The sequence below is a fragment of the Brienomyrus brachyistius genome, chromosome 12 (genome assembly GCF_023856365.1).
Source record: "Brienomyrus brachyistius isolate T26 chromosome 12, BBRACH_0.4, whole genome shotgun sequence".
NCBI lineage: Eukaryota > Metazoa > Chordata > Actinopteri > Osteoglossiformes > Mormyridae > Brienomyrus > Brienomyrus brachyistius.
Genome location: NC_064544.1, coordinates 6,703,652 through 6,847,830, shown reverse-complemented (window position 1 = coordinate 6,847,830; position 144,179 = coordinate 6,703,652). Strand labels below are relative to the sequence as shown.

The window sequence follows — 144,179 nt, the reverse complement described above, 5'->3', positions numbered from 1 at the left end:
ACCCCTTGGGGACTGTCTGGACTTTCATGCCATTGACGCTATGATTTAGTTCCCATGAACCTTCATTACTGATGTGTTTCTGTGTCCCTGTGTTCCCTGTGTTTGTGTTTAAGGATGATGTGTTTCTGTGTACCTGTGTTCCCCGGGTTTGTGGTTAAGTATTCACCTCCTTCATTACAGATGTGTTTCTGTGTACCTGTGTTACCCGGGTTTGTGGTTAAGTAGTCACCTCCTTCATTACAGATGTGTTTCTGTGTACCTGTGTTCCCTGTGTTTGTGGTTAAGGATGATGTGTTTCTGTGTACCTGTGTTCCCTGTGTTTGTGGTTAAAACTTCACCTCCTTCATTACAGATGTGTTTCTGTGTCCCTGTGTTCCCTGTGCTTTTGGTTAAGGATTCACCTCCTTCATTACAGATGTGTTTCTGTGTCCCTGTGTTCCCTGTGTTTGTGGTTAAGGATTCACCCTCTTCATTACTGATGTGTTTCTGTGTTTCGGGTTAAGGTTTCACCTGTGATACACCAAAGCATCACATCAGAGCAATACACCCAAACCATCACGTGGTATCGGTGTGATTAACCCAAACCATCACGTGGTATCGGTGCGATTACCCTTAAACCTATTCGTTGCAAACACCCTGTGTACTTGACCCTTTAATGGATTCAATAAACTGTAATTAGCCAAACTATGTGTACTCTTACCTCCAGTTACACCTCATTAGTCAGATTACAGCTCTCTGTGTGCGTCAGTCTCGGTATAAGGTGACGTGTCACTTCCTGTAAAGGGAGGATGCTGTGTCACTTCCTGTAAAGGGAGGATTCCGTGTCACTTCCTATAAAGGGAGGATTCTGTGTCACTTCCTGTAAAGGGAGGATTCCGTGTCACTTCCTTTAAACGGAGCTGTGACTTTTAACATTCAATGGTAATTACTGCCTGCTATGTTTCAGGTGACCAGCCGAGTCAGTCATAATTTCCCTTTGATTAAGCTGTGATAAATGGTACATTTCCACTTCATTTTCCGCTAAGTGGCATAATGATATGCTTTTACTCTTTAATGAAGCCAGCATTTCCCTAATCCGTTTTAACAAAGCAGTAAATTTGGAGCGAAAATACAATGACAAGTCCCTGTTACTTTAATTGCCCATCTTTCTAAAGATAAAATTTGGAATATTGTGTCTATTTTTGGATGTCAACTGTCAGTCCACTTATTAAATATAACAGCAGGATTTGATGGGATTGTTTACTGAACTTATTCATCACGCATCCATGGCCGCTGCACCGTGCAGACAGCTAACTATAAAATAAGCAGTAAAGATACATAATAAATCAGCTCAAACTAAGATTTAGACTCCAGCTGCCATCTGAAATCATTCATTTCCAGTGAGCGCCTCGATATTCGGTTGTATATCAAATCAGCCCTGCGCTGGGTGAGGTGAGATCCTGAAGCCAGGGCTCTTTATCTCCGGGGTACAGAGCAAGCCCTTGGGTGACCTCTGCCCACTGAAATTCGGTGGGGTCAGGTCCTTAATGACCTCAGAAACCCTGGAGATCCTGCTCTTCCCAAGGACGGGGAGTCCGACCCAAGTAAAATACCAAGGCGGGAATGTTGGTTTGGAGGGAGGTGCTGACCAGCACACACATGCTAAGTATGGGATAGGCGGGTGTTTTCTTTTTGGGGGGGACTGAGGTTGTTACGAGGGCTCAATGAGACATTAAGCATGTAAGATCCCCATCCTCACTGTGGTTCATATTTCAGTTTGAGATCCATACCAGCAGGAAGCTGGGAAAGCCTGCAGGGGGCGCTCTAAGGCCCCTATAAGACCACACACAGGAGGGATATATGGGGAACAGCCCGCCCCAGGCCCCCTGCCCCATGCTCCAGGCAGCAAGAACCTCTGGCTGACTGCTCTGCGTGCTGTAACAAAATAACCCCCTATCAGAAAAATATACATGCTGATACCCATCCCACACACAAACAACCCCCCCATGCACACACACTCAGATGACTCTCCCTTTACGCAGACACACACACAAACCCAGACTAACATGTACAAAGCCCCCCACCTCCGAAACTTGCAAACAAATACAGAAGAGCCTCTGTTTCCTCCTCAGTCCAGCCATGAGTGCGGGCTGGTCACACGCCATATGTCAGGCATGTTTACATTTGCGTGACGGTGCACACACACATCTGGAGCGCACACACGGCTCTCTGCTGTGCCGCTGGACACATTCCGCCGTTGTTATGGCGATCTCTCCCCCCAACCCCCCGGTGATTTTCAGTTTGCATGACGGACAAAGGCGGTTCTGCCGGAAGTTTGTGGGGGGTGCAGAAGATCAGGGTGAGAAGATGAGTAGGGTGTTGGGAGCAAGGCAAAGGGGGGGCACTGTTGGTCCGGTCACGCTCATCAGAGTATCTTAGCAATTAATTGTTTTTTAATTGACAGTTATAGTCACAAATAATTACATTCGCAATCTTTTCATCAAGCATCTGTTTTATGTTCACACTTCAATATTGATTCCGGAGATGCGAACGATAATAAATGCTGCTGAATTGTTTACCCTCATAATCAGCATAATTATATGATTTATTACAATTCGTCCTTTGATTAATGTTTCCCAGCCGTTGAGTGTCTCTGACTCGATTGCTGGACTGTCAGCAATGGCCAGATCCGCTTGAAGACACCAGTGTGCGAGGGTTCCGTTCTGGGAGCTGTGGGTAGTAAACGTGGCCTGCATCTTACAGGGTCGTGTCACATGCATGCATTCTACACGTCTGTAAGGCTGGAGATCTGCGGGACCCTCAGTGAATCTGTCCTTCCTGATCTGGGGCATGTGTGAGCTCGGGGAGGGGAGAGGAGGCCTACATCATCATGTACCTGAATGTCATTTCATCCAGATAGATGTTTGCGGAAGGCATCTGATTGGGAGTCACAATTGATTACAATTCAACTGCAGTCGGGTAAATGGAGTACCTTAATGGCTGAGTGCAGGTTATGATGCTGTGTCTGTGAGCCGGAAGGTTGTTGGTTTAAATCCCATGACTGGCAGAATGATGTCACCGTTTGGCCCCTGAGTAAGGCCCTTAACCCCCGGTTTCAGCGGACACTGACTGACCCTGCTCTATCAATTCTGTCCTCCTTTTCTGCTCTGTCAGTTGTACTTCATTTTGGACAAAAGCCCCTCTAGATAAATAAAAATGTTACAGATGGTTAGTGGGATTGGCCTGCATGAGTGCTGTGATCAGGGGTGAGGAAGCGGACGATGGCTTTGGGGGGGGGGGACTTTCTGTCACCGTGTACTGCGTGGGACCGCCTGTCAGGCAGTGCTGACGTGAGCACCGGTCTTCTCAGTCCAGAGCTTCTGGCAGCTTGCGTGTGTCTCCGGACGGCCTCCTGTCGTGTACGAAGGCCGTTTTATTTACGTGCTGTGCCGCAGAAGCAGATGTTGTCAGTTCCTGGCCATGCCGCACAGCCTGACATCGACGGCCTGCTCCGGTGACAGAGAGATGTTCCCTGTCCAGGGAACAGATGACAAGTGATGTCCTTCCACACAAGGCTGCACCCTGAGCAGTGTCCCCAAGCTCATCTCAGAGTCAGCCGGTGGTGTGAGAGGGGCTCGCGGCCCCCTGAGACGCGGACTGGCGGCTGAAGTTTCTCGGCTTTTCCAGAGGCTGTTTCACTCCTGCAGTTGTCACATTCATAAGTTTACTTTTGATGCGGAGCTTCTCGTCAGGAAACCTGCTGTTTTACTATCATTTCAGTTTCGATACTTTAAGAGAATCCTGCATATTACTAACCTGATCATTTCCCCAAATAAAAATACCAGAGCAAAAGTACTTTTTTCTTTCAAAATTCTGCATTTTACAAACCATATATTAACTTTCCGATTAGTTGCACCCTAAGAAGATGGGTGTACCTCTTATGAAATGGCCATTTCATTGTGTGAAATGGCATTCCTTGCTGAAGACCTGCCATTTCATTCTCCGTGGGTTCCTCATGAAGCAGAACAAGCGCATTCTTCTTCTCTGTATTCCTCACCCTTTGGTCAGCTGCCACACCACCTGAACAGTCCATCAAGCCTGACACCTCTCCAGCGGCACCCCCTTTGCAGGCAGCTCTCATTATGGGGCAGAACCTCCCCAAGTGCTGCTTAAGTGCTCAGCAGATGTGGAGAGTCTCTCGTGCCCAAACGTTGTGCAGGCACCCTTCTGAGGTGTTCCAGAAGCTTCCTGAAGGGAAACTGGAGGGATAAATCAGCCAGGGGGTGCTGGCCGGCTGCTGTTTGCAAATGCTGAAGGCCACGATCCCTGCTAACTGTCAGTCACCCTTAGATCTTACAGCAGACTTTTTGGTGGACGTGCAAAAGTAAATCTAAAGTGTGTTGTGTTTACTTGGGACGCTCCGGTAAAGTCTACTTCTGTTTTGGTTTGGTTGTTAATAATGATATGTCCTGAGCCAGGGCTCACCGAGGCTGACTGTGCTTGGATTTGAGCTCATCCTGCTATTGTTCCCATTCCTTTTCTAGACTATATATGTCCACTTTAGTGAGACTCCAGAACTGCAGATTTCCACTTCATATTTACGAAAGGTCATGGCTCTGTGGAAATGTGGGCGAAATTTAGATGGTTCTGGTCGATGTAGCGGAAATTGCCTCTTTTCGCGAGGAGAAAGAAAGGATAAACTTGTGTTTATTTCATGTTTTCCAGTTTCCAAATGTCAGCAAACCGTGCGGTATATTATGAATACGTGCATCTTGATTTCATTCCGTAATGTGGCCGAGCTTAGCTGCAGGCTTAATGTGTGGCTTTCCCACACAAATTCATGTTTCTTATTTTTCCAGCCGGCCATCCCTCTCCTGCGCACAGCTGAGGGTGTTCCTGTGCTCGGAGCCGCGTCTGCCTTTCCTAAAACCTTACAAAGGTGTCTCTGTCTCTGGGGTGAATAAAGCCAAAACTACCATTCCAGAAAATCGTGATGATGACTTTTGCCAAGCGGAAATCCTCTGTGCTTGGGAATGGGAGACCTCCGCGCACAGCGACGACTCCGCTGCCACCTTTACCATTTCATTAAGTGCATTAAAAAGCTTTTTTTACACAAAGAAACATTAAAGCTCAGCTTGGCTGGTTCATCCTTCGGTCTCCTGCTAATGCCGATTGTTCACGCTCGGGTCAAACAGGCACAGGGGGAATTTACCGACGCAGCTACGTAGGGCTGGATTTGAAGGAGCACAGACTCAAGCCTACCAGCAGCACGCCTGGAAGATGAGGATAATGTGATTATGCTGAAGAAACGTGCCATGTAGCACATCTAATTAATGCCTAGCAGAGTCACGCTAGTTTGACCCGGGCCCGGTTTACGTATTAATGCTGCTTTACATGGAGGTTGGTCTGGAGAGATACGTGGCCCCTTAAGGTCTGCCGCGCAGTTTAGGCCGATTCCATGCAAGTGGTCCGACCTTCCAGAGGGACCCCCTTCAGGATATCCAGCATGCTGGCCCAACCCCAGCAGTAACGGTGAAGCGAAGGCTGGCCAATTATCCGCAATCAGACAGTAACTGCGGGAGGAAGCTACCCTAAGTGCCTGGCATTCAGCACAGGACACACCCTGTTATTAACTCGCTAAGCGGACACCGATACCATCCGCGACCTCAAATGAGAAGCACATGGTGAACTCTGCAATGCTAATGCGCTGTGCTATGCTAATGCACTATGCTATGCTAATACGCTGCGCTATGCTATGCTAATGCACTATGCTATGCTAATACGCTGCGCTACGCCATGCCAATGCATGCTCCCCTAATAGCACATTAGGTAATTGGGTTCATTGGCCACCCATGACATCACTGAAGGCGAGCGGCTTGGGGAGGCCGTCATGGTCCCACACATGCTCTGCCGCGTCGCCTGGCTCCTCTGGGACTGATTGCTCCAATCAGACCCCGTTTTTCCTGCAGATACCCAATGATGACATCCCCCTCCCCTTCTTATATTTAGCTTATATGTTTATTTCCTAAAAGTTCTCAAAGGAAGGCTGAAGTACCACAGTCAGAGGGGAGCTCCCCAAAGTCTGATGATGACCATGATGATGACTATGACAATGAAGTCAATGAGGATGACCATGACAATGATGATGAAGATGATGGTGTTGATGATGATGACGACATAGCTATTAATTGCACATTTCATTTGATTCGTTCTCTAAACACACTAAGTAAACTTTTACAGCATTTTCAGTGCTAAGCCAGAAAAAAAACGACAGCATCCCCTGCAGAGTCATTTAAAAGGTCCCCGCTGACCAGTGGGGGGAACCTGAAGGTTGATGAAGGTGTCCTGTTCACAGGAAGAGCAGATAAACAGGTTATGCGACCCACACATGGAGAAAATTAGACCAATAATCGTCAGTAATTTTATCTTCAGTCATTAAACGTCAATGAGCTGGCTCAATTACACACAGCAAGGAGAATGACAATATTTCCGTACCGGCTTCTAGAGCATTCTGAGGATGAGGAGGTGGGAGGAAAAACTAACATTTAAGTCGGTTTGAAAAATCGAACATGGAAAGGTGACAATTCATAATGATGTGTACTTCATGAGGAACTGTTGTGTTTTGTTGCTTAGCTGAAGTGATTCTCCGAAACAATTTATCTCCAACCCCTAATAGCACAAAACATTCAGGATAAGCAGCCTTCTCGACTGTACTGCTCAGAAATCCCTAGAGAAAAAACGGTGCCCTTCACAGCAACATACAGTAGTAACACACTAACACATGGAAGAGCCCCTAAATCCATGAGAAAGCCAGTTTAGTTGTCTTTTTCAAATTTGTATATGACACTGAGTCTTGGATAATGGGAAACTAAGTGAACAATGTCAAGTGATGTAGCACTCCTTGTCTGCCAACGCTAACCCATAATATTAAGTCTTAATTCTAAACCTAAGCCTAACACCTAATATTAAGTCTTAATTCTAAACCTAAGCCTTACCCCTAATATTAAGTCTTAATTCTAAACCTAAGCCTTACCCCTAATATTAAGTCTTAAGTTTAACCCTAAGCCTAATCCCTAATATTAAGTCTTAAATTTAAACCTAAGCCTAACACTTAATATTAAGTCTTAATTCTAAACCTAAGCCTAACCCCTAATATTAAGTCTTAAATTTAAACCTAAGCCTAATCCCTAAAGTTAAGCCTAACCCTAACTCTCTCATGAGGGCCATGTCTCAATGGAACTCTGCTTTAATTCGCTGCTGTTTACCAGACAGCTCTTTCCCAAAGAGCCGGGTAAAGTGTGCTCTCTCCCTCTCCAGCCATGGTAGACCTCATGAACGTGCATGAACTTCCATTTCTAATGGTGTTTCCCAAAGTACCTTGACGTTAACGCCACATCTGAAAGCTGTTTCTTGCTGCTGAGGTTCTGTGGTCCACCTGGCATATCTCAGTGCTCAGCAGAACAGCAGCCCCATGGAGCGTGATCCCCACGGCTGCTTTGTAAGCTGTGGCTCCTCATGACGTCTCGTGTATCTGATGATTGCTGGTGTTTTTTATGACCATGGACTTGCAGCACCTGATCTCAGCCAGGCTGTGTGCGGATCGCTGGGTCTTCAGACTGACTTCCTGGATGCTCCACGCCCTGCTGATGGATAGACTGATGGTGCTGCTTCACCACACTTTCTAAATTTGGAATGAGGCTCCGGTTGAGTTTGTGTGGGCCTCACAGCCTTTGAAATCGCTTTGTGATTTTTCTTATTGGATGTACTAGTATTGTCACAGTGGCTATGCCTGCTATTATATCAAACCATAATTTGTAAAAGAAAAGTGATTCGTGAGCTCAGTGGCATCCGAGCTGACTTTGCTGGAGGCCTCTCCGCTGGCTGTGCTTTCATTAAACAAAAACTACAGGTCAACAGAAGCATCCTCAGGAAATGTATGCATGGGCATGCGGAACGGTCAGCGTCGGCACAGCAAAGGCAGCATCGCCTGACCGCTTTCGACGTAACCGGGAGTGGAGCTAGTCTCCGGAACGCAAGGTCACAGGAGTGTGGCCGATGGGAAATTAGGAAGCTTGGAGGGAAGGCGTGTTTCACTGGGGCGTGGGGGCCAAATTATCACATTAGGTCACATGCAAACAGTGGTTTGTTCATATCGGCTATGGTTTACAGATAAAAAGATCTGAAATATGGGCGGAAAGCGGAACAATCTTAAGATGTATTCAGGGTGATGAATTTGCTAACTGTGGTACCTGAGGTGATGGAGGAAGGCTGCTGTGCTTGGTGGGTGTGTAGATTCTCCCATGCAATGCTGGTCTTTATTAACCCTGTAATATTCAGTAGACGTCAGGTTAGCAAGCCTGAAAAATAGGTCGGCGTGAGGTGGGTTCTGCCTCTGCGTGGTGTTTGCGGACTCGTGCTGGGATGGGTACTGGGGCAGCCAGCAGGGCGGCGATGTGGCTGCCAGTGCGCCGCATGCGCTCCTGGGTCTCAGCCACGAGTCTCTGACCACGTGCTCATTTACAGCTACATAATGTATCTTCGAGCAGCGCCTCTCTTTCCTGGGACACTTGGAAGATCACGTGATCCTTGAAGAACATAGCTAGGCCTTCGTCAGTGCTGAGTCCCAGAAACGGACCTGCCTACTTCGGCTTCCTGCAGCTGCTTCTGGAGACCAAGTCCCAGATCCTGATCATATCCACAGTTACAGTTACCTGTCAAAAGCATGTAACATATTCCAGGCTTGTTCAGGCTGCAATACCAATACCATCCATCCATCTATCCATCTTCTAGCTGCCTAACCTGGACCAGGGAGACGTGGGAGCCCATCGGCAGTGGTTCCCCTGGGATCGCATGAAGATCTTGCGGTCTGGTCACGTCCGCCACGTGTGGAGAGTGCAGGTGATGCACATGCGCTAATAGCTAAAGACTGTTATTGTCCTCTTAGCGGCGCGGTTGTAAAATGAGTTTTCTGGAACTCCATTAAAATGTGCGGCAGCCTCCGGTGGCCGGGAGATGTGAACAGGGTAGCGAGTCACTCAGCCAAACGAAGACGGCGCCTCCTTGGAGCGGAGCGGAGCTCGGCGCACAGATGACATTTGCGGAGAGCGGCCCTGCCCGCTCGGGTGCCAGAGCGCTCTGGCGAAGAACCGCCGTTTTCCAGGTTCATCAGCAACGTGGGGAGTATTGCAAATGACACCAGCAAATCAACTGTAAATAGACGATAATTTGATTGACATCTGGAAAGCTGTCACAGGCCGAGGAGCCCATAACGGGAACCTTTTCGGGTGCAGAGGCAGCTTTCAAGCAAATCACTTTCTGTCCGGTGGGGCCCAGCCAGATTATAATTGCTTGTCCTCCCTTCCGCTGCAAATTCTCCATTACCGCAAGCGGCAGAGTCTCATTTAAAGGGACGTCGCCGTCTAAATATGCACAGCGTACCTACGTTTAACCCTTAATTTGCCTTTGGAGCAGCAGAGTCTCATTTAAAGGGACGTCGGCGTCTAAATGTGCACAGCGTACCTACGTTTAACCCTTAATTTGCCTTTGGAGCAGCAGAGTCTCCTTTAAAGGGACGTCGGCGTCTAAATGTGCACTGCGTACCTACGTTTAACCCTTAATTTGCCTTTGGAGCAGCAGAGTCTCATTTAAAGGGACGTCGGCATCTAAATATGCACAGCATACCTACGTTTAACCCTTAATTTGCCGTTGGAGAAGTACAGAAGGTGACCATTCACTGGATGATTGTTAATTCCTTGCCCCATATATCTGATGTGACCTCCACTGGTTTGCACCAGTTTAAACCGGTTTGCACCAGTTCCGGTGTTCTGGGCCTCCTGTTCCCCACATGCCCTCACTAAGGATTTCTGGGTGCTTAAAGCATGTTAAAAACTCCTTTTGCTCCACAAGTGTCCTGTGACCCCACTCCGTTTACCCACCCATCTGCCGCCCCACCTCCGTGTGGCTCCTACAGCCCCCAAGCCCCCCCTTCCCCCGACAGACGGGGGTTCGGACAGAGCAGGTGCCCTGCAGTCGGATCATTTGCATGAGCATCACCGTCCTTTGGTCTTCCTGTTTAAAAGGAATGCACCCCCCAGAGCAGGGGTGGCCAATCTTATCCACAAAGGGCCGGTGTGTGTGCGGCTTTTTGGGGTAACCTGTAGGTCAGCTGTTCAACCCAAGGTGTGAGGACTCTTCAGCCAATCAGTCCTCTAATTAGCAACTTTATTAGGGAGTTGCAGCAAAAACCCGGAAACACAGCGACCCTTTCTGGATAAGATTGGCCACCCCAGACCTAGAGGGTGGGGGGCAGCGGTACAGGGGCAAGTTGCCCCAGGTCAAACCTGTTACACAGCACAGGGGTAAACAGCCAGACTCTGGGACAACATGGTCATGTATATGTATGTACAATAAATCAGAAGCAATGCACATGTATGTACAGCCACTAATCAGAAGCCATGTACACGTATGTGTGTGTACAACCATGTCATGGCCTCGGTCCTCATAACAATGAGGCCCATGACAGGCCTCCCTGGAGGCCAGCATGGCCTGCTAATTGTCCCAGACTGGACTGGGCAGGACCGGGCGGCGCTGAAAGGGTCGGCAGGGGCTAAATGGAGCAGGCAGGGAGGTGGCAGCGGCTGATAGTCCATTAGCCACTCGGTCGGTCGCAGAGCCGCGCACTCCTCTAATGGCTTCTCAGCGATAATTACCGGCTCTCTGTCCTCGTTCCATTCAGTGTGATGCGGGCCTACAGGCACTGCCGATCTGCACTCTAACAGCCTTAAACACGCTGCTGCCGCCCGCCACCCGCGCCTCGCGCCTCGCGCCTCACTTACGGCAGCCTTTCAGCGGCCCCTCTGCTTTACTCCTTTTCTCTGCACTGACACATTCAATTTAATCCAACTCTGTTGTGACAGAGATTTTTGTCCTTGTTTAAAGCTCAGTTAGTAATGAGCAAGTTCCCTGGCTCCATTATCGCGCCCGGAGGCTGCGTTAGCACACATGCGCATGCAGGTTTAATGGCAGCACCAAAGAAGCTTTCAGGCATCTCGCTAATTAAAGCCGGCCCAGGCCAGACAGTGCCAGGCCCGTTTAGCCACAGCTGCAGACCCACCCTGCTGGGCACCCCCCCCACAATGCCCCCCTGTGAATATCACCAGGCCGCTTTAATAATTTCCTTAAATAATCCACCCCTTTTCAATATTTTACACTCAGAAGTTTAATGTCATTTTCATTCTTAGAAACAATGTAAAGGTCAAATTGAACACCACAGCCACCGGCTTCATGTGTGGGATCGATACACAGAAAACACATCAAGTGATCTGTCTGATAGTTTGTGATATGGGATATTGTTTTTCACTTTACTTTTTAAATCATTCCCGTGAGCAGTACAAGCTGTAATAATTTTTGTAAAATCCAGATTCTAAACAAATGATGACCTCAGCCAGATGCTGGATTCACTACGACTGGAGGGAAAATGCTAAATTTAACCTAGTAGCTGCTGGACATCATCAACTCATCACCATCATAATCACATCACCACCATCATCATCATCGCATCACATTATCATTACCATCATAATCACATCATCGTCACCATCATAATCACATCACCACCATCATCATCATCGCATCACATCATAATCACATCACATCGTCATCACCATCATAATCGCATCACATTATCATCACCATCATCATTACCGTCATAATCACATCACCACCATCATCATCACATCATAATCGCATCACATCATCATCACCATCATAATCACATCACCACCATCATCATCGCATCACATCATAATCGCATCACATCATCATCACCATCATAATCACATCACCACCATCATCATCATCGCATCACATCATAATCACATCACATCGTCATCACCATCATAATAGCATCACATTATCATCACCATCATAATCACATCACATCATCGTCACCATCATAATCACATCATCATCGTCACCATCATCATCATATCACATTATCATCACATCACCATCATAATCACATCATCACCATCAGCATCATAATCACCACCATCATAATTGCATCACATTATCATAATCACATCATTATCACATCATCATAATTAACATCATCACATCATCACCACCATAATCAAATCATCACCATCATAATATCACCGTCATCATAATCACATCATCACCATCATAATAATCACCACCATCATAATCACATCACATCGTCATCATCACATCATCACCACCATCACTACTGTGGTGTTATTGCCCCCCAGTTTACCCACTATGGGTCTTACCTAGATTTGGAGCGGAGTTCCTTCCTGCCCCACCATTGCCATATGTTACAGCCTGCTTGGTCTGGTTCCCCTGTGCCAGGCTGTAGATGTTGGACACACCTGAGAGAGATCCTGTGCTGCTTCGCCCCCCATAAAGCATGCTGTCCGGGTGGCGGGGACCGGCATGATGGCTGCAGAGGTCAGCTCCGGGTGAGTGATGTAACACAGAAGCTGTGGAAACACACCTCTGAATGGGGCAGGATACCAGTCCATCACAGGACAAGGGGTAGAATTTAGTGATTGATTTAGTGATTGATTGTCATTGTTGACACAACACAGTGCACAACAACGAAATGTGTTCTCTGCATTTAGTATGTGACATAGCAGGGGGCAGCTAATTCGCTCAGGGAGCAGTGCTTGGGGGCGGTACCTTGCTCAGGGTACCTCAGTGGTGGCTTGTTGGTTGGGGGTTCGAACCTACAGCCTTTCAATTATAAGTGCGCTCCCCTAACCATTAAGCCATCACTGCCCACCTGCTTTCCGGTACACCCTGGATGGGATGCCAGTCTATCACAGGACACCGGAGTGCCATAAGGCCTTAATTCTGGGTACCTAAGCATCATAAGCATCACCTGAAGCATCAGCCTTAATTCTGAGTACCTGAGTGCTATAAAGCTTTAATTCTGAGTACCTGAGTCCCATAAGGCCTTAATTCTGAGTACCCGAGTGCCGTAAAGCTTTAATTCTGAGTACCCGAGTACCATAATGCTTTAATTCTGAGTACCCGAGTGCCATAAGGCCTTTATTCTGAGTACCCGAGTACCATAATGCTTTAATTCTGAGTACCCGAGTGCCATAATTCTTTAATTCTGAGCACCCAAGTGCCATAAGTACCCGAGTACCATAAAGATTTAATTCTGAGTACCCGAGTACCATAATGCTTTAATTCTGAGAGCCCGAGTGCCATAACACTTTAATTCTGAGTACCCGAGTACCATAAGGCCTTTATTCTGAGTACCCGAGTACCATAAGGCCTTTATTCTGGGTACCTAAGCATCATAAAGCCTTAAAGGGGCAGCTCACCCAAAAACTGAAAAGATATGTTATAGAGGGGTTTTAGTGCTATATGTCCATCTAGGTTATTCTGCTGGGAGTTGCCTAGTTTTGGAGAAGCCAATTGTATAAATGTAGGTCTTCTCTCAAATATAATGGGGGTGAATTGCATTCTTTCTGTGGTGACTAAAGCCACAGAAATATACATTTCAGAATTACAACAGCAGTCTCTTACCAGAAATCATGACCCGGTTACTTAAGATAACCCACAGACTTTAAAGTGAGCAACTTAATGTAGGAACTATTTTCTTCTACCGAACTCCACGTACCAATTGTATCACTGCACAGAATATTTGAGTACGAGCACCCCAGCGATATCTTCTGAGTACCTGAGTGTCATACACAGCCTTAATTCTGAGTACCTGAGTGTCATACACAGCCTTAATTCTGAGTACCTGAGTGTCATACACAGCCTTAATTCTGAGTACCTGAGTGTCATACACAGCCTTAATTCTGAGTGCCATAACGCTTTAATTCTGAGTATGCCAGTTTGGTGCAGCCTTAATTCTGAGTACCTGAGTGTCATACACAGCCTTAATTCTGGGTACCTGAGTGTCATTCAGCCTTCATTCCGAGTACCTGGACCTTAATTCTCAGTACCCATGTTTCCTCAAGGCCTCTTTCATAATACGCGCATCCCTGAGACTTGATGGGAAACACTTAGGTCTGGTCCGTAATGGGGACCCATCAGTGTCTGCTGGGCCTGTACAAACACTCTGCTTTCATGCGCTTCCACATACCTTACAGTCATATTGTCTTAATCACTTCTCCAGAGGATAATCTTCACAGCCTCAGTATTGAAAGGCCGCTACATCTCCAGGATAATTATTTTAGCATGTCGCAGTAAAGTTTATTCTGAACAGCTAAATGCCTCCAGGATAATCTGCTTTGTCCTTCTTGTCTGAGGCTTGGAAATGTTTACAAATGCTTGGCTATTTGTTGCGGCGAGATAAATGTTTTGCTCATTGTAAGGCTGGTGTCAGTGTTCTGGATGGGAATGGTGATACAGAACAGAGCTTAGACAGGCAGGATTGCTAAGCTAAGTGTCACTATGAGATTTCTTGCTCAGCCTGTTCATGGTGCCTTGTAGCTGGGGCCCATGTCGGCGGAGCTGGTGCCGGCCAGGGAGAGCTGCCCAAAGAAATACTAAAGTTATATTAAAGTTTTTGGGGGGCCCTGTGTGCTGGTGTTTCATAAATGACACTCTTAAGGATGATAAAAAAGTTAATTAGTTAAAACACCGCTGAAGCAGCAACAATATGAGAAACTGAGAGGGGAATTTGGGCGGTCAGAACTGGCCCTGTGGTCTGAGGGGCCGTGGAACACCCTGCTATGATGGGGGGGGGGGGTGGGGGGGGTGATGAGGTGGCTGGAAAACGCCTGACAGGCGTGCTGCCATGGCATGTGCCTTCTCACCCCCAGTCTGCCTTCGGACCCCCTTTCGCACCAAACGGCAAACACGTCGGATGTGCGTCTCCCACCGCTAAAGGTCGGCATCACGTGACTCCTTTACAACCTCACTCTCACTCCCTCTGTTAACACATCTGTTCTCTGAGTTAAATGTAATGAGGATGGTACGAGGCGTCGATTGTGTTTTAATATTGCGTTTATGTGTACATACATACTGTATGGACAAGGCATTTCCTGGTGACCTGAGTCTCCTGTCCTTGTGACTGATGTGTCCCAGCGAGGTGAGCAGGTCATGGTGAATCGGCTGTCGCTCCCCATCTCATGCTCCAGCACACCAACACCATTTTAAAATGTGACAATGATGTGGATGTCCGTAGTTATTATTTACAGCTTCTTTGCAGCTTAACCGAGTTTGTCTTTGTCAAAATTTTCAAGCAGTAAAACATCACTCGGCACTTTTCTGTTGCAAAATCTCCTCTTGTATGTCACGTTCAGTGTGTTCTAATTTTTTCTTGGGTTCCAAGTTACTTGCAGGCAGGGGCGTTGCTAGAGATTTTGGGTCCCATGACAGCATATCATATTGGGCCCCAGACCAATCCAGCTATTTTCCCAAATTTTCTAGGCCACTCGGGAGCCCTTGAAACTTACCCCATACCTTATAGCATCCCTACTTGCAGAGAAAGATGATAACTCTGTAGTTTAGGGAAGGATCTAGGTCTGATTGGGTAGCAGACTAAGCATCACAGATCACACACGGCTGCTATATAAGGACACAGTCTGAGGCTCCTCACAGTTTAAGGAGACCATCCAGGCTTTGTTACAGCTTGAAGACACTTTCTGAGGTTCCTCACACAGATGCTCCCCCCCAGTCCTGCTTTCCAGGTGGGTTGTTCCAGTGAGGGGCAGCACTGTGCTTTGCTAAGGTTTTACAGTCTTTTCCGAGTTCAGCTTAAGATCAGTGGGGTTTGGTGGAGTCGGACGTGTGTGCCCGTGTGAGCAGAAGATGCAGTGGGTGCCCCCCACCCCCAGGCTGCACTGTGGTAGACTGCTCTGCCTGTTCACACCACCATCATGACCACAGTGGGTCATGGCGGGCTGCCAGCTGCCCCTCCCCCAAACTGTGGTCAGGGTTTCTGTCGCATCTGTTTTACTTTACGCTCCTTGTGTTGTTCACTGCCCGTGATCCTTGGTGTTTGGGTCCCCCCATGTTTGGGCATTAGGCGTTTGTACCCTCTGCATTTGGGCCCCCAGCATTTGGGCCTTGGCGTTTGGGCCCCCAGCCTTTTAGGCCCTTGGTGTTTGGGTCCCCCCATGTTTGGGCATTAGGCGTTTGTACCCTCTGCATTTGGGTCTTGGTGTTTGGGCCCCCAGGCTTTTAGGCCCTTGGTGTTTGGGCCCCCAGCATTTGGGCCTTGGCGTATGGGCCCCCAGCCTTTTAGGCCCTTGGTGTTTGGGTCCTCCCATGTTTGGGCATTAGGCGTTTGTACCCTCTGCATTTGGGTCTTGGTGTTTGGGCTCCCAGGCTTTTAGGCCCTTGGCATTTGGGCCCCCAGCATTTGGGCCTTGGCGTATGGGCCCCCAGCCTTTTAGGCCCTTGGTGTTTGGGTCCCCCCATGTTTGGGCATTAGGCGTTTGTACCCTCTGCATTTGGATCTTGGTGTTTGGGCCCCCAGGCTTTTAGGCCCTTGGTGTTTGGGCCCCCAGCATTTGGGCCTTGGCGTATGGGCCCCCAGCCTTTTAGGCCCTTGGTGTTTGGGTCCCCCCATGTTTGGGCATTAGGCGTTTGTACCCTCTGCATTTGGGTCTTGGTGTTTGGGCCCCCAGCCTTTTAGGCCCTTGGCGTTTGGGCCTCCAGCATTTGGGCCTTGGCGTTTGGGCCCCCAGCCTTTTAGGCCCTTGGTGTTTGGGTCCCCCATGTTTGGGCATTAGGCGTTTGTACCCTCTGCATTTGGGTCTTGGTGTTTGGGCCCCCAGGCTTTTAGACCCTTGGTGTTTGGGCCCCCAGCATTTGGGCCTAGGCGTATGGGCCCCCAGCCTTTTAGGCCCTTGGCGTTTGGGCCTCCAGCATTTGGGCCTTGGCGTTTGGGCCCTCAGCCTTTTAGGCCCTTGGTGTTTGGGTCCCCCCATGTTTGGGCATTAGGCGTTTGTACCCTCTGCATTTGGGTCTTGGTGTTTGGGCCCCCAGGCTTTTAGGCCCTTGGTGTTTGGGCCCCCAGGCTTTTAGGCCCTTGGTGTTTGGGCCCCCAGCATTTGGGCCTTGGTGTTTGGGCCCCCAGGCTTTTAGGCCCTTGGTGTTTGGGCCCCCAGGCTTTTAGGCCCTTGGTGTTTGGGCCCCCAGCATTTGGGCCTTGGCGTATGGGCCCCCAGCCTGTTAGGCCCTCGGTGATTGGACCCTTGGGGACACGCCTCCAGCCTTTTTTGTAGTCGGGGCTCCTTCCCATGTTGTGATGGATCCATGTTTTTAAGAATCTCTCAGTTCTATGTGATACTCCTCCATGTTGGTTCCGTCCTGTGCTTCTCCGTGGCCTTCAGCCCTGGCTTCTAAGTCCCAGGCTTTGGCCTGAGCTTCCAAGCGCTGACACTGGAACCCGGGACCCTTTGATGTTGGAGGAGGAGGGGCCATGCGGGGGGCCGATGGGCCTTGGAGGGCAGAGGGGTGGGGCCAATTTAGCTGCCTCAGCACCCGGACGCTTGCAGCCACTGCGGCCTGAGCGGGGAGGAGACACACAGGCGGAGAGCGAGGAGGGGACAGGATTCCTCTCCCTGGGATCACCCTGGATCTATAAAGGAGCGGATGAGAGGCGTCGGCTGCCGCTTTGATGTGATGCTTTAAGGTTTGAGCAAAGGCACCTTTCCGGAGGAGTCCCACTGGCTCTGCACCATTAAACATGCAGGGCCTTTGGTCTGTGTGCATTCTGTATCCGGGACTATGGTGTCACGCTTAAGAGCGTCGCTTCTGGCCAGTCAGAGAGGGTGTTGCATGCAGCGTGCGGGGGACGATCTGTTTGGACAGTACTACAGCTACGTTCATTTCTGTGGGCAAAATCCTAATCCCATCAATGACACCCTCAACCCCTACGCAGCCCTAAGTTTAAACTTAACCATAAGTAACCAAACAAAATACGAGACTCTCTCCCGGCCCTACTTATGCGATCCTCACACCTACCGCGATCCGCCCGTCCCCCGGCCCTGCTCACGCGATCCTCACACCTACCGCGATCCGCCCGTCCCCTGGCCCTGCTCACGCGTTCCTCACCTTTACCGTGATCCGCTCCTCTCCCGGCCCTGCTCACACGTTCCTCACTTCTACCACGATCAGCCCCTCTCCCGGCCCTGCTCATGTGATCCTTACTCCTACTGCGATCCACCCCTCTCCCGGCCCTGCTCACATGGGCGGGGCGGGGCAGCCAGGTAGGCAGGGCTGGGCGGGGTGTTGTAGCCAGGCCGGGCGGGGCTGGGCATTCAGGCGGTAGTGTTGTGTAGCAAGACCTCGCTAAACTACATCTCCTGGAGGCTGCGGTCCTGTATGGGAACAATTACAGGCTCAGCGAGGTTGCAGACATACAGGAGGCAGAAGGCCAAAAATGTACGCTTTTTTACAGTTAAATTACTTTCGTATGAGCAGAACCAGGGCATGGTTAGCTTTTTTTTTATTCGGAACAAATCCTGGGCCATATTTAAATTCAGATCACACATCTCGCATTTAAGAAAACAAGCCACAAAAACACCACCACTAATGAGGCTAATGCTGCTCCCTTTGTGTGTTCTGGAGAGGTGCGGGGGGGCGGGGGGCAAAGTGGCCCCTCTAGCCAGAATGTGCTGCGCACGCGGGAAGCCTTGAGGAGCATGGAGTGTGATTGATGCTTCGCTGGGCCCCCGGACATCTGCCCGTCTCCACCCCTGCTCCCCTAGTTGACTGTGCCAGCTGATGGAGGCCTGTAAGGTGCTGAGTAAGATGTCATCTCTCATCACCAGCTGCAGCTGACTTTCAGGGGGGGTGTTTTGGGTGAGTCTCCCCTGGATTCAGAGTATAAAGTACCCTCACCCCCCGGCTGCCTCACCCTGTCCTTCTACACTCTTCAGCGTTACTGACTTAAATAATCACACTGTAAATCCAGTGCCATAAGAGGTGCAGTCCATCCTTCTGTGTTGTACCTGTATTTCTGTTTTTTTTTTTTAACTGACACACTGCATGTGTGGATGATGTGTTTCGGAGCCCCGCTTCTCATCCTGCACAGGTCACAGTGCTTACCCCCACACCCTAACCCTCTCCCCCGCCTCCTCTCCTGTACATGATCACACACTGCCCCAGAGCACTGTGCTTACCCCCGCCCCCATCTCCTCCATGTGCTGTGATCACACACTGCCCCTGGACACCGCCCTTACCCCCGCCCCCGTCTCCTCCATGTGCTGTGATCACACACTGCCCCTGGACACCGCGCTTACCCCCGCCCCCGTCTCCTCCATGTGCTGTGATCACACACTGCCCCTGGACACCGCGCTTACCCCCGCCCCCATCTCCTCCATGTGCTGTGATCACACACTGCCCCTGGACACCGCCCTTACCCACGCCCCCATCTCCTCCATGTGCTGTGATCACACACTGCCCCTGGACACCGCCCTTACCCACGCCCCCATCTCCTCCATGTGCTGTGATCACACACTGCCCCTGGACACCGCCCTTACCCCCGCCCCCATCTCCTCCATGTGCTGTGATCACACACTGCCCCTGGACACCGCCCTTACCCACGCCCCCATCTCCTCCATGTGCTGTGATCACACACTGCCCCTGGACACCGCCCTTACCCCTGCCCCCATCTCCTCCATGTGCTGTGATCACACACTGCCTCTGGACACTGCGCTTACCCCCGCCCCCATCTCCTCCATGTGCTGTGATCACACACTGCCCCTGGACACCGCCCTTACCCCCGCCACCATCTCCTCCATGTGCTGTGATCACACACTGCCCGAGAGCACTGTGCTTACCCCCGCGCCCATCTCCTCCATGTGCTGTGATCACACACTGCCCCTGGACACCGCGCTTACCCCCGCCCCCGTCTCCTCCATGTGCTGTGATCACACACTGCCCCTGGACACCGCGCTTACCCCCGCCCCCGTCTCCTCCATGTGCTGTGATCACACACTGCCCCTGGACACCGCCCTTACCCCCGCCCCCATCTCCTCCATGTGCTGTGATCACACACTGCCCCTGGACACCGCCCTTACCCCCGCCCCTGTCTCCTCCATGTGCTGTGATCACACACTGCCCCTGGACACTGCGCTTACCCCCGCCCCCATCTCCTCCATGTGCTGTGATCACACACTGCCCCTGGACACCGCCCTTACCCCCGCCACCATCTCCTCCATGTGCTGTGATCACACACTGCCCGAGAGCACTGTGCTTACCCCCGCGCCCATCTCCTCCATGTGCTGTGATCACACACTGCCCCTGGACACTGTGCTTACCCCCGCCCCCATCTCCTCCATGTGCTGTGATCACACACTGCCCCTGGACACCGCGCTTACCCCCGCCCCCATCTCCTCCATGTGTTGTGATCACACACTGCCCCTGGACACCGCCCTTACCCCCGCCCCCATCTCCTCCATGTGCTGTGATCACACACTGCCCCTGGACACCGCCCTTACCCCCACCCCTGTCTCCTCCATGTGTTGTGATCACACACTGCCCCTGGACACCGCCCTTACCCACGCCCCCATCTCCTCCATGTGCTGTGATCACACACTGCCCCTGGACACTGCGCTTACCCCCCCCCATCTCCTCCATGTGCTGTGATCACACACTGCCCCTGGACACTGTGCTTACCCCCGCCCCCATCTCCTCCATGTACTGTGATCACACACTGCCCCTGGACACCGCCCTTACCCCCGCCCCCGTCTCCTCCATGTGCTGTGATCACACACTGCCCGAGAGCACTGTGCTTACCCCAGAACTTCTTTGATGCCTTTACAGTAGCAGGTGCTTCAAACAATATCCCTTACAGCACTTGCCCCCAGTAGTCCTCCCTGGTTGTCCTGATCAGGGGACATGCCCAGACCGGCTGTTCCCCCCTTCTGGCTTCAAGCCTTTTCTGAAGCTGTGGGCCCCACCCAGCCTGCTGACCCCCCTGTAAATATTCTATGACCTTGGAAATGCACCTTGATGTAATGGGGAGGCATTTTCCCAGAAGGCACTGTGGCAGTGTCCAGATGTACCAGTGCCGTCTCTGTGGACAGTAACACCAAAATGCCTTTAAAGAAATGGATTATATTTGAAAAGCAGCTTTCTTCAGACCTGGCGACAGTGTTAATGCCCCGCGTTGTGCATATCTGCAGGAATCTGGTGTCCCTATTGGTTATGCTCTATCACACAAGCCAGTTTGCTGAGGGTATTTTTCACTCACCACTTCAAGGAGCTCACTGACCCAAACCGATTCCACTTGCTAATCAGGCAGATAACATTAATTACCTCCCTATCCTGGCGGCCGTCAGCGGGCGGAGCCGCTGCTCCCTACAGGCTGCCTCCCCAGGTGTACCAGGAGGAGGCGCTCTCGTACAGTCCCCCAGCATTGATGATTTGCTCCTTTCGTTTCTCTATTGAAAAGTAAATAAAAATATATAACTGAGTCAGCAGACGAAGAGAGAGACAGAGAGGGGCTGTTCATCTTCTGCAAGGGTCCTGAGGTAGATGCTTGGTCAGGATCACGGGTGTTGGGTTATTGCCCACCTGCCCCAGCGGCTTACAGCCTCTCCGCTTTGCCCCAGTGGGGGGGTCACTCCTGATAATTATAAGCTTTCCTAGAGGTGTTCAGAAGTTGCTTCATTCCTGTCTTCTGCCCTTCACTGCGCCAAACACTGGGTTCAATTTAAAAAGTCCCGCCTGTGTGTCTGGTATGTTGCTATGGTGATGATGACATCTTACGCCCCCTATGGTACATCTGTAATAGTCATTTACATCCACCATTCATGTCTTTGGAGATTAGTGCAAGCTGGAAGGTGTTATGTGAAAGTCTGAGGTCTGTACTGAGGGCAGTACTGACACTGTTTGCACCGTCTGGTTTGTTAGTTATTATGAGCAAATTGCTGTGCGCCACTGTGCAGTCAGCACAGGCACTAATCAGCTATGCTCACAAAACTACGTCGGCCTGCGCAGTCGGCCTGCGCAGTCGGCCTAATGCAGTCTCCTGTGCAGTTAACGCCGCTACTTAGCTGCTCTTCTCCTGCAGAGTCACTTACAGACATGAAATAACAGGTGCGGCATAAATGTAAACACAGGAAGGCACGCCCGAGGGAGGGGGGGCTTTCTCCTTGAACTGCCAGCCTGGAATAATAACCCCCCCTCCATCAAAAACACAGCAAACCCTAGGGGCCATAATGACCCTTTCAGCCAGCATGGTGAATTGAAAGTAAATAAATAAACAGGTTTGCCCCCATTGTCAGGGAGTGGGGCTGGGGGTGGGGAGGGAGAGGGGGGAGCAGCCTGTGCAGCCTGTGCCATCATTCTCTGCCAGGGTGCCCAGTTTATAGAGGCTCCAGGGTGGTCCGGACGTGGCACGGGTGCCAGCTCGCACCCCTCTCTGCGTTTACAGGCCTGTTTGTTTATTTATTTACGACAATGACATGGGCGCCAACATGAAACGGCGCCCTGTAAAACCGGCCCGTAAACTTTTAAAAGCCGACCAGCAATTGGATGGCTCTGAGTAACAGCAGACTGGCCAGAACGTGAGCCCACAGCACCCGGGGCCACTTAATAGGCCTCTGCGTAAGTGTTCCTTAATAATTCAGGCCCCCCACCCCGCCACCAGGCTGATCCGCCCTGAGCGGTGGCGTACTGTCCTGGGGACCCCCCTCCGACCCCGATCCCGTCTGGTGGTGGCTTTACTGGACTAACTCCTGGGGGGTTACGTAGGGGTCTCAATCAGAATAAGGGAGAGGGACTCTGAATACAGATGGCTGTGCACTCTGCTGGACACACAATCAGAAACACACACACAGAAACAAGCACACAAACACATACAAACACGCATAGGAACACACACAGAAACACACACACACAACAGGAACACAAACAGAAACACGCACAACAGAAACACACACACACACAGACTCAGATACAGACAGGCAGACGCACACAGACTCGGATACAGACAGGCAGACGCACACAGACTCGGATACAGACAGGCAGACGCACACAGACTCGGATACAGACAGGCAGACGCACACAGACTCGGATACAGACAGGCAGACGCACACAGACTCGGATACAGACAGGCAGACGCACACAGACTCGGATACAGACAGGCAGACGCACACAGACTCGGATACAGACAGGCAGACGCACACAGACTCGGATACAGACAGGCAGACGCACACAGACTCGGATACAGACAGGCAGACATACGCAGGCACACACAGATACAGACAGGCAGACACACACAGACTCAGATACAGACAGGCAGACACACACAGACTCAGATACAGACAGGCAGACACACACAGACGCAGACAGGCAGACACACACAGACTCGGATACAGACAGGCAGACACACACAGACTCGGATACAGACAGGCAGACACACACAGACTCGGATATAGACAGGCAGACACACACAGATGCAGACAGGCAGACACACACAGATGCAGACAGGCAGACACACACAGACTCGGATACAGACAGGCAGACACACACAGACTCGGATACAGACAGGCAGACACACACAGATGCAGACAGGCAGACACACACAGACCCGGATACAGACAGGCAGACGCACACAGACCCGGATACAGACAGGCAGACGCACACAGACCCGGATACAGACAGGCAGACGCACACAGACCCGGATGCAGACAGGCAGACGCACACAGACCCGGATGCAGACAGGCAGACGCACACAGACCCGGATGCAGACAGGCAGACGCACACAGACCCGGATGCAGACAGGCAGACGCACACAGACTCGGATGCAGACAGGCAGACGCACACAGACTCGGATGCAGACAGGCAGACGCACACAGACTCGGATGCAGACAGGCAGACGCACACAGACTCGGATGCAGACAGGCAGACGCACACAGATACAGACAGGCAGACACACACAGATACAGACAGGCAGACACACACAGACTCGGATACAGACAGGCAGACACACACAGACTCGGATACAGACAGGCAGACACACACAGACTCGGATACAGACAGGCAGACACACACATACTCGGATACAGACAGGCAGACACACACAGATACAGACAGGCACACACACACAGACTCAGATACAGACAGGCAGACACACTCAGATACAGACAGGCAGACACACTCAGATACAGACAGGCAGACACACACATACTCAGATACAGACAGGCAGACACACACAGACTCGGATACAGACAGACAGATACACACAGACTCGGATACAGACAGGCAGACACACACAGTTACTGACAGGCAGACACACACAGACTCGGATACAGACAGGCAGACACACACAGTTACTGACAGGCAGACACACACAGATACAGACAGGCAGACACACACAGATACAGACAGGCAGACACACACAGATACAGACAGGCAGACACACACAGATACAGTCAGGCAGACACACACAGACTCGGATACAGACAGGCAGACACACACAGATACAGTCAGGCAGACACACACAGATACAGTCAGGCAGACACACACAGACTCGGATACAGACAGGCAGACACACACAGATACAGTCAGGCAGACACACACAGTTACAGACAGGCAGACACACACAGATACAGTCAGGCAGACACACACAGTTACAGACAGGCAGACACACACAGACTCGGATACAGACAGGCAGACACACACAGATACAGTCAGGCAGACACACATAGATACAGTCAGGCAGACACACATAGATACAGTCAGGCAGACACACACAGATACAGTCAGGCAGACACACACAGTTAAAGACAGGCAGACACACACACAGATGCCGCATGTGAGTTCAGCACATTCATGCATAAATTAGGAAATGAAGTGCCAATTATACAGCAATTCTTAAGCTTCCTAAATGAGACCAGTGCAGGGGTCATGTGATCAACACACCGTGGGGGGGGGGGGTGTCGGGGCTGGGGATGTGAACCAGTGACTGTGAGAGATTTCTGGTCCCTGCGCTCATAAGTGCAGAGTCGGGGTGGGGGCTGCTCTGGGCTTCAGGTTGTGGGGAGTCCTGCTAGCGGAGGCATGTTAAAATGGCCCACAAGGCAACTCGGGGTACACAGCTCAGTCATGTTAACGCACCCCCCTTCAACCCGCGAGGGCCTGTGGGAGGCACTGTGGGGCTGCCCTCTTATTGTGTGGCTTTCCGGGAGCCTGGTGATGTCATGCAACCCCCCCAATATTGATGGGTTTGAGTGAGTGGGGGGGATACCTGAGCATTAAGGTAATCGATGTCCCTTTGTGTCACATCAGGTGGCACCTGTGACTCTGTCACACAGTCACCTGTCACACAGTCACATGGTCACACAGTCACCTGTCACACAGTCACATGGTCACACAGTCACATGATCTGTCTTCATCATGAGTCGTGGCTTGTTACTGTGTTGCTTTATAAAGCAGCGCTGGTTCTGTTGAGCTGACCGAGCTGAGATCCGGAACCCCATGGAGCCGCTCGCGGACATAGAACCAGGCCTCTCCTGAGATGCCTCCTCTGCTTAGCCAATTGCAAATCCAGGCCCTCCTGCCCTCCCCCTGCACCTCCTCCCATGCTCCCCCTGCACCTCCTCCCATGGTCCCCCCTTGCCCTCCCCTGCACCTCCTCCCACACTCCCCCTGCACCTCCTCCCATGGTCCCCCCTTGCCCTCCCCTGCACCTCCTCCCACACTCCCCCTGCACCTCCTCCCATGGTCCCCCCTGCACCTCGTCCCATGCTCCCTCCCGCACTCCCCCTGTGCCTCCTACTGTGGTCCCTCTTGTGTTTCCTACTCCCCCTGTGCACCCTCCTATTTCCATCACTCTCGCTGAGAGCAAATTTATCAGATTATCTCTACAGTATGTTTTTTGTTCCTTACGTCCCATTCAGGCGGGGAAGGAGACTAACAATAATATGACAACAGTAAACACCGTCATTATTGTTCCTTTTGAGCCTTGATGGTAATTTTCCGTTTTGTTTACTCTAACGGGCCTCCTTCACTCTCGGAAAAAGCCAAGCGCATTCAGAGTGAGATTAAAAGCTGCCAAAATGGACTCATAATTGACACCTTTTATTTTAAGAGCTGGTCAGCGTCAAAAAATTCTTTATTGTGGGACACAGATGTGTATTTTGGAGCATTAAATACTGGCGAAGCAAACTGTCATGTACTTAGCAGTGCAGCGCTTGGCCTGCTCTTTGTGCTGCTCTTGCTGGGGGGGGGGGTATTTTAGGGGCAGTGTCCCGCTGCAGGACTCTCTAGGCTGTAGCACCTTCCCTATCTCCGCATCCCAGTCTGTGCAAATAGGCCGGTTGCCCTTCTGGACTTGGGGAGATGTTTTCTTTCTTTGACAATAGTAACTCAGGAGGGCAGAGCAGGCCTCCTGGCCCAGGACCAGCTATGCGGAGCATAGCAGGCCTCTTGGCCGAAGACCAGCTATGCAAAGGATGTCCTGCATGAGTAAGAGTGTAGCTGGGTGTGTCTTCTGCCCGCAGGGTGTCTCCAGGGCAGGTGTACAACCCTGTACCCCCACAGTAGATAACTTTAGCTTTGGTGATTCTCTGGAGTCACCTGTCCCTGGAGGTCATTCTAGCTTCCCAGTTTGGTGATTGGGCCTCTTTTAAATGCCCATAGCATGTGTTTCCTGCAAAGGACTGGCATCCTGTGTAGAGTGTTACCCTGTGCATTCTTGGATAGGCTCCAGGCTTGTTGTGACCCCACACTGGATAAACGGTTCCATAAGATGGATGGATGGATGGACGGATGGATGGACAGATGGATGATTTATGGCAAGGGTCCTCCACATGTTATGTATTGCTTTCCTAGTATGGAAAATGCACTCATGACATCTTATGACATACAGTGCTGATAATATGACTATGGTGCTGAGAATAGCCAGGGATCTCACTCTAAGAGCAGCTACACAGGAGTCACTGTCATGTAAGATCATGTAAGGACTCGTTCTCCTGTATGACAGAGTAACAAACTAACAAAGCAAAGTGAATAAAAGTCCATAAACACTGTTTAATCACTGGGACACAAACAGTGTATTTGCATACCATGTGGCACACTGCTGAGGTTAATCACTGGGACCCAAACAGTGTACATACCCACCATGTGGCACACTGCTGAGGTTAATCACTGGGACCCGAACAGTGTACAGACCCACCATGTGGCACACTGCTGAGGTTAATCACTGGGACCCAAACAGTGTATGTACCCACCATGTGACACACTGCCGTGGTTAATCACTGGGACCCGAACAGTGTACATACCCACCATGTGACACACTGCTGAGGTTAATCACTGGGACCCGAACAGTGTACATACCCACCATGTGACACACTGCTGAGGTTAATCACTGGGACCCGAACAGTGTACATACCCACCATGTGACACACTGCCGAGGTTAATCACTGGGACCCGAACAGTGTACATACCCACCATGTGACTCACTGCCGAGGTTAATCACTGGGACCCGAACAGTGTACATACCCACCATGTGACACACTGCCGTGGTTAATCACTGGGACCCGAACAGTGTACAGACCCACCATGTGGCACACTGCTGAGGTTAATCACTGGGACCCGAACAGTGTACATACCCACCATGTGACTCACTGCTGAGGTTAATCACTGGGACCCGAACAGTGTACATACCCACCATGTGACTCACTGCTGAGGTTAATCACTGGGACCCAAACAGTGTACATACCCACCATGTGACACTGCTGTTTTTTGGTGTAGCTCGCAGTCCAATATAATATTTGCTTAGGATTTTGTCAGGCTGATGATATGTGTGTGTATGAGTTGTGCTCACAGTGGATCCATGTTTTGAATCAGGATTGTGTAAAAGAGACAGTGTCATACTAGCAAACAGAGTGCTAAGAAAACGAATGTGCTTTACGTCACCTAGCCTGGCTCCCAGTGCCATCTGAAGCAGACTCCAGCTCCACCGCATCCCTGAACAGGAGAAAAAGTTTGAAGAAATTGTGCAGGCTAGCGGTGTCACGCAGCTTAGTGCTGCATGCGTCTCACACTGAGGATGGAACTGCACGGCTGCAGTCAAACCAAAGCGGTGATCGCATGTAATCTTCTGGGACCGCCAGCGGACGGTTTGCAGTGAGATTAAAACTCGTGTTAGGGCAGCTAAGAGGCACTCCTGGTTCAGCTAATTCCAAGGCTCTAATTAATGATATATGGAATAAATAGATTCCCAGAATATTGGCTGAAAATGGAATTAAAGTAACAATGTTTTTGCTTGCTGTCAAAAATATAAAAGTGTATGTTAAATTTATGAAGCAATCATATGAAATATTTAGACATTGTCGCCATGCATAAAACATTAGCTAAAGAAATGGAATTAAATGATTAAAAGAATGAGTAATTAGTTACTAAACTGAATTAGTTATTAGTTAGTATGCATGGTAACCTCCAGGTTGCAGATCTGTGACCGGCGTGGCGAACCATGCAGCAGCTCCTGAAAGCTACGTGCCCATTCTCCTGAAAGGCTTCCGGGCCGCTGGCCTCGGCCCATACGTCCACCATGAGGAGAGCACACGTGGGTGAGGATCGGTGACCAGAAGAGTGGGGGGGAGTGTTCATTCAGGGCCGGAGTTCTGAGTCGGGGGGAGGGGTGTCCCTGCAAGACCGGAGTTCTGAGTAGGGGCTGTCCCTGCAGGGATGGAGTTCTGAGAGGAGGGGTGTCTGTGGAGTTCTGACTGGAGGTGGGGGGGGGAGGGGTTCGTGCAGGGTTGGAGCTTTGAGTGGCGGGGGGTGTCCATGTAGGATCGGAGCGCAGCTGAAGACACTCGCTGTCTGGCTGTGAATTCCTGCGGGGGGGCACATCCCTGCCCCCCGTCCCCATCCCCCATCCCGGCGCTGAGAGGGGCAGAGTGGCAGGTGTTTTCAGACACTGGAGGAGTTCCCAGATCTCACAGGGCGTTTCTGAAATAGCCAGGCATGATGGTGTGATGGCCCTGCCCTGACATCCAGGCATGGTGGTGTGATGGCCCTGCCCTGACATCCAGGCATGGTGGTGTGATGGCCCTGCCCTGACATCCAGGCATGGTGGTATGATGGCCCTGCCCTGACATCCAGGCATGGTGGTGTGATGGCCCTGCCCTGACATCCAGGCATGGTGGTGTGATGGCCCTGCCCTGACATCCAGGCATGGTGGTGTGATGGCCCTGCCCTGACATCCAGGCATGGTGGTGTGATGGCCCTGCCCTGACATCCAGGCATGGTGGTGTGATGGCCCTGCCCTGACATCCAGGCATGGTGGTGTGATGGCCCTGCCCTGACATCCAGGCATGGTGGTGTGATGGCCCTGCCCTGACATCCAGGCATGGTGGTGTGATGGCCCTTCCCTGACATCCAGGCATGGTGGTGTGATGGCCCTGCCCTGACATCCAGGCATGGTGGTGTGATGGCCCTGCCCTGACATCCAGGCATGGTGGTGTGATGGCCCTGCCCTGACATCCAGGCATGGTGGTGTGATGGCCCTGCCCTGACATCCAGGCATGGTGGTGTGATGGCCCTGCCCTGACATCCAGGCATGGTGGTGTGATGGCCCTGCCCTGACATCCAGGCATGGTGGTGTGATGGCCCTGCCCTGACATCCAGGCATGGTGGTGTGATGGCCCTGCCCTGACATCCAGGCATGGTGGTGTGATGGCCCTGCCCTGACATCCAGGCATGGTGGTGTGATGGCCCTGCCCTGACATCCAGGCATGGTGGTGTGATGGCCCTGCCCTGACATCCAGGCATGGTGGTGTGATGGCCCTGCCCTGACATCCAGGCATGGTGGTGTGATGGCCCTTCCCTGACATTCAGGCATGGTGGTGTGATGGCCCTGCCCTGACATCCAGGCATGGTGGTGTGATGGCCCTGCCCTGACATCCAGGCATGGTGGTGTGATGGCCCTGCCCTGACATCCAGGCATGGTGGTGTGATGGCCCTGCCCTGACATCCAGGCATGGTGGTGTGATGGCCCTGCCCTGACATCCAGGCATGGTGGTGTGATGGCCCTTCCCTGACATCCAGGCATGGTGGTGTGATGGCCCTGCCCTGACATCCAGGCATGGTGGTGTGATGGCCCTGCCCTGACATCCAGGCATGGTGGTGTGATGGCCCTGCCCTGACATCCAGGCATGGTGGTGTGATGGCCCTGCCCTGACATCCAGGCATGGTGGTGTGATGGCCCTGCCCTGACATCCAGGCATGGTGGTGTGATGGCCCTGCCCTGACATCCAGGCATGGTGGTGTGATGGCCCTGCTCTGACATCCAGGCATGGTGGTGTGATGGCCCTGCCCTGATATCCAGGCATGGTGGTGTGATGGCCTTGCCCTGACAGCCAGGCATGATGGTGTGATGGCCCTGCCCTGACATCCAGGCATGGTGGTGTGATGGCCCTGCCCTGACATCCAGGCATGGTGGTGTGATGGCCCTGCCCTGACATCCAGGCATGGTGGTGTGATGGCCCTGCCCTGACATCCAGGCATGGTGGTGTGATGGCCCTGCCCTGACATCCAGGCATGGTGGTGTGATGGCCCTGCCCTGACATCCAGGCATGGTGGTGTGATGGCCCTGCCCTGACATCCAGGCATGGTGGTGTGATGGCCCTGCCCTGACATCCAGGCATGGTGGTGTGATGGCCCTGCCCTGACATCCAGGCATGGTGGTGTGATGGCCCTGCCCTGACATCCAGGCATGGTGGTGTGATGGCCCTGCCCTGACATCCAGGCATGGTGGTGTGATGGCCCTGCCCTGACATCCAGGCATGGTCCACAGGGTCTGCTGGGGGGGCGGGGCCTCAGTGCTGTAACAGCCCACAGGGTCTGCTGGGGGGGGCAGGACTTCAGTGCTGTAACTACTCATAGGGTCTGCTGGGGGGGGGGGGGGGGTCAATGCTGTAACAGGCCACAGGGTCTGCTGGGGGGGGGGGGCAGGGCCTCAGTGCTGTAGTAGCCCATGGAGTCTGCTGTGGGTGGGGGGGTTAGTGCTCTAACAGCCCACAGGGTCTGCTGGGGGGGGCAGGATTTCAGTGCTGTAATAGCCCACAGGGTCTGCTGGGCGGGGGGGGGGGTCAATGCTGTAACAGGCCACAGGGTCTGCTGGGGGGGGGGGCAGGGCCTCAGTGCTGTAACAGCCGATGGAGTCTGCTGGGGGGGGTGTCCCTGCTGTAATAGCCCACAGGGTCTGCTGGGGGGGGGGTGGGGGGGCAGGACTTCAGTGCTGTAACTTCTCATAGGGTTTGCTGGGGGGGGGGTCAGTGTTGTAGCAGCCCACAGGGTCTGCTGGGGGGGGGGTGCTCAATGCTGTTAACAGCCCATAGGGTCAGCTGGGCGGGGGGCTCAGTGCTGTAACAGCCCATAGGGTCAGCTGGGCGGGGGGCTCAGTGCTGTAACAGCCCATAGGGTCAGCTGGGCGGGGGGCTCAGTGCTGTAACAGCCCATAGGGTCAGCTGGGCGGGGGGCTCAGTGCTGTAACAGCCCATGGAGTCTGCTGGAAGGAGAGGACCGGCATCCCTCATCTAACAGCCCGGCCCCCTCACCTCCCTTCGCAGAAAACCTGCCAGCTTTTGCTGTCCTCGTTATGCGTTTTTGTCACTTTGTCACTCGAAAAGGAGAGTGGGACCACCTGATGGAGACAATGGTGGGGGGGGCATCCTCAAGCCTTCTGATAAGAGCCATTAGGGGGAAGCTCAGAGGCACAGCCGCCACCTCGAGCTGAAACAGCAGAGCCTCAAGGAAGAGAGGGTGTGGGGGGGGGGGGGGGGGGGGGGGGGCTGGCCGGAGTCACGGGTGAGCATATGGACTCTGCTTGGCGGGATTTACACAGTATTCTAATTAGCAGCAAATTGATTTAACATGTATTGATTTTGCATATTTATAATCTTATGTCTGCATGATGTTTTCCTTCCTGAGTCTTTAAAAAGTATCACAAGGTTTTTCCTTTAAATGTCCCACTGATAATTAGTCAGCAGGTTGTGGCGTCCGTCTACGCCGTCTATGGGGAGCGGAGAGCCCGAGAAATGCCGCCACCTCAGCTCTGCCCCCGTACAGTGTGCCATCTCCCTGGGGGGGACCCCACAACAGCCGGAGGCCGACCGCACCTCAGAGGTCTGTGACTCGGGCGAGGCGGCAGGCGTGTACGTGATTACCCTGCCCTCTCACCTCCCTGCATCCGGCCACGCCGTCTGGCTGCAGTCAGAACAAAGGGCCGCCCGCAGCCAATTAAAGTGCAGCGGCGATTAGGGTGGGCGTGGCCTGCAGGTGGAGGGTCGTGCAGCTGCCAGTACGTTCGTCACACCAGTGTGCAGAGCCACGCTGGGTCAGACAGCCTCTGTTTATTGTTTGCTATGCGAGACACTGGGATCGGTGCTGGGGGTGGGGTGGGGTGAGGGGGGGGGGGCATGGGGCTTCCGGCAGAGCTGTCTGTGCTCTTAATAAGGCTGGGACAGCCTCGCTGCCCGTCGCGGCTCATCTCGCTCAGTGAGGTGGGGGGGAGGGGGGCGATGTCATTCCTAGCAGAGGAGCGGAGAGCTACAGCCTGGGACCCAGGCACTCACGGGGGGGCATTACCTTATGGGGGGCCCACACAGGTCCACCTGCACCTCTAGCACGTGGGACGGGGCAGGGGGGCTGCTCTCCGTGTGCACTGGGTGTGTTCTGGCTCCTGAGTTTGTGCGTCTCTAGTGTTACTCCTTGAGAGAAAAGACAGAGATGGCAGAGAGAGAAAGTGCTTACCCCTCCCTCCTATCTGCCCCCCCCAACACACCAGCTTACCTTCAATGCTGCGCTCATCCTGCCCTCTCACACCAAACACCCCCGAGGACACAGAGTGCCGAGCTCCTGCATTAATACGGCGGCTACTCCACCACTCCCAGGCAGCCCTCCCTCCCTCGCTCGCTCGCTCTGCTCCTCGCTCCCTCTCTCCATTAAAAGAGGAAAAAAACATCCCACCAAAGCCCACCTTCACTTTCCAGTGTGAGGAGGCGGCGGCTGTGAATGTGAGGAGCAGCAGCTCGCCACTGAGGAGCCGGGAAGCCAGCGAGCGAGCGAGTGCAGCGGGCAAGCGGCCGGGCGAGAGCCACTGCACCGGGGCTCCATGCAGCTGGGCGGCACGCCGGCACCTGGCACCAACGCTGGACTCATGGGGACATGGCAGCACGGCGTTGACACCAACCTGCTCTTCAGAATGTCCCAACAGGTATGTGACCCCCCGCCCCGCCTGCACCGCCAGCTCCTCCTCGTAGCTGCGCACCTGGTGGCTTTTTCTCCACTTATATGAGTTTGGGGTGACACACGTGCGCCGGAATGTTTACAGTGGGCTCGTCACGCGCCTTCCCAAGTTGTCGCGGGACCCAGCGTTAATAAAAACGTCCGGGGCGCCGTAGCGGTGAAGCGCTCGTGAGCCCGGCCGCTCCGACTTGATCTCTGACACGCTGCAGCTGTCACGGATCCGAACCGCGGCTCGCCAGCGAACACTCCAGCACCCCCGGCGGAGAGGTGTTTGCTGCCCCCCCGGCGCCTGTAATTGACTTCATGTGTAAAAACAGGAAGTGATGAATGGATACGGATAAAATAGAAACAGTGAACGAATCTGGAGTGGCATGAAGGGGACTTCTACAATAATTTATATTTTGTACAGATTTATAAAACTATTGTACATGTCTATACATTTTGTTAACATACATAGCATACACCTAGTTCAGTTGTGTATAATGTATACGTATATTTATTTAACCAAAGAGCTAATCCCTGGGAAGGAGCGTTATTTCGGGGCGTCCGGCGATTGACTGGGACTCTGCTGGCGCGCTGCTTTACGTGGCTGGCGGATGAAGTCGATGCCGGAGCACTTTCTACACGATAGTCATAGCTGATAATGAAATCCCGGAGCTTACCCGTCCCGTACAGGCACAGGCCGTTGGTGTTTCTCTTATTGCTGCTTTTGATCTTGAAAATAATCTTTCTCCTTTATCAACTTTAAAATACGCACTCTATAAAAGCGTTGGAAACAGGAATTAGATGGTTCTTCATGTAAAAGTGCGCATACAGGGTGTTACAAGGAGTAATACAAGTGTGTGATAAGGAGAAAACTCTGTGTGACTTTCTGTGTTTCCTCGAAATACTAAAGCTTTGCTGTAACCTTTTACTTCAATCGAAATTATTTGTGTTGTTATTTCTGTGGGAATTTAGGCATTTAGTAATTGTAATTGTGAGGCTAGTAACACATTCTTCGATTTCAATTTTGTAACCATATTGAAAACACAACGTGCGTGCGAGGGATTGCGTGTGTGTGTTTCCCGTTCTGAATTACCACTTGTCTTTATTACACATTCATTTTCCCACTCTGCCTCTTTTGATTTTGGACACTTTAATCGTTGTGGAGATAAATCTGCAAACGGCCGGCGCGTCCTGGGTGCGGGAGCCGGACCGGCGCGGCGCCCTGTTACGCTCCGACCAGCGGAGCCCCATCCGGCCCTGGGAAACACACACACGCAGCCCGGAGTTTGAAGACATCCCCAGACGGGGCCATCTGTTAAAGGCTAAGCGATGATGACTTGTTTGTGAAGCAGCCCTACTCTGGGTATTGAAATAGATGAGCGGTGTGTTTTGTGTGTTGATTTATTGTGACACGGTCATTTTACACACTGAAAACATCGGGCTTATTGATTTTTTTCGATTCAACTTGATGTTATGATTTTATTGCAATACATCATTGTGGACTGGAGAACGGACGAAATTCGTGAAGCTAAATATCAGTATAATGTGGTTTTTCTCCAAATTGAGGCACATATTTTGTTTTTGGTAGTTTCTGTTTTTCTCCCTGATTTTTACATCGTATTATTAGACATAAAAAGCAATAAACAAAACGCACCGTAGAATTAAGATTCTTAATTTTAGTTAATGTCGCAAAACAGTTACGTTAAAATAAAGTTAATTTGCTCCCGATTACTGTAATGATAAATAGCCACTGAACCGCATGGTGTAAGATTACATTCTGTTACAAAACAACCCGCAACTATATTTAGACGTGAAACTGACATGTTAAGGCCTTGGACTCCGCCGTATTTAATGTATGTAGTTTCACTAACTGTCAGGTCGTAAGCTTCCAGCGGTGCCGTTTTTCATAGCTCACTTAAGCATCAGTATGTCAAAAATTACGAGTGTTAATTATGCATTTTATATGTCAATCTTTTGCATTGAAAAGGTCGGCCTGTTACGGAAACAGATGTTCTGAGTTTATTTTTACATTGTTTTATGATGACGTTTTACATTTTATCTAGTTATTAATTTAATTGTTGATTTAATTGCGAGTTACGAAAAAGTATTAAATTGCTCTCCAATGACGTATTGTTGTTTCGTAAATAGTCGATGAATCGAGATATATATTTAGTGATTTCTTACCTAAAGTGTAAAACTGTTATGTCTAGCATGTAAAAATTATTTTTAAAAATTACAATTAATCACCTGTCTACACTTAAAAAGTAAGATTACAGAGGAATTGGGTAAATTGCAAATCTATGCTTATGACCGCATATAACTTGATTGTTTAAATATAATCAAAAAATTGAAAAATGTACAATTTACAATTAAGCAAAAAGTGCGTTAATATATATCAGAGATACGTTAGTGTCTTTAATAACTTGTAAAACCAAAAGAAAATAAGAAAAGAAGGTGCACCTGCTATTTTGTAAATGTTTTAACAGACAAAAGGGAAAGAAAATATGATTCATAAATGTACAACCTCGATGCATTCTCGGTTACATTACGTTTTTATTTATTTTATGCTAATCCACATATTTTAAATATAATTGAGAGTACAGTTTCCTAGAGGCTGAAAGCCGGTATAACCGCATAAATTGCCTAGATTTATTTTATTATCGCCGTACCTTTTCCATTGATGGCTTTATTAAATAAATTGTGTTTTTATTTCAGAGTAGTAAAATTCGGTATTAAACTGTGGGAGTCATGTGACGGGTCCTCTGTTGAAGAGGCAGGGATATAAATGATCGATACCCCCAAATGAAACTGCCAGCGGATGAGATAATACCGTCTTGATCTGGCACAAGTAAAAATCATTAATCTAAGATTTGCTAGGTGTACCGTTTCAGTAAACAACATCGAGCTGTTCTTTATTTCATCCTGGCTTGAGAGTCGGGGCCGTAAACCGTTTGGGGTCGAGTGTGACAGTAAAAGTCTCCAAACAGGGGATCGCCGTGGAGTGAAAGCTTCCCACCAGCCTCCGGTGCGGCTTTTAATTTTTCTTTTCTTTTGAAAGGGTCCTGTCGCTCTCCTTCCTTTGAAGTGTGACATGTCTACAATGACCCGAGACCTGGACGAGGTATTTATTATTATTATTATTATTATTATTATTATTATTATTTACTTTTGGTTTTTAATTGCTATTTAGTGAGATATAACGTAGTCGATAATGCCCATCTTCAAAATTTAAGTAATTCACGATGTTCCGCAGTGGGGAAACGACGGAATTTTCCGATTTCCGCCGAGCTTGGGTAGGACTGATAAAGACAGCAAACTCTCCACAGTGTGCTCCTATTTACCACGGGATTGAAGTCATAATGTTCAAATCTGAAGAGCTAAGGCTGACAATTGGACCACCAGCACGAGAACAACAACAACAACAACAATAATAATAATGATGATAATAATAATAAAGAAAGAAAGATTATGGTGATAATAATAATGAGGTAAACGAAAGTTAAATAATATAACAATATGGGGTTATATAAAAATGGCCCTTCTCAGCCTAAATAATATTTGGAAAACATCCATGGCAGATTTGATTATTGGTTATTTCGATTTTTTGTTAAAGCCGGATACTTTTTAATGAATCGTTTTTATTTTTCGAACATTTCATGCATCTCACACACTAATGAAATCGGTCGCGATCGGAGTAATAAATGATTGTTACCTGAGCCGCTGTTTCCCTGCCGTGTGCAGAAGCGGTAAATGTCGCTTTACACGCTGAATGTGTAATTACGCGGTGTGGCTGCTTTCCTCATACGCACTCTTTATGCTATTTTATTTGTTTTATTTAACTTTTTATCTGTAGAATCTGTAAAAACATAAATTGATGACGAACAGCTTTTACATAAAAGGTCTGTTTTTTTGGAGCTAAATTAAATGCGGAATTACCAGTTCGGTGATCATTATTCTTCTTGAGCCATTATTATTGTTATAATAATAACAACAACAATAATAGTAATAATAATAATAACCATAATAATAATAATAATAATAATTATTATTATTATTGGATTAGTCCAACGCGCACGCAGACTGTCGGTATGCTGCCGATATCAGCCTCTTATAGTCAGACAAGTGCCTGAAAATCATTCTGGTAACAGGCCTTTGTAGTAGCGAAAATGCTTGATTGTTGTTTAGTGTTTGCGCAAATGTCCGTCTTTCCGATTAGAATTTACATTAATTAAAATGTATAAGATTGGATCAGCAGAATTTCTGACGCATTTGCCAGAATCCCGATAGTCTGTGCATCTCGCGCGTTTTTTTCATTGTATAAGTCCTGGACAGATCAGCCTGCATTTCTGTAAAATATATTTTTTTGTTGATGTGTCGGGATATAAGTTCTGCACTTTTTTATATTCTGCACTTGCTGCCACACCGGAAGAGGCTTTTTACGCGCGAATATGTGCGCTATATACGCCAGGGGCCAGCAAGAAGTATTTTAGTGCAGCAGTTTTACATGGAATACTGCAGATTCGCTCCGATTCGGATCTTGTGTTGAGATTTTCCCATTTCTTTACGAGAAATGGCCTCTGTGAAGCAGAGGGAGACACGGCCCAGTGTCGATGGCGCCCTTGGTATGGAGAGCTACTCTATGACAGCCAGTCCCTCAGCACTGGGTGAGGGGTATGTCAGCAGCGAGACCATGGGACCTCCCCTGTGTCACCACTCAGACGCCAGGCCAGTGAAGGTCACCCATCACCAGTAGGGAGATGAGGGGCAGCATGTGCGTGCATCCGCCCCAACACACCTTGCATGCAGGTGTGCCCTCAAAGAGCCACCTCTGGCTTTCTGTATATATTTGTACGTATCACTTGTTTTCAGTGGTGAGCCCCTAGGCAGCCTCTAGGGGGCATGAGTCCCTGGTCCCCTGACCTAGTCAGTCCCGGATGCTAATCATCGCCACCCTAAATGACCAGAGTAGTGCCCCCCCACTCGCAGTGCATTGCTTACGTAGTTGCTTCTTCCCCCCACTGTGGTGAATCTCTTTACTGACGCCGCCCCCCCTGTTAGCGTATAGAGGGGGTACTGTTGGCGGTTTCCGGGCCATCCTGCTATTTCCTGGTGGCAGTGCATGACCCGGACTCATCGCCAGCTCGGCTTAGCAGTGCCTTCAGCACCCTGAGGCAGGGACACCTTGCAGAGCCACCACACGGTGCAGAGGTGTGCAGCCTGGACAAGGCGCCATTCATCCGGCACCACACGGGCCGCGCTGGAACAAAGCTGGGTCTGTGGGCCGGGCCGGACGGTCCACCCTGCTTTCAAAACAGCCCCGGCCCCGTTTAAAGGCACCTTTAAGTAGGACACCAGGGTGCCAGAAAGATGCGGACCCCGTTACCATGGCGCCATTTAAGCGCCATTTATTAGTGCAGTTTGTAGCCGTTTCCTAAGTTGAATTTAATTTGCATGATTTATTTCCCAAATTGTATTTTTCAGCTTGAGAGACTGTTTGAATAGCAAATGAACTGGTGATCTGGGAGTTTTCATCCGACGTGTTCGGAGGCACTGGCTCACGCCGACTTAGAAGAGGAATTTAGTCCAGACTTTTGTATTATTTAAAAGTACATTTGAAAACAAATTTTGCCATCATGTGCATTTTTAAAATGGCTGTTTCAGATTCACGGCTTGTTTGCAGGGACTCTCAGAGACGCTCTCTTGCTTCATTGCCTTTATATTTCCCTGTGTGTGCTGTGTTCATTCTGGCCTTGGGCGGAGCAGGAGCATCTCCCTTTTAGGGTGGGGTGGTGTGGGGCTCCCACAGAGTCAGGGACCCTCTGCAGCCTCTCGGCCCATTCTCTGCCTCCGTCAGAACGGTGTGCGAATCCCCTCAGCCACCTGCCCCTCCAACTACAATTCAGATATAGTCATACAGCAGGTCTTTAATTTACTTGGTAATAATTTTATTAAATTATATATTCTGACCTTTACCCCCCCTGGGTTCCCGTCCAGCTTCTGTCCTGAACTGGGGTCTGACACTCTGTGAAGCTCAAAGGTTGTACAGTGAGTCAAATAAGAAGGAGCACGAAGGAAGGGAACCGTTACTACAATTATCACAAAAGACATTCTGGCTGCTTTAATGACTTTAAATAATACATTTCTTTATTACGACATACATTCATCCGACATATTTCGCTCTTTGATTCTTAGAGAACTGACAGTTTTATGAATCAAATATGAAATTTGACATATAAAAACTTGAACGCTGAATTTTTCCATTTTAATTGTATAAAAACGCAGAATCAAAACCAGATTCCTTTTTATTAGCCAAGTATGTTTCCATACACGGAATTTGCCTTTGTGGTGCCGGTACATTATTGACTAGATGATGTTTTTTTCTGAATCTAATCAACCAGGAGTGTCTACACGTGCGTCACCTTCCCAGGGTTAGACCCGCACTCCGTGGCACATGCTCACCGTACTTGCACAGCCACGCACCCACACAGTGGCGCGCACGCCAGCGCTCGTGGTCGGGGCTCTGGCTCTGCGCGGGAGTGCGGCGTTCCAAGTGTCAGGCGGCTTTGGGCCCCGGACTCCAGGCTTTAAGCAGCCCTCGCGCACTAAACGCCGCGCCGCGTGAATACGGAGATGGGCTCAGCATTCATAGGTGACGTCGCTTTCGCGGGCTGTTGCCATTTGTTTATTAATGATATTGTGAAATTTGTTTATTTGTTTATCTTAATTATGCTACTGCAGAAACATGTTCGCAGAATAGATTTTCTGATAGGAGAAAGTGTAACGAGCCGTTTTTTGTGTGTTTGCGGTTGAAATATCATAAATGCAGGACTAATTAGCCAGGTGAGGGAATGGCGCGCTAACGCCAGCTGAGTGCTCTGCACTGTGCGCTGTGAACATGCGCCTATAGGACCGTCGCCATTTCCAGTGCTGGTCACAAATGTCGTGAGGGTTGGCTCTCTGCAGCTGTCACTATAAGGTGAGCTGTGTGAGGTTTGTGTGCTTGTTTCAGGCCCCTTTGCCTTTCAACACAACTGGGACAGTGTAACTCTAACTCTGCACTCCAGTTACTCTCCACTGTCCCTCAGTGAATGTCCCCTGTCCCTCAGTGACTATCCCCTGATCCTCAGTGACTGTCCCCTGTCCCTCAGTGACTATCCTCTACCCCTCTATGACCATCTCCTTTCTCTCAGTAACTATCCCCAACCCCTCCATGACTATTCCCTTTCTCTCAGTGACTGTCCCCTGTCCCTCAGTGACTATCCCCTGTACCTCAATGACTATCCTCTGTCCCTCTATGACTATCCCCTGTCCCTCAGTGACTGTCCCTGTCCCCCATTGACTATCCCCTTTTTCTCAGTGACTATCCCCTGTCCCTCAATGACTATCCTCTGTCCCTCTATGACTATCCCCTGTCCCTCAGTGACTGTCCCTGTCCCCCATTGACTATCCCCTTTTTCTCAGTGACTATCCCCTGTCCCTCAATGACAATCCTCTGTCCATCTATGACTATCCCCTGTCCCTCAGTGACTGTCCCCTGTCCATCAGTGATTGTCCCTTGTCTCTAAGTGACTATGTGTATGCTATGAATGGCCATTATTGTAATAGCAAAGTACTACAAAGATGCCTTTAGAGTACAGACTGTGGTAATCTTGGCAGTACAGTACTGATCGTACGTGTCCGCCTTTCCCGCTCCTTCTCTGTCATGTCAGTATTGGGAATTTTCATCTATACTGTTAGTCTCATTATCATCGTGGAGGTCACACAGAAAAGCCGACACCACGTCCTCTTTAAGACAGGAAGTGACACGTGTTCAGAAGAGCAGATTGAACAGCACAGAGTGGCCCTGGTCCGGCCCAAACAGATGAAGGTTTGGGGGGGCGGTCACTCTAGCCATGTCACCTCACATTCATTCCCGGGCCCTCATCAGAGCCAAACGGGCCCCGTTGGTTGCTCACATGACCCGCGAGGTGGGACTTTGGGGAATAGGAAATCGCTTTCTCAGGAAGCCGCAGCCAATTAAAGACTTGGACCGCGTTGAATGTCAAGTGTTAATTTAGGTTTTTCTTGCCGGTCTCAGGGGTGACGCCGGCTCCTGTGATGAGCAAATACACGTTGACTGCAGGCTGATTGCCTCGAGACCCTGAGGTATTACATGTCACTGACGAGGGGGCAAATGTACCCCTCCATCCTCCTCCCCCAACCTTCCCGGTGCAGGAAGGGGTGGGGATTAACTGTGCCACCACGATAAGAATAGAGTCCATCTGGGAAAACGACAGCATAATCGGGGGGGGGGGGGGCGCCGTGGAGCTGGGGCTGGCAGGAGAGAGTCTCTGTGTGGGGCCTGGGCTCTCTGTCACATTATCGCTGGGTTTTATTTTTAATTAAGTGGGGGCTCTTAATTACCATGCTGTATTTACTGTGCCATGAGGAACAATTATGATCAGCAGAAAGTGGCAAGTCCTTTACTGCGATGGAATGTATTTCCTGAGAGTGTTAGGCCACTCTGAAAGGCCATGCTGTAAGCATTACGATGTGTCAGAACACTGTTATTTTACAGGTCACTCACCGATCAGTCCCACAAACAGTCAGCGAGTGTGAACACAGCCCCTAGAGAGTCACACGGCGCGGGTCGTGCAGACAGTCAGCAAGCGTGAACACAGCCCCTGGAGAGTCACACGGCGCGGGTCGTGCAGACAGTGAGCGAGTGTGAACACAGTACTTGGAGATTCACATGGCGCAGGTCGTGCAGACAGTGAGCGAGTGTGAACACAGCCCCTGGAGAGTCACACGGCGCGGGTCGTACAGACAGTCAGCGAGTGTGAACACAGTACTTGGAGATTCACACGGCGCGGGTCGTGCAGACAGTCAGTGAGTGTGAACACAGTCCTTGGAGAGTCACATGGCACAGGTCGTACAGACAGTCAGCGAGTGTGAACACAGTCCTTGGAGATTCACATGGCACGGGTCGTGCAGACAGTCAGTGAGTGTGAACACAGTCCCTGGAGAGTCACACGGCGCGGGTCGTGCAGACAGTCAGCGAGTGTGAACACAGTCCCTGGAGAGTCACACGGCGCGGGTCGTACAGACAGTCAGCGAGTGTGAACACAGTCCTTGGAGATTCACACGGCACGGGTCGTGCAGACAGTCAGCGAGTGTGAACACAGTCCCTGGAGAGTCACACGGCGCGGGTCGTACAGACAGTCAGCGAGTGTGAACACAGTCCTTGGAGATTCACACGGCGCGGGTCGTACAGACAGTCAGCGAGTGTGAACACAGTCCTTGGAGATTCACACGGCGCGGGTCGTGCAGACAATCAGCGAGTGTGAACACAGTCCTTGGAGAGTCACATGGCACAGGTCGTACAGACAGTCAGCGAGTGTGAACACAGTCCTTGGAGATTCACACGGCGCGGGTCGTGCAGACAGTCAGCGAGTGTGAACACAGTCCTTGGAGATTCACACGGCGCGGGTCGTGCAGACAATCAGCGAGTGTGAACACAGTCCTTGGAGAGTCACATGGCACAGGTCGTACAGACAGTCAGCGAGTGTGAACACAGTCCTTGGAGATTCACACGGCGCGGGTCGTGCAGACAGTCAGCGAGTGTGAACACAGCCCTTGGAGATTCACACGGCGCGGGTCGTGCAGACAGTCAGCGAGTGTGAACACAGTCCCTGGAGAGTCACACGACGCGGGTTGTGCAGACAGTCAGTGAGTGTGAACACAGCCCCTGGAGAGTCACACGGCGCAGGTCGTGCAGACAGTCAGCGAGTGTGAACACAGTCCTTGGAGAGTCACACGGCGCGGGTCGTGCAGACAGTCAGCGAGTGTGAACACAACCCCTGGAGAGTCACACGGTGCCGCACAGAGAGTCAGCGAGCATGAACACTGGGCCAGGAGAGTCACAAAACATGGGTTCTGCAGACAGTTATTGAGCGTGCACACAGCCCGTGGAGAGTCACACAGGTCTTGCAGACAGCCAGTGAGCATGAACACCATCCCTGCAGCTTCACACGGCACCACACAGATAGTCAGTGTGCATGAACACAGCCCAGATGGCACAGGTCCCTCAGACAGTCAGCGAACGTAAACCCCTGGAGAGTCACATGCTGCATGACAGGCAGGATGACATGTTCACACATAGCGCTCATGTGCTTGCTGACCGTAACCCATAGGGTTGCATCAGTGTGCCCCCCATAAGGAAAGGCGTCAGTCTGACACCCAGAGTAAGTCAGTTTTTACAGCGAATCTCAGTCAGGGTGAGGGGACTGTATGCCGCCTGAAGATGCTGGGACAGGGGTGTCACTGCCTCGCCTACAAGTCCCCCCCCCCCCCCACTGAGCTTCTGTGGTCCTGGCTGTCACATGGCATGACAGGCATGGCCGCGCCGTCCTTCACCTGCCACCGGGGGTGCTGTCCTCGCCCGGGTCAGGGCCCTTGTGACAGACATGTTTGGGCCCCTCTGTTCTGCTGTCACTTTCTGTTATTACTCACACGCTAAGAGAGCACGGGAGGGGGGGCACGCGTGACGGATGACGCTTACCGCCGGAGCAGCCTGTATAAATGAACATGTTATACCCCCCCGCCCCCCCCAATCACACCCCGCGTAGCGTCCATAAAACCGCCCACAGCGCCGCCATCACTGCTCTGCCCATGGCATTGATTCACTAAAATGCTGAATTAGCAGCGCTGGGCCGGCAGTTCGGCTGCCTTGGGCTGTTTCTCTCCGGAACAATCTGCTGCCCCTCCCCTCCTTCTCTCCCTGCTCTGTGTCCATGCAGCTGGGCCACACACGCCGTTGCAGAAAATCCCCCCCAGCGGGACCCTGAACGCGGTCACATGCCGGCATCCTGCCATGTTTACAGTGCGTCTGTGTAGCTGTAGTAACTTTGCTCTCCCTCCACCTCCCCCTCCTTGTCCTCCTTATTGGGAAATGAAAAAGGCTGGGGGGCAAGTTCCTTGGGCCAGAGTGTCCTCCATGGTCCTAGACTGGCTGTTGTGTCCAGAGCATTGCATGTGGTTCTGGACTTGCTGTTGGGTCTGGAGCATCACCTGTGGTTCCGGAGGGGCCATTGGGTCCTGAGCATCACCTGTGGTTCCGGAGGGGCCGTTGGGTCCAGTGCGTCCCTCGTGGTCCTGGACAGGCCGTTGGGTCCAGAGCATCCCCTGTGGTTCCAGGTGGGCCGTTGGTTCTGGATCAATCCCCATAGTTCCCAATTGGCCATTGGGTCCGGGGCGTCCCCTGTGGTCCCAGGTGGGCTGTTGGGTCCGGAGCGTTCCCCATAGTTCCTAATGGGCCATTGGGTCCGGGGCATCCCCCGTTGTCCCAGGTGGGCCATTGGGTCCAGTTATGTTCCCATCTGCCTGTGGATGAATCCCTGTATGGTTCTCATTCACTGTCGGTTTAGTCACATGGAGGCCCCCCATTGCTCTGAGGGGGGGCCTGGATGCAACATCTCAGTCTGATAGAGTGCCCCCCCGGCTTAGAGGAGGGGCCACAAATGCATGTTGAGGGCTTCCAGTGCGTCGAGGGTGTTGCTTGCATAGAGGCATCTTCTGTATCTGTCTGTGTGTGTCTGCCTGTCTGTCTGTATCTGTCTGTGCGTATGTGTCTGTGTGTGTTTACCTGTCTGTCTGTATCTGTCTGTCTGTATGTGTCTGTGTGTGTTTGCCTGTCTGTCTGTTTCTGTCTGTCTGTATGTGTCTGTGTGTGTTTGCCTGTCTGTCTGTATCTGTCTGTATGTATGTGTCTGTGTGTGTCTGTCTGTCTGTCTGTTTCTGTCTGTGCGTGTGTGTGGTTTAGGGTTATATAATAATAGCCAGTTTTTTTGATGTTGTGGGGACCATTTTTCAGGTCTCCACAAAAATCTGTGAATGCAATCAAAAAGTAAAAATTCCAAAAATTGCTTTATTGTCGTCATGTTGTGTTTTCCCCACAGAAATTAATAGACAGTCCCCACAAAGATATAATTGCAAATCTGTGTGTGTGTGTGTCTGTGTCTGTGTGTGTGTGTCTGTCTGTGTGTGTGTGTGTGTGTGTGTGTGTGTGTTATACTTGGTGACCAGTGATTTATCAACATGAGACTGGATCTCTTTGAAAGAATGTCCTGGAATATCATCAACTACTTATAAAAAAAAACTTTAAATAAGATTGGCCTGGAAATTGATCAACAATATTTCAGCAAAAAATGTGGAATTAAGTACATTTCTACATTTGGTTTGTAGGAAACTGATCAATGGTAAAGATCAACAGCTGTGCAGTCAGAGGGAATTAAATGCGATTACAAATTCTGGTGATAACCACAACACGATCAGCACAGGTTCCAGAAAATTCTTTTTCTTTGACGGAATCTTCTCTGATGGTTCCGTTGCGCTGTCTGCATATGAGATGTGTTTCGGTATGAGAAGCAGAGACACATTAGCGTGGTATTTACTGTCCGCCTGCTGGTTTTGCCGTCTGATTGGGTATAAATGATCATATTAAGGCCCCTGTAGCTCCGCCCACTAGCATATTATTGCATTCTGGGCCTGTTAATGATCCAGCGTGATCTGCTGCGTTCTGGTGGTTGTCGGGTCACCAGACCCCAACAGTGCAGCCCTTTGTTTGTGTGGGTTGGGGGGGGGAATCAAGGATATATTACTTTGTAGGGATATTTGGCCCCTACAATGTGACAAAAACTTGTTATTTTGACATTGTGGGGGCCATTTTTCTGGTCCCCATAGAAGGTCCCCATTTTTAGAAGAATGCTGTGGATGTAATAAATCAACTAAAAATGCCAAAACTCTTGTAATTTGTTTGGTTACTTACAGGGTTAGGGGTTAATGTTATCATTGTTGGAATTATGCTTCTGCTCATAGAAATGAATGGAGAGTCCCCATAAAGATATGAATACGTGTATGTGTGTGTGTGTGTGAATACTTGTGCATCTGTGAATCTCACTCTCTGTTTCTGTCTCTCTGTCTCACTCTGTCTCACTCTGCCTGCCTCTCCTTTTATCTGTGTTTACCCTAACCCTCGTCCAGTAGTCTCCTCAGTGTATTGGCATGATCAGCCACAGGAGCAGGTCTGCCATCGTGACCCTCCCCCCGCGAGTCCTTATCTCGATGGTAAGGGGAGGGGACCCTGACAGGCTGAGTGTCTGTCGCCGGACTTTTACGGCAGCATGACACAGTCTATAGTGACTCACATTCCTTTCAGGTTGAAGCAGGGAAGTTGCATTGTGCTCCGTCACCAAGTCGCATGAATGTTTTATGTGCAGGAGTGCGTTGGATTGCCCTGGCGGGGGCTGCTCAGTGGGGGCCGGTGGGGAGGTCTCTCACACGCTCGATCGAGAGAGAGAGAGCGATCATGTGCGGGGGGAGGGGGGCTGTTAGACTGAGGGTGACAGTCACTTAGTCACTCTGAGAGATCTCAGTCTCACGCACACGGCTATACGGTGGTCAGCCAGACGCGATACAGCAGGGGGGAGGCGGACAGAGGCAGCAGAGAGAGAGGGACTGGCGGGGGCCACGCATAGTCTGGGCTTCATGCGCCGGGACCCTGGCTGGCTCGCCTCATGGTACTGTATGACGCCGTGGCTCTGGATGTGTGTGTGTGGGGGGGGGTTCAGCACGCCATGTGTTCACAGAGATTTCACTTTCATTTCCTGTTTCTGTTACGTTTTTCCAGCATTTCTGTGCCGTTAAGCCAGAGCATGAACGCGAATGTCGTACACGGAGTGTCTGAGAGATTATGAACGTGTGTGCACAGGACTTTCTGGAACATTCATTACTGAGGCTCCCTGGCTTTTGTTTGGGCCCTGAGCTTGGCAGTGGGGGAACGGGGGGACGGGCGGGGGGGCTCTGTCGGCTCAGAGACACGGTTTTTCTCTGCCGGCTAGCAGATTCAGAGGATCCCGGTGCTTCATTAGAGTGGTTCTGAGGAGAGCACACCTCAGAGCATCTAAGTGCAGCGGGGCATGGAGAGCAAGCCTGAGTGCCAGGGAGTGACAGCACAGCTAGTGAGCAAGAATGTGAGTAAGAGAGGTGAGAGAAACTGGAGTGTACGAGAGTGTAAAAATGAGTGAAAGAGTGAGCAAGTATGAAGAAGTGGCGAGTGAGTGTGAGAATGAATGAGAATTAGGAGTGTAAATGAGAATGAGTGAGACTAAGGTGAAAGAGTGAGAGAAGGAACAAGTGAGAGTGTGAGAATGTGTGAGAGTGTGAGTGAGTGAGAGAATTAGGAGTGTAAGAGAGTATGAGAATGAGGGAGACTAAGGGAGTGAACAAGTGATAGGAAGTGAGAGAAGGGGCAAGTGAGAGTGTAAGAATCAGTGAGAATGTGAGTGAGTGAGAGGGAGGGAGTGAGAGAGAGTGCAAATAGCAGGTAATTTAGCAGGCAGACAGAGAGACGTGCGTCCAGGCAGACAGAGAGACGTGTATTTCCGAGCATGCTGTAGATCTCCGCTCTTCCTGTGAAGGTCGTCATGCAGCACCTCGGGTGTCGGCAGACAGGACGCAGGTTGCTCTCCTGGTGTAGTTTGACCCCCCTCCCTCACTGAGCCACATGCCTTGCTGCCTTTGAAATACACCATTCCTCTCGTCATTGAATCACACTGCCAGCAGGTCGCTCGCTCTCGCTTATGTTTGTGCGTGCTGGTAAGTGGCAGATTATCGCTGCACACGACCCCCTCGATGCCGACAGTGGGACATGGGGGGCTAATTCCGGTAAGTCCTACATTTGAAAGAGATGACATCGCATTGCTAATTAGACTGACTTGGCTGATGGGCCCAGGCCCTCTAATCTGAGGACGTAATAGTGAGGAGATATTAATGTGCATTGAATAAAATGTGGTCTGTATTAGTGTCAGTGAAGCATGGGCCTGAACTGCGGGACGCGCTGTGCAGTGGGGGGTGTTGGAGCTCAGTGGAGCTGGGTGGTGACGGGACTGGCCCGTCTTCTGACCCATCTCCTTGCATAGTATCAGATGCACTGGGCCCCTGGCTGTGAATTTCCATAAAACACAAGCGGGGTGCTCCCTGTAATTAACGGACCAATCGCATCTGTTCGGTGATTTAGGGACAGCATGCTCACCACCCTGCCTTTATCCCACCCCCCCCCGTTACCATCCCATCCCCTCTCTGCGAGACCTCTCCAGCTCGTCTGCTTATCGATCTGTCCTCCCCACCGTAATGCCGTCCATCTGCCCCACTTGCTAACGGCACATGCCACTAATGGCTACATCGCTCGCCATAAGCAGCCCCGTAATGTGGCCCTGCTTGCAACTACGGTGTGAAATGAGCCCGCTGACTTCCTGTCCTGCTGACGGGGGGCAGCCACTGATTACGCTAATGAAGCGGGCGGCACCCAGAACGATTTCTTCGTGAATGGTCCCTTACCCAGAGGAGCCGTTGCAGCAGAGCCCTCTGGGAAACTCTGCGTGTTTGGGCTCCGGGGGGCGTGTTGGGGGTCTTATTGCCACCCTCCAAGGTGCTATTCTGTCTTTTATATCAGGAGGGACATTTACTGTCATTAATAAACAAATACCAGGTGTCTTAGTAGCCGCATGATGTCAGGCTTCGCTTGTTGTCATGCCCTCTTTACAGCATTCATACATGGCTTCAGAACTTTGACCCTAGTGTGTGAGGTAACACCGCTTTGGAAATCCTGATTGACTGAAAGGTTTGTGTAGCAATAACATCACATGTCAATAACTCACTGTGTGATCATTTAAATCACATAATTCATACATCTGCATGGTGAGGGTACACCCTGGACAGGATGCCAGTCCATCACAGGGCACGGGCCGGGGTACACCCTGGACGGGATGCCGGTCCATCACAGGGCACGGAGCTGGGGTACACCCTGGACGGGATGCCGGTCCATCACAGGGCACGGAGCTGGGGTACACCCTGGTCGGGATGTCGGTCCATCACAGGGTACGGGACTGGGGTACACCCTGGACGGGATGCCAGTCCATCACAGGGCACGGGACTGGGGTACACCCTGGACGGGATGCCAGTCCATCACAGGGCACGGGACTGGGGTACACCCTGGACGGGATGCCGGTCCATCACAGGGCACGGAGCTGGGGTACACCCTGGACGGGATGCCGGTCCATCACAGGGCATGGGGCTGGGGTACACCCTGGTCGGGATGTCGGTCCATCACAGGGTACGGGGCTGGGGTACACCCTGGACGGGAAGCCAGTCCATCACAGGGCACGGGGCTGGGGTACACCCTGGATGGGATGTCGGTCCATCACAGGATACGGGGCTGGGGTACACCCTGGACGGGATGCCGGTCCATCACAGGGTACGGGGCTGGGGTACACCCTGGACGGGAAGCCAGTCCATCACAGGGCACGGGGCTGGGGTACACCCTGGACGGGATGCCGGTCCATCACAGGGTACGGGGCTGGGGTACACCCTGGACGGGATGCCGGTCCATCACAGGGCACGGAGCTGGGGTACACCCTGGACGGGATGCCGGTCCATCACAGGGTACGGGGCTGGGGTACACCCTGGACGGGATGCCGGTCCATCACAGGGTACGGGGCTGGGGTACACCCTGGATGGGATGTCGGTCCATCACAGGATACGGGGCTGGGGTACACCCTGGACGGGATGCCGGTCCATCACAGGGCACGGGGCTGGGGTACACCCTGGACGGGATGCCGGTCCATCACAGGGCACGGGGCTGGGGTACACCCTGGACGGGATGCCGGTCCATCAAAGGGCACAGACACATTTAACACCCCAGGCAGTTTAGTAATGCCGATTATCCAAATAGCATTTTGACTGGCTGTTTTATCTGAAGTAATATGAATAATTACGTTTTAGGGAAGCAGTTTTACATGAAGTAGTATATTAGCAGTTTAATGGTACAATCTTCTTAACTGATTTTTTTTTTTTTTATTTTTAAAAGCAGTGTGTGTTTTTTAACCAATCAGTGTTTTTCAGCCTTACAAATGCAGATGCATGGTGTGATGTCAGAGTATTTACTGCATACATATATAAGCTTGTGGAGGTTACTGCGTCTTATATACAGGGAGCAGACCCCGTTCTTAACCTTCTTTGTGCCGTTTGGCTCGTTCGTTCAGCTTGTTTGGCTTGTTCGGATTGTTCAGTTTGTTTGAATCGTTCGGCTTGTTTGGATCGTTAAGCTTAGCTTGTTTGAGTTGTTGAGCTTGTTTGGATCATTGAGCTGTTTCAACTTGTTTGGATTGTTCAGCTCATTTAGCTGGTTTGGATCATTCAGCTCATTCTGCTGGTTTGGATCATTAAGCTCTTTCAGCTTGTTTGGATCGTTCAGCTTGTAGCTTTTACATTTATTTCTGCTTGTATTCATACCCAGCAGAGCCAGACAGTGGCCCTACAGGTGTCAACCACAACCTGGACACAGGAAAGGAGGGAGGTGTAGAGAGGTATTAGCATGGGGGGGGGGCAGCTAGTAGCCTGGGCATCTGTCAGCATATGAGATGGCCTCAAGGCCCCCCGAGACCTCGTCATCCGGACGGCGTCCTTCAGAGGACGACCCGTCACCCACCGTCAAGCAGCAGGAGAGGTCGTGGAGGGAGCAGAACATCTGGCTGTGAGTGGTGGGGGGCGGGGCCTGGGATTAGGTGTGATGACATCGTTTAAATCATGAGGAGCAAATGAGCCTGGGAATAGGGGCCAATATCCCGTGTCTGCCAGGTGCCCGCGTTTGCGTGTGTGCCTGCCCTGGTGCGTGTGTGTCAGGTGGCAAAATACAGGAAGCTCCTGACAGCAAGGAGACACTATGATATGCTGAGCATGCTGTGTGCAGACTGGCTTTGGGGAGAAGATGACAACTAGAGGACATGGATAGTGACAGATGGATATGGCAAATACAAAGGTATAAACAGAGAGACAGATACAGATAGTGAGACAGATACAGACAGAGAAAGAGACAGATACAGAGGGAGAGGCAGATACAGAGGGAGGGACAGACAGAGAGACAGATACAGAGGGAGAGGCAGACAGAGTCAGATACAGAGGGAGGGACAGACAGAGAGACAGATACAGAAGGAGAGACAGACAGAGAGACAGATACAGAGGAAGAGACAGATAGAGAGATACAGAAGGAGAGACAGACAGATACAGAGGGAGAGACAGATAGAGAGACAAACAGAGAGACAGATACAGAGAGAGAAACAGATACAGAGGGAGAGACAGATACAGAGGGAGAGACAGACAGAGAGACAGATACAGAGGGAGAGACAGAGAGAGACAGATACAGAAGGAGGGACAGACAGAGAGACAGATACAGAGGAAGAGACAGATAGAGAGACAAACAGAGAGACAGATACAGAGGGAGAGACAGATAGAGAGACAAACAGAGAGACAGATACAGAGAGAGAGACATGCAGAAGGAGAGACAGACAGAGACAGATACAGAGGGAGAGGCAGACAGAGACAGATACAGAAGGAGGGACAGACAGAGAGACAGATACAGAGGGAGAGACAGATAGAGAGACAAACAGAGAGACAGATACAGAGGGAGAGACAGATAGAGAGACAAACAGAGAGACAGATACAGAGGGAGGGACAGATAGAGAGACAGATACAAACGGATAGCAAGACATAGACAGATACAAACTGATAGAAAGATAGAGAGACGGATACAAAATCAGTTACAGATGGATAGAGAGATGTACAGACAGATGGAGAGACAGATACAGAGGGAGAGACAGACAGAGAGACAGATACAGAAGGAGGGACAGACAGAGAGACAGATACAGAAGGAAAGAAAGGCAGAGAGATAGATGCAGACGAATAGAAAGACAGAGAGACAAAGTTGCAAACAGATAGACATACAGACAGATAGAATGACAGATACAGATTGATAGACAGATAGATGGATACAGACAGATAGAGACATTAAGACTGATACAGAGGAAGATACAGAAGGATAGAGAGACACAAACAGATGGACAGAGACATACAGGTGGACTGAATGACAGATACAGATGGATAGAAGACATATACAGAGACAGAGAGAGAGACAGAATGACAGATGTAGAGGGACTGATAGAAATGGAGGGAAAGAGAGAGATGGATTGTCATTTCCTTACAGGACAGAACCTTGGGCCACTCTCCTTTATTCGCACTCGTTTTTTCATTAAAACTCCCCTTTCATTTCTCTGAGTATCGTTTGCTACTGAATTAACTTGCTTGAATGCTCTTGAGCCTGTAAAGCCCTATACAAGCTGCCTGCATCTCACATCTGCTTCTTCTGTGCATGGAGCTGTGGCCTTCGGACAGACACCTCCCAGTAAGTATCGACAGCTCCTCTGAGAGGGAGTGATCAGTTTTTGTCCTTTAGGAGATGTACCCCATCGTTAGAGGCACAGTTTATATGAAAGCAAACCGCTCGCTTAACCAGCCATGAAATACTAGAGCAGGCAATGAAACGTGAATGTCTGCAAGAAACTGGAAACAGATGAGTGGTGGAGGCTCTGCTTTTCCTGCCATGGCCGTGGCCACAGGGGAGTCCGGTCCCTGAGGAACCCCAGGATGGCCGTCTGGCTGACAGGGTGCATGATGGGACATGTATGTGAGACCTAAATGTGTGGACTGGGAAACCGCAATGCTTATCTTTTTTTAGCAGATATAAGACGCAATCATCAGTACGGATAAGAAATGAACTATTCATAAATGTAATGTCCAGAATTCCACATGTGTTTAATCATTTACACTCAAGTTTGTTGAGTCTCTGATCAAAGATTTCTGATGCTGTAAAGCCTTGTTGGTCTGTGACTCTGAATGCGGCTTTTCCAAAAGAAGCATGATTGATATATCTGTGCCTGTTAATCTGTCACCCACCCCCCACCCCCGTAGGGGACAGTACAGTCTGGTCACTTAGTTGAAAACATATCGACAGGACACTATGTTCTCTACGTATCTGAGGATTAAGTTGCAAAGGTTAGCAGTGGGGAAATCAATGGCTTCCTCTTTTAATTCACATGAAAGCTGGATCCTTTAAAAGCAAAGCGGGGAAGGAAATGCTGCCATTCAGGCAGACCTGTCTGCTGTGAGGCCAGGAATGCTGTGTGGCGGCTCTCCAGGTCTAACTCCTGTGTTACAGAGTCCATAATCTCCCTGAAGTTTGATGTTCAGGGGGACATTGCTGTTGCTTGAGGACAATGCGGTTCTCAGTGGAGATCTTTGGACTCTTCCTGCTGTTGAGGATGGTGCGGTTCTAGGTGGAGATTTTTGGGTTATTCGTGCTACTTGAGGATGGTGTGGTTTTAGGTGGAGTTCATAGGGCGGCTCCTGCTGCTTGAGAATGGTGCAGATCCAGGTGGAGACCTTTGAGCTCTTCTTGCTGTGTGAGGATGGTGCAGTTCTCATACTGCCAGCTCCTTTTTAGCTGTATCTCTGTCACAAGCCAGCAAAACCATGAATTTGTCAATTTCCCCTCTGCCAGCTACCCTGCCAGTGTGTCTCATTCTGGAGACACGTCCTCATCCAAACCTTTCCTGCTAAATGCAGTTGGAAGCGACCTTATGTTTCCGTATATGTAGCTATTCTGTCTTCTTGTGAGGAGCCATTACCATCTGAAGGTGTGTCTGATGAACACCTGGTCTCTATCAGGTTGCATCTATGGGATCAGGCTGTGGTGCAGCCTCCATGCCCGTGAAGATGTGGTGGAGGAACATCTGTGAAGTTCTTGCTCGGTCTTGCTGTCTCTGGAAAAGAATGGGAAGCTTTTCTTTGGCTGATCTAAAGAAGTGTTGGTGGTACCTGCTGGTTTCAGGTCATCTTGTTCTTTGGTCAGCTGGATGTGTCCATGAACTCTCCCTACACAGACCCTCTGAAGCTCAGGCCTTCACGTCCGTCTGACACCGGGAGCTCTGCTGCCGCTTTGCTCTGCTGAGGCTGTCGGTCTTGCTCACGCTAGACACCCCAGGGGCCAGAGGGCCTCCTTTTATGAAGGGTTCAATATCTAATTCCTTAAAGTGGCTCTTTTATCTGACACGTCCTCCTTACTCCGCTAGACCGGAGCCAGTTAAAGTCACCATGCGAGGCTTTGCGTGTGTTTACAGAGGGATGCTCTCCTGGCGTAGGGGTGGCTGGGATGCGGGCGGCTGGTGGGGGAGGCGCCTGCACACAGTCCCGGAGAGCGAGGCGTCGCGTCTGCTGAAGTTAACAGGCCCCGGCGGCTGCTGAGTTAATGAGCGTGTTTCAGCGGCACTGACTCCCCCACCTGCCCCCGCCTGTGTGGGCCTTGCCGGCCCCTTACAGGGTGGGAATCCGTGTGTATAAAGACGGCCCGCGGCCTGCCCCCCCTCCAGTCTCATGTGGCCCGAGCTGTCTCGCTCTGTTTCTGCTCTCCCATAATTAGCTTCTGATCCAGTCCTGGAGCCGAGATCATCCAAGGTGCCGCGGTCCCAGTATGCGGCTTCCTGTTACCCAGCGATCTCCATCAGGATGGGGCTGGACGGAGCCCGGTGCGCAGTGCAGCTAGGTGCTCACATGTACCAGCTCCACAAGCCTCGGCACAAATGTCGGGGGGGGGCTGTTAGGGAATATGGGGCGGAGAACCCCCCCCCCCACACCCTGGTGTGGAGCAGGTAGGATGCTGCCCGCAAGCCTGAGAGAACAGACGGCCTGGAAACATGTCAGGCATCGCCGAGCCCCCGCCGCTTCGCACCAAGGGCACCGCTGCCTTTCGCGGGTATTGATTCCTCGCTTGTAGCAAGGCAGCAGCTGTCATGTGCGGCAGACTGACCTCGGAACAGCTCAGACAGCTATTCCCCAGCACCCCCCAGCCGAAGCCCAGAGGACAAAACAACAGCAACAACAGAAGCTCCAGCGAGCAAATGGCGGCGTCCTTCTCGCCCCGGCAGAAAGGAGAGCTGCTCACAATGAGGACCGTGTGTCTGGGGGGGGGGGGGGGGGGGAGGTGCACCTCGCAAAGAGAAACAGCTTGATTTATTCCTGCTACCACGGGAGGCCTGGAATGCGGGGAAGGCCGGGAGGAGAGCGGCTGCTCCGGTGTGAGGTGGTGCAGTCGGTGGTGGTTTGGTGCATCGTGGTGGCGGTTTGATACATGCAAAAAGCCGCCGATAATACCGGTCTGTCACGTTTCACACTATATCCACAGTGAGGCAGCAAGCATGGCAACCAGGGCCAGCCTCCCCCCTGGAGAAGACATGAGTGTCTGGTGGGGGGGGAGAGCCCACGGGGGCTGATTATTTAATCAGACAGGAATATAGCTGCCGCTTCGTTATAAAAAACGCTCCTGGCACCCCCCGAGCAGCTGGGTCCCCCCAGGGCCAGGCTTACGCTGTGTGAAAAGAGTGCTGAGTCGTGGCGGCGAGCTACACGGCGCGTGCCAGGGGGGGCCGCACTTTGTAGTTAAAGAGCAGCCTTATGAAACGGGGGGGTGTAGGACTCGCCAGGGCGGCTGTGCCGACCCCGTTTTCCACCCACTCTGCCCGATGATTCTGGTCGGGAATCGCTGGCAGCCCTCTTACCTTCCTCCGATTCAGGATATGAGGTACAGACAGGATCTGTCTGTGTTCTCAGGGTTGGGGTTAGCTGTACTGATACAGGCCGACTCGACATTAATAAATGATTCAGGTGGTAATGCATTTTAAGGCTAAAAGACTAGCCACTAATGTCCACTAGCAGAAAAAGGTCTGCATAGCCATGATTTCACCATGATTACCATGTTTTTACCACCTGAATCAGACCCAAGCTTTGTACCCTCTTCAGCAGACTCTTGTCGCTGTGCTTTGAGGATTTCTCTGCGTTTTTGTCTGTTACTGCGGCTTCTGGTATGATAGCTGGACATAGCACAGTGTTCGTCTGGGTTGTCGCACATTGTCTCTCTCATGCACTGTCCTTCAGTCCGTTTGCAGTTAATCGCTCTTTCAGTCACACAAAACCTGTAGTCCTGTGTGAGGTTCTCAGTACAGCTGCATCATTGGTCTGTGAGATGCCATCAGAGGATCCTTTGTGGGTTACAGAGCCTAATCGAATTGCCCACGCTGCGTGATGGGTCATGTTCCTGTCTTTGATCGAGACAGAAGCTGATGAAGGTTCCTCATCAGAGCAGCCGTGATGATACACTGGATCGGCTCATAGAGCCCGGACCCCTGCCGTCTCTCCTCTGTGGCTGGGTCGCCCGGGAGCCCGAGCCCCTTCCGGCTTTCCACCTTGGCCAGGTCCGCCAGGAGCCCGGGCCCCTGCCGGCTTTCCACCTTGGCCAGGTCCGCCAAGAGCCCGAACCCCTGCCGGCCCTCCTCCGTGGCCGGGTCCCCTGGGAGCCCGGGCCCCTGCCGGCTTTCCACCTTGGCCAGGTCCACCAGGAGCCTGGGCCCCTGCCGGCTTTCCACCTTGGCCAGGTCCGCCAGGAGCCCGAGCCCCTGCCGGCTCTCCTCCTGGGCCGGGTCCTCTGGGAACTCTGGACTGAGTCACCATCACACAGGCCACGTATTGTGGCCCACACATCGCTGCGTGTTTTTCTGTGGTCACCGAGGGGTGTCGAGCGAGTACACAGGATTCCTAACTCTAACCCAGGTTAACAACAAGCCCCCCTTTATAAAATATGGATCTGAGGCACAGCTTCCTTGTGGCTAAGATGCTCGAAAAATGTCAGTCGCTCCTTGCCGACCATCACGCCCTGCCTGTCATTTTATGCCTTTTCGTGTATGAGGCTTCCTTACATCAGCCAATGGGATTGAGAGCACTGTCCCATGATGGGGGGGGGAGTATGTCGACAGCTCGTCCATACGGTCTCCTGATCCCAGGGCTGGGGGGTCGTTAGTACTTTCTCTGTTGTCAAGCGTCACCCCACCGAGTCCTAGCAGCACTCCCCCCCCCCCCCCCCACAGTACAGGCACAGGCCCACATCTGCCCCAGGGAGCCTGCAGCCTGGTTCCCAGTGGTCTTGGAGAAGCTCTGCATCGATCATGTTGAGGCGTTTCAGGAGAGGAGCGGCTCTCTAAAAGTTCCTGCACTTTTCGCACGGGAACAGTGCCTTCAGGGCTGCCCCCCCCCCTCCCCCCCATGTAGGGGTTCACGGGGGCCTTCGTGGGAGTGGAGGGGGTGTTCACTGGGAAAAGCATAAGCATGTTTGTCTTGGCTAGGAGGAACCTTTTGATAAGATGTGTTGATTTGTGTACTGCGGGGAGAATGTGTGACCGGATTGACAGTGACCTCAGTGTGTGTGTGTCTGTGTGTGTGTGTGTGTGTGTGTGTGTGTGTGTGTGTTTTTTAGTGAGTGAGAGAGTATACACATACTCTCTCACTCACTAAAAAAGTCAGACAGTGTATGGAAAATAATATCACAAATACCTAATATGCATTTTCTTATACCAAAAGCTATATGAGAAGAGTATATCATATTTTTACTATGAATTTATTGCTTATTTTAAAAATATTATGTCACATGTGTTTAACTGAAACAAATAACTTGAGGGTCCGAGTGAAAAGCTGCAATGATAACACGCCTCAGGACGGGATTTAATTAAGTGACCTGAGGTGAGTGGTTCATCGAGGTCTGGCAGCTTCCATCAGCAGTGAATGTGTGCCCCTAAACAGCACGCGCTCCCCGGGCTGAGTGCCAGCCCCTCGCGCTGCTGCTGTTAGCAGCCTGTGAAATCAAACACTACAGTGACGGTGTGTTGAGAACGAATGGGAATCAATCGAGTAAAATCCAAAGAGGTCAGCTAAATGGAGGGCCAGGACCAGCCCCTCATCGGCAGCACTGCACACCGGGATTTGCCTGCCAGTGCCAGCCGATGCAGAAAAATATTAAAGGAGGGAGAGGCGCGGCGCTTGCAGGCTTCGTTAGGGGTTTCTCAGGGGTTTCACAGGGGTTTCTCAGGGGTTTCACAGGGGTTTCTCAGATCACAGCTTAGCATCGCGAGCAGCCGTCATATTTTGACCCTGTAATCGGGCAACTTCTTGGAAGGCCAGGGATCACGGGGAACATTCTACAAGAGGCTGTGGAGCGTGAGCATCTAGGTTCGTGGACTTGGGGATGGAAGGGGCTAGTGTGGCTCTCGGGGGGGAGGGGGGTTCTCTGTGGATCCTGTATCACACGTGGCGTCGGAATGCTCCAGTCATGCACGCGTGTTCATGTGACGAGACGTATTGCTGAGGGGTGCCCTCCTCTGGTGGGGTCATGCGGGGGCAGAGAGATCTCTGCCTGTGGGGGGGGCACTATAGGACAAACACCATGCTGCATATCCCAGCTACAGTTTGACATTTCAACTTTCAAAAAAGGCTTTAATTCATAGACCTATAAAATGGCAGAGATCAGGTCCAGAGAATCAATATTTATAAGATTAAAAGATACTTATATAATTGCACTGCATTTGTTAGAAATGGAATCGTTTTGATTTGCATGTTTGTGAATTTTGTATAATTAATAATGACTAAAGTCCTTCGAGCCCAATTACACCTGTGATGCCACTGAATCATGCATAAAAATAACGAAAAACAACAGTTGCCGATGTTTAGGGAATATCATAATGATCTCTGTCAGCATGCAAATGCATACAAGGAATTTGCGGATAAGAATTTGCGATTTTAAAATGCCTGAAAAGCTTGATCTTCTCTTGTTGTCTTGTGTGCGGCAGACGCAGGCCAGTCTGCCTGGTCATTTACTGTGGAAACATTTACAAATGGCCCGTTTAATCCCCCCCAGTCCGAGTCCTCACTGGGTCTGCATCAGTAACAGTTTAGCTGGGTGAAAGTGCCTTGTTACTGTTCCTGTTTAGCTGTTATCTAAAGCTGGGTGGCGTTATGTGAATAAGGAACAGTCATTCTCATCATCATTATTATTATTGTTGTTATTCCTTTTTTCAGTTTTTGTTGTTATTGCCACTAGATGGCTGGGTCTGGATGGGATAGCAGCCCCTTTGACAGCTCCGTGCCTGTCTGTCATTATGCCTGCCTTCAGCATGTGATGCTCTCACTCGCGGTAACAGCGAAGGGCTGCCCCGTGCCCAGCTGCATGGGAGTGGCCATCTTAGCCCGCGCCGACGCCTTGCTTTGTTTCAGCGTGAGCGCATCTTCGTGCATGCATGCGTGTGTGACGCCGTGCGAGGGAAGACATCTTGTGTTTTCCCTTAGCTCAGCACATCAGACTTTCTGGAGCTGCAGTCCTGTCAAAATAAAGATGGCTGAGGGGCTGCAAAGGGAACGGCCTGCGAAAAGGGATAAAGAGAAATACGGCTTGGGGGGGGGGGGGGGGGCAGAGGGGGCCCGGCTGACCAAAACCGTGCGGCAGGGCACTCCAGCTGGCAGCACTTAACGCCTCTTGCAGATACGTGTGTGCTCCAGTCGTTAGCAAGGCTCTGGCTTGTTATTGTTAGGATGTGGAGGAATTATGGGATGCTGGGGCGGGGGTAACTGGCGGGCGGGGGCCCGGGGCATGTTTTCTGAGATGGTGACAGCTTGTAGCGCTAATGGCTTAATTGGGCGAGAGCAGGGTAGCGTTCACACACAGCGCATCACTGGGCCATACTGGGAGCTCACGGGTGGTGTGTAGCTGGGCCATACTGGGAGTTTCAATGCACCTGTACGTCTGCAAATGGCAACTAAAGGATTTATCATTATGATATTTTTGGGTTATGTGAGACTGGCACAGTGCAGAAGTGTGGGAACCCATGGTGCCATGTGTATGTGACATTTGGGGGTTTCCCGTGCAGGTACCAGTATGTGACACGTGGGGGTTTCCCGTGCAGGTACCAGTATGTGACACGTGGGGGTTTCCTGTGCAGGTACCAGTATGTGACACATGGGAGTTTCTCATGCAAGTACCAGTATGTGACACATAGGGGTTTTCTGTGCAGGTATCTATATGTAACACACAGGGGTTTCCCATGCAGGTATGTGTATTTGACATGTGGAGGTTTCCCATGCAGGTATGTGCATGTGAGATGCAGGGGGGTTCCTGTGTAACCGTACTGGCAGTGATCCACAGTCCAGCACAGGTGGTGACACTGTGATCCATGAAAAGGCCAGCTGTGTAAGGCTGGGCCATGGTGTGCAGCAGCTGCTGGCTAAAACGTACAGGATCATAAAAGAGGGCAGGAACTTAGTTTCTTAGTTTCTTAGTGTTTATTTTGTCGCTTTTTTGGCGAGATGAAGTTATGCAGAGCACAGCAGATATCAGGGTCAGCCAATGAAATGGATGAGGGCGCATGGCGGCGTTAGGGCAGAGGTGTGGGGGTGGGCACGCAGTCTGCTCTTTCTTTGGAGAGCCCCCCAGCATGCTTTGACTCCCCTCCTCGCTCGCGCTCTCTATGAAATGTGTTACTGTAAAAACCCCCGTCAGGGGGGGCTGAAAATGTCAAACTAAGTGCCTCTTTCTGATGCAGCGGTTCAGTGACTCTCATAGGCTCGGACTCGTGGCTGATGGTTCAGGCCTTAAAGTGATAAAATGATGTCAGAGCAGAGGATGCCTTACGCTTAATGGGCATTATAAAGTTATGCTGTTTATGTCTTTGGGATTTCAGAACAAAAGGTGCGTTTGATGGTATGAGAACCCATTTATGAATCAGAATGCTACCAGACGACCAACGTAAGGCTCTGAAGCGGGCCATGGGCTTTGGTGCGTGTCCAAAGCGCCCGCCTCCTCCCACTGGGGCATGTAGCATCCGCGTAGGTCGGGGTGTCCAGCGAGGGCGCAAACGCCACTGCTGCTCCCCGTCCCTGTAGTCAGAGCTCTGTTGTTAGACAAAGACAGGTTCAGACCCCAGATTCTTGCGGGACCCTCAGTATGGCTGGAGTCTGCGATGAAGCAGCGGATGCAGAGCTGAGAGGATCCACACCTTCCTGGAAGCTCCTTCGGGCCACGTTGCTCCATGCGTCGCCTCCATCGTGCATTTCGCTGTTTCTGAAAGGATCTCAGTGGCATTCAGTGGAGATACTGTGCCGTTCTGGACACCATGATCTCACTTGTGGTCCCAGGGGGAATATCTGAAACTGAATTTAGTTTATTCTATGCTTGGATTATGGGATGATAATATTATGGGGTGTTCTAGGGTGCTGTGGCGACTGGGTGGCTTTTTAACGTCCTTTTTAAAACGCCATGTTGTTCTGATTCGCTTCCTCTGCACACTCTGTCACTCCCTTTAAGGCAGGTAAACTGTAACTGGACCTGTTATGGGTCACGTGTAATTCAGGGGTTATTGGGTGTATCTGTGTGACACAGTGTGTATTCACAGGCTAGTGGGGGGGTGGACTGGCTGTCTGTAGTGCTATCTCACAGTGAAGCAGCTTGCTTAATGTCCTCTAATTTGCTGTCTCTTTAATAGACAGATATGAGAAGCATAATTAGCAGCAGACACATTGAGGCAGTGATTAACAGCGGCAGCAGTGGCAGACAGCAATAGCCCCCCAACTGTGCTATCAGCATCCACGACGGCACCCACATACATGCAGGGACACTGCAGTCTAGCCATCACCTGTACGTATGTGGTTCACTATCCCCGTCACTGGCCAGTCATAGTCCTGTACATGTGTGGTTCAGTGTCCCGTCACCGGCCAGTCATAGTCCTGTACACCCGTGGTTGACTATCCCCGTCACCGGTCAGTCATAGTCCTGTACACGCGTGGTTCAGTGTCCCGTCACCGGACAGTCATAGTCCTGTACACACGTGGTTCAGTGTCCCGTCACCGGACAGTCATAGTCCTGTACACGCGTGGTTCAGTGTCCCGTCACCGGACAGTCATAGTCCTGTACACCCGTGGTTGACTATCCCCGTCACCGGTCAGTCATAGTCCTGTACATGCGTGGTTCAGTGTCCCGTTACCGGTCAGTCATAGTCCTGTACATGTGTGGTTCAGTGTCCCGTCACCGGACAGTCATAGTCCTGTACACGCGTGGTTCAGTGTCCCGTCACCGGACAGTCATAGTCCTGTACATGCGTGGTTCAGTGTCCCGTCACCGGTCAGTCATAGTCCTGTACACGCGTGGTTCAGTGTCCCGTCACCGGCCAGTCATAGTCCTGTACACGCATGGTTCAGTGTCCCGTCACTGGCCAGTCATAGTCCTGTACATGCGTGGTTCAGTGTCCCGTCACCGGCCAGTCATAGTCCTGTACACCCGTGGTTGATTATCCCCGTCACCGGTCAGTCATAGTCCTGTACACGCGTGGTTCAGTGTCCCGTCACTGGCCAGTCATAGTCCTGTACACGTGTGGTTCAGTGTCCCGTCAACGTTCAGTCATAGTCCTGTACACGCGTAGTTCAGTGTCCTGTCACCGGCCAGTCATAGTCCTGTACATGCGTGGTTCAGTGTCCCATCTCTGGCCAACCATCGTTCTATACATATGTGATTCAGCTGGCCATAGTGTCATGGGCTGGCTACCTGTTTTGCAGTGAGGAGTTATTGTGCTGTTTAAGAAACAGCAAAAGGGAAAAACAGTGCAGTCTCTCTCGTGCAGGGGGACAGGGTTATCCTCACATTCCACATTCGCTTTTCAGCGTGAAAACCCAGCAGCGACTTCCCGCCCCGGAGCCTTTGCTCAGCACGCCCCATTTGTGGTCAGGACCAAAGCCGATCTGTGACTGCCGGGAACCAGGTGTGTAGGCTGGCAGAAGTAAGAGTGACCTGGCAAAGTGGATGGTGGAGCTCTGTGTGATTCACGTTAATCTGGGAGTATTCGCTGTCGAGTTACACGCTAAGCTAAGTGGCCCCTGTAAGAATGCAGCGTAGTGGATGTCAGGCAGGGACCCTTCCTGCTGCTGTCATGGTCGGCCCGGTGCACTGGGCCTCGCCAAGCTCCAAACCCGAGGAGCAGATTCAGGAGGGTGGGGCTGGCTAGAAATTTGTCAGCTGAGGCATTGGGCGGTTTTCATCTCAGGTAATTGGATAACGTGTGGCTGAAAGCAATGTCCTTCTAGAGGGCTGTCTTGAACCCTGGGATTCATTTATTTTGGCTCTGTGGCTGGGACCAGATCCACCTCAGCGGGATCAGCCAGGAATGGGAATGCTCTTGCTGAGAGCTCTGGGGGGCTTGTAGTCAGCACCGGTGACATGTGCCTCCACTTTTGTCTTGCAGATCTGCACTACGGTCACTGCAGGTCATGTGATCACTGAATGGGCCGGTGATTGAAAGGGGCAGGATTTTTGATTAATGAGAACAGAATCACTTCACTTGTATTCTGTTTGATTAGTATTATTTGTTATTTTTTTCATCACAATCAGTGTTAATGCATGTTATGTGATTGGCACAAGACATCAGAGGAGTCTGTGTCAGGAGTTCAGTGGTGAAAATGCAACAACAGAGGGGTGCGGGGCGCAGTGCCCAGGATCCATCCTGGGGGTGTGAGGGGCGTGGGATCCAGGCTCCGGCCTGCGGGTGTGCGGGGCGTGGAGACCTGGGTTCATCCTGGGGGTGTGGGGGGCATGGATCCCAGAGCCCATCCTTGGGGTAGGAGGTGTGGCATAGAGCCACAAGCGCAGAATCACTCCCCAGAGGGTGTCCGTCGGGCGCTGGCCCCAGAGGGTGTCTGCCGGGCGCTGGCCTCTGGCCACCCAACCTGCTGGCTCATACTTCATGTTCCACCTGTTTCTGTTCAGCTCACCTCTTTACTGCCGCTGTGACCTGCTGCTCTGCGGAAGCTTTCAGCTTCTGCCAGGGTACAGAGTGTCTGTACAGAGGCTGCAATGGTGAGCTTTTAGTCACGCTGGGACACACAGAAATGCGCACACAAACACACACACACATTCGTATGCATAGACACACGCACACACACAGTTGCAGAGACACACACACATGCACACACACAGACACAGACACACACACACATTCATATGCATAGACACACGCACACACACAGTTGCAGAGACACACACACATGCACACATAGACACACAAACACACACAGACACATGCACACACACACAGACACACAAACACACACACACACAGACACACACACAGAGGCTTTATTTCTCACATGATCAGATGACTTAGGAAGCAGAAATATCTTAATGACTGAATAACCAGTTTTTTTATGATGAAGCCTTTTGCCAATAGTCAAAAAAGAAGAATCACATTTTTAAAAAGAGACAGTTTATCATAAACCGTAAAGCATAAGCTATTACAGCATCTCCAGATGTGTCCTAAGCCTTGATCCTGGGTAGCTTCTCCACATAGGACAGCTTGTTTCCATCGCACGGTGCATCCCCCATATGATGGCTTTTATCTGTTCATTGCGTGCTGAGAGCGGTGGGCTGGGAGAGCTCAGGATAAGGGCCTCTGCCCAGAGATCCATCCAGTGGGGAGTCTGCTCCAGCCACTCCTCATGCCAGCTAATAGTCATTAGCCTAAACGGCAGCTAATGGTGGTGGGTTGCCACTACATCACTCCACTTAGCCTTCCCAGCTCACTGTCCTTGCTGCTTCACCTGGCAGGTCCTAGAAGGCTAACGGGACTATGCCACGGCGAGGTTAACGGGGCTAAACTGTACTATGCTATAGCTAACGGGACTAAAGTATACTATGCTATGGCTAACGGGACTATGCCATGCCGAGGCTAACAGGGCTAAACTGTACTATGCTATAGCTAACGGGACTAAAGTATACTATGCTATGGCTAACAGGACTATGCCACGGCGAGGTTAACGGGGCTAAACTGTACTATGCTATAGCTAACGGGACTATGCCACGGCGAGGTTAACGGGGCTAAACTGTACTATGCTATAGCTAACGGGACTATGCCACGCCAAGGCTAACGGGGCTAAACTGTACTATGCTATGGCTAATGGGACTATGCCACGCCAAGGCTAACGGGGCTAAACTGTACTATGCTATAGCTAACGGGACTAAAGTATACTATGCTATGGCTAACGGGACTATGCCATGCCGAGGCTAACAGGGCTAAACTGTAATATGCTATGGCTAACGGGACTATGCCACGCCAAGGCTAACGGGGCTAAAGTATATTATGCTATGGCTAACAGGACTATGCCACGCCGAGGCTAACGGGGCTAAACTGTACTATGCTATGGCTAATGGGACTATGCCACGGCGAGGTTAACGGGGCTAAACTGTACTATGCTATAGCTAACGGGACAATGCCACGCCGAGGCTAACAGGGCTAAACTGTACTATGCTATGGCTAATGGGACTATGCCATGCCGAGGCTAACGGGGCTAAACTGTACTATGTTATGGCTACGGGACTGTGCCACGTTGAGGTTAACGGGGCTAAACCGTACTAAACAGGGCTATGTCACGCCGATGCTAACAGGACTACACTGTACTATGCTATGGCTGACGGGACTGTGCCATGCTGAGGTTAACAGGGCTACACTATACCATGGTATGGCTAACCAGAATATACTATGCTGAGGCTAACAGGGCTAAACTGTACTATGCTATGGCTAACGGGACTATGCGATGCTGAGGCTAAAGGGGCTACACTGTACTATGCTATAGCTAACGGAACTAACATTTCTCCAGTTTCCAGTGCCGTGGAGGGACTACATCCCCCTTATGATGGCTTTTATCTTTTCATTGCGGGCTGAGAGCGACAGGCTAACATTTGGCTTTGCTCTTTTAATATTCACCTTTTCAGACTTTCGGCCCATCGTGCTGGTGTTTTAGGAGAGATGTTCTCCTGGAAAGCCAAGCGTGCTGCAGATTTCCCCTCTCATCCTGCTGTAATGTATTCCTTTTCTTGGTGGTCGACCCCAGTCGCCATAGCCAAGCCTGAATTCCATTTTCATTCATTAATGATCAGCCTCACACTTATTTACTTGTCTCCTCGCTGGAGCCAGTTCAGTCCGGTTGTTATTCCTGGACTTGATCCTGGCCTCAGGGTGCAGTGCGGCTGGGTCCCCGTGGTCTGCCCGCTGCTGCTGTACCCCTAGCGGTTTGAAACCCCTGAGATTACATTGATTGGTGATAGTACACTAGGCTCGACAGTGCTTGTGATCCTCCATAATTGTTAGTAACCCCATCTGTGGGTGTACAGTGGGTTGGGATTCTAAGTCTAAAGCTTACAATTTTACATTGAAACTGCTTATTTAAAGAGCTGTGCTGTTACTTAGTACTCAGAGCACTGGACACTGAATACCTGGAGTCGTACGGTCAGCACTCACACTTGTTTCACTGCTACAATTTGACGCATTGAGGCAGAGGCAGCTGCTTGCTGATGGAGTGTGTGTGTGTACATGATAACACCGGGCTGCTGGACTGTCTGAAAAGACTAGAGCCCTATAATAAGTACACGAATGTTGTAATATTGTGTTCTATTTGCCGCCGGAACTCGGTTTCCGAATACTGAAGCCGGAAGTGACGACATGCACGCTCCTGTTTCTCAGAGATCCGAGAAATATTTCGGAGCAGCACAGAGGATCCCGAGTTCAGAATCCAAGATGGCTGCGCCCTTTATCGACAGAAGGGACAGTTGTAGCTTTATACTGTTTAAGCACTACTTCTTATTTGTGGCTCATTAAATCGCTCAACTTATCTGTGGACGTATTGTTAGAGTTTTATACGTAAAGCACCATGCGTAATATGTTATCAACTGATATTGCTAACAATGGCTAACAATTAAATCAAAATCTTGCTTTTTGATATGGGTCCCTGGTATTGCTAAATGGCTTTCCGACTTCTTGTACTGGAACGCGTTTGATTCGTATGTGACGTCATTCCGAGTTCCGACCTCCAAGGTAAATGGAACGCAGCATAATTGTTATGTAAGCTGCAGCTGTTCTGTTGCATTTCCTTCTGTCTGTGCTACAGGGGGTGCCATTTTCCACCTGAAGCATGGCACTCACTGCCCTTCCTTTGATCCTTGTTCTACAGGCCATCCGCTGCACGCTGGTGAACTGTACATGCGAGTGTTTCCAGCCCGGCAAGATTAACCTCCGCATGTGCGACCAGTGCAAGCACGGCTGGGTGGCCCATGGTGAGCATGTGACACACTCTGTGACACTATCCTCACTGCATGTACCCTACGTGTTTACCTCTATCCTCACTGCATGTACCCTACATGTTTACCTCTATCCTCACTGCATGTACCCTACGTGTTTACCTCTATCCTCACTGCATGTACCCTACGTGTTTACCTCTATCCTCACTGCATGTACCCTACGTGTTTACCTCTATCCTTACTGTATGCACCTTACCCCCTTACCTATATCCTCACTACATGTACCCTACATCCTTATCTCTGTCCTCACTGTATGCATCCTACACCCTTACCTCTGTCCTCATTGTATGTACCCTGTACCTTTACCTCTATCCTCACTGCATGTACCCTACATGTTTACCTCTATCCTCACTGCATGTACCCTACGTGTTTACCTCTATCCTCACTGTATGCACCTTACCCCCTTACCTATATCCTCACTACATGTACCCTACATCCTTATCTCTGTCCTCACTGTATGCATCCTACACCCTTACCTCTGTCCTCATTGTATGTACCCTGTACCTTTACCTCTATCCTCACTGCATGTACCCTACATGTTTACTTCTATCCTCACTGCATGTACCCTACATGTTTACCTCTATCCTTACTGTATGCACCTTACCCCCTTACCTATATCCTCACTACATGTACCCTACATCCTTATCTCTGTCCTCACTGTATGCACTGTCAGTGTGCGTGTCTGTGACGTGCCACTGCATACAGTTTTTCCAGTTTTGGTTTTACTTTTGTTTTTTTTACATACATAAATAAGAGAAAATCCTTACATGTCCTTTATTTATAGAGATCATTTACAGAGATTTCCAGAAATGCAGTGAATAAGCAAATGCACATCCTGTGACAGTGACCTGAGCGTGTGAAGCATGGACTTCTTTGCACTTTCAAACTCCTGCGTGCGTTTTGGGTAAAATGAGCAGCGTCTGACTTACGGGGGAACAGTCACTAAAGTAAATGGTCCAGTGGAAATCAGAGTGTGTTTCCAGATCAAACGCAAGTTTTTATTCAGCCCTCAGCTGTAGTGACACATCTCACAAGGTCAGTATTTCCACCAAATCTGTGAATCACCGATCATCATAACGTCAGAGGGCCTAATAAAATACCTCTTTAGCCTCATATTTAGAAATATCCTCCATCTGTCTGCTGTCTCTGCAATCTGCTTCTGAGGTTTTGATTCTGGGGATTAAATAAATGTAATTTTGTGTTTTTAGCGCAATATATTTTCAAACCTACCCCTAAGTCTCGAGTGGTAATCTTAAAGGACCTCTGGTAACTGCTGTGTGTGGATGGCTCCTCTCCCTGACTCAAACACCAATTACCATGAATCCTTTTCCTCTGTCCTGGGTAAATGTTTTATAATCTTTTCCTTAAAGAGACACAGTTTACTTTCTTGTGCAGATGTATTCCTTTATTAACATTCTGCAACTTTTCTTCCTGCTTATACTGTCTTTCACTTCCCCGGTCTCGTTTAGTCCTCCTCCTTGTTTCAGTCACACTGCGTGCTGGTGCTCAGTCCCGCCTGTGGGTGCTGCTCCTCACAGCGGCATTCTGGGGCCCCCAGCGTGACCCCTGGCACGGCCAGCAGGGCCTGCTCCTCACAGCACCATTCCGGGCCCCCGGTGTGACCCCTGGCACGGCCAGCAGGGCCTGCTCCTCACAGCACCATTCCGGGCCCCCGGTGTGACCCCTGGCACGGCCAGCAGGGCCTGCTCCTCACAGCACCATTCCGGGCCCCCGGTGTGACCCCTGGCACGGCCAGCAGGGCCTGCTCCTCACAGCACCATTCCGGGCCCCCGGTGTGACCCCTGGCACGGCCAGCAGGGCCTGCTCCTCACAGCACCATTCCGGGCCCCCGGTGTGACCCCTGGCACGGCCAGCAGGGCCTGCTCCTCACAGCACCATTCCGGGCCCCCGGTGTGACCCCTGGCACGGCCAGCAGGGCCTGCTCCTCACAGCACCATTCCGGGCCCCCGGTGTGTCCCCTGGCACGGCCAGCAGGGCCTGCTCCTCACAGCACCATTCCGGGCCCCCGGTGTGACCCCTGGCACGGCCAGCAGGGCCTCCTCTTCCTATCACATCCTGCCGCTAATCCAGAGCCGTGTCATATCCTGTCATTTTGGGCACCATACAGAGTGGAGCTTTCAGAGCCCCGGGGTGCTGGGTGTAGAATGGCCAAGCTAAAGCAGCCATGATTGAACCACCACAAAGGTGGATTACAGAAAAAGAACACAAATTCCCCAGAATGAAAGAAGAAGCTTCTTAAATTATTTTGACATATTTTTATTGCCTGAAATGTTTATCTGTTCCTCTCCTGGTTGGAGAAATATGAAAACTATAAGTATTTAAGCAGAAAATCAGTCAAGCCATTTTATTTATTTCATTGCCCAAGGACACTCTCACAAAGCCTGGTTAGCAGGGAAGTGAAAGGCAGCTACGCCTCTGTGTTTGATTCTGCTAGACAGTGTCTCCTGCTTGTGGCCGGGGGGCAAAGGAGCGTCGTCCTTATACCTCCCTCCTGCCCCGCCCCCGAGTGAACTGCTGGGACACGAAAAGACAGAGAGAGGGGGCGCTAAAATGAAACACCTGTTTGGCCGTATGGGGGGCAAATAGCGACTGATGCGGATCCCCGCTGACTAGCGGCCTGGTCCAGCACGCCCTCTTTGTGATTCCGACACGCTGACACACACTTCTTCATTTTTATTACACCCTGTGTGTCTGCAAGGATCTGCTGTCAGGTGTTAGTGGTGTGTGTGTTATCGGGGTGTGTGCTACGCTGTGCGTGTTAGTGGTGTGTGTGCTACGCTGTGCGTGTCAGTAGTATGTGTTAGTGGTGTGTGTGTTATCGGGGTGTGTGCTACGCTGTGCGTGTTAGTGGTGTGTGTGCTACGCTGTGCGTGTCAGTAGTATGTGTTAGTGGTGTGTGTGTTATCGGGGTGTGTGCTACGCTGTGCGTGTTAGTGGTGTGTGTGCTACGCTGTGCGTGTCAGTAGTATGTGTTAGTGGTGTGTGTGTTATCGGTGTGTTGCTCTTGGAATTAAATCAGACGTATGACGGCAGTTTCCACACAGAAATGTCCTGAGTTGGTTTAGCCCGTATGAAAGCGCGGGGCTTGCTCTCTGGCCTCTGTGTCTCACTCGGCCACAATCATCGCTGCTGTTATGAAGCAGATTTCTTCGTATTCCTTTCCAAGAAAATTCCAGCAATTTCGTCCTGTTTTTAATGAGGTTTGAATGGGGCGATGGTGGTGCAGGAGGTAGTGCTACCGTTTGAAAACCGGAGGGTTGCCGGTTTGAGCCCTGTTTCCTCCTGACCCCATCGAAGTGTCCTTGAGCAAGACTCCCGGTGAGCAGGTTGGCACCTTGCATGGCAGCCGCTGCCACCGGTGTATGAATGGGTGCATGAATGGGTGAATGTGAGGCACTGTATAAATGATATCCATTTACCATTTAATTTTTGTAACATTCTGCAAAATAACATAAATAAAGCCTGAGAACTTCAGAAAGTGACATGGCCACAACAGGGGAGCCACCTGCTTAGGGAGGGGGTGTTTAAAGTGTGCCTTTGTCTCCCCCCCAGCGCTGGATAAGCTGAGCACGCAGCACCTGTACCACCCGACACAGGTGGAGATCGTGCAGTCCAACGTGGTCTTCGACATCAGCAGCCTGATGCTGTACGGCACACAGGCGGTGCCGATCCGCCTGAAGATCCTGCTGGACCGGCTCTTCAGCGTGCTGAAGCAGGAGGAGGTGCTGCACATCCTACATGGCCTGGGCTGGACACTACGCGACTACGTGCGAGGCTACATTCTGCAGGTGAGCACAGTGGCAGAGAGGAGGTGCTGCCGTGTGATTTAGGGGGCGGGGGGGCAAGGGTCACCCCAGAAAGCTGTGTAACATTAACAAACCCCGGAACATGGACGGATGGATGAATGGATGGATGATAAATCTGCAGTAATGAGGGGCCCTGCCTAGTTGGCCTTCGGGAATCAGAGCGGAATCAGAGCCGCTGCCTAATCAGGACCCTGCTGATTTCTCCTTCCTGTCTCTGGCAGAAGCGGCATGGCGCGGCTATCCTGCACTTGCCATTAGCACTGTGTTGTGAGCACGGGCGGCTGTCCTGCACTTGCCATTAGCACTGTATTGTGAGCGCGGCTATCCTGCACTTGCCATTAGCACTGTGTTGTGAGCGCGGCTATCCTGCACTTGCCATTAGCACTGTGTTGTGAGCACGGCTGTCCTGCACTTGCCGTTAGCACTGTGTTGTGAGCGCGGGCGGCTGTCCAGCACTTGCCGTTAGCACTGTGTTGTGAGCGTGGGCGGCTGTCCAGCACTTGCCGTTAGCACTATGTTGTGAGCGCGGGCGGCTGTCCAGCACTTGCCTTTAGCACTGTGTTGTGAGCGCGGCTGTCCTGCACTTGCCGTTAGCACTGTGATGTGAGTGCGGGCGGCTGTCCTGCACTTGCCGTTAGCACTGTGTTGTGAGCGCGGCTGTCCTGCACTTGCCGTTAGCACTGTGTTATGAGCACGGGCGGCTGTCCTGCACTTGCCGTTAGCACTGTGTTGTGAGCACGCTGCTCCTGTTTTTTTTTTTGAGGCGATGTGTTGGCAGAGCCGGACACTGAAGCCCCCACCATGCTGGGGCCCCCTCCGTCCGAGCATGATGGCACGGCAGTCACACAGCTGGTTTATTTACACCAGTATACCTAGTAGTTCCCCGTAATCACATTCCACTGAATTTATCTTTCCTTCATTACATTAAGATCAACTGGCAGCAGCAGGATGTTGCGGCCACAGAGAGCCACCTCTCTTTGTGAAACACGCTCACTAGCCACCTCTCACACTGAAACACGCTAACTAGCCACCTCTCACACTGAAACACGCTCACTAGCCACCTCTCTTTGTGAAACACACTTACTAGCCACCTCTCCTTGTGAAACACACTAACTAGCCACCTCTCTCGCTGAAACACCCCAACTAGCCACCTCTCTCGCTGAAACATACTAACTAGCTCCTTCTCTCGTTGAAACACACCAACTAGCCCCCTCTCTCGGTGACACTCTGTAACTAGCCCTGCTAGTTAGTTTCATATTGAAACCCACTAACTAGCCCCCGCTTGTGCAAAAAACCTGCTAATGCTAAAATTCGCTAACTAGCTGACAGTCATGATGATGAAACCTGCTAACTAGCCCCTGCTTGTGCTAAAACCAGCTAATGTTCAAACTTGCTAACTAGTCAGCACTCAACTAGCACCCCCTAAGTAGCTGTTACTCACGTCGGTATGGGATCGTTCATCCGACTGAGCAGCTGTCTCACCTTCATACTTCACTACATGTCAGAGATGACATATTCAAGGGCTGTGTGGGAAAAATATGCCGAAGCGTGACAAAGGGATTCGATCGATGTACATTGGATAACGAGCTGGTGGTAATGCCGCTAATTAATCCCTGTGCTTTGCCGGAGTCCTGCTCCCTTCTCCACCTCGTTTACTTGTCAGTCACCTTCTTCCTATTTGTTGGCTCATGCTCCTCTCCGAACAGCAGCATTGGCGGCGCACTGACAGGTCGCGGATCGCCCCCGGTGATGGAGGAGGGGCCGCGTGCTCCTGAGCCGCCATGTCATGAATATTCCCAAAAAGGCTCTGGGAGACAGTCGGGTGTAACAGGATCATAGCGCCGACAAACAGCCTGCCATCATCTAGGGGGGAGACCCTGGAAGGAGGGAAAGAAAGGCTCCCAAGGCCTATGTTGTGAAGTCATCTTCATCTGAAGGTCTTGGTGTCCATCTGGCCGGCTTTGTCTTGTTGGTGTCCAACCTAATTGGCTTTGTCATGTTCGTAACCAGTCTGTCTGACTTTGTCTCGTTAGTGTAAAACCTGGCCGGGTTTGTCTTGTTGGTGTCCAACCTGGCCGGGTTTGTCTTGTTGGTGTCCAACCTGGCCAGTTTAGTCCAATTGGTGTCCAGCCCAGTCAGCTTTGAATGTGTAAAAACAGAATCTGCAAGCTTCACCTTGTTTGATTGATTGGTCCATTGATTTCCTACATTTTGTTTCATTAGCTGATTGACGGCCCTACTTCTTCCTCTGCCTCAACCCCCTCATCACCGTCCCACTAAGCGCTCCCCCCACCTGCCTGTCCTCCCGATGACAGGCCTCGTTTGTGCTTGAGTAACCCCAAATTTGAATCCTACCATTTGTGGCAGCCATGCCATGCTCAGCCGCGGGTTACAGCTGTTAACGACTGGCTTATAGCTAATCCTCCTGCGCTCCAGCTGTCTCCCAGGTAGCGTGTACCTGTCACAGCGGATAAGTCTACAGGGCTTCCCCCAGTGACGGCGCCCGTCACGCGTCTCCGGCACTCGCTGGGAGGCCCTAACGCAGCCATTACCGCCCCCTGAGCCGCGATTCGCGGCCGTAAATGGGATGGGCTGTTTCCCGGTGGGCCTGCGGGGGGCCTTCAGCGGTGCCTGCGAGTCCCCATTGTGTTTCCGAGTAACGAGTGACTGAAGCTGTCTCCTTCTGTGATCGCGCCCTTTATGTGAAGCTCAGGAAACTCTTCCAACCAGAAGTGTGGTACATTCACGCTGTTTTCCAGGACATGAGCGTGGCCATGACAGCGGGCCTCACATGGCAGATCGGCAGAGTTTCATGGCCAAACCACGCGCGGAAGCCGAGGAAACTCATTCTGGAAGCAGAACAAGTGCGTCCATCAATCTCAAATTTTAATAGGCTGCTGGAGTTTATATAAAAAATCAATAGAATATGTGAGCAGTAGCTGCGGAGCTGCTAGGATCACATATTTCTGCGATAACCATGGCCAGGACTCCTCCCTCATGCTGATCCTGCACACGCCGCTACTGCACACGCCCAGTGCGTCTGAAACCACACACAACCGTAAGCGCTGTTATCTCGTAACACTCCGCCTTAGCGTACGATTTGGAAGTATCTGTGTCTCATTGTTGAGCTTAGTCCTACAGAAACAGCCATAAGGCAGATTCATTAATGACTAGTTCTTAAATTGTTTGTACTTTCTGGGTTTGGAGGAGGAGCAGAGAATCCCATTGTGTGCATGATGCCCAAACTTATTAAAAGTAGTGGAATTACTAGAAGGGGTATGGAGCCTCCTTACAGACTGTGGGCTTAATGGGTGGGGCCCGGGAGTGAGCATCCTAGCAGACTGGGGGGCATGGGCTTAGTGGGCAGGGACATGGGAGTGAGCCTCCCAACAGACTACGGGGTGTGGGCTTTGTGGGCGGGGCTTTGGAGTGAGCCTCCCAACAGACTACGGGGTTAGTGGGCGGCGCTTTGGAGTGAGCCTCCTTACAGACTACGGGGTTAGTGGGCAGGGCTTTGGAGTGAGCCTCCTTACAGACTGTGGGGTTAGTGGGCGGGGCTTTGAAGTGAACCTCCTTACAGACTGTGGGGTTAGTGGGCGGGGCTTTGGAGTGAGCCTCCTTACAGACTGTGGGGTTAGTGGGCGGGGCTTTGGAGTGAGCCTCCTTACAGACTATGGGGTTAGTGGGCGGGGCTTTGGAGTGAGCCTCCTTACAGACTACGGGGTTAGTGGGTGGGGCTTTGGAGTGAGCCTCCTTACAGACTGTGGAGTGAGTGGGCGGGGCTTTGGAGTGAGCCTTCTTACAGACTATGAGGTTAGTGGGTGGGGCTTTGAAGTGGACCTCCTTACAGACTATGAGGTTAGTGGGTGGGGCTTTGGAGTGAACCTCCTTGCAGACTGTGGGGTTAGTGGGTGGGGCTTTGAAGTGGACCTCCTTACAGACTATGAGGTTAGTGGGTGGGGCTTTGAAGTGGACCTCCTTACAGACTATGAGGTTAGTGGGTGGGGCTTTGGAGTGAACCTCCTTGCAGACTGTGGGGTTAGTGGGCGGGGCTTTGGAGTGAACCTCCTTGCAGACTGTGGGGTTAGTGGGCGGGGCTTTGGAGTGAACCTCCTTGCAGACTGTGGGGTTAGTGGGCGGGGCTTTGGAGTGAACCTCCTTGCAGACTGTGGGGTTAGTGGGCGGGGCTTTGGAGTGAACCTCCTTGCAGACTGTGGGGTTAGTGGGCGGGGCTTTGGAGTGAACCTCCTTGCAGACTGTGGGGTTAGTGGGCGGGGCTTTGGAGTGAACCTCCTTGCAGACTGTGGGGTTAGTGGGCGGGGCTTTGGAGTGAGCCTCCTTACAGACTGTGGGGTATGGGCTTAGTGGGTGGGGCTTGGCAGCAGATCTCCATAGAGAAAATTATGTTGCTCCTCCATGCATAAACGGGGCTGGAGTGAACAGCTGGAGCACATCTGGGTCGGCCTCCTGAGCCTGGCAGACGTACAGTAAGCAGAGGCCTCACTCTGTAGCCAAAGACCAAGGCTTCCTCCATTCTTTTGGTAACTCATCAAAGAAAATCAGCCCAACTGGCCATCATTCTGCAGGCCTTGGGCATCACGAACATGCCCGAGGCTAACGTGCTAACGGCTCCTGTCTGCCCCGTGCACAGTATTCCAGACCAAACTCATTACGCTTGCCAACCTCAGGTGAATCGTCTCATCTTTCCACACCACCTACTTGTCTCCCACCACTCGCCTGGTCTGAGTAAAGGCTGTGTATGAAGCTCTGATTGCAAAGCCTGATCAATGGGACTTGCGTGCATCTTCATTTGAAGCGGATCAGAGTGATACTTCAACCACTCCCCTCTGCATGCGGCCCTGTTTCGATGATGATTATTTAAGCAGTGAGTGTTAAGCACCAGCCGCGGGCAGGCCAGCTGTCGCCTAAACTCTTTCTCATGTAAGATCCCAATTAAAGTGTGCGGAGATAGAGAGGACCCACGTTCCCCCACACAGTCCCCCCCCCCTTCCCCAGTGTGTTTCCAGTTTGGTCAGTAAGCTGGAGCGAGGATCCTAAAGCAATGGAGACCAGATGCGGCTCTTCCTTCGCCGTCCACCGGCCGTCCGGCCAGATGGGATTCTCATTGGCGGCCCGGCGTGCCAGGAGGGGGGGGCTCAGTGGCGAGAGCCGGCGTGTGCAGCCAGCCGCAGCCACATTCCCACTCGTGTTTTGTCCTTGTAGAACATCGTGCTTCCCTTCTGCTTTCCTGAGATGCGGTTTTCCTGATTCAGTGCTGACTCTGGAATGCCGGCTAGAGCAGCGGGCCCCTCTCCACATCCTCAGGGACGACCAGGAGTTACCAGGAGCCGCCTGCATGCACAATGGAGCTTTTCATCCCAGCGAGCTGCTGTCTGCCAGCAGGAGAGAGGCCCGGGTCGTCCGGAGGAGTCCTGGACCGCGGGTCCGAGACATGGGGATCTGAGGCGCAATGACACGGAGGGAATGCTGGCAGATTGAAGAAGTGTAGGAAGAAGGGTGGCGCTGTAGCAAACCAGGGACTCAACAGCGCCCCCTGTATGAAGGACAGTGTTTTACAGCATGTGGACCCTGAATAATCCAGAGGATGCTGGCTTCACTGCTGCTCCCCTGTGTCCAGTAGGCATCTCAGCGCCTCTGAATCCTGGGATTATAGTGATGAGGGAAAGCCCAGGATGACCTGGCAGCTGATTCATGCTGCATAGCACTTTATAATGTTCACAGATTCTCTCAGTTCTCACAAGAACTATGTGAACGTTTACACTCTGGGAGTCCCTGGTGGGTTTGAGTAGCGACGCCTGCTTGCTTTGCAGAAGCCCGTCCTCTTGGCTTTGGGGAACAACATTCCTACAGTGCTGTGCAAAATTCTTAGGCAGTCAAAGAAAATGATGTTTAAATGATCTTCATGTTGGTATAAGACCATAATATTATTTTGATAAAACTGTTCAACCCTTTGAAGACCCCTCCTAAAGTCACCCTAGTGTATCAATCAATATTGCATTGAGATATTTAGGTAATTAAGTAATAAATTAATTAATTAATTTAGTTGTTTATGAACTATAACAAATACATAGAATGACTCAAGTGCCTCTGAGGAGAGGTTTGAGAACATAAGCTCGTCTAGCCATCAAACAAGACTCAATCAGTGACTTTCTAGAGAACATATTGTAGAGAATAATTCTTGTTTAATGTCTTACTGTTAATTTGCATACATTATGTTCTAATGGTAGATTGATTTTTTTTTTTATTCTGAGCAAATATACACTTACTACTCAGGTAAGTAGCTTTAAACAATTCCTTTGACAGCCTAAAACTTTTGCAAGTGTTGTATATCTTGATAGTTAATAGACCCCCAGATGTTTCCCATGATGCCTGGGTGCTGTGTCTGCTCCGCTGCTGGTCTGCACATCAGAAAAGCACGAGAAGGCTTGTTTTATCGCTGAGCGTGTGATGTTCCCCGTATCCCTGGAACTCCCATTGCAGATCCCAGAATCCACCCCTCGTCCAGTCCGGGTGCATCTCTGCACCTCTACCTGCTTTATTTTGGGAATCATACTGCTTTCTTCTGAAAAACTTCCATTTTAGGTATCATTGAACGTTTTGGAGGTGAACATCACACAGACACACAAACACACAGAAGCGCACACACACACACACACACACATACATGCACGCACAAACCTCTATTATCATAAAACCTGTTTTGCGTTATTACAGGATAATGCCTCATCCATGAAACCCACAGAACGAAATGTTTTTTATGTGGAATTCGTCTTCATATGGTTATGATTTCAGGACGTCAGGGTGGATTTTTTTGTTTTAAGGCTTACGCTTTGCTCTGGGCTGTGGCTGCTGCTCCAGGCACATCAAAGGGCCACTGAATCAAGGTGAACCCCCCCCCCCAATGCTGTTCTCACCAGCTGCTCCAGGGTCTGCATCTCAGAAGCCCCCCCCCCCCCCCCCCCCCCCCCACTCGACAAAATGACATCCAACACGGGGGTGGATGCGAGTTAAGGAGGCCTGGTTGGAAGTGAGGAAGGCAGATATTAGCAGATGTTAGCAGGTTCTCCATTCAAGACGGAGGTGAAGTGTAACTCTTGATGCAGATGCAGGTGAAAGTGGCCGGGTGGCTTATTTTAGATGTAGGGCCCTTTTATTGCACCTGTGACACCAGCAGAGCCAGAAAAGTGGCAGGAATCTCCTCTCTGCCAAAGTGCAGTCTGGCTGCTCTGGAATACAGAGACGGCAGTGTGTCCTGCCCAGTGCCCACACAGGGCGCATATCTGTGCCACTGTCTAGGGGGCATCAGCGAGCAGATCACGGTGAGCATGCACACGTGGTAAATACATCAAGGGCTGGGGAAACGAGACCTCTTGCTGGAAAGGTGGAATGTTCAGGGGTGTCAGCCATAGAGCTCAGCTAGAGAGCGACGTCGGCAGCGTGTGTCGGTGTGTAAGGCCTGCATTACCATCCGGACGGAAAGCGGCTGTGGGCTCTGTGTTAGAGAGCGACGTCGGCAGCGTGCGTCGGTGTGTAAGGCCTGCATTACCATCCGGACGGAAAGCGGCTGTGGGCTCTGTGTTAGAGAGCGACGTCGGCAGCGTGCGTCGGTGTGTAAGGCCTGCATTACTATCCGGACGGAAAGCGGCTGTGGGCTCTGTGTTAGAGAGCGACTTCGGCAGCGTGTGTCGGTGTGTAAGGCCTGCATTACCATCCGGACGGAAAGCGGCTGTGGGCTCTGTGTTAGAGAGCGACGTCGGCAGCGTGTGTCGGTGTGTAAGGCCTGCATTACCATCCGGACGGACAGCGGCTGTGGGCTCTGTGTTAGAGAGCGACGTCGGCAGCGTGTGTCGGTGTGTAAGGCCTGCATTACCATCCGTACGGAAAGCGGCTGTGGGCTCTGTGTTAGAGAGCGACGTCGGCAGCGTGTGTCGGTGTGTAAGGCCTGCATTACCATCCGGACGGAAAGCGGCTGTGGGCTCTGTGTTAGAGAGCGACGTCGGCAGCGTGTGTCGGTGTGTAAGGCCTGCATTACCATCCGGACGGACAGCGGCTGTGGGCTCTGTGTTAGAGAGCGACGTCGGCAGCGTGTGTCGGTGTGTAAGGCCTGCATTACCATCCGTACGGAAAGCGGCTGTGGGCTCTGTGTTAGAGAGCGACGTCGGCAGCGTGTGTCGGTGTGTAAGGCCTGCATTACCATCCGGACGGAAAGCGGCTGTGGGCTCTGTGTTAGAGAGCGACGTCGGCAGCGTGTGTCGGTGTGTAAGGCCTGCATTACCATCCGGACGGACAGCGGCTGTGGGCTCTGTGTTAGAGAGCGACGTCGGCAGCGTGTGTCGGTGTGTAAGGCCTGCATTACCATCCGGACGGAAAGCGGCTGTGGGCTCTGTGTTAGAGAGCGACGTCGGCAGCGTGTGTCGGTGTGTAAGGCCTGTTCCCGGCATCTTTGTACCTCATTGTGCTTATTGCTCATTGGGGGGGGACTGGCCTGACCGGGCAGACACCCCCACCTCGCTCCTCCTCCTCTCCCCCCCCCCCCAAAAAGATAAATTGACTTCAAAGCCCAGAAAGCAGGCCTCCGGCTTTATTGGAGAGGCAGCTTTAATTCACTTCCTCTCCCTGGTGGCCCCCTCCCTCTCTGAAGAAGACCCTCTGTTAATGACTGTTGCTCTAAACCGTCTTGCTTCAGCACATTAATCAGAGGCATTTTGTATTTCGCTCTGTGTCTTTGTGTCTCTGTCTCTGCCTAAAGTTCGAACACGTACCCCCTGTCCCGTGGTCGAAACCAGTTTCTCATTAGTGAAGTGAAAGTGGGATTTGTCCTCTTTGGATTTCCATTTATCTCTCGGATCTAATGTCTCTAAGACTGTGGGACCCGTTTTAATTAGGCTTCTCTGAAGAGATGCAGGTTCTCTGTTCTCTGCCTTTCTTGAAATTGTTATATCCTGTGCTGCTCAGGGAATAAATTGCTTGTGATCTAGAAATTGTTGTCATTGGATCATTGTGATCTGTAAAGGAAATGGAGTTTCCTTCAAGGTCAATACACTTGCCAATATCTAGGAGCCGCCGATTTCCTATCAGTGTGTAATCTTCCTCTCGTCAATTTATCCACGGACTCCAGCACTGTCACAGCCAATCACTGCTGGGTCACTTATAAGTAAGGCCCAGGTCCTTCAGTGGGATGAACCCAGTCTGTCCTGCTATATGCCAGGACCAGGTCACTTAGCATGTTAGGGAGTCTGCTTGCTCTTTCATAGCAGGGCTTTTTTAGCAGGACCCAAATGCTCCCATGTAGGACTGGGGTTCTGAGTTCTCAGCATGGATCCTCTGGGCAGATCTGTGTGGATTCTGAATTGAGAGGCAGTCCAGCACAAACCTTCGGGGCTTGCGTTTTAGCCTGAGAGAGAGCTTGGCACAGACCCTCAGGGCTGGTGAGTGAGAGGGCAGATCCATATGGGTTCTGGCCTGGAAGAGAGTCCAGCATGGACTCTCGAGGATAGCAAGTATGACGGCAAACCTGTGCGGGTTCTGGTCTGAGAGACAGTCCAGCAGGGACCCTCAGGGCTACCGAGTCAAAAGGCAGATCCGTTCGGGTTCTGGCTTGAGAGACAGTCTGGCACGGACCCTCGGGGCTGGCGAGTCAGAGGGCAGATCTGTGTGGGATCTGACCTGAGAGACAGTCTGGCAGGGACCCTCGGGGCTGGCGAGTCAGAGGGCAGATCTGTGTGGGATCTGACCTGAGAGACAGTCTGGCAGGGACCCTCGGGGCTGGCGAGTCAGAGGGCAGATCTGTGTGGGTTCTGACCTGAGAGACAGTCTGGCAGGGACCCTCGGGGCTGGCGAGTGAGAGGGCAGATCTGTGTGGATTCTGGATTGAGAGACAGTCTGGCAGGGACCCTCAGGGCTGGCGAGTGAGAGAGCAGATCCGTGTGGGTTCTGACCTGAGAGACAGTCTGGCAGGGACCCTTGGGGCTGGCGAGTCAGAGGGCAGATCCGTGTGGGTTCTGACCTGAGAGACAGTCTGGCAAGGACCCTTGGGGCTGGCGAGTCAGAGGGCAGATCCGTGTGGGTTCTGACCTGAGAGACAGTCTGGCAGGGACCCTCGGGGCTGGCGAGTCAGAGGGCAGATCCGTGCGGGTTCTGACCTGAGAGACAGTCTGGCAGGGACCCTCGGGGCTGGCGAGTCAGAGGGCAGATCTGTGTGGGTTCTGACCTGAGAGACAGTCTGGCAGGGACCCTCGGGGCTGGTGAGTCAGAGGGCAGATCCGTGCGGGTTCTGACCTGAGAGACAGTCTGGCAGGGACCCTTGGGGCTGGCGAGTCAGAGGGCAGATCCGTGCGGGTTCTGACCTGAGAGACAGTCTGGCAGGGACCCTTGGGGCTGGCGAGTCAGAGGGCAGACCTGTGTGGGTTCTGACCTGAGAGACAGTCTGGCAGGGACCCTCGGGGCTGGCGAGTCAGAGGGCAGATCCGTGCGGGTTCTGGTCCTTCTCCCACCAGAGCAGGGAGACTCCTGTGGGAAGCTTTTGATTCACTGCTAGTAGCATGGGACAGCAGAAACCAGCGTTTTCACATTATCTAGCGTGAGTGTGGACTGCTTGCACTCCTCCAGAGCAGGCAGAGTTTATGAAATTCACCTGAAAGCCTAGTGTGCAGCTCAACCCAATTATAGGGCTCCCTCCACTTCTCAGGTGCAGCTTCTGAAAGCTCTGCCTGTCTCCCCGGGCTCTTTCTGCGTCTGCCTCTTGATGAGCCTTCTCCTCCGCCGTTGTGCATGGCTGCCTTTATTAAACGGGCCAGTCTGTCACGCAGGTGAAGCGGGCCCTGCCCTCTCCTCAGAATGAGGCAGCTTCTTGAGCCAATTGGTCTGGCTTCAGCTCAGCTGCAGTTACGGAAAGCAGGACACGGCTGGGTATCAGCAGAGCTATGTGCGAACACGGAGCAGTGCTCAGTAACGAGCACGCAGACGGGGAGGTGGGGGGGGGGGTACGAGATCTGAACTCCCACCAGTACTGAGAGCAGGGGGGCACACCTCAGACTGAAGGAAGAATAGCGGTGACGAGGACGGGCAGATATCTTGGTCAACTTTGGTCTCCTTACCAGTGCCATCAGTCATGGTAACTAGCTGATCACTTCTGATAACTTATAGCTGGCTATTCTTATCTGTATGATCACTGATTATGACTACCTGTTCTTTCCATTGGTTAATGGTAATAACTAGCTTTTCTTGTCCATGTCATCACTTATGTAAACTAGCTCTTATTTTCTGCGTGATTACTTACGATAAACAGCTGTTCTTACCCATGTGACTACTAAGGATGATGAGCCGTTCTTATCTATATGATCACTGATGATGACTAGCCGTTCTTATCCATTGATTACTTATGATAACTAGCTGTTGTTACATGTGTGATCACTGATGATAACTAGCTGTTGTTACATGTGTGATCACTGATGATAACTAGCTGTTGTTATATGTGTGATCACAAATGATAACTAGCTGTTCTTATCCATGTTATCACCGATGATAACTAGCTGCTGTTATCCATGTTATCACTGATGATAACTAGCTGCTGTTATCCATGTGATCACTGATAACTAGCTGCTGTTATCCATGTTATCACTGATGATAACTAGCTGCTGTTATCCATGTGATCACTGATGATAACTAACTGTTCTTATCCATGTGATCACTGATGATAACTAGCTGCTGTTATCCATGTGATCACTGATGATAACTAACTGTTCCTGTCCTTGTGATCACTTCATTGTATGAGATCTTCCGATGGGGTGCAGCTCTTGTCTGTCCTGCATGTTCCCATTGCCACATCTGCTGGCCATTGTGGCATCAGTAAGGTCTGTGAGACCCTCAGCTCTCAGTTCCAGGGTGTTGGGCTGTTTGTTTAGCTGCTCACTGCGCATTATGTTTCATAATTCATTTGGCCATTTATTACTTTTTCATTTCACATTTTAAGATGAAACATTGGCGTAAAAACACTCAGTGCTGCTTTTTGTCAATCAGGAACCAGGGCGGGTGGTCACACAGTGTCAGTTTGGCGGCACCAAGCCTGGCGGCATAATGGAAGGTGGGAGGGGCTATATCTGTCTCCTCCGAGGCAGGCACACGTTTGCAGTGCTTCCTCTGGGCGCGTGACACTAGAAGTGAGCTGGAATGCTCACTTCAGGAGTAAAACAAGAGCCTTTTTAATGAAAAGAGCTTATTACTGGAGCACGTCTTAGGCATTTAGTGTTTATGTAGATTCACTCTCAGCTTTGTTGCCTGAGCTTCACTGTCCTTCTTGCCGTTTCGTGTTATGAGTTCAAAGTCATGTTCCATCTGATGCTCATAATCCTGACAACCCCACCCAACCCTCCTGACAACCCCACCCAACCCTCCTGAGAACCCCACCCAACCCTCCTGACAACCCCACCCAACCCTCCTGACAACCCCACCAAACCCTCCTGACAACCCCACCCAACCCTCCTGACAACCCCACCAAACCCTCCTGACAACCCCACCCAACCCTCCTGACAACCCCACCAAACCCTCCTGACAACCCCACCCAACCCTCCTGACAACCCCACCAAACCCACCTGACAACCCCACCCAACCCTCCTGACAACCCCACCCAACCCTCCTGAGAACCCCACCAAACCCTCCTGACAACCCCACCCAACCCTCCTGACAACCCCACCAAACCCTCCTGACAACCCCACCCAACCCTCCTGACAACCCCACCAAACCCACCTGACAACCCCACCCAACCCTCCTGACAACCCCACCAAACCCACCTGACAACCCCACCAAACCCTCCTGACAACCCCACCAAACCCACCTGACAACCCCACCAAACCCTCCTGACAACCCCACCCAACCCTCTTACCCCGCCCGCTCCATTCACCCCACCTATCTATCTTGCCCTGCCCACTCTCTAAACCACGCCTCCCCACTGACCCCACCCACCAACATTACCCCGCCCACTCTATAGGTCACTCCCACCCTGTCCATCCCACTTGCCCCACCCATTCCTTTTGCCTCACTGATCATGCAGCCTGGAGTCAGACGTGATAGCAACACAGCTCTGGGCTTCTCACAGCTCCTCCCTGTTGGCGCAGACAGATAAATAAAGCAGTCCACAAGGTTCCACTCGAGAGGGACCCTGGTAATCATTTAAGGCAACACAAATCGATCCTGGCCACAGCTGACTGACCCAGTGTTCAGAAACGCTTTCATGCCCAGCATGCTTTAAATGCACAGCGTGTCCTGCACACCTGCATGCTGTCACCAGGTAAAGGCTCAGTATCGCCTCCTGCTGGCCCCGGCATGTATGTGTCTGTCTGCAAACCACAGAACTGAATGAGGAACATTCATGCTGGAACCGACCCTCAAAATCCAGCTCACTGCTCACGAGGAGTCTGGTCTGTCATTGTTGCTGCAGAACACAGCTAAACGCGGCTGAGTGCGGTGCCCAGGAGAGTCAGTGAAGACGGAGAGGGAGCTGGAGATGTGTGCGTGTCCGTGAGGCACCGTCTGAGGTCACTGTCAGACGCTGTCATGGCTGCCGGATCCAGCATGAATAACGATTACTGAGCAGCAGCCTAGCAGGGCAAGGGCACTGCCCAACAAGCTCCCCCCAGAGAGGGCGTTCCGGCGGCCTCACAGCCCAAATCCAAACCCGCTCACGATGTTCTCGGTGGGGGCACTACCCGACAAGCTCCCCCCAGAGAGGGCGTTCCGGCGGCCTCACAGCCCAAATCCAAACCCGTTCACGATGTTCTCGGTGGGGGCACTACCCGACAAGCTCCCCCCAGAGAGGGCGTTCCGGCAGCCTCACAGCCCAAATCCAAACCCGTTCACGATGATCTCGGTGGGGGCACTACCCGACAAGCTCCCCCCAGAGAGGGCGTTCCGGCAGCCTCACAGCCCAAATCCAAACCCGTTCACGATGATCTCGGTGGGGGCACTACCCGACAAGCTCCCCCCAGAGAGGGCGTTCCGGCAGCCTCACAGCCCAAATCCAAACCCGTTCACGATGATCTCGGTGGGGGCACTGCCCAACAAGCTCCCCCCAGAGAGGGCGTTCCGGCAGCCTCACAGCCCAAATCCAAACCCGTTCACGATGATCTCGGTGGGGGCACTGCCCAACAAGCTCCCCCCAGAGAGGGCGTTCCGGCGGCCTCACAGCCCAAATCACCAGCTAGGTCACTTTCCGCCTCGCAGATTAAACTCTGTTTGACCTGACTTCCCTATGATCCCGTCGATCTGCAGACGGGATGGATCCCGTGTGAGGCTGAACAGTGATGGATTCTGGGCCGCTGTGGGGGGGGTTGATGTGAAGATGCCCCCACACATCTGGGACTGCATTTCTGTGAAAGTGATGTGCCTCGAGCCCTTTTCTGCTCTGCACCGTCCCACCTGCGTGTGAGAAAGTACAGCTCAGCCATAAAAGTGATATAAAGTGAAGCGCGAGCCAACACTCCCCCCCCCTCCCCCTCCCCATGACTGAATATATGAAGATTAAAAGGAGGGCAGGTCTCAGCCCTGAGAGCTCACCATCACTCAGGGTCCCCTGTGCCAGCTGCGTGCCGGCCAAGAGTCTTCTCGAGGTGTGTCTGCGTGTGCGTGTGTGTGTGTGTGTGTGTGTGCGTGTGTGTGTGCGTGTGACCCTCAGATACTCACTTTCCACCGTAGCTCCATGCCTGCATCACGCTGGGAGCTGATTTACTATCGGGTCACGTGGCTGAGATCAGGCTCCAGGGAGAGAACATGTTCCCTGAGAAGCCTTCTGAGGTTTCTTCTTGTTCAGAACAAATATTTAAGCAGTTAGTGTTTGGCCTGCTGTCAGTGTTCAATGTGAAATCACTGTCAAAACAGTACCACGGCTTACCAGAGACAGAGTGCAGGGCTTTGTGAGTCCGCTAATGCACTCTCACCCTGGATGGAGAGCGTGGTTGAGGGTGTCCCACTTTGTCAATGCAAGCTGCCCTGTTTACCCCTAACAGCACCTCACTGTGTTAAACGCCAGTGCCGTGCGTATCCCAGGCCCTGCGGTCGTACCTGACCGCAGCCCTCATGCCCATGTGTGATCTCATCCCAGGCCCCGTGGTTGGATCCACCCGCAGGCCTCATATCTGTGTGTGATCCTCCTTGGGGACCCTGTGCTCATCACAGGCACTGGATGTCTCCATCAGACACGCCTGTCACACACTTGTTTTGCAGCAGCTCTAATGGCAGAACCTTAATAGCCAGCGTTTCATCAATAATGGAATGCCCTCCCACGACAGGCCCGGCTGGAGTGCTCAGATAGTGCCACTGGTCAAAGAACCTCATCCATTTCCTGCTGCCCGCCAGGCACAAATGAGCATTGGGTGAATCATGTGCCCCCTGGTGGTGGGTCTGGCCTTGCATCCCAAGCCTGCCCACTCACATGTGGGCCGTGACTCCCAGTATCACGTTGGGCACCCAGCATCTGGGGATACGGTCTCACACAAGGAGGCCCAGCCGCAGCGTGTGGGGGAGGGGCCCAGGGTGCTACGGGGTCCCCCAGGAAAAGCACCGTTTACTGGGAAATTCCCAAAGTGGTGATTAAATGTGTGAAGAGACAGAACAGGGGGGGTAATTTCAGTTAGAAAGGAACTTCTTTGATGACAGCTGGTTTGCAAGTGCAGCATGGTAAGCAACTTCTCTGGTGGCTTCTGGCTAAGGTCTCAAGGGCTTTTCCGTGGTCTGCCTGTCTCAGTGCTCTGGGATGTAGGTCGCTGTGCCCAGCACGGCCGGGTGGCGATGGCAGCGTGCTCACAACAGCTGAATTGCTAAGCAAAGGCGCCAGCCACCCGTGCCAGGCTCCGTAATTATCTCCAGTGCAGCCGTGTGCCCTGCATTTCCTGCACTGCCTAATTAACACCCCATCGAGCGCCTGAAGGATCGTTTGTCGCTAATTACTTTCCGGAGTGCATGTCTGCATCGTCTCAGGCTTTGCTCTGTCTCTCTTTGTGTGTATTTGCCCGTCCCTGAGCTGGACAGCCCTGTCTGACTCGAGCACTAGAAAGAGACCTTAATTAGCAAGCAGAAGCCTGATGGACGACGTCATGAAGTCCATCCAGGCTTCGCAGTGAGGCACAGTGCAAGCTGGACCAGCAGCATCACTGTTATGCTTGGGCAAGGTCCCCGCCCCCCCTGTCGATGCATGGCGGTCATGCCCCTGCCCCTGGGGGTGTGTATCTGTAACAGGACAGCATCTGCCATGGGTGGGCCGGGGGGGACCATCTGTATAATAGCAGGTCCCCATGTATGATTAAGAGGACCTTGCCTCCTTCTCCAAGCCCCAAGTGTGTGTGCTGTCTGTGTGGCGCAATCCCCCATGATCTTTCTGCACCGCTTTGTAACACTGTGGCTCCACTGGAATGTTCCTCACTATCTTCTGGAATCACACGAGGCTAGAGAGAGGCGTTCCCCAGCTGGAAGGTCACCGTGTCTCCGGACGTAAGCTTGATGGTGGGTGTTTAAGTAGAACCTGAACAGCTGAAGTAGTATCATTTAATACGTCACTTATTTGTGTCGTAGTGATTACAAGTGAAAAAGCCATGCTATGAGAAGGACATTTCAGTCCTCAGCACTGGCTGGTCACCTTGGCTGCCTGCAGTGTGTGGAATCATGAGATGAGATGATAAATAATAGAATAAGTCACAAATGTGTCATAGAGAAATCACAAGTAGAGAGATCAGACAAATTACAGACAAATCATACAGAAGTCAGATAGATCAGACCAATTGTAGATTAATCCTAGAGAAATCAGACAAAACAGAGACAAACCACAGACAAATCACAAATGAATCACACAACACACTCAGCACAGTTACATCACAAAACAACTCCACAAGCTGATGAGTCCAGCAAATCCCTACTGAGTAGACTGTTTGTCCTCAGGGACTAGTGTAAAAATCATGGGTAGTTAACACAGTGTTTAACTAGTTGGCAGCACCACTCTCTCTGGTTGACGGCCTGCCTGGCTGACTGATGCTCTAACTACAAAATAATGTCCGATAAGCATGGAAAGTCGCCCTGTGCTCTTACGCACCTCAACCCACAGCCTCGCTTACGATAAATGTGGCGAGCCACCCTGTGCTCTTACGCACCTCGACCCACAGCCTCGCGTCCGATAAATGTAGCGAGCCTCCCTGTGCTCTTACGCACCGCAACCCACAGCTTCCCGTCCGATAAATGTAGCAAGCCACCCTGTGCTCTTACGCACCGCAACCCACAGCCTCCCGTCCGATAAATGTAGCGAGCCACCCTGTGCTCTTACGCACCTCAACCCACAGCCTCGCGTCCAATAAATGTAGCGAGCCACCCTGTGCTCTTACGCAGCTCAACCCACAGCCTCGCGTCCGATAAATGTAGCGAGCCACCCTGTGCTCTTACGCACCGCAACCCACAGCTTCCCGTCCGATAAATGTGGTGAGCCACCCTGTGCTCTTACGCACCGCAACCCACAGCTTCTCGTCCGATAAATGTGGTGAGCCACCCTGTGCTCCTACGCACCGCAACCCACAGCCTCGCTTACGATAAATGTAGCGAGCCACCCTGTGCTCTTATGCACCGCAACCCACAGCCTCCCATCCGATAAATGTGGTGAGCCACCCTGTGCTCTTACGCACCGCAACCCACAGCCTCCCGTCCGATAAATGTAGCGAGCCACCCTGTGCTCTTACGCACCGCAACCCACAGCTTCCCGTCCGATAAATGTGGTGAGCCACCCTGTGCTCTTACGCACCGCAACCCACAACCTCGCTTACGATAAATGTAGCGAGCCACCCTGTGCTCTTACACACCTCAACCCATAGCCTCCCGTCCGATAAATGTGGTGAGCCACCCTGTGCTCTTACGCACCGCAACCCACAGCCTCGCTTACGGTAAATGTGGCGAGCCACCCTGTGCTCTTACGCACCGCAACCTACAGCCTCCCATCCGATAAATGTGGCGAGCCACCCTGTGCTCTTACGCACTGCAACCCACAGCCTCCCATCCAATAAATGTGGTGAGCCACCCTGTGCTCTTACGCACCGCAACCCACAGTCTCCCGTCCGATAAATGTAGCGAGCCACCCTGTGCTCTTACGCACCGCAACCCACAGCTTCCCGTCCGATAAATGTGGTGAGCCACCCTGTGCTCTTATGCACCGCAACCCACAGCCTCCCGTCCGATAAATGTAGCGAGCCACCCTGTGCTCTTACGCACCGCAACCTACAGCCTCCCATCCGATAAATGTAGCGAGCCACCCTGTGCTCTTACATACCGCAACCCACAGCCTCGCGTCCGATAAATGTGGCGAGCCACCCTGTGCTCTTATGCACCGCAACCCACAGCCTCGCTTACGATAAATGTGGCGAGCCACCCTGTGCTCTTACGCACCGCAACCCATAGCCTCCCATCCGATAAATGTGGCGAGCCACCCTGTGCTCTTACGCACCGCAACCCACAGCCTCCCATCCGATAAATGTGGCAAGCCACCCTGTGCTCTGACGCACCATGACTCAGAGCCTCATGTCTGCCGTCTTCCCTAGAGAGGTGTCAATGTTCCTTTGTCCATCAGATCCGCTGGTGCGTTGTTGACAGTACCAGGCCCAGACACTTGTCTACAGGCAGAATGAGCTGCCTTTACTCTGCGACTCTGGTCGTGATGTAAAGGTGCAGTGTCATTTGGGGCCAAGCGATGGGGAGCAGAGCCCATGGCCCTGTATGCCTGTAAATACACAGGCATCAGGAGGTGTGACTAATCGCCAAGGACTAGTGCCTGCTGCCTCTGGTTCTTTCAGCCTTTCTCATACCGTTCACTTCATGCAGGCGCACGGTGGCACTTCTGACGCATGCAGACAGGCCTTCAGTGTCTGCCTGGGGTGTGCGGACCAACTTGCCCGGGCCATCTAAAAGTTATGGACCCGTGAGTTACGGATCTGGATTCGTTGCCTTTATGATCTCCCATCCTGTGTAACTTCCTCTAAAAGTCACTGCTGTTAGGAGGAAAAAGTGTGAAATTTGATGTGACCTGGAAGTTCATTTCTCATATGCTTCAGTGTTATATAAATAACTTATAGAGCCTATAATACTGCAGTTTGAGAATCTGAATCCTTGTGAATTTTTTGACACATGTCCCTTTCTTTAAAGAGTGGGTTTTGCTCTCATAAATATTGGGATTCCTGCACTGCTGCCCTTCATCTTCCTCACAAGGCAATTAGCACCAGGGACCCAAATACACTTCTCTAACTTCGCCGCCCTGCTGGTCAAATGATGGCACAGCAGTGGTTATGTGTTAATGCTCCCTGGTGGGCCAGAGAGGAGTCCCCACTTCAGGCTGAGCTGCTGAGGGTCTCCAAGGCCGACAGTGGCACAGTTACAGGAAGCCTGTTAGAGCTGAAAGTGTGAACATGGATCCATACTTATTACATTCATCAGCTCTCTCAGCTTGTAATTTGTGTGGAGACACATCAAGCCTGAGGCTCACTGGACAGCCAGCAGGGTCCTGCCGCTGGATCATTTGTCTCAAATCAAATCAGCGCTCCCGAGAGGGAACGAGGAGAATCCTGACACCCAGGATGCGTGGCCGCCTTGTCTGTTGACTTTCTGGGATGGCTGTTTGCGTTGTAGCGGACTCTTGTCAGAATGCCGTGAGCACGCTGCCCCCATGGATGTTCTGAGATGGGGGCAGGCCACTGGGACTCAGATCGATTAAGGCAGCATCAGTGGCACCAGAGAGCATTTGGCCAAAATCCCTGCAGCCTGATTCTGTTTCAGGTTCTGCCATGCACTCATGGGCCAGGGTGTCCATCCGGAATGAGAAGATACCTCAGCATTACAATGAAATTCAACTCCATAGGAGACGAATCGCGAATGAAACTCTGAGATACCAAATAGAAATAAAACTGTAGATGATGTATTGGGATGGCATGGGATGGGATGTGAAGGGATGGGATGGGATGGGATGGGATGGATGTCTTTTTCATAATTTTTTTCTGTGCTTTTAATCGATTAAATTCAAAACCCAGAGGTTATGTACAGGGAGGCCCTGGCCTTCCAGGTTCTGTTTCCAGCGTAGTTCCTCCCCACAACAAACGGACAGGAGGACGGTGCCCGGAACTGCACTCCCGGCACTGGTGAAATCCGACACGCTGGCCGGACGGGCCGAGCGGCTCCGTTTAAATGCACAGTCCACACATTTCATTAACTCCAGACCTGAACACCCACCTCCTTGGATCCCCCTTCCTATCTGATTCTGGTTTCCCTTTCAAATGACTTTTATTTCACGTCATATTGTGGTTTTAAATGAAAGTGCTTCCTGGTGTTTTGATGGTCTAGAGGTTTCCTTGATACGCCGGCTCCTTCCCACAATGCAGCTGTGCATGCTGATGATGTTTATTTCTCCAGTAAGTAATCAGCATTTGGCATGTGTGGCCCAGGAAGCTGGCCCCGCACTGAGCCTCACGCACACACATGCGCTCAGGGGCGACTGGCTCGTACACATCACCCCAGCTCCTGTTTAGCATCGCAAACCAGGCAGTGGCTGAGCCTGGAAAATGTGACCATTTGCCTCTGAGGCATAGTATCTGCAGTGGGCACTGAGGCACACTCTCCTCTTCCACTGACTCCTCTGGCAACTGTGTGCATCAGCAGCTCTGTTGGTTATGAGGAACAGCGATGTCTCGGGGGGTGACACAGGGACAGCAGTCTCCTCTTCACCGCAAGTCATCCCCCGCCAGCCCCACGCCGGCCCCTTGCTCTGACTGGGTGCCTGGGGGGTGGGGCGCAGTTATATGCTAAGGGCTGGGAAGGTGGGGCAGGCTGATGGGCTCCTGTCTTCCTGGCAGCATGTCTGTAATGGCCATAATCAGGTTAAGCAAAGAGCCTGCCTGCCTCTCCTCCTCCTGGCCCGTGCTGGCCGACTCCTCGGCCGACGGCAAGGAAGGGTCAGCCCCGCACTGCGGGATGCCGTAACCCAGCGTAAATATAACACAGTCATTACCGGCAGTCATTAAAAATGTAGGAGCTGGACATAAACAGATCTCTATCAGCGCCGCATATGTTTATAGAGGGCACGTCTCATTGATCCATTCGGGTCACGGCCTTCCGTACTAACGTGATGTCAAGGATATTCCGGAGTCCTCATGACCCTTTCCAGGATAGGCAGTTGGATGGATGGATGGATGGATGGATGGATGGATGGATGGATGGATCCTGACCAGAGCATGTGGATATAAGTGTGATCTGTGACTTTCCAGAAGTCTCTGAAGACTATCACCTGCGTGTGTGCTTCTATGTGTGGCCCTTTTACAGATGTATTTAGGGTTACCATCCAGGTTAATGAACTGTGGTATGAAATGGGGTTTCAACCAAAGGATTTTCTTGTGTTGCTGTGCTAACGTGCCACATTCCACCCAAGTCAGCAGCATTTCATTGGCTAATGTGCCACATTCCACCCAAGTCAGCAGCATTTCATTGGCTAATGTGCCACATTGCACCCAAGTCAGCAGCGTTTCATTGGCTAATGTGCCACATTGCACCAAAGTCAGCAGCGTTCATTGGCTAATGTGCCACATTGCACGAAAATCAGCAGCATTTCATTGGCTAATGTGCCACATTGCACCCAAGTCAGCAGCGTTCATTGGCTAATGTGCCACATTGCACCCAAGTCAGCAGCGTTCATTGGCTAATGTGCCACATTGCACCCAAGTCAGCAGCGTTTCATTGGCTAATGTGCCACATTGCACCAAAGTCAGCAGCGTTCATTGGCTAATGTGCCACATTGCACGAAAATCAGCAGCATTTCATTGGCTAATGTGCCACATTGCACCCAAGTCAGCAGCGTTTCATTGGCTAATGTGCCACATTGCACCAAAGTCAGCAGCGTTCATTGGCTAATGTGCCACATTGCACGAAAATCAGCAGCATTTCATTGGCTAATGTGCCACATTGCACCCAAGTCAGCAGCGTTCATTGGCTAATGTGCCACATTGCACCCAAGTAAGCAGCGTTTCATTGGCTAATGTGCCACATTGCACCCAAGTCAGCAGCGTTCATTGGCTAATGTGCCACATTGCACCCAAGTCAGCAGCGTTCATTGGCTAATGTGCCACATTGCACCCAAGTCAGCAGCGTTCATTGGCTAATGTGCCACATTGCACCCAAGTCAGCAGCGTTCATTGGCTAATGTGCCACATTGCACCCAAGTCAGCAGCGTTCATTGGCTAATGTGCCACATTGCACCCAAGTCAGCAGCATTTCATTGGGTAATGTGCCACATTGCACCCAAGTCAGCAGCGTTCATTGGCTAATGTGCCACAACGCAGCAGAATCAAGAGTTTCACTGGTTCCTCCAGCCAGGAAGGGTGGAGTTACCAGCCATGCCCTCCTTCCTGAGGTACACCTCACTATTTATGCAATGCTCCTGCAAACTCTTCCCAGGCAGAGATCAGGCAGAGGTCAGTTGTCCAGACAGATGAGAAGAATAACTATTTGGGTGTCGTAGGGGTCTCTGCCTGTGATGTCTTGAGCTGGGGAAGCTGGGGCTCTGGATCCTCACAAGATGAGGATAAGACCACTGAACGCTCAGTGGACCCAGAACAAGCCCTGTGGGCCTGACTGTACCCTCTTCCAAGGAGGAAGCGGCTCCAGTCACTGGCTCACCAGCTCTGATAGGTCCCTCCAGCCTGATCGTCTTAAAGTTTCTGCAACCTGAGAAATGCTTCCACAGGTGGCTAGGGCTTGAGTGTGGACCAGTACAGGGCCTAAGCATTCTGGTGGGGGCAGGTCTGGGGGGACGGGTTCCAGGGCGGGGTGAAAGAGAACTGTGTCATTGGAAATGAAGAGGGCCAGGGAATGACTCAAGTCACGTGCAGGTCTTCCAGATGCATCAGCGCATGACATGAGCTTTCAGCCAACACCAGAGCTCCACACTCACCTTCCAGACACCACACACGAAGCCCTGAGGAAGAACAGAATAAATGTCTGGGCCTGGCTGAGGACGAATGGGGGGGTGCTTCTCACTTTGGAGAGAAGCTCATTGTTGAGCTTGCAGAAGTTTCTCCAGCACCAGAACACGATGCTGTATAATTTAATAGAAGCAGAAGAGCAGGATGGAGAAGCTTTGCTCCCAGTTAGGAGGGACTGGTGAGTTTTGGGCCCGCAGAACCCCAGTCTGATCCTGTGGTCCATGCAGAGTCTGCCTGCGTGCATCAGTGACCTCACTGGGGGAGCATTTTCTAATCATGTTTCAGTCATCGGATCTGTTTTTACAGCATAGCCATCAAATAAGCCTTTTCCTCACTGCTGGCAGCCTGTACCTGTGTCTCATTGTTCTGATTATAGAGGATAATGAAGCAGTTTGAGTGCTGGTGCCAGTACCTGTTTGGTTCAGATGCTCAGCCCTGAATGGCCACTTCCTCTCCAGCTGTTGCGATGCCCCCCCCCCCCCCCCCCAAACACCTCGGTGAGTCTGATTACGCTGAAGGGTGAAGTTTCTCAGTGAACCCAGAGGTGAGATTCAGCCAAGCAGCCCGGGTAGGATAATGCAGGTTGGTATCTATCACAGAAGTGTAACAGGACCCTCACAGGACCGCTGCGAAACCATAAGACACCAGTTTAGAGGGACGTGAGACGAGACCAGGTGACCGATGGCGCTAAAGCAGACTCTTTAACATGATTAACATTCCAGCTCCCGAATCATTAATTAGAGTTGGGAATTGGGCAGACGGCAGTGTTTGGGACATCTCACTGAGTTACTGTGGCTGTTCAGCTTTCACCGTCAGCCCCACACTCCGGTGCAGCTTCTGCAAAATGCGGCTCTACTGTATCCATCTTAAAGACAGCTGCAGAGCCACCAGGTCAGAATGGAGTCTCCTTAAAACCGCGAACGATTAGCCACTAACGATTCCAGCGCTGGCTGATTGCAGAGGACATTAAGGGGCGGGGGCATCGGCAGCCGGGTCTCACTGTCCTGCCCAGGCCATGGTGACGGCCTCATTAGCTGCCGGCTCCACCGGCGGTGATTTACGGAGTTAGACAGGCGGCGCAAGGCGGCTGGCGAGTCCCACGGTCCTGGCAGATTAAATATGGTGGCATGCGGTGCGGCTGAGATGCTGAGCAGGGCCCCTCCTGGCCGGGAGGCCGACCCACTGACTTATGCGGTAATTTCGCCGTAATTGTCATTAACCTCACAAACAGTAGTTTACCCATTTAGTTGAAGGGACTCTGGGATATGTAATGACAAGGTAATCTGTCATGACATGGGGGGAGATATTAATGAGGCTGGGGCGGAGGGCCAGGTCGGGAGGTGCAGAGAGAGAGGGAGAGAGGGAGAGAGGGAGGGAGAGAGGTATGAAGCTGACTGGGGCATGGGGCTCTTGCGAAGGCACGGCCTCTGTGATGTGGAGCCGTGGGTTGCATGCATCAAGAGAGAGTCAGATGACCCCCTCCGCATGATACTGGTCACAGAAGCCATCACACTGCCTACACAAAGACCAGCTTAATGCCAGTGTCTCCAGAGAACCAAACGTGGGACCTGAGAACATCAGGAAGAGCAGAATGACTCTTCCTGATCAGTGAGTCGCAAAAGCAGCTTTTAAAAGGGAAGGTTGCTGGGGCCTTGAGGTCTTGCTCAGATACTATGGCAAGAGCAAAGTCACTCGTCCAGGGTAATGTAAGGGAAGTTATGAAAGAGTGTTAAGGATTTATTAAGGAGTGTAATAGTGTTATGAAGGAACGTCAAGGAGTGCTAGGGAGTGTTATGAAGGAGTGTTGTGGAGTGTCATGGAGGAGTTTTATTGGAGAGGTTTTATGAAGTGTCTTGGAGTAGTATTATCGGAGGGGAGTTATAGAGACATGTCACGGAAGAGTGTTACAGAGTGTCATGGAGGAGTGTTATGGAGTGAGATGGATTAATTTTCTTGTAGTGCTGGTATGGAGTGAACACCACTTGCCAATGCACCCGTTGAAGAGCAGGGCCTGCCTGCATGGCTCCTACACTTCAGTGTGTCTGGGTGGCCCCTTTCTGGAACATGGCTGAGCGTGGCCGGTGACCCGTAGCACGACAGCCACCCCACCCCCACCCCCACCACCCTCTGCAGTAACCGGCCCCATTTGGTAAACATTATGTGCTGCGTTGCCTCATTTGCTGTTTGTTTGATTTGGGAAGGGGGCAGGAGGGAGGGCATTTACGAGCTGTTCCTGGCACAGCGGCGCTCTCCTAAGCAGACATTACTTACACACTACAGTGAGGAAAGTGTGAGCACCAGGTTGGGTCACCGTTTGTGGCTCACTCAGGATGGGATGGGCGGGGGACTGCTGCTTACTCGGGGGGGCATGGGGATCACTCACTCCGCTTAAAGCACCCAGCTCACCGGAGAAAACCCCCACAGGCTACACAGGCTCTGCACACAAACTGCCCACTGTACTGCCCCTAGCGGCCAGCCTACAGTAGCCTTTTACCAGGGATTCACTGAACATAGCAGCCCTTTACCAGGGATTCACTGAACACAGCAGCCCTTTACCAGAGTTTCTCTGAACACAGCAGCCTTTTACCAGGGATTCACTGAACACAGCAGCCCTTTACCAGGGATTCACTGAACACAGAAGCCCTTTACCAGGGATTCACTGAACACAGCAGCCTTTTACCAGGGATTCACTGAACACAGCAGCCCTTTACCTGGGATTCACTGAACACAGCAGCCTTTTACCAGGGGTTCACTGAACACAGCAGCCCTTTACCAGAGTTTCTCTGAACACAGCAGCCCATTCCCACGGTTTGTCTGGGACGCTGGAGCATCTGCAGGTCACCTGCTGTTTGTGTTCTCATTAGAGCAGCTAGGGGAGCTCGAACCAGCCCCGCCACACCCTCCAGCCTCATAAAGGTGCCTCCAAAACTTCCTGTAAATGTGTACCAGCTGAAAGTGACATTAAAAGCGCGAGCCTGAGATCAAAGGTACACTTGTGGCGGGCAGAGGAGAAGAGTGACATCAGAGGGTTTGAGATGGCCAGCAGGTAAACACCTGAGTCAGCGGCACCGTGAGAGGGTTAGGGTATTTGGGGTAACGTTAGGGTTAGGGTATTTGGGGATAGGGTTAGGGTATTTGGGGATAGGGTTAGGGTATTTGGGGTAACGTTAGGGTTAGGGTATTTGGGGATAGGGTTAGGGTATTTGGGGATAGGGTTAGGGTATTTGGGGTAACGTTAGGGTTAGGGTATTTGGGGATAGGGTTAGGGTATTTGGGGTAACGTTAGGGTTAGGGTATTTGGGGATAGGGTTAGGGTATTTGGGGTAACGTTAGGGTTAGGGTATTTGGGGATAGGGTTAGGGTATTTGGGGATAGGGTTAGGGTATTTGGGGTAACGTTAGGGTTAGGGTATTTGGGGTTAGGGTTAGGGTATTTGGGGTAACGTTAGGGTTAGGGTATTTGGGGTAACGTTAGGGTTAGGGTATTTGGGGATAGGGTTAGGGTATTTGGGGTAACGTTAAGTCTAGTGCATGGCTGCGTAATTTAACAGCTGGTTGGTAAACATTTAAAACTATACTAAAAGTATGGGAGTCTGACCACAGGGACCGACTGCTCAATACCATATCACTTGTTACCAAAATGGCTGGATTTTACATGTGTGGCAATAGCAATGATATGGATCCAAGGATTCCTCAACTGTAGCATTAGCATATAAAGGAACCTGGATCAAAACTGTATTAGTAATTTTTAAAATACATTTATTCAGTTAGATTATCCATTCTGTGTTGTTGAATGTTAAATTATCAGTTTCTATAAATCAGATCAAGGAAATACCAGCTCAGTAGTGACAGGAAAATCATAAAACAATACTGAAATCATTGCATTTGGATTTTTATGAGTCTTTTCTATGGATCAGCTGAGAAACAGTAGACTTTGAGGTGTTTCTGTGGGACATCTTCTCTATAATGACGTGTGTCGCAGAGACTGACTAATAGCAGCACTCCAAAGCCCTAGGTTGTCTTTACGGTTGATATGATTGAAAACATTCCTGTTCTCTGTCCATGAATGTAATTACTTCCTGCTTGGTGATACAGGATAAGAAGACAGAAAGGGAAGCTAGGAGGGTGTGCGGGGTGTCGCTCTGTAAAGATCTGTGAGGTCTTTGCTCCAGGAGGCCTGGACATTGCAGGCAGGCAGCTGTGTACCTTTAATCAGCTGTACCAATTATGCAGAATCAATGACTTCTTGTGGTGTCCTTTGTTCCCCTTGATATGGCCTTCAGGATGCTGCAGGCAAGGTGCTGGACCGCTGGACTATCATGTCCCGGGAGGAGGAGATCATCACCTTGCAGCAGTTCCTGCGTTTCGGGGAGACCAAATCCATTGTGGAGCTCATGGCCATCCAGGAGAAGGAGGGCCAGGCCATCACAGTGCCCTCATCCAAGACCGACTCTGACATCAGGACTTTCATCGAGAGCAACAACCGCTCTCGTAGCCCCAGCCTGCTGACGCACCTCGAGAACAGCAGTCCGTCCACTATACACCACTTTGAGAACATCCCCAACAGCCTGGCCTTCCTGCTTCCTTTCCAGTACATCAACCCAGTGTCTGCCCCCATGCTGGGCCTGCCCCCAAATGGGCTTATGCTGGAGCAGCCAGGTCACAGGCCACGGGAGCCCAGTCTGCCAAACCCAAGCGACCCCAACGAGAGCAGTGAGTCGGAGGTGTCTCTCTCGCCATTCCGCAATGGCCAAAGCCCAAGCCTGGGGGGCACCGGTGTCGAGCCTAAGCCTGAGCCTGCCAGTGTAACAACCATCTCCCCCACCCCCACCTCCCAGCAGCCTCAACAGCAGCAAGCATCAATGCAGCAGCAGCAGCGGGCTGGACTGAGTGAGCAACATGCGTTTGTCAAGAGTGAGCAAGCCAAGAGCATCGTTACCTCGTCCTTCTCCTCCAAGATGCACCGCATGCGGCGCATGGGTTCTACCTCCCGCAAGGGCCGAGTGTGCTGCAACGCGTGCGGCAAGACCTTCTATGACAAGGGCACCCTGAAGATCCACTACAATGCCGTGCACCTGAAGATCAAGCACCGCTGCACTATTGAGGGCTGCAACATGGTGTTCAGCTCGCTGCGCAGCCGCAACCGGCACAGCGCCAACCCCAACCCCCGGCTGCACATGCCCATGCTGAGGAACAACCGTGACAAGGACCTCATCCGCTCCAGCGTTGGCTCTGGCACATCTGTCATCTCCAGCACCAAAAGCGGTTTGACTCTGACCAGCCCGGGACGGCCACCTCTCGGCTTCACTACCCCACCCCTCGAGCCCATGCTGCAGTCTCCCCTGCAAAGTTCTCTGATCTTCCCATCCTTGAAATCAGTCCAGCCAGTACAACCGGTACCGCCATTCTACCGGGCGCTGTTGTCCCCTGGGGATCTTGTCAGCTCACCGGTCTCCCTGCCCACCAGCCCCATACTCCCTCTGGCCTCTAACAACACATCTCTCATCGAGCCGCAGGCCTCGGCCCCTGGCTCCCACAATCCCCTCGTGTCAGAGGCAGGGTTTGTCAGCCACAAGCTGCCTGGTACTGGCATTCAGGAACATTCTGTTGACCCCACACCCAAGAAGAAGCCCCGCAAATCCAGCATGCCAGTGAAAATTGAGAAGGAGGTCATCAGCGTGGCTGATGTGTTTGACGACAAAGAGGAGGAGGAGGAGGAGGAGGAAGGGGGCAGGGTCCTGAATGGAATGACCAGCACCCACGGATGCCACCATCCACATTCCCACCTTTACAACAACAGCAACCACAGTGGGGGCAGCAGCCAAGCATCTCCCAGCCGGGATGAGGTGAGCCCTGGGCTGGCACTGAGGAACATTCTCCAGCTGGATCAGGATGAAGCTCGGACTACCAGCGAGATTCGTTGTATGGACAGCTTCAGTTCTGAAGAGCAGGACCATGAAAGGGATTTTGAGAATGAGTCAGAGGCCTCTGAATCCAAAATGTTCTGTGGAGATGAGCTCATAGACACTGAGGATCAGCGGAACCTGCAGAAGATACAGGAGCTGGAGGACAGTCACCTACGGAAGGAGATGGCGGACCATTCCTCACCATCTCCTCACCAGCCTGTCATTAAGATCAAGGAGGAGCTGAGCGACCCTACATACGACGTGTTTTGCATGAGCCAGTACGGACTCCACAACGGGGGTGGTGGCTTGGCCAGCATGGCTGCACTGCATGAGACCTTCATGTCCTCCATGAGCTGCGGGGCCAGCCTGCCAAGACTCCACCCATGCTCCTCCGAGGGGAACCTTTGCTCCAGCCCCGACCCCAAGATCTGTTATGTCTGCAAGAAGAGCTTCAAGAGCTCATACAGCGTAAAGCTGCATTACAGGAATGTTCACCTGAAGGAGATGCATATGTGCACAACAGCCGGCTGCACTGCAACCTTCTCATCGCGGCGGAGCCGGGACAGGTGGGTGACGGTGGCGGGGGGGGTAGCATGAGACCTTAATATAAATGACTGAATGAGTGAATGAATAGTAATCACATTAGATAAAACATAAAGCATGAAGTCAGTTAACATCATTAATGTCTTAAAAAAAAATTCACAAACACGTAACTTATCTCCGACCTTTTGCAGTTGTGTATTGACCATGTTTTACAGCAATGAGCAAAAACATTACGACCACCCCCATGTCCATGTGAAGCAAGTAACATTCTTGCAAATACTGTGGATGTCAAGGTCTGAATGCAGAAGAAATGGGCAGGGGAAAAGACCTTAATGATCTTTATACGGGCCAGATTGTTTTTGCCAGATGACCAAGTCGGAGCATCTCCGAAATGGCAAGCCTTCTGTGATTCTCACGTTCGGCCATGGCGAGCACCTGCTGAAGGTAGTTCAAGGTAGAAAATGCCATGAACCTCTGACAGGGTGTTGGGCGGCCAGGGCTTGTCAGCCTGGGATGTAAACATAGGCTGTCCCATGTGGTATGGACCAGTGGACGGCACAAATAGCAGTGTTTTGATGAGTCTTAGCCTGCTAAAACCCCTGTGGTAGATCGCAGCTTTTCCCCCCTCGAACCACGCTCAGTAGATACTCACCACGACACACTGTGGGCTTCCCACACGTCTGCCCATTTGGGAGATGCTCTGATCCAGCTTTCTGACCATAATGATTTAGCCCTTGTGAGAGTCACTCAGGTGCCCCTGCCCATACCTTCCGCACTGAACATGTTAATTGCAAGTACCAAATATTATCTTACCATATAATATATCCCAGACCCTGATACGCATGGTTTTTATGAGACAGTCAGCATTATTTGCCTCATGTCCGGGCTGTCATATTGTTTTGGCTCATTGCTGTATAACTGTATATATGTTGAGTGTTGTATGTAAGGATTATGTGACCTAGTGGTCATGTATGTGATATAAAGTGTGCAGTTAGCTAAGGTTTGTGTACATTCATTCTGCGAGTCTCCAGGCTGCCCTAATGGTTTCATGTTGGATCAGTGTAATTAGCCTAAAAGACCCATGTTTATTATTCAGATGTAGTAGCACTGTGAAATAATCAAGCTTTTCTGCTCCCATGGTGTCAGTATTTCCTGTAGCGACGGGAGTTAAATGAAAAATTAGATTTACAGTTGGTCCCCCGTTCATGAGTTGGGGGGGGGGCTATGGGGGACACACCGTGAAATGCATGGAGGGTGGAGTGTGGATGGTGTCGCACCATCAGTATTACAGAATCCCAGGAATATGATTGTGCTCCCTGCTGATTTGCTGAAATACGTTAATAGTGGCTTGCATTCACATTAGGGCTCCTTGATTGTCAATTACTTACACATCCCCGTAAATGGGGTTAAAACAAATTCCACCACGTCGAGGGAGGCGGGTTATCCTTTCTAGGATGAGGGTCCCCCACATTCAGATAAGACTGTATCCTGTGAGTGTCACAGCGCCCATCAGTGGGACAAGTTCAAGCTTGTAAGCTAACCTCCTTTTCTCCCAGAAAGTCCATGAGATCCTTTAGGATCTCAGCCTGTTTAAATCCGTCATGCCGAGTCTCTTTTCGACCTGCAGCTTTTCATCATGGCGCCCCGGTCAGTGGACGGGACCGAGGCATGCTGAGGCATCCTTTATCACTTCCAGATTGGTGTGGTGGCATCTGGGAGAGATTACGGCTGAGCTCCCCTATGGGAGAGTGAGGAGAGGCCCGGTGACTTGAAGACCAACCCAATAAAGATGGATAAGATGCAGAGAGTGTTGAGCATAATGAATGGCGAAGTCAGGGGGCTGTGAACCGAGCATTAACGCTTCATCAAGATTAATGTCTGCTATTCTAATGTTAGTGCTGCGTATAACACGTGAAACTTCACAGAAGCAAACACTTTCGTCTTGTAACATCCGGGACGTGAATCTTTTCTAAAACGCTCCCATTTTTTAATGAAAAAATTACTAAATTTTTTGGTTAATTTTTTATTCATATTAATAGCTGTTGCCCTGCGATGAGCTGGCCCCCAATCCTGGGTTGTTCCCTGCCTCGTGCCCGTTGCTTCCGGGATAGGCTCCGGACCCCCCCGCGACCCAGTAGGATAAGCGGTTTGGAAAATGGATGGATGGAAGGATTAATAGCTGTGGTGGGAGTACGATTTCGCCTTTTTCTGCAATGACTGCAGCATAGAAAGTGGCGGTTCACTGTAGTATAAGAGGGAAACGCAGTTTGATGTGGCACGTAAAGCGCAGGTCCGTTTTACAGCGTCCCACTGGGAAATGGGGAAAACCGAGGCTTTTTAAGGCGGTTTTCATGGTAGCTGGTTACGTTACGGTAAAAGGACCCGGGTCACATGCGCATTCGTGGCTAAACTCTGTCATGCTTGCAGTGGTGACGCCCCAGTGGCTGGGGGGGGCATTATTAGTCTGTTAATCATTCTGGGCTTGTGACAGGGGCCTTTCTCTAGATACAATCTAATCATGTGCTCACTCCTAGACTTTGGGGGGGCAGGACCCCTCCGCCCCCAAATGCATGTGGGACAACCATAACCACCATGTCTCGTTGCACATGTAGAGGCGTGGGGGCCTAGTGAGCTCATCACGAACTCCGCTGTCCACGGAGAGCCGTGTGCTGGCTGCTGTGCTCTGAATGAGAAGGCGGCTGGCAGTGATGTGTTATGGTGCTTTTGAAGCTTCATGTTTCACATCACAGAGAAAAAGAGGCACCTGCACTTCAGTCGAAGTGGGGGGGGATGGGGGCCACTGTACCATCTCTGACATTCATAATCTACCAGAGGAGAGAGCAAAGAAACCACCAGCTGTTTAATTTTATCTTCCCTGACCACCCACCCCCCCCCCCCCCTCCCTTTCGTTAAAACCCCCAAACAATTTAGAAAACACATTTACGGGCAGGCAGGGGGAGGGCACAGCCCGGAGATGATTAACGTGCCCGAGACAGGTACATTAGCGGCACTGCATCTGTGCAACCCCCCCCCCCCCCATCCACCCCGCCCCCAGAGACCTCCCCCGTCTTCTGACAAGATGAGACTGTCAATTTGCTTCTCCTGCCACATTACTGCCCATTAGGGAGGGGGGAGGAGGGGGGTGATTCTCAGAGACGGTCACTCATCGTACCTGTTATTACAGGAGCCGCTCGCTGCCAAGCTTAAATTGGTTAATGCCCTTTAGGGTGGGGAGCGGCAGGGAAGCGGCTGGTTGAGGAGGCAGTGACCCCATCCTGCTGCTGGGCCCCATTTCTCTCAAAATGTGATAAAGCCACTCGCTGTTTTATCGTCTTGCACAAACACCATCGTCGTCACGGACAATATCAGGACGTAGAATCAGTGGGAGTCTCAGCCGGCCACCTCAGCTTGCCGTTTTTGGGGGCTGTGTGGCCTCGAGGGGCCCGCTGTGCTGGGACACAGCCCTCGGTCTTGATTCAGGCTGTGGGGGGTGCTGTGGGGGTGCTGTGGTGTCAGGCCAATAAGAGCAGCATTAGCTCTTGGTCTCGTGTCTATGGTATGTTTGTCGTAGGTCGCATCGTGCCCCAAGGGCCTGATCTGGACCCGGTCCAAGGTATAACTCATTTCACTACCCCCCCCCCCCCCATTTCAGTACACGCCGTACCCACAGTGCTCACACCGGGAGCTTCCATGAAGTCCCCAATTTTGACATTTCCATGCACATGTCTAACGGCGCCATTCCATGCGATGTGCAGCTGTGACTGGTGAGCGTGGTCTGCGACCTGATGATGATGACACGAGCTGTCGCTCTCTGCTCTCCCTCCAATGAATGTATTTTTACCTCTTGCAGGAGAATGTCGGATAGGGAACTAAATAATTAAAGGGACACTTTTTGACTGCACCCTCCGTGGCACTGCTGGTAAGCCCCTCACCTCACTCTGCATGGACTCTCTGACAGACTTATTTGCGCGCCACGTGAAGGACCAGACTAGTGATCAATTCCTCACTTCCGTTCACTGTCCACATGCACTGCCCTTAAGTCCTAGTAGCCCTTGGCTGTTTTGCTAATAGAGATCCTATTTTAACCCGTTGTAAAAACGCAGCATGTGACTCGGTTTTTTGAACAGCAGGCAGCTTCAGTCCTTTCACATTGCATGATTTTGCTTAAATTTTCTGGATGCTTCTTCCCTGCGAGTCTGTGATGTGTGTGATCCGGTTACTGATATCGCTTAGGTTACAGCACCTCCGCAGAAAAAACACGTTTTCTCACAGCTGTAAAAGACACATCCATACACCTCGGATGAGGCACCTTTCCTCAGCACGCAAATGTGATAATGATGTCAGATACAGTATCCAGTTCCCTCCGGTCATCGTATTACCTGGCCCAAATCAATTGATAAACTCCCATTCAATGTGGAAGACAATTTAATAGAGTCGGGGTCAATCGGATTTCAGCTGGGAAGGCTATTTGCTGCCAGGAGCAAACAGAGTCGGGGGGGAGGGGAGGGGGGCTGTCCGCTGGTGTGTCTAGGTGGGGGGTAGCGTCAAGGCCCGTTGGCTCCAGTGTAGAGTCACGCTCTCCCAAAGACCCCTGGCTTGGGATGGGGGTTGCACACTCTCAACCAGGATGGGGCCGATGACAGCTGAGCTTTGGCTGAAATCTGTGGGATCAGGCAGGTTCAGGATACGACAGTTACGAACTACACACAGGGCCATCAGATGCTAGTGGGGGGGGGGGGACTTATCCACCGAATACAAGGCTGTGGCCTGTTTTCCTGCGATGGGACAACTACGAGGCCTGTGGACACCCGAGGCCAGAGCATCAGGACGCCGGCAGGCCTCATTCATATATAGCAGGATGCAGCAGTTAACGTACCTTAATCACCTGGCATTAAGCTAATATTTTTAATGTGGGAAGCTCACACTTTGGAAAAACATGCACCGCACTTCCTGAAATGCACATACACTCTTTGAAACGGCAACATATTGCGAGATGCATCTAAAATAGCATACTGTATTAGCTATTCATTCATTAACTTTTTACTCATAATTGATTCTTCATTTTAAATGCTTTCCAGCAAGCCTGCTAACATGCTGTATGATCAGTTTATTCGACTGCGGCGTCTAGGTATCTCAGAATTCCGCTAAGTGAGGTGATTATGCTGTGTTTTGCATGCGTTTTCATGCTACAAGGCAGTTAGCAGCTCCCATTGTGACAGGCTGTGCGCTAAAAACCCCCCCAGTGTGCGCCGCCTCACACTGCATGACCCCGGTCAGTCAGATCTGCAGGCGTGACCCCAGAGCCCCCCAGAGGCATAACACAGCTGCCCTTCCCCAATTTGCAGGCACAGCGCCAACATCAACCTGCACCGAAAACTGCTGACCAAAGAGCTGGGTGAGCTGAGGGGCCCTGTCTGGCCCCTGCTGTCCTGGGGGCTGCCAGAAGAGCTCCTGACCAAGATCTGCGGCAGCGCCCCCTTGGGGTTGGAGGCCACACGCAGGGAGACATCAGCAGCTGGGACACTGGCAGGCACAGACCACTTTAGGGCCAGCAAATGCTTCCAGATCCTGTCCGGGGACTGCAAGGCGCTGGACCTGAGTTCCTCACAGGAGTCTATTGAGGGCAGCGACGAGCTGGAGGGGGCCAGCGAAAGGGAGGGTGGCTCAAACAGGGAGGACCGGCCAAGGGGCGGTGCCAGGGAGGGGTTCCCAGAGCTGCCGGGCCAGGGGGTCGACCCGAGTGCTGTCCTGTGCATGCTGTGTCACAAGACATACAGCTGCAAGGGCACTCACTTCAAGACGGTGCATCTGCGCCAGCTGCAGCGCTGCGAGGTTCCGGGCTGCAGCGTCGCATTCTCCTCGGCGCGGAGCCACAACCAGCGCAGCCAGAACCCCAGCCTGCACCGGCACGTGGCCGAATGACTGCCCCCCACCCCCAGGCTTCTTACTTTCATACTGTACTTGTGGAAGTCTCTAGAGATGCCTGGATGGGTGGCTCTGCTGCTGCTGCATCCCTGTGGCCCCAACACGTCCTGCCGCTTCCATGGAAACCCTCGTCCATCTCCAAAGAAACTGTTCGGACTCTTCTTTTGTGACTGATGCTCGCAGAAATGTTAGTAATAAGAAGAGAACCTTCTCAGTGTATTAGTGTAATAATAGCTTTTAAATGACCCATTAACAGAGCATGACAGCCTCATCTGTAAATAACATCCCAGAGGGTTCTTCATGTAAAAAATGTACTGAGGGTGTCAGTGCCCATGCTGGTTTCACTTCATGGCACCTCCAGCTCTCAGACTGAAGGAAAATGTAGCCTCTAGCTCATTTAATTTCTTTATTTTCACTTTGATGCACACTTCAGACTAAAAAAAAAAAAAAAGCTCAAATTCTTTTATAAATGTACCAATGCAGAGAAGGCCTGCATGTTTTTGGCTTCGGAACATATGATTTGTTGTGTTGCCACATTTGTATGTTGACCCAGTCTTGCACTTTTCAAGTCTACAAGGGGATGTGTAATATTTTGTGTGTCTTGAAGTCACCTGCCTCTAAGGCATTTTAAGAAAATGTTGAAATGCTTGTGGGTCCCAGATACAGAGAATGTGTGGCTCCTGAGGTCATGACCTGATGTTCTGCTTTCCATTTGAAATAACTATTGAGTCTTAGCGCAACTGCAGAAACGCAGAGTAACATTAATCTCTGCTTTTAGCTCTCGTAAGAGCAGCCCAAGTGCTGTTCAAGGTATTTTTCGGAGTGATCTCTAAGATATCATCCAGAGAGTGATCTCTAGGGTATCATCCAGAGAGTGATCTCTAAGATATCATCCAGAGAGTGATCTCTAGGGTATCATCCAGAGAGTGATCTCTAGGGTATCATCCAGAGAGTGATCTCCAAGCTTAGTTGTTTCTTCATTAATGTTCCCTCCAGAAGTTGACAAGATTTCTGTTTCTCTATATTATTTACATTTTAATGCTTCATTTAAGGTGATCCAGGTGTTTTCTGAAGACTGCATAAATTAAGCATGTATTTGAACTTAACTGTGACCAAAAACAAATGGTGTTTTCATATTTCAGGTTGGGGACACAAGCGTAAGGCACGAGTTTTCAGTCTTGGCTGCTCTCCAGAAAACTTTGGGTCCTCAGTGTTCTGATGCTGTACCATCACTAGTGGTGCATAAGTATGGGTGGAGACAAAGTTCACCAGATCATTCAGCGTTTGGACATACGTTGTATTTGTAAGAATGTTGGTGTCGAACTGCAGCAGCAACTTGATGCCAGTCATCATCACGGCCACCTGCTTGCTGCGTATGAAGGTGTAGGGGCTGCATGAGGCTGCTGCAGTAATGTCCCCACTGTTGTTCCGTTATGAGTGCAGCTTTGCAAAGTGAAAAGGAAGCCCAGCCCACATGCTTAATGCTCCTGTCTTATGAAATAAAACAATTCTTACAGAAACCAGGGGCAGTGATCATGGTAATCACAGGAGGCAGTCACATGATAATGTCAATCACAGGAGGCAGTTACGTGATCATGCCAGTCACATGATCACACCACTCTCTGGAGGCAGTCACATGATCATTCCAAACATTGGAAGCAGTCATATGATCGCACCAAACACAGGAGGAAGTTGCGTAATCATGCCATTCACAGGAGGCAATCATATGATCACAGGAGGCAGTCACATGATCATGTCAATCACAGGAGGCAGTCACATGATCACACCACTCGCTGGAGGCAGTCATATGATCGCACCAAACACAGGAGGCAGTTGCGCAATCATGCCATTCACAGGAGGCAGTCATATGATCAGAGGAGGCAGACACATGATCATGTCAATCACAGGAGGCAGTCACATGATCACACCACTCTCTGGAGGCAGTCATATGATCGCACCAAACACAGGAGGCAGTTGCGCAATCTTGCCATTCACAGGAGGCAGTCACATGATCATGTCAATCACAGGAGGCAGTCACATGATCATGCCAACCACAGGAAGCATTCACAAATCAGGCCAGTTCCAGGAGGCAGTCAGATGAACATGCTAATCACAGAGCTGACACTGAAAGGACTCCCTGTCAAATATTTATTTAAAGGATTGAGAACACCTACAGTGATTCTACTTTAAACTTTAATGGTTCCTGTTGTTCTCTGCGTGAATGGGCAGTTCCTGTTACTTAATAGAGACCGACACCGCGATTTGGGAACCGTCGTCCTGTTCCATCACCTCATTGTCATCACCATGAGGCGGGAGGGACAGTGTGAGGACATGTAGCACAAAGCAAACAGTGACGACAGGCTCTCTGGTGTGCTCGGTCTCTTATGACTATTATTCACCTATTTCCGGTATTATTGCAGACTCATAATTGCCATTTTGCAGTCTGCTAACTTACAGAGTGTTTCATCGACTTGGGTCAGAAAATAGAAGCCTTCAGAACACTGTGGGGGAAAGCTTGAGCCTCCTGTGCCATTGCCATTACCATTGCCTCTCACTCACCTCGGCTGTTTTCCTTAGAAGCTCATTATCATTTTATTATTATAACAGTGCTAATAATGACAGATTGGTACAGAAAGTCAATGTGAGACGCCAGACAGTAATTGAGGCAGGGAGTCTCGTGCTGGCCACCATGGGGGAATGGACCCGCAGAACGCGGTGCCCCCTCAGTACCCTCACAGAACACGCACAGCACTCTTACAGCATTCTTAATACTCTCTACCACTGAAATCCCTGCCCCATACCGCAACGTGATTCGTTGACTAGCAGTAGTCCCAGAACTCTACGTGTTTGGTGCAGGGAATATGGTTACTAAAATTATGTACATATCTGCATTATTCCTATGCAGGAATCATACAAATATTTATTTGTGAATGAAACTTTAGACGAGTTTCTGACTTTGAGTCATTCTTTGAACCCGAGCTCCTCCTACAAACGGCACTGTTAATCTAACCCATGGCTAGTCGAGGCCCAGTGCAGACCTACAGTCTAACCTACAAAGCATCTCCCCCAATGGATAAAAACAACCTTGAATGATTTTGTAAATAAAATGATAAGTGATTCTCCATGTTGTTGTTTTGGTGTAATTACCTTGCTAGTTTCCTGCAGGATGCCCTCGTTGCCGTCCTCTATCACTCTTCCTAAACACGGTAAACAGGGAGTCCACGTCTGCGTCATGTTAGCTCTGTGGGAAGCCATGTTTTTCCCATAGTCACACGGGGGGGGGGGGGGGGGGGAGGTTCTTTTCTCTTTGCTCACATTTTCCTTCTTGTATTATACCTGTCCATGGTTTTTGCATAAAATGCATAAAAGGGTTTTCGGATGTAAATGGAATTTTATTCAGACTTTGTCCAAATACCTCTTGTAATTTGTATGAAAAATCTTGTACAATTTTTATATTAAAGGTTTATCAGTCACTGGTATGCTGCTGTTTTGTTTCCCTACTTTCGTCTTCAAGCTGCAAACGTTCCATCTGTGTAGCTCAGCATCACCGTTTACCGTCATGCAGACAGATTACAGGACGACAGCGCTGGCCTCCCTCCAGCAGGATGGGTCATTAATCCACTCAAATTGACATTAGGTAACGATTTCATGCGTTTATTATCTTCCTAAAAAGCTTGGGTTAGGCAATGACTAGAAAAACTGTTGAGGGAGTCACATGGGGTCCTAGCACCAGACTGAAGGGAATAAAGAATAAAGTCCCTTCAACCAGGAACTGAAGTTGCCTTAACCCTCTCATGATGGCCTAACCCTCTCATGTTAATCCAACACTAACCCTCTCATGATGGCCTATCCCTCTCATGATAATCCAACACTAACCCTCTCATGATGACCTAACCCTAACCCTCTCATGATGGTCTAACCCTCTCATGATGACCTAACACCAACACTCTCATGATGGCCTAACCCTCTCATGATAATCCAACACTATCCCTCTCATGATGACACATCTCTATAAGCACCGGAGTATCAGAGATGTCAGGGTGTGGGAATGTGCACATAAATGTAGAAGATCCTGTCCCAGGCCCTAGCTTGGCTTCCTCCATGATGCTCCACAATTCTAGTAGGTTCCATCATCATCAACAACTCTCTGGTAAAATCACAGACATGGGGGTCACTAATTAGCTGGAAGACATGAGAATACTTCACCATACAGCAGGTCAGCAGTGATAGAAGGTAGAACTTTAAACTAAGCTCCAGATACTCAAATTGACCAGCCTAACAAACATGAGGTTCTCCGTTGCATGTGGATGATATGGAAGAGGAACTACTTTTGATGAGGGGCTGGTGAGGGCTTTTTGCAAACCTTAATATTTTGCGATGAGCCAGTGAGGGCTTTTGCGACAATATTTTGCGAAGGACCAGTGAGGGCTTTTGGGACAATATTTTATGAAAGGCCAGTGAAGGCTTTTGTGACATCACCATGACGGGCCGTTAAACTGCTGGCATTAGTTAAAACATAGTAAGCTTTGTAGATGTTTTATATTTTTTTCAGATGTATTTAATTTGTACTCCTTGAAACTGATCCTCATTGTGGGTCAGTACTCAGGGTTAGAATGTAAGGCCAAGAAGTTGAATTCTTTCCTCTTGGCCTGTTTTTTATTTACTTAACTTGTTCTCCCTGTTTTGCCTTTTCTGTCAGACCTGCACTGACATTTCTGAGACTTTCTGAAATGTTCCTGCTGACAGCTGTCCACCGAGACATACAGCTGATTGCACCACAAAACATCTGTGAGCGAGAAAAACAACAACCGATGTAAGACAAATAATCCCAGGGCCAGAAAAAATCTGAGACTGCAGATACACGTCACCTTGTGGATGTGTAGGATCTGCATGCAGTCACATAACCATACCTCGCTGCCTTTTGATCCAGATTGCCTTCTCTTCCAGGGGAGGATGAGGAGCCATGTGATGTGCACCTGTGATACATGCAGTGATACATGATTAATTGAGGAGAAAAAAAAAGCTTCCTGGTTCTGGTTCTTAGAATTGCTTAAGCTCATTGCACTGACATCAGTTTCTCCTGAGGTGTAAAAGTCAACCCCTCCACAAAAAAAAGAAGAAATTAGAAAGGAGGAAATTCAGGAGCAATAAATCTTAGTCAAGTGTTGGGTCACGTGGGCCAAAATGAGCAGGCAGCTCCTGACTCCTCACCGAAGCCCATTTCTGGTAACATGAGCCTTGCTGAGGTTGGTCTTGTCAACCGATTAGACTTTTTACTCCAGTGTATCGATCCTGTTCTACACCAGCGAGGCCTGTATTGCTGGCTAATGCTATTGACGAGCCATCAGTCTCCTGCAGAAGTGTGGAGGCTTGCAGGCCTTCTCCCAAGCACAGAAAAAAACCATCAGTGGACAGTGATGGAGGACAGCGAGGAGAAGGAAGATGCAAGCACAGCAGAGGCACTCAGAGCAAGTCCACAGTTTGGGAAGAGTAAATTAAAAAAAAGACAAAAGGACTGAAGGAGAGTGATTGTACTCAACCATATTGATCCACCCAAGCATCTCAGATCACACTACCTCCAAGGTGCAACCACAATGAACAGATACTTTATTACTGTGACGTATGTAGGAAACATCTAAAATACATGGAGGATAATCCATGGGTTTCATTCTTCTTGTGAACAGACACACGCAGTGTGGCTGGGAAATGGTTAAATGTACAAATGGAAAAGAGAGAGAAAGAATGGCGGAATGTGTACGTGACCTCACCCTAAACCCCTCGTCAGAGCCCGGCAGATGGGCAATGACCCCAGCAAGGTGCGGAGTCCCGCTTAATTAAAAAGCCGCGAGATCACTTAGCCGCAAACACCACAGGAAATAAGATGTTAAACGCCGCCTACAGTTATCACGCACATTTCCTGCGGCAAAAGCTGATAAACAGCAAAGAGGCAGGTTAATCAACTTCAGAACCTTTAAAGCTGCAGATAAGGAATAACTGCAGATCAGGACATGCCTTCATAGCCCACACTGTGTGCAGAGCGGCGGCCTCACACCATGCAGGGGAGCTGAACTTCATTTCATCCTCTTTCTGTCTGATTTGTTTTGTAATCCTTTCAGTGAAGTGACCCTTTTATCCTGCCCTCAAAATTTTATTACACACACACACACACAAGAGTGAGCCAGGAGGACTGTCCCATGTAAACGGGGTCGGTGGCGCTTCAGACCAGGCCCCTTAAGAAGTCCTCTTCATTTACATTACATTCATCAAAAGGGTCCAGAATGGAAACGACTACTAAAGAAAGAGTAACTGAGTCCAGAGGAGGGAAACAGTGTTAGATGTCACAATGTGAAAAGCGTGAGAAAGTAAAAAGTAAAGAAGCATACACTCCCCGTATAAAGAGGCCTACACTCCCCGTATAGAGGCATACACTCCCCGTATAAAGAGGCATACACTCCCCGTATAAAGAGGCCTACAGTCCCCGTATAGAGGCATACACTCCCCGTATAAAGAGGCCTACAGTCTCCGTATAAAGAGGCCTACAGTCCACGTATAAAGAGGCCTACAGTCCCCGTATAGAGGCCTACACTCCCCGTATAAAGAGGCCTACAGTCCCCGTATAAAGAGGCATACACTCCCCGTATAAAGAGGCCTACAGTCCCCGTATAAAGAGGCCTACAGTCCCCGTATAAAGAGGCCTACAGTCCCCGTATAAAGAGGCACACACTCCCCGTATAAAGAGGCCTACAGTCCCCGTATAAAGAGGCCTACAGTCCCCGTATAAAGAGGCATACACTCCCCGTATAAAGAGGCATACACTCCCCGTATAAAGTATACACTCCCACACTCCCCATATAAAGAAGCATACACTCGAGTCTCCATTAAGAAATATGCACTTCCCTATATAAAGTATAAACTCTTACAACTATAGAAGTATACACTCCTCCATTTAATGAAGTTTTCACTCCCCTTGTATAAGGCAGAGTAGCACATGGAAGCGTTCTGGGCCCAAAACAGAGGCCAGTGGCTCAACAGATTGGGCTTCTGTGCTTGCATTCAAATCCTGTCCTCGTCCAAAGAGTTTTTCATCTGTTGGACCCTTGAGCAAGGCGCCTAGCCCCTGGAATGCCCTTCGGCAAGGCGCTTGGCCCCTGGAATGCCTTTCGGCAAGGCGCGTGGCCCCTGGAATGCCCTTCGGCAAGGCGCTTGGCCCCTGGAATGCCCTTCGGCAAGGCGCTTGGCCCCTGGAATGCCCTTCGGCAAGGCGCTTGGCCCCTGGAATGCCCTTCGGCAAGGCGCTTGGCCCCTGGAATGCCCTTCGGCAAGGCGCTTGGCCCCTGGAATGCCCTTCGGCAAGGCGCGTGGCCCCTGAAATGCCCTTCGGCAAGGCACGTGGCCCCTGAAATGCCTTTCGGCAAGGCACGTGGCCCCTGGAATGCCTTTCGGCAAGGCGCTTGGCCCCTGGAATGCCTTTCGGCAAGGCGCTTGGCCCCTGGAATGCCTTTCGGCAAGGCGCTTGGCCCCTGGAATGCCTTTCGGCAAGGCGCTCGGCCCCTGGAATGCCCTTCGGCAAGGCGCTCGGCCCCTGGAATGCCCTTCGGCAAGGCGCTCGACCCCTGGAATGCCCTTCGGCAAGGCGCTTGGCCCCTGGAATGCCCCAGGGATGCCAGATAAATAGCTAACCCTGCGCTCTCACCTGTATACTTGTGTATCTTAAGAGTCAAGAAGTTGGGATATGTGGGGGGGGGGGGGGGGGAACATCTGTATTTTGTGCAAAAATGAAGCATAATTACATTCATTAAAGAAGCGTACATTGCCCATCTAAAGTATGCCAGTCTGTATTCAGTCTGTATTAACAATTTGTACCTGTAGAGCATTATAGATGCACGGAGTTCCCTAAATGCAGTTTGTGTTGCTCTCAAGCTGGGAATCGACCCGGATTTCTTCGTCCTGCATCAGCTGGAAACGTCTTGACTCCCTCTAAAAAGACAAATTGCAAAAGAGTTATGTTGGTCTGAACAATAACCATAAAATCACCTTTGAAGAAGTTAGCGGTCAATACGTAGCAGGGAAAGTTGGAGCCGAGGTTCTCTTTTGTCAAACAGACAATCCTGCTAACAAAATGACTCTTAAATTGCATCTGAAATCTTATTGATTTCGGAATTCATTCCATTTTTGGCACTGGTCTGTTGGCAGCTTGCTGTCAGTCTGGCTGTGTGTATAAAACTTAGAGAACCTAGCTAAAGCCAGACTGACCCTGTACAATTACGTTCTTCTAAACCTCCAGCACAAATGATGATGCAATTCCCCAGATCAGGCAAAAACAACATCAGTACACAAACGGCCCCTTTGCAGAGTTATAACCATAACAGTTGTTCCTCTCGTATGTTTCACTGTCAGTGAGATTCAGTAAAGACTCCCCAAAATCACACCCCCCAAAGGCTGCCCTGTCAACGTAGCGTATCCATGCTGACACCACTTGGGGTTTATTGATTATGGAATCCGGTCCAGGTGAAGATCTCGGACTCTGCCAGGTCCACACCTCGCTCGTGTAGGTGAGTCCTGTAAATCAGCATCAAGCAGGCTGGGAGCAGGTCAGACGAGCAGGCAGGTACGACATTAGACGTGTGCAGACCTCAGCAGGACATCCTAGTTCCCTCAGCATGGAGAAATAGCCTCTTCTCTACACCAGGTTACACAGAGTGATAGAGTCACAGCAATGATATATTCACAGAGTAACTGAAAGAGGCAGATCGTCAAAGTGGCGTGTGGGGCACCCGCCCCTGTATACTGCATGATAATCCCACTCCCCGAACCAGATCTGATTTCATGAACGCACTCCCAGAAAGTCACTGTCCTCCTGTATGTTTACTGAGAAACACTGTCACAGCAAATCAGTGTTTTATCGATTCTCCCTATCGCTTACAGAAGCTGAGAAGAACCCGATATGCCTTTAATAAGGTCGCGGAATACAAATGACATGGAGACACTACATTAAATGAGCCTGACTGGAAGGCGAAGTGATACCAAATGACAGGAATTCACAGCAGAGTATTTCCCGCCGTTCATAAACGGGAGAGGACGTCACTTCCAGGAAAACTCCCACAGGCGTCTCTGCATTCGCCGTGTTTCTCAGAAGCTTGCTTGGGACGTGAGGGTTAACACAACAGGGGTGCTTCGGGGCCTCTTTGTTCTGGAGGTCAGAGGGTTGTGTTAACATTAAAATCCATTGAGTAAAAACACGGCCACTGCACGTCTGGCTGCTGCAGCTACCGGCTGCAGTTTTGCTGCAGATGCCGCCTCGCGCGTTGAGGTCTCTCCTGACAGGTGTCACGTTTTATTTTGCATTATTACAGAGTCCGTCTTACATTACTTATCAAGGCACTACGTGACAATGATATGCATATATTTTAAATCACAGTACTTAATACTGTTCAAATAATGTGTGTTGTATTTCATTAACTATTAACATGAAACTGTGCCCAAAGAGGCATCAGGGTCAAAGGGATCACATCATCACAGACGAGGGGGGGGGGGGCACAGCTGCCAAACACGCAGAGGTAGTGCCTCGTGGATCGGGGTGCATGTTGACCTGGGGCACATAGCCCCTCCCCCTCCCCAAGCTCTGGTGTGCAGAGAATGGGGCGGAGCTTCCGTGTTAAAGCCCCGAGGAGACTTCGAGGTCGGATGAGGTGCAGTGGGAGGGGATGAGGCGCAGTGGGAGGGGATGAGGCGCAGTGGGAGGGGATGAGGCGCAGTGGGAGGGGATGAGGCGCAGTGGGAGGGGATGGGTGGGCGTTGCTATCCAGCACTCTGGGTTGTGCCTGGCGCTGTGTCGCCATCACCAGCTTCAGAGCACTTGCCGTTACACTCCAGGGAATCACGCACTTTGAAGCTATATGGCCTTAAGGAGTAAATTATGCTACCCCCCCACACGCATACATACCTACACCCGCGGCCAGGGGGCCCTTCCTGGGTGGTGGATCGCTCCTATCAGACTGGTCCAGAGCAAGGCCTCGGTTGCCAGGGCACTCACCTGCAATCCCTAGCACCACCCCCACCCCACGCACACACACCTACACCCGCGGCCAGGGGGCCCTTCCTGGGTGGTCATCTGCCAGTCCCAGACAAGCCCCCCGCCCTTGCTGAATGCTCAGGCTTCTGGAAACATAAGCACTGCTTCTAGAGTCCCGTGTGAGGTGTCCTGACAGTAAAACAAAAGTGCAGGAAAACATAACTTCGCATTCCTGCACGGTCTGCAGTATGGACTGAACTGAAAGCCAAGACCACCCGGGGTGGGACAGCGTCTCCTGCTGGAGGACTCATGCGGCACCCTTTGAGGAGCAAAGAGGTACGTTTAACATCGTATGCACTTCCAAATGCTATGTGATAGTCATACCTCTTCTTGACCAAATAATTCAACCTCTTATTTGACTCCTCACTGAGCCCCCTTGTGGTGGGAGGATTACCAATCGGACCCATCTGACTGTCAGTTTCTACTGTAAACAGTTTGTGTTAAACTGTTACTTGTAAATTACCTTGGAATTATTTTGCATGTTATATGTTATACTGGAGCACACCCACCAAGTCAAATTCCTTGTATGTTTAATACACTTAGCTAGGGCTGGGTACCGAACTTTGGTACTTTTGTGGTACCGAAATGCCCCAATCCTACTGAGGATCAAAAAAATGTATTTTCTTTTGGTGCCAAATTCCGATACCTAAACAGTAAATCTCAGCGTCTGTGAGCTAATAAGCATGCTTGTGTAAAGATCTGAAGTCGCTCGGGATTGGCTTTGCAAAGTAAATTTTCACGAGCACGTCGAACACGTCATACACACCGGAGGAAAGACACGCACTCAAACTTGTGAACTGGTAATGGTAATGGTGTAATGTTTTTGTTTGTTGCGTAGTGTAAAAAAAAATGCTTCGCAAAAACGCCCCTCATTTGTGCCTGAATATGCCCCCTCCCCCTCATAGTAGCTGATCACATCATCATATATCACATGAAACACCCACAGAGAGCGAGAATTGGTGTGTACAGTATGCGTACGTGTGTGAGCGAGACCATCAGAACTCGGTCCGATTCAATTCCTAAGAGTCACTACTGAAGAGGAGTTTACAGTGATAAACCTGCTGGTTGCTCGACCACAAGCACCGGCGCCAACATGCAAGTTACCCAGAGGTGCAGGAAAAAAACAGTAGATGTACCTCAGTAAGACTGAACAGCTTTTGCCTGCATCTCCAGCCGGTGCCGCCGGTGAAACGTGGGGGTGCTTATTAGCGGGACAGCGCTGCATTGCTTTTTATTCTGTGGAAAATGAACAACTGATCTGCTGGCCAGATTTACTTATGAATTATAAACATGTCACCGGTCGTATAAGTAAAATCAGGGCTCTCAAGTCTTACGCACTGACCGTGAGACACAGGCATTTCGACTAGTTCACCCAGCAAGGCGTCCTGTCATACAGAATTAATGGGTGAGGCGCAGATATACGGAGTGGAGTTTTCCGTTTAGTTCATAGCTGTCCCGAGTTAACGGCCACCCACCAGCCAATCAGAAAATTTGTTGCATGTGATCCCGCCGCAAGCATGTTATTACAGGGATGCGCGCACATAGGGAGTGCAGACATGGTGTAAGTGGCAGAGCAAGAACCAATGGATGCGGTCAGCAGGGTTCTAAAGTGTCACGCATTGACCGTGAGACACACACTGTGCCCCACAGATGTAATCTCACTCCAGACTTTTCATGAAACTTGAGAGCCCTGGTAAAACATAAATAAAAGCCTGTGTCCCGTTATGAACACGATCGATCCACCCAGTAACTAACCAATAATTCAAAATGACTTGTTCAATAGATTAGTGCTGAAATGTTTAATGTATTCTTGTTGTCGTTGAAATTGATTTAAAAACACATTGATATTGAAAAAAGTTCAGGAACCGGTATTGACATCAAGGTATCGTTCCGGTACTGGTACAAAAATTTTGAATGATGCCCAGCCCTACACTTGGCCAATAAAGACCTATGTGATTCTGATTCTCTTAGAAGAAGGGGGGATCCTGTCCACAGTTATTTTTGTTGAAACTGGAGGTCCCCCAAAAATGCTTCTACCACCCCTACCCCCACCCTCCTTGGAGCTCTGCGGATTTCCTCAGCAACTCAGGAAAGCACCCGCACCCTCAGCCTGCACAAGAAGCCAGGCATTTTGGCTGAACCTGCAGCATTCATCACACGCAGGATGGCTGGACGTCATTAAAGCTGAGCAGTAACCTTTCACACGCCAAAAGGCTGCACGACTCCCATGATGCAGCAGGGCATGGCGCCATCCAGCATGCATCACATACCGAGGGAGCACAGGGGAGAAAAAAAACAGAACCTTCCAGAGGCCACGGGGCAAGTACCCATTTGGTAATCCTCCAGCCACTAGGGGGCTCAGCGAGCACACGACTGCTGTAACATTGAGCCTCATAGGTACAACAACTGAGCCCAGTCGATGCTGGACTGGGTAATGGTGGGCACTAGGGTATGAGTTAGTGAGCAGAAGAACCCAAGGGACTACAGAACATGCTCCAAGGTGACGGTGAGATAAATGAACTGTGATGTTGTAGGCAGGATGCAGGTGTATGATCACAGGAATTTACAATGAAATTTAAAACCAAGTTTGTCAAATTATCATATAAATATTTAATGTATTACACAAAATATATATTTCTGAGAAATGTGTTTTGTGTTTAGCCATCACTTGGTCTGGTCTCAGGGCTGTACTCCTTCAGAGAAACAGCCTGTGATTGAGTGGAAGAGACATGATGTTTTAAAATGCAAAATTACACCTCAAATTCAATAAAGGCTATTTATACTAAAACCCCACATTCCTCTGCCATGGTCCCTGATGTTTTCCCCATGTACAGTCAAGTGCTGTTTATTGAAGGAATACATGCACTGTTCATGTGACCCCATGCAGGACAAAAATAACCAGCAAAGGAGAAATAAAAACCAAGCAGAAAGGAGACCTTGGAGAATTTGGGAGACACAGGGAATATTTAGAGGACCCTTCACACAGACGGCACACAGCCTCTTACCTCCATGGTAGCATGTCGTACAGAAACCGAACTGCAGAGATGTTGCTGGATCATTTCACAATGCATGATGCTCGTCCGCCTGCATAAACTGGATGAAGGTAGAATATGCAGATAAATATTTTTTAAATTAACTAACAAAAGCGATGACAAGCAGAAGATGAGCAGTAAACAAAGACAAACACTGTGGAGACGGTGAGAGTCAGGGACATGAACAGGGGGACAGTGAGAGTGGCAGTGAGAGTCCCCCTGTCCATGTGGAACATGGATACAAACCCATAATAATAATAATACAATGTCAAATGTTAATCTAAATGTTACTATTGGTATTTGATTAAGTGTTTAATAGTCTTCAGTGCATCATGTTCAATGAAACAATAACTGACTCAGCATCCCCTCAACCCTGGGCCTGACTCTCACCGTCCCCTCATCCCTGGGCCTGACTCTCACCGCCCCCTCATCCCTGGGCCTGACTCTCACCGTCCCCTCATCCCTGGGCCTGACTCTCACCGCCCCCTCATCCCTGGGCCTGACTCTCACCGCCCCCTCATCCCTGGGCCTGACTCTCACCGCCCCCTCATCCCTGGGCCTGACTCTCACCGCCCCCTCATCCCTGGGCCTGACTCTCACCGTCCCCTCATCCCTGGGCCTGACTCTCACCGCCCCCTCATCCCTGGGCCTGACTCTCACCGCCCCCTCATCCCTGGGCCTGACTCTCACCGTCCCCTCATCCCTGGGCCTGACTCTCACCGCCCCCTCATCCCTGGGCCTGACTCTCACCGCCCCCTCATCCCTGGGCCTGACTCTCACCGCCCCCTCATCCCTGGGCCTGACTCTCACCGTCCCCTCATCCCTGGGCCTGACTCTCACCGCCCCCTCATCCCTGGGCCTGACTCTCACCGTCCCCTCATTTCTGTGCTTGACTCCCACCATCCGTCCATCCGTGTGCCTGACTCCCCCCATCCACTGGTCCATACGCCTGATTCTCACTGTCCCCCACCACGATGATGTACTCACTCTACATGCCGCTGATGACAAGCATTAGTGCAGGAAGCAAAGCCACTTGAGTCAAAATGCCTTCCACAGTGTCAGCATTTCTGCCAAATTAGAATGACTCTCTAGGGATGTGGAGAGAGTGAGGAGTTACAGTAAATCCGCTCCCAGCAGGCCGGCCATACCCCCCTCCCCCCCGCTCTGGGGCACCTCAGCACAGGGGAGGACAGCCCGACAGTCCACACCCCCACCGCTCATCATGCACTCCATGAGACAGCCATGCAAGGCAGGGAGACGCAGAGAGGAGGCAAATAAAATTACCTTTAGTTGTGGAAATCCTATAGTTGCCACTCTTCCCTGTTAAGTGTATTACCTTGGTATCTGCTGCAGTTGATTTGATCTGTTGCTAAGCGTAAACCTTGTATTGATTAAGTTTAACTTTTTTTTTCTTAGCTACATAACACTTCTACTTTTTTTCTTAAAGTGCCCAGCCCAGCGTTTCCCCTCCCAAACTTCTGCCCGTGAAGTTGCTCCTGAAACTGACTCTGTTGTTAAAATGACACTTATCTTCACAAACCACAGGACTGCAACCTTTAAGAAATTAAACAGCTAAACGGAAACAGCGAAGTTGGTTATGTTGATGGTATTCATATAGATCCGTACTATTACTTTGCAAGATTTATTGGTTTAGTTGCAGAAGTATATGCATATTAATTTTACCATTTACTCATGCTACACCTGCCACTTCAGGCTCAGTCATTTCTTACGCTATTTTAGATGGTAAAAAAAAATCATCCCACCAAATTTTGCTAAACGGATACAAAGCTCCTCCCCTGAAAACATTAAGAACCAAGGCTCTGCAAGCTCCCCGCAGCCCTGCACAGGACAAGCGATCACGGCAAGTGGGTGGGAGGATGGGCTCTACTAACTCCAAGAGAAACGGTAAAGCCCCGAAAATGCAGGCTATCCTATTGTGTTAGAAGAGCAGCTAAGCAGGACGAGGGTGACAATGTCACATGATCCCCCAGCTGGGCTCATGACTGGAGCAGCCCACAGCTTCTGGCATGAATAATGAGTGTCCACTCTGCCATTCTCAGTGTGCGGACCCACTTGGACACTGGGGGGGGGGGGGGATTTAAACAGCTGCTTTGGGGTTTTTTTTCCTGAAACGGGTCTCAATAAATAAATAATTTATTTAAATAATCAATTAAATTGTTATTAAAGTCTTCTCGCTTTAGGACAGGTACACAACCCCAATCATGACATAATGATAACAATCATGTTTATTGTGGCCACGTCATACTAAAGCAGCAGCATTTATAAACGATCATTTAAGCGACAATTACAATTATAATTTGAACATCCTTTAAATGACATATTTATTTATTGATATGATATTGCCACAAAACACCCTCCATAGATGTACACACCGAGACTTAATGACATAATGAAATAACCAGCATTCCCAAGACTGCTAAATAAACTAAAAGATTAGCAATGTGTACGAGTGAGATGCTTATATGGACTGCTCTGTGTGGTAAAACAGAGTACAAGGCTACACCTCACATTAACATGTACTCACCAACACATTTTACACTACAGAAAAAGCACTAACTAGCGTTTTACACTACATGATAAAATACTCACACATTCACAAAAAAGTATTCTTTGATACATGTTACAGTACAGAAAACAAGTATTCACTGACACACTAGAGTGCAAGAAAGGGACTCACTGACACTTTACAGTGAATAATAAGTACTTAAGAGTAGGCTACATGCAAAGTACTCATTGACACACTTCGGAGTAGGCTGCATGAAAAGTAGGCCTACTCACTGACACGTGATTTTCCATGAGTTCCTACCTACCATGTTCTACCATATAATAAACGTACAAGCAATGCTATGCACATCTTAATAACCACAGACAGGCTGTAAATCCCGAGTGCTTCATTGTGTCCTCAGCATAATCCAAAAAGATAATTAATCACTTAAGCCTCTGCAAGCTTCGGAAGGTGTTTCAGTTTATTTTCCCCAAAGGGCCGAAGCTGCCACAGCGATGTAACGGTGCCAGCAGAGGTCATTTTCCGGCTGTTTGTGAGACTTTTCCTTCCATCCGAACATTACTGCTCGTGTCTGTGTAGTAATGAGACTAAGGGTGTAGTTATAAACGCAAATGGAGCGCTGACAGCCGCACCCACGGAGAGCCCGGCCCGGCTGGGAAGCACCTCGGCGCTCGGGTCCCATGCGAAGCACCTCGCGTCCTGATAAACGCAGCGCATCCGCCCAACTTGACGTAAATTAAATCATAACTCGAATGAAAAAAGGAGAGCGAAGTGGCAGGTGTAGCAGGCCTGTCGGCGGAGTGAGAGCCGCGCGTTAATCTGTCCTTGGGGGCCGTTTTAATGAGGATGTAGAGAGGCAGCCCTCTTCGGCGTGTTTAGCGCTACAGCTGCGAGATTCGGGAGGATGCGAGCGGCAGCCGGAGCGTTTACCGTGAAATGAGACACATGAAGGAGGCTGCCCACTCAGCAGCTCCGGCGCGCCGCGGCGGCCGCGGGCGGGACGGACGGACGCGCGGGCGGGATGGCGCGCGTGCCCCCCACGGCACACAGAAGCGCGGCCCCCAGCTCGCGGCGCGACAAACAGCCCCCCTGTGATGAATTTTTAATGCCGCGGCTGTTACCTTTGAGAGGCGGCCAGGCTTCGCAGCGGCGGTAGCTGCCGGTGCTGATTAGCGCTGACTCCTCACAAAACAAAGTGGTGAGTTTCGTGTAGTTGAAGCATTCAGGCCCAGCCCGGTCCGCGAGCGGCACGAGAACGTCACGGAGCCCAGCGCGCGCCTCCCAGCTCCACCCCTATCCGGGTCTTTCAGGTGTTCTGGTTACCCTGTAGAGGCCGGATTCAGGTCAGAATGTAGGTACTGGGACGAACCTGATGCGTGCTGATGTTCCGCCCCCCGCCAGGTGACGGTGCATTCACGGCTGCCCGGGCAAACCAATACTGAAGGCAATAAACAGACTGTATGACATAAACAAATGACATTAAAAGGTAATGTATTTTATATATATATATATTGACCTGCATATTTTTGTATGACATATGTGCACATGTAAACATATTTGGCCAATGAAGCTGATTCTGATTCTAACGTGTACAGTGTATGACCACAGCATTAGTTTTTCAAATTTATTAACAAAAACACCAGCAAATGATGCGGCCAGTAAATTTTAAGGGCATCACACTGCTAATATTTACAATAAATCATAAAATATAATGGCATGCAGATGGAAAGGGGTGACTGTGTTTATTCTGTGCTCTGTTCATGGCATCCATGTACATAATGAGCAGAGGCAGCAGAACAAGTTGGGGAAATGCGCTTTATGAAATAAATGGAAATGGAAGTAAAATATGCCAAACAATAGCAACAACGCAGATTAAATGAAAAGGAGCAAAGTCTGTGTCAGCCTTCCACAGGAGCTGGTCCTCTGCATGGTGCCCAGGTTCTCAGGCTTTAGAGAGCCCTGCCCGGTCCTCTGCGCGATACTCAGGTTCTCAGGCTTTACAGAGCCCGTCCTCTGCGCGGTGCCCAGGTTCTCAGGCTTTAGAGAGCCCTGCCCGGTCCTCTGCGCGATACTCAGGTTCTCAGGCTTTAGAGAGCCCTGCCCGGTCCTCTGCGCGGTGCCTGAGTTCTCAGGCTTTACAGAGCCCGTCCTCTGCGCGGTGCCCGGGTTCTCATGCTTTACAGAGCCCATCCTCTGCGTGATGCCCGGGTTCTCATGCTTTACAGAGCCCGTCCTCTGCGTGCTGCCCAGGTTCTTAGGCTTTACAGAGCCCGTCCTCTGCGTGATGCCCGGGTTCTCAGGCTGCCAGAGCCCGTCCTCTGCGCTGTGCCCGGGTTCTCAGGCTTTACAGAGCCCGTCCTCTGCATGGTGCCCGGGTTCTCATGCTTTACAGAGCCCGTCCTCTGCGTGGTGCCCAGGTTCTTAGGCTTTACAGAGCCCGTCCTCTGCGCGGTGCCTGGGTTCTCAGGCTGCCAGAGCCCGTCCTATGCGCGGTGCCTGGGCTCTCAGGCTTTATAGAGCCCGTCCTATGCGCGGTGCCCGGGTTCTCAGGCTTTACAGAGCCCGTCCTCTGCGCGGTGCCCGGGTTCTCAGGCTTTACAGAGCCCGTCCTCTGCGCGGTGCCTGGGTTCTCAGGCTGCCAGAGCCCGTCCTATGCGCGGTGCCTGGGTTCTCAGGCTTTATAGAGCCCGTCCTATGCGCGGTGCCCGGGTTCTCAGGCTTTACAGAGCCCGTCCTCTGCGCGGTGCCCGGGTTCTCAGGCTTTACAGAGCCCGTCCTCTGCGCGGTGCCCGGGTTCTCAGGCTTTACAGAGCCCGTCCTCTGCGCGGTGCCCGGGTTCTCAGGCTGCCAGAGCCCGTCCTCTGCGCGGTGCCCGGGTTCTTAGGCTTTACAGAGCCCGTCCTCTGCGTGGTGCCCAGGTTCTTAGGCTTTACAGAGCCCGTCCTCTGCACGGTGCCCGGGTTCTCAGGCTTTACAGAGCCCATCCTCTGCGTGATGCCCGGGTTCTCAGGCTTTACAGAGCCCGTCCTCTGCATGGTGCCCGGGTTCTCATGCTTTACAGAGCCCGTCCTCTGCGTGGTGCCCAGGTTCTTAGGCTTTACAGAGCCCGTCCTCTGCGCGGTGCCCGGGTTCTCAGGCTGCCAGAGCCCGTCCTATGCGCGGTGCCTGGGCTCTCAGGCTTTATAGAGCCCGTCCTATGCGCGGTGCCCGGGTTCTCAGGCTTTACAGAGCCCGTCCTCTGCGCGGTGCCTGGGTTCTCAGGCTGCCAGAGCCCGTCCTCTGCGTGATGCCCGGATTCTCAGGCTTTACAGAGCCCGTCCTCTGCGCGGTGCCCGGGTTCTCAGGCTTTATAGAGCCCGTCCTCTGCGCGGTGCCCGGGTTCTCAGGCTTTACAGAGCCCGTCCTCTGCGCGGTGCCTGGGTTCTCAGGCTTTACAGAGCCCGTCCTCTGCGCGGTGCCCGGGTTCTCAGGCTGCCAGAGCCCGTCCTCTGCGCGGTGCCCGGGTTCTTAGGCTTTACAGAGCCCGTCCTCTGCGCGGTGCCCGGGTTCTCAGGCTGCCAGAGCCCGTCCTCTGCGCGGTGCCCGGGTTCTCAGGCTTTATAGAGCCCGTCCTCTGCGTGATGCCCGGATTCTCAGGCTTTACAGAGCCCGTCCTCTGCGCGGTGCCCGGGTTCTCAGGCTGCCAGAGCCCGTCCTCTGCGTGGTGCCCGGGTTCTCAGGCTTTACAGAGCCCGTCCTCTGCGCGATGCCCGGGTTCTCAGGCTGCCTGATGTCCCAGTAGGGTTGCTGAGACCCCCTCTGGCTGCTTCTGAGGAGGATGGCAGTGTCAGATGTATCCCAGCAAGTGAAACAGATCACTGACTTTTCCACATGCATGTACATGAACATATTTAATCTTACTTAGTAGATGCTTTTATCCAAAGAAACATACATGTTTGGGAAAGTACGTAGTGTCAGACAGTCCCTAGAGCAACTGGGGGTTAATGGCCCTGCCTAGGAGCCCAATGATGACATCACTCTGTGAACTCCAGTCACAGGCACAGACCCTAACCCGTGTGTTGAGGGGTTCCGGAGGAGACGAGTCCCCTGCAGGAAGTAGATGACTGATATTACAGCCACAATGTGCAGGCAGCTGCAGAAGAAACACAAGGTTTACAACGGCACCCCTGCCGTCACCCTGACAGTGACTCCGGTGTGCCCCACCCCTGCCGTCACCCTGACAGTGACTCCGGTGTGCCCCACCCCTGCCGTCACCCTGACAGTGACTCCGGTGTGCCCCACCCCTGCCGTCACCCTAACAGTGACTCCTTTGTGCCCCAGCCAAGGAGCTGCCCTCACAGACACCCACCACCCTGCTTCCTGCACCGGCCAGGCTTGGCTTCTTCCTGCATGGTCATTATCGACTGGCTAATCGCACTCTGGGTTCCTGCGAGAGGCTCGCGGCTTTGTGGATGACAGCTCTATCTGTTAGACGAGGGCCAGTGGCGAGGGGGAGGGCAACAGGGCGGGGGCAGGACTGGGACCCATCAACATCTTAATCAATACGCGAGAGTCAATTACTGAGGAAGAACATGCTTAAGCCGGATCTGATTATTGGGTTCATGTTCAGTCCGTCGAATGGATGACATCAATCAGCAGGTCACCATATGCGTCATTTACCCCGAGCCCCAGCCTCCAGGGCCGCTGTGAGGGCAGATCAGGGCCGCGAATGGGTAGGTGACGTGTCCCGGCACTGGAAATCCAAGAACTTCCTCAAAACTGTTAATTAAAGTTGATCATCAATCCCACAGTCCGTTTAATCAGGCATGAAGGAAGATCCTGGCCTGCAGCTTTGGAGGAGCCTTTGATCAACGAGACATGCTACCGTCACGTTACCGCAAGTCACAGGTCTGACCAGTGAGATGTGCTTCCAACACGTTATCATAAATCACAGGTCTGACTAAAGAGACACGTTTCTCAACATGACAGGAAAATCCATGGGATGTTTTTTTTTTGTTAAAGTTTCTTCATCTGCAAAGCTGCCAAACACCCCCAACAAACTGGTGAAGATGCACCTCTGGCCTAGGGGGTGAGTCAGGCTGATATCCATCTAATTATGTAAAGACTCAGTGGATCCCGCAGTTTGATGCAGAGATACCTGGGGTACCCTGAAGTGTGTCCGTACTGGCCCACACAACAGCCTTGTTAGAAACCTCCCATGGTTTAAAGATCCAGCTCCTTATCCAGCCCTGTGTCTTTTTGGGGGACACACCCAAACATTATCAACTGTGTTACAACACCGAGGCCAACTTCAGGAGAGCTGTGACTTGGAGGAGGGTGAGGTCTTCTGGACCTCTGGACCTTTCTCTAACTGCCTTGATGATCATGCCGCAGGAAGACTGAGGAGCACTCAAACACAGACCCAGTGTGGGATTAGGGTACAGTCTGGGAGCGCAGGGCCTCAGACAGACACCCCACTGGGGAGCAGAGTGTGCCTCAGCGGGTCAGGATCCCATGCCTTTGATCAGAAGGTCGCTGGCTCAAATCCCACGATCAGCTCAGTGATTTCAGTGGTGGGCCCATAATCAGCTTTTTAACCCCCCAGGGACTGAAATGAAACATTTATGTGCTGGTAAGCATTTCATTTAAAAAGAGAACTATTATATTATGCATAATATTTTATTTGTTTACATTTGATGTTTGCATTTACAAATATACTGGATAAATGATTTTTGGTATTAAACTCCATTAGGTATGTGGTGCGTATGTTTGTAACTAAAGGGAAGTGCATCTAAAATAATTTTTAAAGGATCCTAAAATATCATTATAAAATTTCTTGCATTAATACCATTTCAAACAAACAAATGTTTTTTAAAATGATACAATAAAATATGAGGTAATTTAGCAGCTCAATAAGTCGTTTTTAATATACTCATAGAACTATAAGCCCAGTGCCTTACAAAACATCATTTGTTTTATAATGAAACGAACAGCGTATCTGAGGATTGGCATTTTATTCCAGAACTACTGCAATTCATCCCTCCATAAACCTGCAATCGTTACCAATTTAAATGTGATTAGGTGCGAAGCAGCACAGGGCTTTAAATTTAATTCATATTGACTTCTTATGAAGCAAACAATTGCAGTAACACTTAATCATATTACTGACCAAATCACCATCGATCTGTCACAGGGAAGGCAGCTAACAGACAGGTGACAGTCAGCCAAGGCCCAAAGTAGTCAGGAGAAGGACATACTGAATAATAATTCTTATTATTGGTTTGTTTACGTAGATCTGTAAAGTATACAGTTTATTGAACTCTGGCTTAGGCAGAGTAATTTGTTGCAGCGGCTGGGTCAGCTACAGTATTATTTTACAGTTTCAAATGAGGGTTAAAGGGCAGCTCCTAGAAGATGTGCAGAAACCCCCTCGGGTTCTTCAGGAGAAGCTGCTCCCCAATGAAGCGTGTTTACTAGAGCTGCTGTCACATGACTGCAAGTGCAATGATTTGACCACCATATTGGAGAAGTCGAAACAATCCTTCACACCGTGCAGCTTCTGGCTGCAGACACAGGGGTGGGTCCTGCTCCGCTGGTATAACCTTTCACCGCAGTCTGTTCACTGATAAGTCTATATTTTTGTATTGGTAGTCATCTGATATTCCATCTCCATTTGTGGAACCACAAGTTTCTGATCCCAGTTACAGTCAGTGAATATCACCATCTCAAGCTGAATTTGTCACAAATATTGTTGCTTTGTGGTGCATCAGGTCATTTCCCATCTGGATTGTGACATCTGCCACGCTGGTCTCTCACCACATTTGAGACATCTGCCACGCCGGTCTCTCACCACGTTTGTCACATCTGACATGCCGGTCTCACCACATTTGTGACATCTGCCACGCCGGTCTCTCTTCACGTTTGAGACATCTGCCATGCCGGTCTCTCACCACATTTGTCACATCTGCCACGCCGGTCTCTCACCACGTTTGTGACATCTGCCACGCCGGTCTCTCACCACGTTTGTGACATCTGCCACGCCGGTCTCTCACCACGTTTGTTACATCTGCCACGCCGGTCTCTCTTCACGTTTGTGACATCTGCTACACCGGTCTCACCACATTTGTGACATCTGCCACGCCGGTCTCTCACCACGTTTGTGACATCTGCCATACCGGTCTCTCACCACGTTTGTGACATCTGCCACGCCGGTCTCTCACCACGTTTGTGACATCTGCCACGCTGGTCTCTCACCACATTTGTGACATCTGCCACGCCGGTCTCTCACCACGTTTGTTACATCTGCTACACCGGTCTCACCACATTTGTGACATCTGCCACGCCGGTCTCTCACCACACTTGTGACATCTGCCACGCCGGTCTCTCATCACGTTTGTGACATCTGCCACGCCGGTCCCTCTTCACGTTTGAGACATCTGCCATGCCGGTCTCTTTTCACGTTTGTAACATCTGCCACGCCGGTCTCACCACGTTTGAGACATCTACCATGCCGGTCTCTCTTCACGTTTGTAACATCTGCCACGCCGGTCTCACCACGTTTGAGACATCTGCCACGCCGGTCTCACCACGTTTGTGACATCTACTACACCGGTCTCTCATCACGTTTGAGACATCTGCCATGCCGGTCTCTCATCACGTTTGAGACATCTGCCATGCCGGTCTCACCATGTTTGAGACATCTGCCACGGCGGTCTCACCATGTTTGAGACATCTGCCACGCCGGTCTCACCATGTTTGAGACATCTGCCACGCCGGTCTCACTACGTTTGTGACATCTGCCACGCCGGTCTCACCACGTTTGTGACATCTGCTACACCGGTCTCTCATCACGTTTGAGACATCTGCCATGCCGGTCTCTCATCACGTTTGAGACATCTGCCATGCCGGTCTCTCTTCACGTTTGTAACATCTGCCACGCCGGTCTCACCACATTTGAGACATCTGCCACGCTGGTCTCTCACCACATTTGTGACATCTGCCACGCCGGTCTCACCACGTTTGTGACATCGGCTACGCCGGTCTCTCACCACGTTTGTGACATCTGCTACACCGGTCTCACCACGTTTGTGACATCTGCCACGCCGGTCTCACCACGTTTGTGACATCTGCTACGCCGGTCTCACCACGTTTGTGACATCTGCCACGCCGGTCTCTCATCACGTTTGAGACATCTGCCACGCCGGTCTCACCACGTTTGTGACATCTGCCACGCCGGTCTCTCACCACATTTGTGACATCTGCTACACCGGTCTCACCACGTTTGTGACATCTGCCACGCCGGTCTCACCACGTTTGTCACATCTGCTACGCCGGTCTCTCACCACGTTTGTGACATCGGCCACGCCGGTCTCTCACCACGTTTGAGACATCTGCCATGCCGGTCTCTCTTCACGTTTGTAACATCTGCCACGCCGGTCTCACCACGTTTGAGACATCTGCCACGCCGGTCTCACCACGTTTGTGACAGCTGCCATGCCGGTCAGTACATTTTCTGACAAAGTTGTTTCACTGTCTATATGTTTTATGAGCCTGGTATGTACATGCAACAATACACCTTAATTCCACAATATGTGCATCTTTACATTTTGAAGCTTGTGTACATTTCATAAGATGTGCTTTAATCCATTGTCACTTAGATTACTTGTATTAGAGCAGCAGCATAAAATCCTTGAATGAAATCATCAGTGAGTTGTTGCATTGTACAAAACCAGCACATGCCCGCATCATCTTGCTGACAAACCAAACTCCAGCCAATGGTCATGACACAGCACACAGCAATGCAGCTCTCTCTGAATCCTGTGCTACTGTGGTGAATTTCATGCTTGAAGTGTTATGCCCGATGGTATTGTATGCAATTTATTACCTAAAAGATACGCAGAGTAGTTTTATAATGCGTATCACTAGTTGCATATGACTGAATTATTATTCTTATTTGCAACTTTGTGATTCTGTGTATAACGTACTAAAATAATTTTCTTTGTGTTTCATTCATTCTTTCTCTTCCTGGCCAAACATTTGATAGGAAACTATATAAATGACCAAATACGAAGACTATTATTACTTGTGAAACTTCAGAAATAAATTAGCACACACATTCTATTCCATTTTTTTCACAAAATGATATTCTGTCAAGCTTCATTTTGCAAAGTGATATTTGAAATCTATCAAATGTTTTCTTTCAATATGCAGAAACACTATAATAGTTGCAAATTAAGTTCTGAAAGCTGACAATTTGCAACATGAAAACTACTACAAAAAAGACAAATACTATGTGAACATGCAGCTCCTAAATTAAATTTAAAAACCTCAATAACAATGGTACACATATATGCATTTATATCGATGTGGACCCTTGTTTTGGTTATTTTTTCCAAACTCCATCATAAGTCATATACCAATAAAATGGTATTTTATATTTATACAGCCTGTAGCATCTAACTGTCCTAAAAACTAATAAATTCTAAATCATATTCCAAGTATAAACTAATAATTATTACTATTGGTGGTCTCATTTGTATGATGACTGCAAAAGAAAAAATCATGTAATTTATATTGTTTACAGACAAAAAATGGATGGAGTGACTTAATTGGGATGGCGTTACGCTTCTCACCCATTGGCCGATAGCTGGAGACTTGCCCATCATGTCTAGTAACGATACATCATTGGCTACTCTGTGCAGGAGACTCCACCCCTTCATCTCTGCTGTAACACCGTGAAGACGGATCGCATACATACTGATAATAGAAAGAGACACTCTCAGAATAATATTTTCATATTATTATATTTTATACTTATAATATTTTGACTCTGGAATGATATGCGCCTATAACATTTTCCCAGATTTGTTTGTTTCACTGAACTGGCATAGACTTTATTAAATACTTTGGGTAGATTATTTTTTAATAAATCAATAATAGCTTTTTTTGGGGGATCTTACTATGGGATGTAACAGCCTGAGGGATGCAGCACATTCACATTCAATATTGATCTGTAAACCACAAGCCCCCCCCCGCACGCGCACACACACACACACACACACACACACACACACTATCACCTTCAGTCCCCGGTGACACAAACACTCTCATCATTGTGATGGACCTGCCTATTTCCTGAGTGATCAAACGCAGGAAGACGCGGGGCGCAGCAGCCTAGGGCGCGGGCCCGAGTGGAGCCGCCGCCGGTTTGCGGGGTCCGGGTGGAACCACCGCCAGTTTGATGGATCCAGGTGGAGCCGCCGCCGGTTTGTGGGATCCGGGTGGAGCCACCGCCAGTTTGATGGATCTGGGTGGAGCCGCCGCCGGTTTGTGGGATCCGGGTGGAGCCACCGCCAGTTTGAAGGATCCGGGTGGAGCTGCCGCCGGTTTGCGGGATCCGGGTGGAGCCGCTGCCGGTTTGCGGGTGGAGCCGCTGCCGGTTTGCGGGGTCCGGGTGGAACCACCGCCAGTTTGCGGGGTCCGGGTGGAACCACCGCCGGTTTGTGGGATCCAAATGGACAACAACAAATGGAACCCCATCACCTCCACTGTCTGTCTGAATGTGAGGAAGCTGAACAATGAAGAACAGAGATGTTCGGCGGTGCCAGGGCGTGGCCAGTGGCGTACGTCTGGAGAGGACAGGCGACGGGGGGCTCAGTAGGGGGCTCAGAGGGAAATCTGGGCCCTGGACCCCTCGCCCGTCTGAAGGGGTCAGCGGACGAACACCGAACGCATCTCGCATTTATTCTGTTCAACACGCAAGCAAATAAAACTCAGAGCCATAAACATGGGGAATTCTAAAACACAGCATTACTATATAAAGAAATAAAAACATTTTGCAAGTGGTAATAAAACGAGAATAATGACCTTAAGATTCCAGAGCAATAATTTAGGTGCTTTTAGAAAAGCATGCCTTCTGCCCTTACTGCTTCATGTAATGGGGCAAAAACAATTTTAAAGCCCAAATTCCTCACAGCTGCTGAGAAGGGACTTTGTCCTGGGGGGTTCGAGCCCAGATCACGGGTACCGGTGCCAGCAGCCTGCCTTGGGATCATTAGCCTGCTTAACAACACAAATGTTACCCTAAATGGGGGGGTGGGGGCAAGCACGCTTGGCATCGACGGTCGACACCTTGTTTTGATTAAAAGGAGACAGTGTATGTGCCAAATGTGCGGTTTGTGTGTGTGGGGAGCCTGTCTGTCCGGAGTGAGAGGGTCCGAGCTCATCCGAGTGTTTGTACAGTAAAACAAAGATGAGAGAGAGAGACGGAGTGTGGGAGGGAGAAGAGTAAAAGACAGAGGGATGGAGAAAGAGGTGACAGGAAAGGGGAGAGAGAGGGACAGAGAGAGAGATGGAGAAAGATGTGGAAGAGCATTTGCATACATGCAAAATTAACAAAAACATTTTCACTATCTAAATAAAGTAACCCAGAACTTTCTGTACTGGTGCTAGAGAAGGTGTAATTTCACTAAACATTTCATCCTGGTACAGCAGTTGCACTCTTCAGCACCAGAGAGTAGGCCACCTTCCAGAATGCAGGCCTCCCTGCTCGGCTCTTGCCTCCCTGCAGGCCATCTACACCAGACGCTGCAGAACCTGGGTGATCAGCATCATCAGGGACTCCACTTACCCAGTACCAACCAAATGCTTCTGCAGCCTGATGGTTGAGACAGAGAGACTGATGCGAAGCTTCTGTCCTCGTGCCATTGGTCTTCTTTATAGAGAATTCATCTCAATGAACCCAGGCCAGCTTCAGGAAAACGGACCATTTTGCACTGGTTATGTTCATGCAGCTGCCCATAATAACCCTTTTATCTGCGGTTGTATTTGCACAATATCCATCACCATTTTTGTGCATTATATACTGGATTGAATGCCTTAAATATCACTTCTATTTACGTTAACTTTTACTATACATCTTGCCATCCCTTAAATATCATTTCTGTCCCTCGGCAGTTTCCCGGCTACAGACGTCCCTGACATGATAGGGCAGTCCAGGCCGCTTCCCGTGGAGGGAATCGTCATTATTAGTCTAACGATCTGCAAAAAATCTGATACCACAAATCCAGCAATATCATGCAAATCCCGTTTATCCAAGTGTCTTTGGGAAGTGCAGCGATAAAGCAGGAGTAAGGCACTTCCCCATAACTACAGACACGCAGGCTGGCTGCTGCGGGCCTCCAGATCAGGGGCGAGGAGGAGAGCAGCCTAAGCTGAGGTGTAAAACACCTTCAATAGTAGATATCAGAGCATGGAGGATGACAAGGTCGAGGCTTTCATAGTTTCTGAAGGTCAGAGGTCACTTCAGTGACATCATAAAGGTCAAGCACATCATGGAAGACATTTGTGAGCAACAATCAATGATGCGGCAGAGGACTACTGGAGACTGTTCAATGCTGGCAAAGACACTGCTGATTACTAAACCATTTAATTGTACACAACCAAAGGCACTAAATTTTAGACAGTTTGGATCAAAATGAAAGGCTGCCATTTTTCAGTGCTGCAACAATTAGAATTTCTGTCTCTTTCTTTGAAATCATAAGAATTGAATGGTGTAGATCTCGTAAAGACCGGAGGATTGGGAGTGGGGTGGATGGCCATGCAGATGTAAGAAGGTCCACCTCTGGAGCATTTTAGGATATCTGACTCTGAGATCCCATCTGTGAGATGTCATCGGGCCCAATCTCAGCGCCTTGCCAGTTCTGATTAACAGCACCCCCACCCCCCCTCAGCTGACTGGTCACTGCAGACCATTGGGGGACTGCAGGCTGAAGGAAGATAAATTAATGGGACAGCAGCGGCATGAGCGTGTGTGGAGAAGAAGAGCCACGCAACGCCAGTCACCGTGACAACACGCTCTATGAGGGGAGTGCAGGGGGGGGCAGCCATCCCGTGTAACAACACAGACACAAACATGCAGTTTTATGCCCACTGTGGCCCCCTCAGGTCTGGCCTAAACCCAGTTCTTTGCTGATTAAGGCGTGTTTGAGGAGGTAAATTTGCGAACTGTGTTGGATTCAGGTTCTCCAGAGCAGGAACTGGGAAAAGGATGGTGATGCTGGGTTGGGTTGCATTTTCACCTATTTATTACTGGCTTTGAGAAACATCACAATCTGGACAGCAGCTCCTAGTAGGAAGGGACATCATGCACGTGCTGTATCAAGTGGCCCACACTGCTCAGCAGACAAAGTCTTTGGACTTGATCTGATCACAACAAAAATCTGTGCGAAAGGCAAGTTGTTGTTAAAGTTAGCTAGTGCTGAAAAGCACACAGAACACAGCCGCTTTAGAAAGCGATCGATATTAAATATGAATGTGAGCAGTCCGTGCAGGGGCCTGACACGCCTGACACCATCCGGAAAGCGCAGCGGCATGACGGCTGCCGGGTGCGAGTACACCCTGACATTTGTGAAGGTTAGAAATTTGGAGTGTCTGTCCGTGTCAATCACTGTGCTCAAAGGTCACAAAACGGCGCTTTATTAATTAGCAGCTCAGCCACTGGCAGGTGGACACTGTACTGCCCCCTCATGGATCGGCACTGAAATACACTTTTATCCCTGGGACTGCATTTAACATAGAGGAGACTGCAGACTGAACCCACAGGTTGAATTCATGGAGGACACAGACATGCAGCATCTGTCCTGAACGCAGCAGGTGTTACGTGGAAGCACCGTGTGACAGGACAGCCAGGTCACAGAGCACGTGGCTGCCAGTCACCAGACTCATCTGAGCTGCTGCGTGGCTTTGCTGCATCGGCAAGGCGAAAGTGACAGATTATGACAAATGTGCACAGTCATGGCTAAAGCCACGCTTATCCTAACCCTAACCCTAACCCTAACCCTTATCCTAACCCTAACCCTTATCCTAACCCTTACCCACTCCCATCACAGCAGGCAGCTCTGTGATCTGTTCCACCACTGTTACCCTACTGGGCCATCCAGTGGCTTTCTCAGGGGAACGAGGGTCCAGTGTTAACGCAGGCCAACCAGGCTAACGGAGGCTGACGCAAACTAACAGATACTAATGCAGGCCAACTAAGGCTGACGAAGGTTAACACAGACTAACATAGGCTAACAAATGCTGATGGACGCTAAGGCTGGCTGATGAAGGCTAACACAGGCTGATGAAGGCTAACACAGGCCGATGGAGGTCAATGGAAGGTAAGGTCACAGAAGCAAATGCAAGCTGATGGAGGCTAACACAGGCTGACGAAGGAAAATGAAGGCTAACACAGGTTGACGCCCTGCTACACATCACTATACTAGAAGACTTACCCCTCCCACTATCCATTCTCCATGCCCGCTTGTCTTGCACAGGGTCTTGCGGATCCGAGACGCAATGGAGACAAGGCAGCGAATCCACCATTGTGCTACTAACAGTTCGTAGATCCATCCTCCATAGAGGGGCAGTTTAATTGGAGTTACCAGATTTCCCATAGTTGTGCATATGTGAGTGACCGGCCCTGTGATGGTCTGGCACCCCATCCTGTGTTGTTCTGTGCCTTGCGCCTGTAGCCTCCAGGACAGGTTCTGGACCTCCCTACGTCCCTACGAACAGCATGAGCAATTACAGAATATGGATGGATGGATGGATTGAAGTCAGAAGACGGATCAAAGCCAGTGTCGTATTTTATTTACATGCATTTCCAAGGATGAAACAGGGAATCATAAAAGTGCTCAGGTGACACTTAACAGATATGCAGAGCGGGGTGACAGCAAATAGCATCGAGGTTTGGGAGGAATCGCAGGCAGAGCCAGATCATTGTGAAGATCACCGCCAGCCATGGGGACATGCCTGGATAGTCATCAGAAAACAGCCGGCCTATTACCGCCAATGGGGAGCAGAGATCTTTCCAGAAAGAGGATTCGGATGCTGTAAAAGGCTCAAGGATCATTCGGCTGATTACTGGGCATCAGGGGTAAATACTTCAAGTTTTCCTAAACAGCTCAGGTAGATAAAGGCCTGGATAGCAGGGGCGTGAGGCTGGACCATGGGACACCGAGGGCAGGAGGAGGGGCTAGATAAAGGCCCGGATAGCAGGGGCGTGAGGCTGGACCACGGGACACCGAGGGCAGGAGGAGGGGCTAGATAAAGGCCCGGATAGCAGGGGCGTGAGGCTGGACCTCGGGACACCGAGGGCAGGAGGAGGGGCTAGATAAAGGCCCGGATAGCAGGGGCGTGAGGCTGGACCTCGGGACACCGAGGGCAGGAGGAGGGGCTAGATAAAGGCCCGGATAGCAGGGGCGTGAGGCTGGACCACGGGACACCGAGGGCAGGAGGAGGGGCTAGATAAAGGCCCGGATAGCAGGGGCGTGAGGCTGGACCTCGGGACACCGAGGGCAGGAGGAGGGGCTAGATAAAGGCCCGGATAGCAGGGGCGTGAGGCTGGACCTCGGGACACCGAGGGCAGGAGGAGGGGCTAGATAAAGGCCCGGATAGCAGGGGCGTGAGGCTGGACCACGGGACACCGAGGGCAGGAGGAGGGGCTAGATAAAGGCTCGGATAGCAGGGGCGTGAGGCTGGACCTCGGGACAGCAAGGGCAGGAGGAGGGGCTAGATAAAGGCCCGGATAGCAGGGGCGTGAGGCTGGACCTCGGGACACCGAGGGCAGGAGGAGGGGCTAGATAAAGGCCCGGATAGCAGGGGCGTGAGGCTGGACCTCGGGACACCGAGGGCAGGAGGAGGGGCTAGATAAAGGCCCGGATAGCAGGGGCGTGAGGCTGGACCATGGGACACCGAGGGCAGGAGGAGGGGCTAGATAAAGGCCCGGATAGCAGGGGCGTGAGGCTGGACCTCGGGACACCGAGGGCAGGAGGAGGGGCTAGATAAAGGCCCGGATAGCAGGGGCGTGAGGCTGGACCTCGGGACACCGAGGGCAGGAGGAGGGGCTAGATAAAGGCCCGGATAGCAGGGGCGTGAGGCTGGACCTCGGGACACCGAGGGCAGGAGGAGGGGCTAGATAAAGGCCCGGATAGCAGGGGCGTGAGGCTGGACCTCGGGACACTGAGGGCAGGAGGAGGGGCTAGATAAAGGCCCGGATAGCAGGGGCGTGAGGCTGGACCTCGGGACACCGAGGGCAGGAGGAGGGGCTAGATAAAGGCCCGGATAGCAGGGGCGTGAGGCTGGACCTCGGGACACCGAGGGCAGGAGGAAGGGCTAGATAAAGGCCCGGATAGCAGGGGCGTGAGGCTGGACCTCGGGACACCGAGGGCAGGAGGAGGGGCTAGATAAAGGCCCGGATAGCAGGGGCGTGAGGCTGGACCTCGGGACACCGAGGGCAGGAGGAGGAGCTAGATAAAGGCCCGGATAGCAGGGGCGTGAGGCTGGACCTCGGGACACCGAGGGCAGGAGGAGGGATGACGAATTCCAGCTTCCAGGTGAGCCCCATCGCAGACAATAAGATAGGATGAGGGCTCATTGTGGAATGGGGAAGGCAGGACCCGACAAAACATTACCATGTTGGGCTGTCAGGGGGGGCGGCTCGTCCGAGCGGGTGGGGCTGGAAGGCGGGGCCTGACAGAACATCAACATATTGCCCTGTCAGGGAGGTGGCTTGTCGGGCGGGGGGGGGGCCTGTCCCGGATATCCCCCCCCCCCCGCCCCCACTTGACCTATGATTTGATATTTGACCGCTTGGGTTGCAAGACACTTGCTCTTTGGAACTGAAATGTCACAGGGGTGTCTCGTCAGCGTGGAGACTCCCCGGACTGACAGGCGCAGACATTCCTGTGTGCTGCAGGGCAGGAAATGTGGGACAGGGTGAGTGAGGGGGCAGGCAATGGGGGCGAGTGGGGCAAGACAGGGCAGAAAATACGCGACGATGGCGTTGATGTCATATGCTGGGGACACTGACCAGCAAGCAGGGGAGCAGGGACCAGACTGGGGGGGGGGGGGGAGTGAACGGCCACCTAACGTGATTTTTTAAATAAGCACCGGCTGTCACCGTGGTAACCCCCATGTTGCCTCTGCACATCCTGGCCCCCCATGATCACTCTGACCGGGACAGCCGCCCCACCGGGTGGGGAGGGGCATGTCATTCCTGTTTTACACAGACCTGCTGAAAGTTTGCAGGCGAGCGGCAGTCCTGAGGCAGGCTGTGGGGTTTGGGGGGGGCGGGGGGATGCTCGCTGAGCCATAGCTGGCCTGCCACGGCATGACAGGAATCAGCGGCACGAGCTCCCAGCCGCCAGCTCCCATCCCATTAAAGTGCCACATTTCTGCCGCAAAACAGACAAGTATGAAACCGCTTTGATAGATACACACTCAAATGGCTTATTGATTCCCCCCCCCCCCCCCCGCCCTTCTATGGCCAGGGAAAATCACCTAAAACGTGTCACTCTCAAGAAGGCAGGGAGGATGTAGAATAAGCCTGTCTGGAGGATACGCCGGGATGATTAGGGAACAGTGGGGGGGGGCATCAGCAGCCGTAAATACCCACCCCCCCCCACCCCCGTCCAGGCGGCATGTCCAGAGTTTGTAGCAGTGAAAAGCGCTAACTGAACATCACAGGAGAGGCACCCGGCAAAGAGCCATCTTCAGAGCTGGGCAGCGGGACTCTGCTGGGCAGCGTCTGTGGCATCAGCCTGGAGAATGGAGATTCCCGGCGGGGGGGACGCAGGTACCTACCAGAAAGAGATAGAGAGACCTTCAGTGGGCGGCCAGGGACACAGCACACTGAACACCTACAACAGCAATGCTTCAGTCCTCCTTAACAAACATCATCAGTTTGACATCCACCTGTTCTTCGATTTGGAATTTGCGGACTTTCCGGAGAGCGGTATGACCCGCTTCATTCCAGAGGCTCGTGCCGGGTCTGTCACCACGACCCGAGTGCCCTCCTGCAAGTGTGGTCTGGTGGATCTAAGGTCAGAGTTCAGAGAGTGACAGGGAAACAATCCGAGCAGCTTTTCAGATGCTAAGATAGGACCCTCTACACACAGCGAGGGACATTTCAGTGTTAAATGGATAGATCTGAGCGCATAGCGGGGCTGCTTTTGAGACGAGATCCTCTACACAGACACACAGCGCCATTAGGACATAGAGGGAATGAGAGAAGGCGAGCGGGTGTGGGCGTGGGGGGGGGGGGGGGGGGGGCCCGGTGACAGGGCTCTGTCTCTCCGCCACACTCGAGTGGACCCCGCTGACACGGCTGTCAGGAGACCCCCGCTTCCTCCGCAGCCTAACATGCTCTACAGCTTCACCCAATTAACTCGCCTTCACTTGACATGGCAGCAAAGAGCTTCATAATAGGCGGTCAGGGTGCAGGAGCGGAGCGGGCTGTGGGCTGGCCGGCTGCCTTAACGACCCGGGACGGGGGTGTGCATGCCGGTGACACTGCGGCTCTGGCCCCTACGGGGATGTACGTCGCTTCAGTATGGATCAGAAAACGGGGCTCATCCCCCTGCTCTCCCCCCTCGCCTTCGTCTTGTTTAATAGCTAAAGGTTTTTTTTATTTTAAAACATTCACCTAAACTTTCCTAAGGGGATCTATCTCTCTTTCTCTCTCTCGCTCTCCCGGCTCTGATCCGACACGCCGTCCCCTCCGGGCTCCTAGCTACCAACCTATTACAGCAGCGCTGCTATTCCAGCCGACGGCAGACATAAGACGGAGAGTGACAGCACACAGCCCGCCGCCTGTCTCCACAGAGCCTTAACGAAGTGCACGAAGCTTGTCTGTTTCTGTTCACCTACAGCACAGAAACTTCTAGAAGCTCACAGGTACTACCATCATCAGGGCATTGCTGGGGATCACAGGTAGCTTGCACAGCATGAAATGCCAGGACACCAACACGTAAGGACACTCCGGGACAAATCTGACACCCTGTGGGAGCACTCAGAGAGAAGCCTGAAGCACAAAATGTACGGATACCTCCAAATCTGTGGTACTGCTTTTGTGTTCATGACCTGCTGTCCAGCCAAGCAACTGATCAAACAGCAGGGACAGGCCCCACCCGCAGGATGAGCCCCACCCCTAGATGACCTATGCTCGCAGGATGGGCCCCACTCCTGGACAAGCTACACCCACAGGACGGGCCCCACTCCTGGACAAGCTACACCCACAGGACGGGCCCCACTCCTGGACAAGCTACACCCACAGGACAGGCCCCACTCCTGGACAAGCTACACCCGCAGGACGGGCCACACTCCTGGACGAGCTACACCCACAGGACGGGCCCCACTCCTGGACGAGCTACACCCACAGGACGGGCCACACTCCTGGATGAGCTACACCCGCAGGACGGGCCACACTCCTGGACGAGCTACACCCACAGGACGGGCCACACTCCTGGACGAGCTACACCCGCAGGACGGGCCACACTCCTGGACGAGCTACACCCACAGGACGGGCCACACTCCTGGACGAGCTACACCCACAGGACGGGCCACACTCCTGGACGAGCTTCATCCACAGGACGGGCCACACTCCTGGACAAGCTACACCCACAGGACGGGCCCCACTCCTGGACGAGCTACACCCGCAGGACGGGCCACACTCCTGGACGAGCTACACCCACAGGACGGGCCACACTCCTGGACGAGCTACACCCGCAGGATGGGCCACACTCCTGGACGAGCTACACCCGCAGGACGGGCCACACTCCTGGATGAGCTACACCCGCAGGACGGGCCACACTCCTGGACGAGCTTCATCCACAGGACGGGCCACACTCCTGGACGAGCTACACCCGCAGGATGGGCCACACTCCTGGACGAGCTACACCCGCAGGATGGGCCCCACTCCTGGACGAGCTACACCCGCAGGACGGGCCACACTCCTGGACGAGCTACACCCGCAGGACGGGCCACACTCCTGGACGAGCTACACCCGCAGGATGGGCCCCACTCCTGGACGAGCTTCATCCACAGGACGAGCCTCTTACTTACTAACCACTGGGAAAAGAGCTTTCTGTCATTAAAATAATGCTGACTCACAGAAAGTATAGAAGGCTTCACACCCCCCAGCCCCAGTGCCAGAATATTCCAAAGGAAACATACATAAATCAGTTCTGTTGGCGATATGTGGCAGGCCCTGGATGCAGACCCCCCCAGTCTGCAGACCCAGGCAAACCTTTCTGCTGACTGAGAGCTTACACCAGGGCTGGGCGTCTCCTGACACCCACCCCTCGCAGAATGTCGTCGGCTGCATCCATCTGTGTTGCCGGCTCGCCACAGAGATTAAGTTCCTCTTCCCCACCTGACAATGGCAGCAGACTGGCCTGCCAGGGAATTAAACAGTCGAAGTAATGGCTGGGACCTAGGGCGCTTTTCCACTGCACAAAGTACAGTACTTTCTGTACGGTATTTTCACTTTTCCACTAAGTTCCAGTGGAGTACCAGTTCCGAAAGTTCCAGTACCAAAAGTGGGGTACTTCTTTGGTACTTCGGTACTTTGGGGTGGGACTTGCAAATGTATTTGCTGTCGATTGGTTATGCAAATAGCCTGCCGCTGAAACACAAAACACAACCGGCATCTTTTGAAACGCACAGCGAAGACATGAGAAATGAGATAAAAAGCAGTAGAAATAAAAAATATTTAAAAAGTAAAATGGAAGGAGGGACAAACTAGGAAGCACAGGCATTAACCACCATATGGTCGGATGAACAGATCCGGCGGGATTTAGGTGCACGACTTGAAATAAAAAAGTATTTGCCGTAATAGCAAGCGGCTTGGAAGAAAAGGGGCACGCGTGAAACACCGAACAATGTCGCTTGAAAATCAAAAAAACTTAAGCAGGACTACAGGAAAGTGAATAATAACATGTTTGAATTCAGCGAAAGAAATACTGCACCGCGCTTTGTGATGATGTCACTCAGGGCCGGTCACTGAAGTCATTTCACGCCGGGTACCAGTTTTTACACCAGTGGAAAACTGACACAAAAGAAATACCACACGTTTGGTACTTTATGGGAGTACCGAGAGTACAGTACCTGGTACACCGTAAAGCACCTGAATAGACTCAGGGTCATACCAAAAGAACCCAGTGTAAGCCAGTCTAAACCCAAACAGGGTGGCGTCTAAATCCAAACAGGGGTAGGTTATGGTTAGGGCTGTGTGAGTCATTGATTGTCAGAATAACAATGTCCACAAGAAATTGGCATATAAGGAGTTTCAGACTCGCTAATGTGTGAAATTTGGGGCATCTCCATAAAATGAAGAGAACATCACACTCAGGAGCAGAAATGCCATGAGAGGAACGTAGAGAAGATCCTTGAAAATCCATCTGTAACACAAAAGTCATGCCCAAGCAGAAGGACAAATAAACCAGAGAAGCGGTAACAAACTCATGTGATCGAAGCACTTCCTGACAGCTTTCAAAAGAAAGTAACAAGCACTCTGCTGTTGTGAATAGCTTTCTCTAATATGGATGCCAAACACACTGTATTTTATAACACTGTTTGGCAGCGCAGAGGTACGGGGAACCTCGCTGTCACAGTGATGCAAAGATATCGTAGATGATGGGCCAGGCTTTTCAGATGGCCCACGATATCGCACGATGCACTGCAGTGTCCCCACGGGAATGGGCTCATTCTGCAAAGTCTCCCTTTCGGGTTAAACTGCATTTTATGGTCCAGAGCGCCCCCTAATGCACAGAGAGGTATGCTGTCACTGCACCCGGTTCAGGGGGTCCCCATACTACCGGGCTGGGAAACTAAGCTCATCTCAGGAGTAGCAGGAGTAATGCTGCTGACGGAGGTTTGAGAATCAGCTAAACACTGTCACCAACACCCATACAGCAACTACAACTGCAGCCAGAAAAAGGAGTGAGACCTCCACCTCTGCATCCACAGCCGCCTCCACCTCTGCATCCACAGCCGCCTCCACCTCTGCATCCACAGCCGCCTCCACCTCTGCATCCACCTCAACCTCACAGCTGCCTCCACATCCGCAGCCACAACCACCTCCTACACAGGGCAGGGATCACCCAGAGCAACACGTAGCACATCATGGGGCAGTCAATCATTGGGGATCCATTGGAGGAACTACGTATGTGACCAGGACCCTGAATGTCACGTTACGTTAGATAAGACTTTGGTTTGTACACCAGGACATTTACATGCTTCTTCTCAGGGCCCCGACAGACCGAGGGCCGTAATGCCAGTACCAGACAGGACCCTCCGAGTTCCAGCATGCTTCTTCTCAGGGCCCATCAGACCGAGGACCGTAATGCCAGTACCGGACAGGACCCTCCGAGTTCCAGCATGCTTCTTCTCAGGGCCCAAACAGACCGAGGGCCGTAATGCCAGTACCGGACAGGACCCTCCGAGTTCCAGCATGCTTCTTCTCAGGGCC

General features: G+C 51.2%; 1 protein-coding gene and 1 long non-coding RNA gene across 6 annotated transcripts; one reads left to right on the top strand and one right to left on the bottom strand.

Moving 5' to 3' along the window:
- Positions 1 to 32,935: 32,935 nt before the first annotated feature.
- On the top strand, positions 32,936 to 107,681 carry LOC125705092 (zinc finger protein basonuclin-2-like). 4 transcript variants are annotated; one of them, XM_048971442.1, is made up of 6 exons: positions 32,936 to 33,148; positions 36,224 to 36,286; positions 66,952 to 67,054; positions 70,652 to 70,887; positions 98,188 to 100,376; positions 105,699 to 107,681. In XM_048971442.1, the coding sequence occupies exons 1-6, from the start codon at positions 33,047 to 33,049 to the stop codon at positions 106,273 to 106,275; spliced, it is 3,270 nt and encodes a 1,089-aa protein (XP_048827399.1). In that variant the 5' UTR covers positions 32,936 to 33,046; the 3' UTR covers positions 106,276 to 107,681. The 4 variants fall into 4 exon arrangements, with proteins under 4 accessions (XP_048827399.1, XP_048827400.1, XP_048827402.1 ...); XM_048971443.1 differs by lacking the exon at positions 36,224 to 36,286; XM_048971445.1 differs by lacking the exons at positions 32,936 to 33,148; positions 36,224 to 36,286 and adding an exon at positions 46,555 to 46,721.
- Positions 107,682 to 108,269: 588 nt separating this feature from the next.
- Positions 108,270 to 123,235, bottom strand: LOC125705093 (uncharacterized). Of its 2 annotated transcripts, XR_007381348.1 has the most exons (6): positions 123,031 to 123,235; positions 120,370 to 120,470; positions 119,356 to 119,443; positions 114,142 to 114,255; positions 111,189 to 111,254; positions 108,270 to 111,064 (listed from the first exon to the last, which is right to left on the bottom strand). It is a non-coding gene; the product is annotated as an uncharacterized LOC125705093 (long non-coding RNA). The 2 variants fall into 2 exon arrangements; XR_007381347.1 differs by lacking the exon at positions 120,370 to 120,470 and having other exon boundaries at positions 123,031 to 123,223.
- Positions 123,236 to 144,179: the final 20,944 nt, after the last annotated feature.

What these genes read in the sequence shown, in the direction of transcription:
- LOC125705092 (XM_048971442.1), top strand. Translation starts at nt 33,047, where the DNA reads ATGCAGCTGGGCGGCACGCCGGCACCTGGCACCAACGCTGGACTCATG. An exon ending in TGACCCGAGACCTGGACGAG is followed by an intron (nt 36,287 to 66,951) that starts GTATTTATTATT and finishes CTTGTTCTACAG; the next exon opens with GCCATCCGCTGCACGCTGGT. An exon ending in TCGCGGCGGAGCCGGGACAG is followed by an intron (nt 100,377 to 105,698) that starts GTGGGTGACGGT and finishes CCCAATTTGCAG; the next exon opens with GCACAGCGCCAACATCAACC.